Here is a 121,896-nt window from a genome sequence, read left to right as displayed (position 1 = left end):
TGTTTAAATATAACAGAAACTTTTTTTATTTAAACAGAAATTACTTTTTTTTTTTAACAGAAATTACTTTTTTTTTAACAGAAATTACTTTTTTTATCTCCTGTATTGGTTGTTGTCGTCTGCTCTTTTGTCTTTTTTAAACATTTTGCCCTTAAAATGACCGCCGTATGGATGATGTTACGTACTTGCTTGATATTTATGGTCTACCACACCTTTATCTATTTTTTTAATCATTTTGTTTTATTTGTGAAACCTATCAGCTCTGCACGCTTGCATCATGAATGCTATCATCTCCCCCTTCAAAATTATACGTAGGAAACTGACAAATTAAGTAAGTAAATGTCGTAATTCTATGAGTAATTAAATGTCGCTGTTTGTTGGAATGAAACGTACCAAGTTTACATTTGCGTCTCGAAGTTGGAAAACTGCAGAAATTTCACAAAATTCACAAAAACAATGCGGACGTGGGAAGGAACCAGTGGTTTCCCAGAGAAGTCATCACTATAATTGGAATCCCTTCTACCTTATCCTTTCATATACGGATTCGAAGGACAAAAAGGAAATCGATTGATTGCCTCAGTTTACTCCGGGAAATCGACAAGTTGAGAACAATGGGAACTTTTCCAGGAATCAACAAGTTTCTTTTTTTTTTCTCCTTTTTTCCTTCATTTCCTTTCCTGTCCTCGAAAAATATCTTCCTATCATGATTATTTAAGCACCGAAACTCCTTTTTGCGATTCTGTTTTCAAAGAGGAGAGTGGGGACTGATCCTTCCGCTAGATGTCGCTCGCGGCGGCAGCTCGTCATAAAGTTCAATTTGTGTTTTAACTAAACCGAAGCGACAGATTCCGGGTGGTTGTTGTCCGGGAAAGACCCGGAGTAGCTTTTATTTCATCCGCGCGTCCAAGGAATTTTTGAAAACTTCTTGATTAATCCGGTGCTTAGCGATGCGGACGATTATGTGGATTATCCGCGGATTTTTCGGATTATTATGGTGAGAATTTTGTGTTTTCTTTGAGAGGAAAAAAAATATGGAAAATTTTCAGCACACCTTGACGGCTTCGCTCTTCTTCCTGATGACTATCTCTGGTAAGAACTTTTTCCACATGTTGATTTATGAATGACTGATATTGCTTGTTTATCATAGAACGATCAATTTTTACGTTTAACATGCAAAACAATAGCACCATGAGAAAGGTCATTTAGTCAGCTTTCGATTGATATGCAACATGAGTAGTGTAGCTCTTTCATGACAGTCAGTGTTGGCCAAAGGAGGACGGATGACTGCAACTGAATACGCACTCAGACTGTTAGGTACACGCACTTACACTTCCGGCACAACTCACTAGGTAGTAAATTGCCTATGGCAATAGACCTGAGTTGTGCTCGGTTTGAAAAAGAAGAAGAAAAAAAAAATATATATATATATATACGGGGTGATTATAAAAAACTATCCCGACATATGGGCCCCTAACTATCATACCATTCACAGAAACTGAATGAAATTTTGGCATAAGGTATTTTGAGGTATGCGCTCAAGAATGATATGGAAAACAACAGTGTCACTCTAACAGTTACGGTTACAGTGAGAAAATTTCGAAAATATCAAATGGCAACACCAAGTTTTTTGTATTGGAATGCGATCTCCATACTGAAAAACACTAAATAGCGTTGGAATGGCACCTGTAGCACGAAAATCCCCGGACCTAGGCAAGGAAAAAGTAAAAAGGACTTTGCCGTGCACCAGAGCATTAATGTTCGTTTCATTCGTCACACCGTTTCTTCGGCTGAGATCCCAGCCTGATTAGTCCTCCACAAGGTCATGTGGGAAATACAATAAAATGCTTTATTTTATGCTGCTTCTCTGTCCTTATTGGTTGTCCTCACTTTTAGCCTATCTACCGCCGGTGATTTTCATGCTACAGTTGCCGTTCGAACGCTATTTAGGGTTTTTCACAATGGAGATCACATTCCAATACAAAAACTTGGTGTTGCCATTTGATATTTTCGAAATTTTCTCACTGTAACCGTAACTGTTAGAGTGACACTGTTGTTTTCCATATCATTCTTGAGCGCATACATCAAAATACCTTATGCCAAAATTTCATTCAGTTTCTGTGAATGGTATGATAGTTAGGGGCCCATATGTCGGGATAGTTTTTTTATAATCACCCTGTATATATTAACAACTCGAGTGGCGCAGTGCTAAGGTGCTCGTCTTCCACTATGAAGGTTACCGTCATGGTCCGCGAGTTCGGATCCGGCAAGAACATCAGATACAAGTTTTTTACCTACTGGGGCCACCACTGATAGACGGTGCCTTCATTTCTCCCCCCCCCCCCCGAATCCAATAGTTGGAAATTGCCGTCTAGTGATATATGACTGGAGTTAGTGTGTGGTAAAGTAATATATATTTTAACAGATATTCCCGTTTATTCTGACCAATATTAGTCCCATGGGTGTCCGTTATTGAGAGGTTCCACTGTAACCGCAAAAGATGACAACGATATAACATCTCCTCTCCAGAGAGGACGTTGTAGGACTTGACGTTGGATTGCCAGAAGCAAGACCATCCTAATAAGCCCAATTTATACATGATCTCTTACGCGCGCGTTAAACTTCAATAATTTGAAACTTCCTGTTTGACTTGGCCTAGGCTCTGTAAAGAAGCCACCCTGCCACGGTTGCACATCGTATTTATAGCGTGGTTTTTCAGGAAAATTACTCTAAAATTGATGAAAAAATTACTCTAAAATGAAGGAAAAATTAATAAAAGTTACTCTAAAATGAATGAGAAAAATAACTCCAGAATTCGGAATTCATGAAAGAAATAATTTCATTTGCATATTAATGCTTTCCAAAATAAACACCTTTTGTTACCAAAATGTTTAACGTGTTTTTTTTCCAAATAAAATCCAAATTCATTACATAAATTTTTGTGGGGTTATTTCAGTTTTTTGACTTTCCAAAAAGATTGTAATTTTTGGTTCAGCCTCTAATTTCTAGGTTCGCTGATGTATTTCAGCAATAATTTCATTACGCGACTTCCCGCTTCACGGATTTTTACATTATACCTTACAGAAAATCTGAATTTCTCAAGTATGGATCATAGACACTCAAAAAAATCGTCAACGAATTCCAGGAAATACTAAAAAATTCCTAATGCATTTCGACACGTTATGGGTGTCGCCTTCAGGGGATAAGAGTATCACGCTGACCGAGTTCCCCACTTGGATCGAGTACCAAATCTTCAATCTCGGTTGCTCAGCGGAACGAAAAACAATACGTCTGTTCAAGTCAAACGTCGTGGCAAGAAATGCATTAGAAATTTTTTAATATTTCCTGTTATTTTTTTGCCTTATTCGTTGACGATTTTTTGAGTATTATTAGGCAAACTCTTCCGGATCATAGACAATTGCCAACTATCGGCGGCTTGTTTTCCTGAAGGGTTGCAATAAAAAAATATCTCAATAATTCAAAAAACTAAAAATTTTTTGTAGATAACGGAGAAAAAGTTCACACACACACACATCCGAAAGTAGAAGAATGATCATTTGTGACCAAGAAACGCGCTTTTTTTGCCCCATCTTCTCTTCGATACCCGTTAGACCTTAAAGCCCACAGGTTTTCGCCTAAAAATGAACTAAATCAATCGTTCATACAACTGATTTAGTTAAATAGTGACTAGCTATCATCACTTGAGTGACCCGTGACACTTTTCCAAATCACTGAAGCGATCCACTTCACATTTATAGATCACTTGATGACCCATGGCGCATTTCCATTTCTAGGTCACTTTTGCACTCTCCGGCACATTGTCACATTTCCAGTTCACTTGAGTGGCCACCCTTCACATTTCCATATCACCAAGTCATCCGTGGCACATTCCTGGATCACTTAAGTCACTTTCTTCAAATTTCCAGATCACTTTTAGCGGTCCGCAACACATTTCTAGAAGTTCACTCAATTCACCCGCGGCACATTTTCATATCGCTTAAATGTGTCCCGACACGCTTCCAGATCACTTAAATGACCATCTTTACTTTTCCAGATCACCTAAGCGACCCATTTTTCATTTCCAGATCACTTAAGTGGACTTCATAACACGTTTCCAAACCAATAGAGTTCCTCATACTCTCCAAAAAGTTGAGTACCCTTGTTTTTTAAAAATTCCAAACGAAATGCAATTGATTCAAAAGTCCCAAGATTTCATCATGTGTCATAAAGGTAACAATAAAAAATTTGCTTACGTGGGTTAAAAGTAAAAAACTGAGGTAGTGTGTCATAAGATGAAAAATAATGCTATTTAATGAGTTCAATAACTAATTTAAAAAAACACACACACACACGCACAAAGGTAAAACATATTTTTCAGAGGCTTCTGTTATTTCGTCATAATTATCAGTAATAATTGTTTTCATTCGTGTTTTGAATTTTTTTCCTCATAATTTTTTCATCCAATTAAGATTCAAGGAACAATCACTTCTAAAAATACCGATCGCAACAATTGTTTTATATTTTTCCGCAAAAAAATGTTTACGTATGAATATGCGTGTCACGGGAAAACGTTCAATACTCAAAGTATTTGTGACGATAACTTTGCCTCGGCCAAACAAACCTCGCCATACGACACATACGATATTCGTTGTTGTTGTTTTCGCGGAATTTTTCCCGTCGGTAAATTTTTCTCTCGGGACATAAATTCCGCTGATGGACTCGGTTCATGCATCATTTGCATTTTTCCAAAAAACTTTTCTCGTTTCTGTTCTACCTTCTAGAACATCTCGCACGAACGAAAACTATTCTTCTTCCCCAAGCGAGAACGACCCAGCCGTTACAAAGTCATACAAACACTCGTGTCGTCTGCTCTATTTTTCTATTCTTTTTGTTACCCTTATAATGACTGCTGTCGTGTGCTTTTTTTCTTTTTTGGATTTTTTTTTTCTTTTCTGGATTCGTTTTTTCAAACATTTTTTTTGCTCGTGTACTGGCTGCTGTCGTCTGCTTGTTTTGTCTTTACTTTTAAATTTTTTTGCCCCTGCAATGGCCGTCGAATGAGTGCTGTCACGTACTCGCTTGACATTATCAGAAGCGAAAGGTTTTTGAGGATTGTTCGGTTGGAAACAATTTTCAAATCCCTGTGAGAATTCATAAACAACGCGGGTCAGTGATATTCTTCACTCAAAAAAAATATAGATGATTGGAGTAAGACTCCCACTAAATTTGTCGATTCACCTTACATAAAACTATGTATCAGTAAAAGCAAGGGTGTTCAACTTTCAGGAGAGTATGAGCCACTTCATTGATTTGGAAACGTGTCACGAGCCACTTAGTTAAGTGATCTGAAAATGTGCCACTGGTTGCTTGAATGATCTGAAAATGTGCCACGGACCACTTGAGTAATTTAGAACTGTGCCGTGTGTCATAGTGATCATAGTGGTCATAGTGACCCGGGTTCGAGCCCCACCGTCGCCATAGTGGTGGCCGGCTGAAGTTGGTTTTCTGTGGTTCCCAACTTCAAGGCGCGAATGCGAGCCGATCTCCCCGTTAAAAAGTCTCGCCACAGAGAGCAACAGACCTACAAAGAGCACAAATGTAATTCAAGCATAACACATCACTCACTTCCCTTCTGAAATATAGATGGCAGCACTGAAAAATCAAGCACAACACTACATACGCACTCGGACTGTTAGGTACACACACAGTTACACCTCCGGCACAACTCACTAGGTAGTAAATCGACCATAAATGGTGATAGACCTGAGTTGTGCTCGGTTTGAATGAATGAATGAATGTGCCGTGTGTCACTTGAGTGATCTAAAAGTGTACCGCGAGTTACTTAAATATTCTGGAACTGCACCACAGGTGGCTTAAGTGGTCTGAAAATGTGCCGCTTAGTTCATTTTCACAAAATTAAGTTAGAGGTAACGAGCCGCATCAGATGAACTCAAGGGCCACATTTGGCCCGCCCGTCTTGAGTCGAGCATGTATGAGTAAAAGTATCCCGTGTTTTCCTTTCTATGCTCATTGCTTTGAAGTTGTCAATTCCGTGCAGTGGAAGCCATCTAAGATCGTTGCTTCCTCGCAAAGCAATGATCTTAGATAGCTTCCACTGGATGGGATCAACAATCTGGTTAATCGTGCAATTGAACTTGAAGTGTATCTTTCCTCCTTCTCGTTTGAATCCTAAATCTTGATGAACGTGGTGCTTGGGCATCCAAGTACATACAAGTACAACCGTCCGTTGTACGCGTATCCAAAAAAACAAAATTGTGGCCTCGGAAGATAGTAGAGAACGGGGTGTGTCGAAGTATCTCCATCTCTCGCAATTTAAACATTCATAACGAGTTCTGTGTACCAAAAGTTCGGGGATGTCTAGTCTGAGTCAGCTCCTAGGCAGGACTTTAATGGACAGAAGATTTGCGGCCTTCTATAAATACCTTTACGCCTCCCCCACAAGAAAGAGGCTGATAGGTCTCCAGCCTATATTGGAGGATAGAGATTACTTTTCAGGCCCTACCTTTTTTTCGTCAGAAAATCAATTGAGGGTACCAGCTGAAAGTTTTATCTTGGGGAAGAGTCTGTCGAAAAATTTGTTCCAGGGGTCCCTGCATGGCACTTTCACCTACATGACAGAACGACCCAGCCGTTACAAAGTCATAAAACACTCGTTCCTTCTGCTTTCTTTTTTCATTTTTTGGGGTGTGCTGCAATTAATTATCGTGGAATCTAACTGAATATGTATGCCATGCATGGTATTTGTTCGAGTGTTTTCTGAATGAACTGTAGATAACGTCATTCATTATGACGAGATTTCAGGCTTTTTTTTTTCTTTGAAGGTAAGACCAGCTTCGATTCACGCTTCCAGGTTTGAAAACCATAGAAAACCATTTTTCATCCACATACATACCACCACTACTAAACGGTCACTGGGTATCGATTTCTGGATTTGTGATGTCTGTCCATTATACGGTAGATACCTACCTAAAAGACAAAACACGAGTGACGTGCGCTTGTATCGACCGCACCCCGATATATTGCCGTGAGGTAGTTCACTGCCGTGTCATTTCCTCTCTCCCACAAGGGGTAAGATGTGAAGGAAAATTTAGTCACAAACACTTTTCCATTCGTTTCGCACAAACCGGTTGCAGGGTGATCAGATTCAAATGTTGCGAAAATGGAGCATCTAGCCAATTTTCGTAAAATAAATCAGTTCTTTTGGGGCTCAATTATTTGCTATCATTCTAATTGTATGTCTTTTACTACAACGTAGGCACCACGCACATTGGTAGGTGCTGCCGTCTACCTTTTCAATTAGCAATGAATGGATATCAGAAAGATTTTTATGGAATCTTGAGGGAAAAACTCATTCAAACTTTCATTCGTTCACGTATTCGGATTAAATGCGTCTCAAGAAATGTCTGTGTAATCAAATAACGGATGAAAGTTGTTGTTGGCGTCTTTTTGGCATCGATCCATGATCTCATTATACGCCACTACTGTGTCTTTCAAATATATTTATTAAAATTGGTTTTTATAAATGGAGCGTAACATGCTGCGGGGTGGCATGAAATATTCATGGCTTCGACTGAAAAATGATGGACAATTTGGCTTCTATTTATGGAATCGTTTTCCACTTTACACATTCATTAAGGCGATGGAGATGATGATGATGGGGAACTTCCCGCCACAGTTTGGACTGGAGACTTGATGCAATCACTCCGAATTTCTATTGCGCGGAGACTATCCACCAGTCCCTTCCCATCCCGTCTATCGTCACAGTCTGTGCTAGTCCTCGACTCGGATGTTTGTCGGGCCCTCCAGGCCAGATAATTGTTGTGAGTGTATAGTGCGAAAGAAAAATGATAAGAATTGTAGCTGCACCCCCCAACCCCCTGTATGCCGCGGCCCTTTCATCCCAACCCTTGTGGAGAAGCCATGAATACCTCATTCATGTTACACAAGAGGGTATGCAGAGCCGTAAATATGTTTTTTCCATGCGGGAGGCAAACGGAATTTTTACGCCCCACTGTGAAAATTGATAATTTTATAACGGTTTCCACTAAACATTTGTCACACTCTTAAGATAACTACTCGGGGGCGATTGTCCCATCACCCCCTCTTTCTAGTTCCAAACCTGAGTATGAATCCAGTGGCATCTTAAAAGTCGAACTATGGGTTCACCCGAGTCAAAGAATCCCTATCAAGTCCCCCTATTGAAGTATTTGAAGTATTTCTTCTGCGACACTCCTCTGTAAAAGGCGTTGTGACACTCCTATGTGATATGTCGATCGCAAAACGACGCTGTGTCTTGATTATGCCGTTGCGGCACTCTTCTGTGAACAGATCGCAATGCTTTTTTTCTCGATCACGTCTTTGCAATACTCATGCGTAAAAACAGATTGCAATATTTGGGTTCGTTCAAGATCCAGCAAATATTAGGGTTCTCTCTCGCTTACCTCCCCCCGTTTCTATACAGTTATAGTCGTACACGGACCGCACGTTGAGTATATGGAAAATATTCGGAGGGCATAAAACAATATTAGTAGAGGGGCTTGCTTGAATATATTTATTTCAATGGTTATTATAGAGATGGGGCAGCAAATATTGGGGTTACGACCCGCGGGTGCAATTGAATCAGTTGCTTTGGAAAAGGCATCAGTCATATTTGTCGAAAATGAGATATGAGTTTTCTTACGTTCTGTAGGTTTAAGCACACCGTTTTGTATGAAAAGGGTCCAATGCAAAAAAAATCTAATGTTCATCACGACTTTAGTAAGCAACTGAATTTAGTGTTTGTTTTGAAAGGGCCATCAGTCCTGGACTCATCTGCGCTACATAGTCATTCAGTGAAATACTGGCAATCCCAGAATTGTCACTGCGTATTGATTTTTCTGTATTGTTGATAGAGCCTGGGCGGTGCACGGAATGAAATGGAAATGTGTTGTTGAAATTTTATGTATAGTGTTTTGATTGATGGAACCAAACTGTGAAAGACATTCCTGAGTTTATATGGAGTATCTATGAAAAGAGTAAGACGTCTTGCATCTTTATTGGCTGCAGGTGTTCTATTCAAAGAGAAATTTGTGAAAAAATCCGAAAACGTATTGAATTTTTTTTCCTGTGAAGCAAGCTCTCTATGCAAATGGGAATACTAAATAATACCTAAATGCTGATCTAACTATAAAAACATTACATTCCTTACAAGATATACGGAAGACTGGATGTTGTGAAGATATTTAGTATTTGAGATGTTAATTTTTTAAGGAAGGAAAAAACTCATCTCTGCCTCTACCGGGAGTCGAACCCGGGTCCCTCGATTGCCGGACGAGTGCTCTGACCACTAAGCTACAGAGGAGATAGAGATTTTCCTTCGCTAGAGCGTATATATGCCGAACGGAACCGTGCAATGGACGGTGAAACCGATCAGTTAATAGCTCATGGACGACGAGCCACCAGAGGGCTATATATATGACATGAATGTCGCTCTCCACTTGTTAATACAAGATATACAGAAGACTGGATGTTGTGAAGATTTTTCCTTAAAAAATTAACATCTCAAATACTAAATATCTTCACAACATCCAGTCTTCTGTATATCTTGTATTAACAAGTGGAGAGCGACATTCATGTCATATTACATTCCTTATTCCGTTAGAACAAAAATATATGAAGGTTATTTATGGATTTTATCTCAAGTATTTCACTGAAAATTTTGGCTATGTATTTGGTAGACCTCAAAAAGATGTGTTTGCAACATATGTAAGGAACTCGGCCAAAACCTAAAAAGTAATGTTTTGAATGGGTAATGTAAAAAGCGTAGCTGCTGCGGAGTTGTTGGTGCATAAACTCAAAGCGAAACAATTTTACAACAAAATGAAGGAAGTCAGCGAGATGTGCAAAACCCAAGACAATTTTGTCTGTATTTGCTTTGAAAACATGCAAAACCCTTCCTTTACCTCATATACCTGTACAAGAGTTATTTTATCTAAGATGACTGTGAATGTACAATTTCTGCATTCACGTCATGAAAACGGAAACATCCATCAGCGTATCACTTAACTTATACCATGAGGGATTAGGTAAAAGAGGGCCGAATGAAGTTTGCACTTTTATTAATGTGAATATATTTTTAAAATAACATACCTCCCACTTCAAAAACCCTCTATTTGTTTACGGATGTGCGTGGTGTACAAAACCGCAACAACAGTGTCATTAGATATCTGATGACACTAGTGTCAACTGGACAATTTGATAAAGTTGTCCAATACTACCCAACAAGGGGTCATTCTTTTCTCCCCTGTGACCGTGACTTTGGTGCGATAAACGGACACATAAAGGAGCGATCTCATATACTCAGCAATAGCAATAGAATATGCAAAGACGGTAACAGAGTCACGTAAAAATTGCAAATTTAGCAGTGTATTGCACGAGGAAAACTTGCCTGTTGACTGCATAGGTTGGTAGAGTGAATTCTACCAGAAGAAAGTTTTATCTACAGAATCTTTTCGGGGAATAAAGTTCCTAAAAGGAATAAAGAGTAGAGACCAATATTTCCAAGTGCCAAAACAACAAAGATGTGTTAAAGGTCTATGAATATATAGACGGACTAAAAGCCCACGCTTTCAGACTTGGTGCTCCATCGCATATCTTCAGTAGCTACTCCCTGTTCTGTTTATTGGTTTAATATTGAGTGTATAATAAAAATGTTACAAAGTATTCGTTCTTTTCATGTCATAATTTTTGAAAAAGGCATCATCCCACTCATTTTCCTGTTTTTTACGGAATTCCGGTAAGAGCTATTATGACCTAAATAAAGGGTATTTTTTATGCACAATTCTAATAGATATTGGGGGAAAAAAATCCCTCAAGTCTAACTGAAAACTTGTATGTAAATCAGTTTTTTTCCCGAAAATTATCTTGAGTGAACTCGTGACCTTTTCGAAACCACTGATTCAATTCAAGTTTACGCCTATGTATCAGGGATACTAATCTTCCCCAGCATGACCCAACCCACACGGGTAAAAGGCTTATATCCCGGAAGGGACAGAGCCTGGGTCGTGTCTGGTCAGAGCATGGCCCCACAAGGGGTGGGCTGACAAGGCTCCAGCCCTGGGGCCCATGAGGATTTTTATCATTTTTTTGTTTTTTCACGCTATAAATTCATCATAAAGAGGGCCCCGTGAAAGTCTGGTCGGGGGGGCGTAAAATATCCTAGCCTAGGGGTCCTGCTTCAGCATGTGGGGCCCATGGGTCAGGGATACTAATCTTGCCCTGAATGTATCCCTCCTACGAAGTATAAACTTTGTCTATATGCCCCTGTAAAATCCTGTAGCTGTATTTGTCGCATAATTAGCATTATTGCAAAGAAGTTACTCACCAGGGGTGCTTTTAATCTGACGATAGGGTGAGTAGACCAATTACCGGATCCTAGACAGTAAACTGCCTCACAACGATATGCTGGGGCCACTGACAATTCTGGTCTATCGTCGCCATAGAGCAGGAGGGCACAACCTCTGGCCCACGAAAGAGTTTCACCTAGTTCCTGGGAAGGAGGTTCACGAAAAATGAGTGTCAACACGACAAGCACCACAACTAACACCGTATATGCACCTCATAAATATTCCTCTCTCTAGGACAAGGGTTCTTAACCTTTTGTATTCCATGGACCATAATTAAGAATGAAGTCTGTGAAACTCCCCCCTTTGTCGATGCCAGTAAAGTTGAGAACTACAGCAAAAAAAAAATGTCAACGGTAAGGGAAGTTGTCGATTGCAGTAAAAAAATTTCAAATTCCCGATTACATCCAAAAAATACGAATTGCAAGTGAAGTCGCTAATTACAGTAAAAACAAATAATTAGGGGTCACTCAAGTATTACGTCAGCATCGAGGGGGTGAGGGGGTTTCGGATTTGCTGACTTTTAATGACAGAGGGGGGGGGGGTTTGAAGGTTGCTTACGTCATCAACCATCCCTTTTTGAAGGTATGAAATATTCTTAGCCGCTGACGAAATTTTGCTGACAAGGGGGGCGAGGGAGTCAAAAATGGCTAAAAATCTGCTTACGTAATACTTGAATGGCCCCTTACGGGGAAGTGAAGTTGCCGATTGCAGCCAAAAAGGCATTAATGTCAAGAGAGAACACTGTAATCTCGATTCTTGATTTCAAAAATTCAAGTGGGATTCGTTGGAAATAAGGAGGGAAAAAAACGATGCATTTTTATGGTAAAAGTTGGGGCGACCAATTCATTTCCAAGTAACAGATGATAACCACGATAACCAATGAGTTGCAGCAAGAGTGGAACAATCTTCGTTTCACTATTGTTTCTTATACCGAAGGGCCCGGGCGACACCTACACTACTTCCTGTTCCTGTTTGCGGGGGCAGGAATGACACTTTCGCTCTTGTTCACACACTCAGGGGAGCCCTATAACCGGTTTTCCATTTTCGGAAAATTAAGTGACGTCACCCGATTCATCACGTGACCCTCTCCCGTTGGAAAACAAAGTAAAATTACTGTTTTTTGATTAATTTTTTTGCGTGGTTCAAATTCACAAAAGTTTACCATTTTTTCTGAGTAGATGCCACAAAATACCGCTGATTATCAAAATATTTTTTCAAGTTCTTTTGAAAGTTATTTTAATTTTTGCAGATGGTTTTTTTTCCGACCCATTCATATAATGTTAAATCAATGGGGAGTATGTCCGTTTGTGAAATCGAAAAGGGAATTATTAGAAATGTTTCTTTTATGGGGAAAAAAAATTCCCCCCATATAGAAGATACTTTTTTGGGATTTTTAAGGACATTTAACATTCAGTGGAAATGTATTTTAACTGGAATAAGTTACGATTTAATATTTTTCTTATAACTCGGCCGTACGAACAGGGCGGAAACTGGGGAGGGGAGAAGGTCAGGTGACTCTGGTGCTCCGGTCCGGGAGCATTACACTCTTCTACCTCTCCTTCAACAACCTCTTCTCCAGCCGGCTAACCAAGCATTTAATTGCGGCTCTGCCCACATTACTTGTTGAACTAGGGCCCGATTTCTACATGCGGAAGTGTTTGCCTAAGGCCAGGGCCGCGATATATGCTTGGTCAGCCGGGGAGGGGGGGGGGCAAGCACGAACTCTGGCGTCCTTGTAATACCGAAGTAGAGGTTAGAGGATAAAATATGAAAATATGCGCCCCCCCTCTACTCCCAAGCAGTCCGGAGCACTAGATGCGCCTATTCCCTCCTAGTTGCGGCCCTGCTCGGGAGTGGGGGGGAGGGGGGGCTTTAAACAACATGCATTCACTGATGTAGTAAACGTCTTCAATCCAAATCACGGATACCACCCACCCCTCCCTCCCGATGTCTGACTCGGGGCCCCCGACATAGATATTCAGACTTTTCGGCGTGAGGGCCGTGTGACAATCAAAACACAAGAATAAAATTAATTTGAAAATGTTCAATTGATGCTGGAATGATTTGTGCATAGTTAATACTGCACCATAATCAATAGTGCATTATTATATAATCCGATATCGTTTACGTTTTACCTAGGCGTGCACTTTTTTCAGTCTACGGGCTTGATATGAGAGATGGAAACAGCTTGCGGGCCAGAAACTGATACAAGCACTGGATACAAGCTGTTGTTTAAGCACTGGATACTTTCTTTTGGAATCAAACTGCGTGCCGCAGCTCACTGAGGTGCCGTGATATTCGTAGTATTAAATTATATTGCATGTTCAATAAAACTATCAGAAGAATATCAAAATATTTGCGGCACAAATAGCTATGGCATCCCAAGATGCTGCGGTTCATCATTCGGCAATCACAGCCCTGTTACTGTCTTCAACATAATTCGTAACATATCTCGCGGCACTGGCGTACTCGGAGGGAAGAGTAAGTCCGTCTTAAGAGGAGTAAGTAATAAGTAGAGCATTTTGAGCCCTGAGACGCAAATAGATTTTTCTAAACCCCCCCCCCCCCCCCACCTAACTAGAAATGAGCCGCAACTAGCTCAAAGCCGCAACTAGATGATTGGTAAGCCGGGACAAGAACAGTGGGAGTATTCTCATGCCCGTCCTGCTTTGTACATCTGGCGATAGAGTACTGTTCTCATCCTCCTTCTGCTTTATTTACATCTCGCGATAGAGTATGGTTCCTATGGTCTTTCTGATATGTACAATTTCGTAATAGAGTGTGGTTCTCGTGGTCAAAGCCGCAACTAGAAGGCCCGCTAGTTGCGGCCCTGCTCGTGGTCCTTCTGCTTTGAACATCTTGCGATTGAGTATGGTTCCCATGGTCCTTCTGATATGTACATCTCGCGATAGATCCAGTGTGGTTCCCGTGGTCCTTCTGCTATGAATATCTCAAGATAGATAGAGTATGGTTCCAATCGTCCTTCTGCTTTTCGCGATAGAGTATGGTTCCCATGAGTCTTCTGTTATGTACATCTCATAATCGATAGAGTATGGTTCCCGTGGTCCTTCTGCTACGTAGATTTCACGCTAGATGGAATGTGGTTCTCGTGGTCCTTCTGATATATGCATTTCGCGATAGATTGTGGTTTTCGTGTTCCTTCTGCTATGCACATCTCGCGATGGAGTATGGTTCCCGCGGTCCTATTCGCCGTTTCATATTCGCTCAGTGCTCCATTCAATACATTTATGACGGTTTTTAAAAAAAACATTCTTCAATTTAATCCCCATCTCTTCGTGGAGAACCAAGAAATCCTTGGCGGAGTACATTTTGGGAACCCCGGTTTTTTGATGTCCGTACACAAGTATCGTTCGTTCTCGTCGATAAAAAGTGTATTTACGGGAGGGCTTAGTTGGCTGTAGCACAAGGTGGCAAATTTCAGGAATGAGAGGTCAAGAAAATTGGTAGAATAGCGGGAATTTTTTTAAGGCTTTAAAAAGAGGGAGTGACCAAGAAAGTATGAAAACATGTGAGTGATGAGGAGGGTGTCCTTGAGCGTGCATAAGAAGGTAAGCGACCAAAACAGTATGAAAGCATATGAGTGACTAACCAGAAGATTGATTGACCTAGAAAGCGAGAAACCAAGTCGATGAGCGACCGAAAGAGTGAGCTAAAGCGTGTGCATCATGTTAGCAACTAAAACAGTGTATATGGATGTGGGTGACCGAAACAAACTGCAAGCATGGGAAAGACTGACTTTTTAGAGCACGATCAGATCAGTAAACTAACAAAAGAGTGACCTAGAGAGTGATATGTGTTAGCTCGGGGAAAATAATTGAAAAAATAGGGCATTTTTTAGGAAAAAAATTAGAACGGCAAAAATTACAGCAACGTCCCGTAAAAATGGTCACACGGTCACTCTGATATAAATATAGGGTTTTGGCCCGCGAGTGGCAGAAGTACTGCACATCTGGCCCGTGGACTGAAAAGATTCTCCTGGTTTAGATGTTCGTTCGCGACTGATATAATGACTCTCCTCCCCTCACAAATGAAATATATATATAATTTTTTCTCTCCATATTCCTGCGAACCGAAATCAATTCACGAGCTCATCTTACCATGAATCATCCTCATCATTATCCTCATCCTCCTCCTACATCATCCTCTTTTTAAAGCCCCGACGTATGACGACAACCTCACAATATATTTCGAGAAGAAGAAAAAAAAAATGAAGATAATATGTATAATAACGAAGAGAGAGAGAGAAAGAGAGAGTCGTCGCTTCATTTACATATCAATGGTGTCATCTGTTTTGAATGAAAATGAATCTTCCCTTTTTCCACAAATTTCCCTTTAGGGATTTTCATCTCCCCGCTATTTTCATCAAGGAATGGAGAGGGGGGAATATATATACATATATCTATTTATATATTTACATAACCATGTATCGTTCTCTGAAGAAAACGCGCGGCCTTTATTTCAGTGAATAGGCGAATTAAAACGTCAGGAATTTTTCACGCTCGTTAATATGCGAGCGAGAGAAATAGAAAGGGTTTCTACAACATTCTATTAGAATGTTCTCGAATGTTCTAGATAGAATAAAGGGAATATATATATATGTGTGTGTGTGTGTGTTTCGCTTTTCTAGGGAATCCTCGTCACTTTTCGGAAACACGAGAATTTTCTCCTCGCTTGGGAATTAAATCAGCGACGACGTTATTCCAAATATGTACGTCCCAATATAAGATTGTATCGAACACGTTCTAGAAAACTCTTTTCCACGCTCCCTCGTGAGAATCCGATTTCGAGGTGGAAATATTTTTCCCTCGGATGTGTTTAAAAAGAGATGGGATATTTGTGTTTTCCGGATACAGTGGTTCGCGCGCGGTAATGCATACAAAATAATTCCGGGTGTTGGTAGGGGTATATTTTAGAAATTACGGAAAACTCACCGACGACGATAAGAAAATTCACTGACGGAAAAATCACCGTTGGAAAAACAGTTCGTCGCCAGTGAGTGTGTTCGAGTGCCATGGTGGTAAGATGCTCGTCTACCATCGTGAAGGTTGTTGTCAGGGTCCCGGGTTCGAACCCAAACGAGGATATAGATAAGATATTATCCACAACGAACTCGAGGCGACCACCGATAGACAGCGCCTTCACTTCCAACCCATCTCACTAATGGCAGTAAATTGCAATATAGCGGTATGGCCAGAGTTGGTGAAGTAGTGAGTGAGAGACGGAGTGATTGAACGAGTGAGTGACCGGATAATCGGTGAATGAGGTAGAGAACAAGCTCATGACGGTGTTAGTGACCGAGTGGGTGAGTGAGCAACCTTTTCCCGAAATAAAATTTCCCCGTTCGTGGGAATAACTTTTTCTCAAACATTTTGATTATTTTTTGTCGCACCACGGTCATTTTCTCCACACGATGGCTAATTAGACCGGGACCTACAATTTATTGCCGATTCCGAACGGCAGGCTTGTTTTTTATACTCATCAAGAGGTTGGTGCGTTAACCTCTCGACGGGAGATTCCTTGCGGTAGCAATTTTTTCTGCGGTCATGTCGCCGTTTTTGTTGTACCCGTGTGTCAGGATAGTTTTCTGACAAGGATGAACCGGGTATCGAACTCGCGTCACCTCTAAACATTCTTTGGTACTTTAGGCAAGTATCTTATCGACCTGGGCTACCGCGCCCCTTCGCAAACACAGCATTCAGTCAAACCTCGTTAGTGCGTCACCCGGTTAAAACGTCACTCCGCTTACCGGGTCACTTTTTGTAAGTGCCAATTGTCCTCAGGCAGGAATTTGCACAGCTATGGCTTACTCCGCTTAACGAGTCACTCCTCTTACTAAGTCATATTTTTGCTCTCCCAAGAGTGACTCATTAACGAGGTTTGACTACCAACTCTCTCAATTTTTATGAATTTTCAAACTACGAATTTATGGGATACCCTGTACATAAAAAAGACATTAGCGATACATTAATAGATGATGAATCCAGGGTTGCCGTGAAATAACATTGCCGATATGCAAACAAACCCCTAGTGGCCGCAAAGATCAAAGAATGAAGTTAGTGAAAAAGGTGTTTTAAAAGTACGTTCTCGAGAGATGAGAGGGAAAAACAAAGCTCTAGCTGTCACGGTCATAGCAACAAAATTTCGAAAAATTCCAAATAGCGAAACATTTTTTATGTATAGCTAATGGATAGTGGAAAGCCACGTATGGCGTTGGAACGGCACCTGTAGCACCATAAACGCCAACGCTAGACGCAGACAAAGAAGCATGTCGAAACAACCAAACCAGATCTCACTACTGCCGCAGGATGTCCCCGGCAGAGGGGTTAGCGAACCAACCCCTTTGGTGAAACGTTCTTTCTTTTTTCGTGACCTGCACCGACGTTTATGGTGTTACAGCTGCCATTTGTAGCTTTCCACTGTGCCGAACAATGTATAAAAGTAAGTTTCGCTATTTGGAATTTTGTTGTTATGACCGTAATAGCTATGGTTTCGTTTATCCTCTTTATTCTCGAGCGCGTACTTTTTAAAACACCTAAATCTCGTTTACGAACTTCATTTGCAAGAATCATTAGTTGATTTTAGCGGCCGCTTGGGGGCTCGTATATCGGCGAAGTTAGTTCATATGATAACATTGTATAGAACATTCCATCGCCTCTATCTAATCCTGATTTCTATGGATAGCTTTGCTCAACTCCATTACCTTCTCCAAAAAAAACAGATCCTGTTTCTATATATATAGTATGTATATAAAGATGGTAGAGATATTGGATCAACCGTGAATATACGCCGCATGAAATATTCATCGTTTTTCTTCTTTCAGTTCTAGAATCTTCTACGTCGGCGAGGAGTCAACAACTACCTCTCGCTCGTTCTGATCCTCATCATCATCATTCCGATCATCATCATGATATTGTATCTTGTATGGGCAACAAATTCTGCAATGAATTCTCCGAGGGACTGACTCTTTTATATTCATGAAGATGTGTGCCGCCATCTTTCTTTCCTTTTTCTTCTTCTTCTCTCGTATGAGAGGTTCATCCATCTCTATTAGCCCGACCCCCTATCCGCCATCAAAAACGAACTTTTCTTTGGTGTATCCCGTTTCTTTAATGACGGCAATAAAGACATCATTAATCATAATCAATGTTTATCGGAGGGTTGCCAAAAAAAAAATCACTGTTTTTAATAGAATTTAATGAGTCTATTTATATATTTGATTCGTTTCCGCGGAACCGGAACTTTTTTGAAATCCTATTTGAAACCCTTGATGGTTTCCAAGCCCTCGTTACAGAAAAGCAGCAGACCCGCAACCATTATTGAGATGACTCCCCCCATGCAACTTATCAACTTACTTTGCTAGTTTCTCACTTCCGATTCGGAAGATAGATTGGCAGCACCCCTTTGAATACATAACATACACGACACGTGTACATGTACCGTGTTTGGAAAATTCACAGACAAAATATTCATCGACAGTGAGTGAGTGGATGAGTAGATGAGTGAATCAGTGAGCAAATGAGTGATTGATCAAGTGGGTCTGGGAGTTGATGAGTGAGTAAATGAGTGATTGATCAAGTGAGTCTGGGAGTTGGTGAGTGAGTAAATGAGTGAGTGGAGCAAATGAATGAGTGAGAGAGAGTTAGTGAATGAGCATGCGAGTGAACTGGTTAGAAAATGACCGAGTGAGTATGAAGGTGAGCAATGATTAAGTGAATGAGCGAGTTAGTGAACAGATGAGCAAGTAAGTGAGCGGGTGAATAGACGAGCGAGTGAGTTACTCATACGCGTGATCACGCCTTCACTCACTTAATAACTCACCCACCCACTCACCCGATAACTCGATCGCTTACTCATACGTTGACTCATCCACTCACTCTCTCATTCAACAGCACCCGAGTAGTGCAGTGGTAAGATGCTCGTCTTCCACCGTGAAGGTAATCGTTAGTGTCATAAGACTTTAGTCACCAAAGAATGTTTTTCGATCCATTTCTTGCGCATGCGCAATATGTGAAAGGGGTTACTTTTCTTCGGATTTGAAGTGTGCTTCTCCGGCTGTTACGTGTGGCAACTTATCGCTAAGGGGCCGTTCAAGTATTACGTCATCATCTATGGGGGGGGTTCCAATTTGCTGACTTTTGATGACAAGGGGGAGGGGGGGTTTGGATAATGCTTACGTCATCAACCACCCTTTATGAAAATATGAGTTAGGATTCAGAGGAGCAGAGCGGATGACGAAATTTTGCTGACGGGGGGGGGGGGAAGGGTCAAAAATGGCTAAAACTTTGCTTACGTAATACTTGAACGGCCCCTAAACACCAGGGTTCATTAACGATTTCGCTTTTATTTTGTCATGACTGCCTGCGCGAGTAATATTCACACAATAATATATAATTTAATAGTAATATAACATAATGATAATAATATAATTAAAAAAAACGTTTCCGACTACTTTATTAGTAAATACACCAGTGGCGGATCCAGGGAGGGGCGATGGGGGCAATCGCTCCCCCCCCTAAGAGCCTTCAAACAATAGGTGATGGGGCGATCGCCCCTCCCTCCCAAGAGCCTTCAAGCAAATATAATTCCAGTTACCTCACTTTTTTTTCTTTATTAATCCTTAATTTTTTTAATTAATGTCGTTTTTGTCAAATTTGCTTTCGCTAAAATTTGTGCACTCGAATCTTTGAGCTATAATTAATCTAATTAATCTCTACCTCTTCTGCTGGTAAGATCGAAAGAATAAAGAAGCCATAGCCGGATGAGGGTCAATTGCATTCCCGCCAAGGTTCCATAGGGATGTTTCTCAATCGATTCGGCCGCTGCCTTTTCGCTGCAACGTACCCCTAGCGCCTAAGGGCACGTGTTTTCGCGAGGGAGAGGGGCAAAACGTACACCCTTCAGTTTTCTTAGTAACGCACAATAAAGCACAAAACATCGAATAAGATGAATCATTGTTTTCTAACCTTTATTTTCCTTCAGTCCTGAAACACCAGCTTGAGGTGGACCAAAAAAAATGGCCGGAGCTGTTTTCGGTCAGTGAAAATTTCAAAGTTTTAAAATAGGTGGGTTAACAAAATTAATTCTATTATTTTTGTAGCACATCTGGGGTTTCCCCAGGGAATGAAGTTGCGTTCGTTTGCGCACTCGCTGATAATGACATTAATAGGGACCCCCCTCAGGGTGAGGCTAACAGGGCTCAGGACGATTCACATCATTTTTTGATTTTTCACTCTACAAATTCACTATAGTGGTGTCTGAAAGCATGAAAAATCTCAGCAAAGTCCCCCCCCCCCCCTTCCTCCCCACAAAAAAACCTAGCTTAAAAGTCCTGCTGCAGAAAGTGAGCATTTGAACCCAGCCTCTCTATAATATCTATGAAAATGTAGGTCTCGGCCCTATCTAATAATTTAAAAACTGGATGCTGTGAAGATATTTATTATTTGAGATGTTGATCAAAATCAACACCTCAAATAATAAATATCTTCACAGCATCCAGTTTTCTGTATATCTTGCATTAACAAGTGCAGAGCGACATCATGTCATAGATTGATTATTAACTATAAACATTATTAATTAACGAATAAAAAGTGATTATATTAACTTAATTATTATTACGGTAGAACTTTTCGATAACAGACACCCATGGGACAAAAACTTTTGTCCACTAACGGGGGTGTCCGCTATTGGGGAGATGCGATATATAGTAAGACCCCGTTTATACGACTTTATATTTATACGACGTTTGGCTTCTGTCGCGAATGATTCCTATATGTTATACTGTGTGTAAAAGAGATACACCAGTGGTTATGCATAATCATCAATCGTCTCGATATAAAGAAAGTTGTATTAAATTTCACTACATTCACTATTTTTACCGGCTATTATGCGTAATTCCCAAATAAAGTCTGATAAATACGGAAAAATGTAAAACATTTTTCTTCTCTCTCTTCATTAAATCAATTAATTATGTTTACCCGTGCATAATACGTGCGCTGCACATATTTTGCCCTAAAAATTAAATAAGTGTAAAGAAGAGAGAAATAAACGTTCGTAGCAACATCATCAGTCATGTTGGCTTTCTTCACGCGTATCAACGTGTGCAAACAAAACTAACATTACCATTCGGAATCACCACCATAGACCATAGTTATGTTCAGTTAATCAAGTAATCAATTGATGGATTACTCTATTTACCGATATACGAGTTTAGGATTATACATATAATCACCGTTGAATATGATAAATTCTCGTTTTACGAACAAAAATTCGCAATTCAGAGTTTGGAAAAAAAATTAGAGTTCGCTTGATTTACTGTCCGCTATCAAGAGTGAAATACAATCAAGCCTTATTTCACGGGATCGGGGATCAGAAAAGTGTCCGTTACAGTTAACGGGAGGTGTCCGCTAACGGGGAGTGTCCGTTAAGGCAGGTTCCACTGCACCTATTTAACTGAACATTTCCTGAGGCGAGTTTGCTGAACAAGAGGGCGAGATATAATAAAAATTCGAGATTTATCTCTCTCTCCCCCTATTTCATACTTTATGGCAGGGGTAGCCAAGAACTGGCCCGCGGGCCTCAAACAAGGTAAAACTAAATTATCAAATTAAAATTAATATTGTACAAGTCGTTAAATCAAATTTGTGATAATTATTCGAGCTATTCTCGTTCTCCAACAGCGCGCGTAAAGCTACTAAATATGAAAATAATTTACTATGTTATCAACAAAACCCTGAAATTCTTGGTCTAAAAATCTTGAAAAATGACTTTAAAAACTGCCATCAAAAATAATAAAACAAACTTCTCTTGAAAACCCGGTTTTGTTCAAATATCGAAAGAAAAAGTTTTGACACCATCAAAATCATGTGTTGATTTTTGAAATACGTTGGAAATTTTTTCTCTCTCGTTTAGGTTTCATTAAAAATAACAATTTTTCTAATAAACAGTGGTGTTATGGCCCCCCACAAGGTTGGAGCTGACGGGGCTCCGACTCGAGGGCCCGAGACGATTCTTATCTTTTATTTTGTTTTTTCACAAGAAATTCAGTATTGAGAGACCCGCGAAGAATCTGATCGGAGGGACCTGTTCCTAGATCTGGGGGGGGGGGGGGCCATGACTGTTTAACTAAGGGGAAGGGGAACAGGGTTTTTTTCCCAGTGAAAAACGAAAAATAATTCCCCCTCTTCCCGGGAAAACCCCATGCCTATGTTCAGGAAGCCAAAAGCATCTTTTATTTTATTTTCCAAGAAAAATTCAAGCGTATTTTTTTCATAAGTGCTCAATGCAATCAGTATTCGTATAATTTCCTCAATCTTTTCTTACTGTCAAAAAAAAAAAAAAAATGCTCTAACAGTGAAAAAAAAACCCATAAAAATGCAAATGTCATCAGCATCCGGGTATCGTGGTTGTCACCACACTTTTTCAAACACACAAATTTCTCATAAAATTTTACACACGGGCAAATTGTTTTTTTTATTTTTTCTGCCAATTGGTTTTGCAAATTGACTATCTTGTCAAAATAATAATTGAAAAAACAAATTGGAACAAATGTTTCATTTGTGAGAGAAATTCAAACTATGAATAATGATTTGATGAAATAATTTACAGAATAAACTCATTTTTGATGTGTCTGGGAACGCAACCAAATAAACAGTGTTTTTGAAGATGAAAGGGAATGCAATGCCCACAGTGTAAAATGTTAGCGACTAAATTGCCCGTGTTTTGCCAATTATCCCTTTATGACCGGGAAGTGTTTGAAAACATGAATGTTTGTTAAGTATTTCACCCGCACGATTGTTTGAGCTCGCGCTTAAATGATTATAAGTACTTATGGCGTGTACAAATGTGTGAGTTTTCCCCGGGTTTGTCTCACACATTTTACTGGTGCGGCTATAATACATGATGGTGCAACAACTCTGGAATCAAAAATGCTTTCTTTTTCTTTACGTCAGCATTTTTCTTTTCCGCTTTTTTCCACTCCCGCCGGTTTGATGAGTGAAAAAAACATGAATAGTGCAGCAGCAGCCGAAAAACGACATAAAAATGGTGCACCCTGGACAATAAACCACGCCCACTACCTGGATCGGAAACACGCGTGCACTATGTGCTTACCCATACGCACGAAAAATCCTGGTCGGATACTTTTGAACAAACCTCGTACTTCATGAAGCGTCTTCCTTCGGAGAATTTATTGAAGAAGAATATCGAATTTGTTGCAATATTATGATGATGGTGATCGGAATGATGACTTTTTACCGATAGCAATTGTTTTCCCGACGTAGAAAGTTCCAGAACATAATAACTTCAGGCAGAGAAATAAAGCCATGAATATTTCATGCCATGTACATTGTAATCAAGAACGTTATACTCGCCGATGAGTGTTTGTTTGTGCCTCTCCTGAACGCCAGTGATCCTGATGTCTGTCACCATTAGGATAAGGCTGGCCCCTCTCTCTCTTTCTCCCCACCTTCAGTACGCGGTATTAGATGTTGCAAACAATGGTATTCTTAAAATGAATGTTGCGGTTTTCTTCTTCCAGAGGTGGTTTTTTTTCCGGACTGTCTTTTTCATATTATCCTGAAGCACGGATGCAAGTAGGGGGAAATAGGCGACCGCAGCATCCAATTTTGAGAATACTGTTGCATGCTCACCAACATCTAATGCCATGTCCTGAAGAGGAGGGAATTTTGCCTATTCCATTCAGAAACAACAAAAAAAGGTATTCAAACAAATTCAATGTATATTTTTTGTGGTGCCATCTGCTGCGAAAATTTAGGAAAATTACGTCATAAAGAGTAAGTGCGCAGCGGTTCTTCTTTCTCAGTTTTCGAACTTGGTAACCCTACATCAGGACAGAAAAATTGAAGTTTTACTCGAATTGTGTCGGGTTATTTTTATTAGGGAAAATGTGTGTGTATGTTCATGAGAAAAGTGCTCGGTTAGTGCTGGCAGCCAGATTCCAAATTGGCATGCTTACACCCGTGAGCGACTAGACTGTTTGTGCAAGAATGTGAATGACTAAAAGAGTGACCATGAGGTTCAGGAGTAAAAGGTCATTGAGTGACCAAAAGAGTGATTTAGAGACAGAGGCTTGGTTACAGGAAGGAGAGAGGACTTAACTCAGGATGGGAAGTTCGGAGGGGTGGCTAATTTGAGGAATGAGTGGTCAAGAATATTAGACTGGAATGAGAAAATGGCGCCAAAACTCTGAACACACCACCATAAAATTTATTTTTTTAAAGGAAAGGGGCGGCTGGTACGTGGAAAGCCGACCAATTACCGTACAGCCACGGGAATCGAACCCTGGACTTCACGAAACAATAACGATACCCGCACGATAATGGAACTCGGAAGCCAATCTCCTCGTAATTATCAAACGGCACTGGGATCGATCCTCAATCCACAACCAATGTTCAATTAAAAACTTCTCCCCCGTAAAAATACGGTATCGATAAGCCGATCGATCCCAGGATTCTTTGCATCTTTCGCGGATTAGAACGGTCGGGAAAACGAAACCCTCGATGGTGGTTTTTTTTCTCTCGGAACCCGTTCGAAGACCCCGCTGTTATCGCGAAAATTATCCGATAATCTCCGAGGAATTGTTATTACTTTTTCGTTATTCCTTGTCTCTGGTTAAAAGCTAATGGACGTAATATAACAAAAATGTCTATCTCATTATAACTGCTCCCCGAACGAATTTTTGTCGTAAGGCTGGAAGTGGCTCCCCCTCACTTCACGAAAAACGAAACACAATCCCGTTATTTGCATATTATAACTTATAAGGAATTTTCGATGAATTTTATGGGAGCCGTAGTTATTCTCTCGCGCCGTCAGTCTTAAGAGGATATCCGGGATGCAGAAGATTTTCGTGAATGCATAATTAGTAGTTCTCGTCTCATTGTGTGCGGATGGCCCATGAATAAATGAGATTTTACGAACACCTACCGTGTAAAATGACACGGATGCGAAGTATGAATAAATAATGTAAACACCGCACACACTCCTAAACCGACATGTTGGAACGAGCGAATCGCTTTCCGTTCGAGTAGCTATAGATGTTTTTGTACAGTGACAAATGTACTAAACCAGTGAATCCCAACGTGGGCGTTAACGCCCCCTTGGGGGCGATGGAATGTCCCAGGGGGGCGGTAGAAGCTACAGGTTTAACATAGGATCCTATGGGTTAGATTGCGTTGGGGGCGATAGGAGAAAAAAATTTATTAAGAAGAGGGGCGATGGGACAAAAAAGGTTGGGAAACTATGTACTAAGCCAGTGATTCCCAACGTGGGCGTTAACGCCCCCTTGGGGGAGATGGAAAGTTCCAGGGGGGTGGTAGAAGCTATGGTATAACATAGGATCCTATGGGTTAGATCGCGTTGGGGGGCGATCGGACAAAAAAGATTGGGAAACTAGGTACTAAACTAAAGGATAATCGACGAAATCCGGTGTATCTGAGGAAAAAAAAGACTCAGCTGCATGTTACTGCCAAAGCCCGAAATTGGTCAATTAGTGAATTGGCCGATTTCGTTTAATATTGACCCAGCCAATGTCCGTCCAGCCAGTTCGAGAAGTGGCCGGTGATCCCTGGCGATAAACAAAGTCCGATAGACACGAGCCAGGATCATTCGTCAAGTTGTGGCGTATTTTTTCACGATAACGTTAGTTATGTCAACCCATGGAATCGCAGTCACGATGCGGTAATCATTTTTTCTTCCAAAATTCGGCAGAAATAACTATATATTTGCATGATTATTTTTATAGTTTTTCTCTCAAATTTCACTTTTTTTTTCTCGTCAGGTGGAGCTAATCCAATGCAGCTGCTATATATAGACATGTATCACACGTTGGCGATTAAAAACACTGATTTGACTCCTACCGGGCAGTCTTACATCAGTACATCGAGCTTTGGCCAGAGAACTCCGCGAAATGGCCGGCCATAGTCAGGATCATTTCTGCGATTCGGACTTTAGCCAAAACCCTTGGCAAATTCGCAAAGTGGCTGGCCCAGTCGCGAATTGGCTGCACTTCGGGCTTTGGCAGTAACATATACAGAGCGTCCATAATTAAAAGTCCCTATTTTAAAGTAGCCTACGGAGAAACCAGTCATCAGGAAAGTGTGAAATTTTGTGGAGGACTTCATGAAGTGATGAGAATTTGTTTCAGTGGGGGGAAATTAGTTACACATATCACCACCAGAGGGCGTTTCACTTTTCACACCTGTAGTAAACATGTAAATTTATGTGATGTCACGCAGCAGTTGTTATAAATCCTAGAAACATTGCAATCCTAGCACAGGCGTTGGATAGGCCACGTTGACCTGTCCATAAGATCATGCGGAATATCCTCCGATATTATCCGTACAAACATTTACTCGTGCAGTGGTTGCTTCCACATGATTATGACGCTCGACTCCGGTTCTCGCTGCAGTTTCTAGCTCGCGTTGAGATCGATTCAGAATGGCCTTGGAATATTCTCTGGACAGACGAAGCGCATTTTCACTTGGATGGTACAGTTAGTACTCACAACTGCCAAATTTGGGAACCAGAAAATCCGCATGCTATCTTAGAGGTTCCGTTGCATTCACCAAAAGTGACGGTATGGTGTGGATTTACTGCGTCATTTATTCTCGATCCCTACTTCTACGAGGAGTTACGTTACACAGGTCCAGTGACATGTTCGATCACCGGGAAGCGATATGCATTGCTGTTACAGAACGAAATTGTTCCGGCTCTGCAAGCACGTCACTGCCTTGCAGACGCAATCTTTATGCAATACGGAGCTCCTCCACACATTGCAGTGTGTTAAGAATATTCTTAAAATGCATTTTACAGAGGAACGTGTCATCAGCCGGCACCTCCCTAATCTATGATCCCCGGACCTTAATCCATGCGATTTTTGGCTTTGAGGGCATTTTCTGGTAAGTCGTGACAATCTAAGAACTTTACCTGAACATTTCCCCGCACATACTCCGGTCAGTTGTGGAACATGCCATCTTGCGATTTCACATGGTATCTGAAAATGATGGCCATCATGTGGAACATGTTTTGTTGCAGTAACAACTGTTAAAATTGTAAACGTTTACCTAAATGTGCCATTTCTTAATGAAACGTCCTCTAGTGGCGACTAATCTCCCCCTTCCCTGAAACAAATTCCCATCACTTCGTGAAATCTTCCACAAAATTTCACATATTTCTGATGACTGGTTTCGCCTGTAGGCTACTTTAAAGTAGGGTCTTTTAATTATGGACACCCTGTATATGATAATAATAATATTTATTTGCATATAGGTCATTGGCCCATTACCAAGATTGGCAAAAAACCATGTGATTACACAAAAAAAAGTACATCATAATTCCAGAAATCATAATAATCGTACTTGTTAAAAAAAAGATAAAATGAAACGAAAGGGGGGAGGGAATAAATTTTTACATATCAACTTCAAATAAGAGTAAACAGACATTGTTGAAAAAAATGTGTACATACTAATATAAAATTTCTATTCGATGAGTTAATAATTGTAAAAATCCATTTTCATTGTAATCAATAAATTCACAGTGTGGCAAAATACATGTATCGCGATAAACATGGGAAAAGGGGACAATATGCACAATATTGCCATTGAGTACAGAATTACAAAACGAACACATTTCTTCGCTATTATAACAAAATGTAATTTCACCAAAATGTGCGAATGACCATAAATGGTAAATTTAAATATGGCTCGCGTAAAAAGGAAAACAATTGAATGTTTATAATGTGGGAAGTATGTTGAGTCTAGAATATGGTTATAATCTTCATGATAATCGCAAGTTGCAATATGATTTAAAATGAAAGGAATAGTACGCGTTTGATTTCGGTAAATAGACAATGTAAGCGTAGCCATACTCGGCTATATAAAATATGTTCAACTTGATAAACCCAGTCAAAAGTGGTATTGTTATTTTTCTGATTTTTAAGGGCAATAAAATACTTTTTAGTTAGCCCGTTATCGTCAAGATCATAGTCTCCCAAACTTTTTGTTCCATCGCCCCCTTCATCTGAAATTTTTTCCTCTCATCGCTCCCCAACTCAAGTAAACCCATAGGATCCTATGTTAAATCAGTAGGTTCTATCGCCCCCTTGGACCATTCCATCGCCCACTTTGGGAAACACTGGTCAAGATTGAGATTGCGAACCCATAATTTTAGAATTAGTTTTATTACTGATCGTTTCAGAGTTGCTCGTCCAGTTTCATATCGCATTATATAACCAGGTGTGTTTGATCTCAATCTGAAAATTCTCTTTAAAAAAGTTAAATGGACCTTTTCGATTTCATCAAGATACCCGTGACTCCAAATTCCAGCACTCTACAATAATACTGATGGAACAAGTGAGTTAAACAATTTCAAATGAGTTCCAAGGTTATTTCGTTTAGTTTTAATTAACAAAGGTGTTAAAGAGTTAAGAAAGCATATTTTGCTTTATTAATAAAAAAAATAAGCAGCTATGGAGAAAGAACCAGGAGAAGAAAAAGGCACACTTAGATATAAGTATATTATTTGGACACTTCTATATTTCTTGATTTTTCCAAAACCATCGATCTGATTTGGTCATTTTGCCATTTTTAGGAAAGGGGGCAACTATTTCAAATTAACTTCTAATTCAATACTTTCAAAAAAATTGAAAACTAAATTGATTTTTCGCTGTAGATTTTGCTTCGTATCAGCCAGGACCATATCATCTGCATAAAGCGGGATATGTACTTCAGTAGTAGAATCCGCACTTATGCCGGGAATACCCGAATTTTCCAATAATGAAACTGCATCATTGATATATATGGAAAACAGATTAGGGCTTAAGATCTCTCCCTGCAATACAGCAGATTTTATAGGAAAACTTGGTGAAAACTCCTCGTTAAACATATGCTTTTGCTTTATCATAGAAGTTTTTACAGTTGAAATGAACCCGGGACTAATTCCATACTGAAGTAATTTCTCCCATAAAATGCTATAATTTACAGAATCGAAAGCACGACTGAGATCAATGAAAGCGGTATAAAGTTTGTCTCTTTTACGAAAATTGCAATTGAATTACAGAATTCAAAGTGAAAACATGACCAATGCAGCTAAAACCCTCCCTAAATCCTGCTTGATAATCACTAAAGATATTATTTTCACTTAACCAGAGGTTAAATCACTGGTTTAGGATGGATGTGAAGAGTTTGCACGTACAGCAAACCAGATAAATTGCGCGATAATTTGATACGAAATGAACGTCACCCTTTCTAAAAATGGGGTTGAGAATTAATTTTGACCATGCGCCAATATCAGTTGACAATATTTTATTAAAAAGAACTAACAAAAGAAATTTAACATTTTCTGGCAATTGTATTAAAAATTCATTTTTAACATTATCGTGTCCAGGCGCCTTATTTTGCTTGAGTTTTCAAAGATTATAATCAAGTTCATCCATGAGAATGTGCCGATCTAAAATTGGATCTTTATAAGAAATTGTGAGATCTCTCATAGGTGTACTTGAATTTATTGCGGGCATAAAAGTGGGAAAATAGTGTACCAATTTTCAATTGAAATGTCAGGAATGATTCTGCTGAGTAACATATATACTGTGTATGGCCCTTCAAGTCCCTCTGCAAATACGCTTCTGTGGGCCATGGGTTCAACATGTATGCCATAGGACATTTCACCATCTTGAAAAGACCATGCGTGAATCCAAAGCGATGTGTCGGGAGGAGAGGGGTGGGGAAACTAATTGTATTATTCCTTATTTTACTGGACAGACCAATTTCCCCCATTTCGTTTGTTTTATGGGGGCGAGTTGCGTTCGATTGTCGCATATCATAGGATACCGATTTAGGCTTCAGCTCGCTTGTGCTGCAAATTAAATGGCACAATAATAATAGATGGGCCCAATTAAGCGGTGTATCGGAGGAATGTACTAGGTGTAGATTCCGGGCGATGTCTCGAGAGGGGTGTTGTATCATGCCGTATTTTACGGGATAGGCCAATTTTCTTCATTCTTTCGGCTTATAGTGAAAGGATTCACCACATTACATAATTTAATTAAATAATTAGAAGGTTTATTACTCATTTATTGCTATTAAAATTACTATTGAAGGGCTGTCAACTATTTACAATGCAATCGAACTCGGACGCAACTCGAAGTCTCTACTCTCTATTGTTAAGTAATACACATGTGCAGTAGAACTTTGTTAATTCGAATTTCCAGATAATGCGAACTCCCCCGTGAGTTTTGTACCTAATTTAATGTTGAAATTTCTTGTTTAATTCAAACTTTTTCGAATTTTTTTGGATAATTCGGAATTGGGGGGGGGGGGGGAAATAATCACGATTTTTGTAGGAGCAAATTTAGTTTTGGAAAAATTCTACAAGAAAAGAAGAAACCGGATTTCGATTTTCTTGATCAACTTGTTAAACAACAAATTTTTAAAGACAAATAAAAATTTGAAAGAGTTTTTCCCTACTTTTTTTCCCCTTTTTTTGGATAATTTAATGCTCATTTTAGCATTGTTCTGCTGCAGTGCATCGAGATTTTAATACCGATTATGCTTTTCAACCTATAGGATCAAGGTGTAAAATTCAAAATCTGAATCTTTTTGTCGTCAATAAGAGTACCAAAACTATCAGAAAGTTCAGATGAAAGTATGAATGCACGTTAATCCTTTAAGCGGCAATCACTAGATACCTCGTCTTCATAAAAGCCCTTTATCTGGGCATTGACACAAGCCCAGATATTTTATAAAAATTATTTCTCAATGGAAAACTTTCCCCCCCTATACCCCTTAGTTTTCCCCTGCTAAAAATCAGAAGAACGCCTGCTTCATTAAAAAATATATGGCAATTTGGGGGGGGGGGGGTTCGTGATTTGTAATTGCCACTTAAAGGCTTAATGGAAGTAATGAAAGCATATTTCGTCGATAGCGTAAGAATGATACGTAAAATATGGGAAACAGTCCCATAACGGATGAGCATGAACTGTTTCTGCAAATCAGTCTAAATATGGTCAAGAAATTCTGCAGTGATGTTGATTCCAGAACAGTGGAATAATATAGCATCTACGATCAATTATATTACAATTATAAATTAGAATTTGAGGAGCAGTTTCGCAATTGGTAAAATTTTAATAATTGATAATTATTATCTTATGTGAATGCTGGTGATTACGTTGCAATTTGTAGTCATTTTACAGATCCAGGATAGATTAATTGGATAATTTGATTTTTTATGCCCGTAACTTTGGACTTCGAATTGAACAAGTTCAACTCTGCATATGTACAGGGTGATTCAAAACTCAACGTACAAACTTTTAGGGGAGGTAGAAAACACACAAAACAGAATGACATAGGAATGTATGACCGGAAACACCAACCTGATCAGCTAGAGGTTAAACGAAGATGCAGAAATGACAAGCCAATAATGGAGGGGGGGGAACTCTTTCCCCCCATTATTGACGTGTACACGTCAAGTTTCAGAACAAGCGCTCAAAGTTCATACCATCCACAGTTATGCACGCTTTCTCGCTAAATGAAGAGTTTTTCCACCCATTATTAGCTTAATTTATTCTTTTAATTTATTATTGCCTTAATTTATTCATTTCTGCATCTTCTTTTATCCTCCAGCTGATCAGGTTGGGGTTTCGGGTCATACATTCCTGTGTGATTCTGTTTTGTTTTAGTGTTTTCTACCCTTAAAAGTTTGTACGTTGAGTTTTGAATCACCTCATTCGCCGTCAATCGTGGATGACTAACCCCATCTGCTGATTATTTTGTTGATATGTAATAATATCACTACAGAGTATAGGTAAGAGGCAATATTCCCTCCCCGTCTGGTTCCGTGCCGGGACTGTACCGTTGATCGCAGTGCACCGAAGCCAATTTGAAGTTGTGGTGTATATCTAGTGCGGCCTAGAAACAACAAATAGTAGATTCAGTAGTGCCAGGAAGAGACAAAAAGAGAGATGAATCTGGCAACACGAGGAGTTGGCACTTTTGGCTAGACCACGCGGTACTGATAGGACGCTCTTCCGTCGCTTTACTTCAAACATGTAATTGTTCTTATATTATGTTAAATTAAAAAAAAGATTATAGTAGATATATAAAAAAAAGCTGACTTGAGTTCTTTTCCGACTCCGACAAACTCTCATGAAGTCTTTCTACATCTGATAAAGTTTGCCTGAGGCTACACTGAAGCTCCAAGATTCAATTCACTTCCGTTCCCCCACCATGTAGTTGTGGCCCTAATAACCGGTAGTAGAAATTAGTGTGTGTGTGTGGGGGGGGGGGGGGGGGGTTCAAGAAAATAAGGAGAAGGCAAAATATGCGTAGCCCACAGACGACGGTTCTCAACTTTGAGGCGCAAATGGGAGTCGATCTCCCCGTTAAAAAGTCTCGCCGCAGAGTCAAGCCTGCGCCGGCATATTAGCCAATCATTACACTTTATGCATAATTAGAAAACTTGAATATAAACTTGAAAACTTATGTATAGTTATGTATATATTACTATACATAACAAGCATTACATAGAAACAAACTTCACGGAGAAGATTTACTCACGTACACACACATTCCAACATGTACCAATTCGTTAGAGGTTCCGCAGAGGAATATAGACGAGGTGTATGTCTGGTTTAACAGCCCACAGACGGCAAAACAGTGAAGCATGTGAGTGACCAAAAGAGTGACCTAAAAAGTGAGGGATGAGATCTATAAGTGGCCAAAAGAGTGACCTAAAAAGTGAGGGATGATATCTATGAGTGACCAAAAGAGTGACTCAACGACCAAATCTGTTACCTAGAGCATGTACAAGCATATGAATGACCAAATAGAACGGCTGGCAAGCGTTTAGATCATAGTTTCCCAACCTTTTTTGTCTCATCGCCCCCTTCTTCAGAAATTTTTTTCCTCTCATCGCCCCCCAACACAATCTAACCCATAAGATCCTATGTTATACCCTTATACCAGTAGCTTCTACCACCCCCCCCCCCTGACACTTACCATTGCCCCCAAGGGGGCGTTAACGCCCACGTTGGGAATCACTGGTTTAGATTATCAAAAGAGCGGACCATAGAGTGAAAGATCAGATCAGTGAGCGACTGAAACACTGACTTTAAGACAGATGCGTATTCAAAGGGGCATGGTCCTAGCGAGCTATGGTACAGCAAAGTGGCGAATTTGAGGAATGAGCGGTCAAGTAAATTAGACTAGAATTGGAGAAGGCGGTAAAACCACACAAATCCGCCTCCATAGTCACCTTTATCAGGTGAGACATAGCACGAAAATTCCAGAAACACTGAAGGTAATGTCATAATGCACACTCAACATGACTTGTTTGTTCTTTTCAGTCGTAATACCGACGACGGAGAAGAATCAGGGACCGCGTTTCGTGAGGGAGCCACCGAACCGGGTCGAGTTCATGAACAGCAGCGGGTCCGTCATCCTCTGCTCGGCGACCGGGATCCCTCCTCCTTTCGTCACTTGGATGTACAGGGACGGCAACACTCCGCTCACGGACGCCAGCGAAGGCCTGAGGCACGTCAGGCCGGACGGGAGCCTTGTCTTCAGTCCCTTCTCGCCGGACATATTCAGGCAGGATCTGCACGACAACGTCTACAAGTGTGTCGCAAGCAACGTCGTCGGACGAGTCGTCAGCAGAGATGTCCACGTCAAAGCAGGTGAGTGTCGTACTTTCTACCGACTTTAATACGAGTGTCTACTATTAATTCAGCTTCCAAGCTTTAAGCTTGGGGTGGTGTCAGCAGGACTGCAGCCATAGGCGGAGATAGGCATAAAAGGCTGGGGGGGGCGCGGCACGATGATGATGATGATGATGATTATGCCGATCAATATATATGCGTATACCGGCTACCGGCTCCGTCATTGACTGGGGGAGAGGGTCCCCCCTTCCAATATCACCGCCTATAGTCACAATTAGTAGGGAGCACACGGGTCTAGTGTCCCGAGTGCCGGACCAGAGGGCACAAACTCCCCCACTCCAACCTTTCTTTAAACATTACAGGGCGAGGGATGCCAAAATGCATGCTTGATCACGCATCTAGTTGCGGTCCTCTGCGTCAGGTACGGATCCAGAGCAATATGGGAGAGGGCCATTTATCATGTTCGTTGTATCGTGTCCAATTTCTCACAGATTATTCGGGTCTTGGTGGGAAAAGCGCCACCCCCATCCCGGGATCATTCTTGGGATCGCGATTGTTCTTCTCCCCCCCCCCCAGATTCGTATAATCACTAATTTCTGAATTTATTGATCACTGAAACTTATTCCTGGGTCATCAAGTGTCTCTCCCAATCCACCAGTATAAACCACCCTAATGGTGGGACTGACAGTAGGAACATCTTAACAGTGTCATGGCCGGTTGAAGTTTTTTTTCTATGGTTCACAACTTCAATTTGCGAATGCGAGCCGATCTCCCCATTAAAAGGTCTCGCCACAGAGAGCAACAGGCCCGCAGCAGTACAAATATTTAAACATCACACTTCACTCAGAACACTCAGAATTTGTAATATTAGATGGCACCACTAAAAATTCACATACAACACTATATACGCACTCAGACTGATAGTTGTTTATACTATCAGGCACAACTCAGTCGGTAGTAAATTGCCCATGGCGATAGACCGGAGTTACGCTCAGTTAAAAAAGAAAGAAAGAAAGTATCATGTCCGTAACCCCCTTCCCCGAGCAAAACAGTTTTTCTGAGGCCTTTTCACCTGACAAAAATTACCTCTTTTCACCACTTCACCACAATACACTTACTCTAGAAAATTTTGTAACCACATATATGAGGGCCACCCCCTTCACTTGAGGCCCACCGACTGTGCCCGGATGAGCCCATGCGTGAAGACGGCAGCGGCTGACAAGGCCCGTTGGCCCGGAACTGTTCATATAATTATTTGTTTTTCACGCTATAAATTCACTATAGGGCCCAATAGCCCGTGAAAAATTGACCCTATAGGCCTGCGAAAAAGCCTCACTGTAGGATGTGGAAGCCCAAACCTCCCCTAGGGGTTTCGCGGCCTTAATCTTTACACGTGTCCTCCTAGAAGAGGGAGGTTGGCAGGATTCTAGAAAATAGGTGGATACGGAGAGAGGGAGCGGTAGGAGTGATCTCCGCATGTGTCCTCATTTCTAAGTTTCGGAATTCATCTTACCAAATCATGGCCCCGCCGCTCTGTCTGAAGGAAGAGCAGTTTTGGAATCCGGTGACCTTGTTTCAAACACCAAAAAAAAGTAACAGTTCTATTTAAATTGGAAAACTATTAGAGTTTTGAAGTATAGTAAGCGCACTTGCCCGGCATACGAGAGGATGAGGGTTCGGTTCCCCGTAGAGGTAGTTGAATTTTCTTTCAAAATTCATCTTCGCATCAGACAGCTGTTAAAACGTTTGTATAAGTTGTGTAAGTGTAAATTCCGAGAATAATGTGTGCGAGGTGGTGTATTCTGCGTATCCCAAACCTAATAATTGCTAACAATGAAATGTGATCGTTGTTAATAAGTCACAAAAGAATTACACAAGTTCGAATCGTCGGACGCATGTTGAACCGAGGTCTGATCTGCTAATCATTTGGCTGCAACGAGACTAGAGTGTCTTACAATCACAAAATTTTTTAATGCATATGCAGCAGCAGTGGTTTCCAGTGTGAGGGTCTCGAAACCCCCCCCCCCCCCAAAAAAAATAAATAAAAACATCCAGGTAAGAAATTTGTTTTTATTTTCCGCAACGTAAATAAAAAATGAATCTGCGTGAGAATCTCGCCCGATAGAAGTGAAACTTCTATGTTTGACAGGACTAGATTAATTGAATTGAATTTTAATTATTTAAAATTAAATTTAAAAGTTTTAAATTTAATTAAATGTCTCAATAATCCTACAGTAAATCCCATGTGTGGCAGATTTGTTCACTAAAAATTTCTGGTGATAATCGTGGTTGGCTCTAAATCAGAGGGGGGGGGGGGGGACTTTCTATCGGGACTGAAGTCTAGTAAGGGTCTAGTACAGGAGTGAAGAGTAAGAAAAAAGTGATGTGCTCCTAGATGTACAGCGTTATAACAGCGCAGCCAATTAGAAACTGGCACTGTGACGTCACAAAACTTGAACTCGCATGCGAAATGTGGCCGGGGTGCGACGTGACGAGGGGTGGTAGGGTAAAGAAAGGTAATAAACTGTCTTTGTCCGACACAAACCGTCAAAACTACCCCCATCCTCTTTATTTTCTCACACAAATGTCTATTGGCATTTCCACCACCACCACCACAGCCCATCTGTTTCTCTTCCATCTGTTACTTCATCGCACAATCTACTACTTGATGGTTTTTTGAGGAAAAGAAAGAGTTTCACTTTTTGTGATGGTTTTCTTTCCTTCTCTCACAAACTCTTACTCTGTGTCCCTTTCATTCACGTCGCTACAGAAATTTCACCTCAAAAATTCTGAACTATACCATGTATCATTACAAATGTAACACTTTACCATATCTTATTTGTACAAATGATCAATATATCGCGCTAATACTTGTACAGGGTCACTCACATAAGAGAATCACCCGATTTCACAATTATATATATATGTATTTTTTAATTAAAAACACAACATAAGTAATATGTGGAGGGTTTTATGTCTACGTTTTATGAACAATATTATTGATGGTCAATTTCAAGTGAAGAATCATTTTGAACTTGGATGATTCTTTCTGAAGCATTCTGTACATCAAGGAACATACACCTGTTCACACTTCCATCTTGTGCATAAGAAGCCCTAACTACATTAAAAAACAAAATCAATATTTATTATAATACTGATAAAAAAAATAGTAATGAATACCGTTACAAGTCAATATCGCCAAATAAAACCGAGAGAAACAGGCATGACCCCCCCCCCCCCAGTTTTTCATTCATTTTCATTTCATACTGTACACCGCCCAGGCTCTATCGACCATTGATCCATCCATCCTGGAGCAAGAGCACCAAGGCTGCGATCTTTCACGGGCGCTCTTCTACAGTGAATTTATAGCATGAAAAAGAAAAAAATGATAGTAATTGTCTTGGGCCTTATAGCTGGAGCCCTTTCAGCTCTATTTTTTTGGGCCCATCGAAACAGGCGTCCGTAAAAGTACTTTTGGGAAAAGCACATGCACTAGAGAAAAATCGAAAAATTTACCAAAATCCGGGACATATGGTCATCATATATAAAGAACCTTGAATTTTCTTGTCACACTTCAAAAAGATCGCCAACCACTGAATTCCATGAAGCTATGAATGTAGTTTCTAACCTCCTTGAATGAATTCGGTATTTCAGAAAAATAAAAAAAAGAAGAAAAAAATTTTAAATACTTGAGGAGGGAGAGAAGGAAGAAAAGCCCTCCAGCTCAGCGGTAGTCAAAGCCGTCCAGATTGGTTGTTTGTAAACAAGACGACAGCATGTTTGTTTGGAGGCCGCGCGCGTGCTTTTCCCTTTTGTTTTCGAAACATGCATCGTATTCAACTGGCAAGTGGTGAAATCGTTCCGTGGCTTCGAAACACACGTTGGTCAATTTTGGCTTTTTTAAGCCAAAAATATGAGGTTGGTCATTATGATTATTATCAGCTGACAGCGATGTGCATGGTATGAGTTATTATTGTGCGTTGCTTTTCCTTCATGTAAACAGAAAAGTAGTTTTAATGTGGATTTTTTTTTTGCAAATAGCTATTTCATCATATATATATATAACACGAGATCCACCCCATCATCATGCGTGGATCCAGAAGGGGGCGATCGCTCCTCCGTAGAGCCGAAAAATAGGGGGGGGGGGAATTCAAAGAACACAGTGGTGTTTGCCTCCCCTACATTCGCAGCTATAGGTGTCTGTCTCGGCTACATTCACAGTGATGATGGGAGCCTCGACTCAATTTAGAGCTCAATATGTCTTCCTCAGCTCCACCGCAGCTTTATTCGCAGCTGATGATGTATGCCCCCACTTTTTTCCCAGCTTAAGATGTCTTCCCCAGCGTATTTTGCAGCTGAAGATATTTATCTTGGTTCGTTTTCAGCTGGAAATGCTTGCATCCGCTCCGTTCACAGCTGGAGATAACTGCCTCTACTTCATTCACTGCTGAAGATGTCTACCTCAACTTTATTTGTAGCTGGAGATATCGGCTTTGCTTTATTTGTCACTGATGATGTCTGCCTCTGCTTTGTTTGTAGCTCGAAATATCTCTGCAGCTGAAAATGCCTGCCTCGACTCATGCTTGAATCCAGAAGGGGGGGGGGGACAACCACCCCCTCTCCCAAGCACCAAAAACGAGGGACAAATTTAGCTGTCCCATAAAATATGAGAGGATTCAATGAACCAAAACAATAAATCTCTCCTCGCAACACATTGCCTGCTCCTTTCATGCCAGAATTCTGCATTCCCAAAAGTAAATGTACAGTTTGGAAAAAATAATTAAATTCATCTGTGATAGATGAAACTTCAAATCTCATTCTCAATAAGAATATTTGCTTTTAAAACCAGTTATACAAGTAGGTCTAACTAAAATACATAAATGAAGTCATAAAAATATTGATACATATACCTCTGCTAACGAAGATATATTTACTTTTTTATACCGTACGCCATCCAGTCTCTATTGACCATTTAGTCATTGTGTCAGCGAGAGGACAAAAATACAGTAGAACCTCATTCTAACGGACTAATAAGGGTTAAAGGTTATCAGTTTTAATGAAAGTCTGGTTACACATGGGGGAACAGATTCAGTATAATCCAGATCCCTTGGCGAATTTTTTTTTTGGCTTTAAACATGTCTGACAGCCCGAGGAAAAGTCGCCAAGGCCGTGACTGACTACGGACAGCAAAGAAGAAAAAACCCAGCGTGGAAAACAACAAAAGCGGAAACCAACAATAATATTACGAAGTTGATATTATGAAAATAGTGTATCACTATTCTTACAATGGCAAAATCTGTCACGGCATCGTGTGGTAAGTTTTTCTTCTCAGTGACCCATTTTCTATGGGCACTAACCCCATAAACTGTCAGTACTCACGAGAGGATTGTGGCTGTATACAGAGTGAACAATATATCTATTGTACTAGTGCAGAAATGTTGCTAGGAATTCCCAACCTGTTGAACAAAAGGGGGAGCATAGGCAGTGTATTTCCCCACCTTCAATAAGAAAATTGTAGTATTGGCATAGGTGGAAGGGCTGAGGTGGATATTGCCTCTGCCCCATTTACACCCTCAGTGATTCTCGTTCGAGGGGGCCTGTATCTTCTTATGGAAAGGGCAGCAGAGTGGCCCATATATTCTGTTGAGTCTGGCAATGGTAATCCATATTAGCAAATTATAAGTTATTCAAATACCATGGCAATGCTACCATCACTCTCGGATCCCTCATAGTAGTCAGTGTTTGTCAGTAAAGTCATGAAGTCAGTGTTTTGAACGTTCCTTTTCAGTTCATGTTTCAAGTCTGTTAATGAATAATAATCATTAAAATGATGATGTATCCAATCAGCCTCATTCTCTGTCATGGATAAACACATTTGCGGAATGATATTCTTAAAATGGTGAAGAAGAAGGAATCTGTAGGTATCTCTGTATAAGATGTGGAGCCAGAATTTTCCTCACATGCCCATAAAAGCATCCTAAGAAACCCCCGAGTTAATAGGGACAATTACAGTGAGTAAGGTAACCCTCTTTTTTCAGGGTGGCGAGAGAGATGAGACATCTGAGAAACTGGGACAAATCCTGGAATCAGTTATTAAAAACTGGAATCCATTAATAATAGGACAAAACGTTGAACCCATTAATAGAAACCGGGGAAAGAACTGGGACATTTTGAAAACCCTCATTTGGTGGGTATAACAGTGCAAAATCACAAACGTACAATGTAATACAAAAATATTATCACACTACTTCTACTTTTTCTTTCCATGACCAGAGACTTGCTTCTGTTTATACCTGTGGTTCGGCTGAGGCTCAGCTACAGAAATTATCAAAGAAAGGAGAATTTTTGAACTATGTGCATTATATTCTCGTATATTATATTCTTTTTTCTGTCATTAATTTCAGTCGTTGAAAGAAAATACAAAGTCCAAGTATACGATGAGTTTGTTGTCCGCGGAAACACTGCAATTTTCCGTTGCCAAGTGCCAAATTTTGTCAGAGAGTACATCGACTTTGTATCTTGGAAAACAGATGATGGAAACGCCATTACATCGACAGTCACTAGAGGTGAGAAGCTATTCCATAATATATATATCATGATTTCTGAAAGTAAAATATGCTCCACTGTGCAAGAAAACAATTTCTGAAATATTCTGAAAATCAAGCAAATGGCATGAAAAAATATTAATCGGAAATATTCTGTTTGAAAAGCATATTCATATGTTCAACTGTTTATAGTCTATGTTCTTGTTTTATGAGGCAACACATTTTTACAAATTATTCCTCTGGTTTCAAACAATATGCTTTTTTTTGAACATCTTTCCATTTTACAAACTAATTTTTCAAGTCTGTACAAGTTGGTAAAAATGAGTGTTGACTGTCAATGTGTGGATCTATTGATCATCTTCCTTCCTCCCCAAGTAAAATGTGATAATTCATGAAATTTCCGTAACTTCAATATCACAATATTGCATTCAATCAGTCTGATTAAAATTACCTGATTTTGATTAAATAAATTCAAGAAAACTTCGACAGAAAAACTGAGACCGTCCCAAAAAAATACGGGACAAAATGCGGAACATGTATGGTCACCCTATTTAAATTGGCTAGTTTTTAGCAGTTTTTAAAATAACCCTCTCCCAACAGTGAGCTCTAGATCCGCAAATGCAACTGTATGTATGTTTTTCAGTACTACTATTGGTTACTCTCACGAAATTGAAAATGTCAACCAAAAATTCCAAAAAGAATTTGTGTTACTCACTCACGCTCTTTTTTTTTTTTTTTTTTTGGTCAACTTTGAGAGCAGCAGAATTCTAATTTGTCTCTGTTTTGCTAGAGCACGAGTTGCATTCTCAGAACAAACCATAGGCGGAGATAGACTCGGAAGTCTGGGGGGGGGGGGGGCAAGGTCATTATTGCCGGGGGGGCACGATGATGATGATGTCAATTCCTACACAACATATACATTAGATCTGCCCACTCCCTTTTAGACGTTGGGGGGTGGGGGGGGGGGCAAGCCACAGAGCCATACATAATACAACCACAACATGTTCTAGCATATGTGGTTAAGCAGTAGTTGCTTGCTTTGGTGCTATATCTACCAACTGTTTATGGCCGCATTAATGCATATTTTGTGATGTGTGTGTGTGTGTGTGTGTCTGGTGTTTGATGAGAGGAGACTTATCTGAAGGAAAAACATTCTTGTCATTCCTAGTCTAAGTTGCTCGTTGAAAAGCACTTGATGACCAGAGGCAGATTTATTGTTTTGCCGCCCCTCTCCCATTGTAGTGTAGTTTCCTTTACCACTCACATTTCTCAACTTTGCTGCCCAGGGAAAAAGCTTGTTAAGCTCTCGCAAAGTCTGCTTAGAGCCCCCTCCCCTCCCCCCCCCAGCCCTTGTGAATATGCCTCTAATTCGCTCATGTGTTAGCACACTTTCTTGGTCATTCTTTTGGCCACTCAGTGATCCTTTACTTCCTAAGTTACTCCCATACTCAGGTCACCCTTGTGCACACACACTCCCGAGGTCTTTCTTTTGGTTGCTCCCATTCTCACACACTCTTGATTACTCTTTTTCTTGCTCACTGAGCTAGTTCTTCGCTCTCTGGGTCACAGTTTTGATCACTTATATGTTTGTCCACTGTTTTAGTCTTTCATTGACCTGGGTCCTTGCTCTCTAGGCCTCTGTTCTGGTCACTCTCATGGTCTCTCACTCTAGGTCACCCTTTTTGTTTCTCGCATGCGTGCACTCTATTTTGGCCACTAGCATATGCTTACACTTTCTTTTTTTCACTACTATGATCACACAGTCTCTAGGTCACACTCTTTTTGTTGTTCACTGACCTGATCTCTCGCTCCCTGGGTCACTCTTTTTGTTGTTCACTGACCTGATCTCTCTCTCCCTGGGTCACTTTTGGTTACTCACTGACCTGGTTTTTAGTCACTGAGTTGCTTTCATATTGTCTTGGGCATGCGCATTCTTTCATACTCTCTAGGTCAATATTATGGTCACTTACTGACTTGGCTCTTCGCTCTATAGGTGGAGGCTGATTTATGCTTTTGCGGCTTACTCCCATTGTAATTGTTTTCTTGATCACTTATACCTGAAATCTGCCGCCTGGGCAATAGTCCCCCTCTCCCCCCCCCCCCCACTCCCTGTAAATACGCCTCTGACGAAGAGTTGATGAAAATTTCTTTTCATCGTGGAATCGAAATTTTGATTTCGCGAAACTTGCAATGAATACACTAAACCGCTCTCCGACTGTCAGACCAGAGTCGGGTTCTGTCCCTTCCAGGATATAAGCCGTGTTTTTGGGGTCATCATGACCGCTCTCCAACTAGTGTCGCAAAGTAAAGACTCGATTTTGCAACAAATAAATCTTTTTTTTCCGGAACCCATTTCCTCGGATTTGTAGACGAGAGCCGTGAAAATTTTAAGGAAAGAAACGTAGCGGGATTTCCCCTCCCACGTAAAATGCAATAGTGAAAGGCATTCTTTGTACGGATTCGATGTCAGCCGCCGCCATCGCAAACCTTAGATTCTTGTCGATACAAACGACAAGATAGAGAAGCTCACTCTTCAATAACCTGAGCGAAATGTTGCCTTGAAGGGAGTGAAGGTATTCCCTGCGGAGGTCTTTTATATTGAGAAAATGTTCACTCTCTTCTCTTTTGATGGAGGATCCTGTTGCCATTTCACGGGGATTCCGTTCAGTTGTATATTTGTAGGCTTTTATTTTCGGATCCCCTCCTTTCGTTACCAGATGTGAATTCCTTCGTGAGACCTAACGATGTTGTTTTCTCTCCCGAATTCAGATAGAAGGGGAGGCAACCCCTAAAGCACACTATACAGCAAGGGTGCTCAACTTTAGGGGATTGCGTTCCACTTCAATGGTTTAAAAATGTGTCGCAAACCATTTAAGTGATATGTATGTTTGCCACTGGTCACTTAGGTGATCTGGGAATGTGGCCCGGGCCACTTGAGTCATGTGGAAATGTGCCGTAATCCGCATACGTCGCGGGTCGCTCAAGTGATCTGTAAATATTTTGCGGTTCACTGGGGTGATCTGTGTAAATATGCCGCTGCTCACACGGTTGATCTGTAGATGTGCCGTGTTTCGCTCAAGTGATCTGTAAATATGTCGTGCGTCACTCGAGTCATCTGTAAGTGCGCCGCTGGCCACTTGAGTGATCTGGAGCTGCTCTCCGTGTAACGAGTTATGTGCTTAAGCACTACCAAAGCCCTGTTTTCCTAGGAGCAGGTTTTTTTGTGTCACGTGAATCTCCCAGTGCGACACGCCGTTCACTCACCAATAGGAAAGGCAGTATTGCTGTTTTCCTACAGAGCGCAACACGCTTCACACTAGCGTTTTACGTTGGGCGTGATTGACCGTCTGGTTTTAGAGGAGTCAAATGCGTCGTACGTTTCCCCGATTTTCTCTGCTTTTTTTTTTTTTTTGCGCAGAGTGGTAAAAATATGTGGATATGCAGACGACAGAACAGCTGATGCGTCACACTAGGAAAACACAAACGCGTAGCGTGATAAAGTTACACTTTCCCTACCGACGCAAAATGGTCTCATTCGGTTCACGAGGCACAAAAAAACTGCTCCCAGGAAAACACGGCTGTATTAGGACCTATCAGTAGTATCTGTACTACTACAAAACCAGACATGCACCTCGTCCATATTCCTCTGCGGAATTTGTAACGAATTGGTGCATGTTCGAATGTGCCTGTCCGTGTTGTGAACCTGATGTGAAGCTTGTTTCTGTGTAATGCTTGTTATAGTGCTGCCATCTGCCTCCTATTTTTCGAACTATGAGTGAAGTGTAATGATTGAAGATTTTACTGTTGTAGGCCTGTTGCTCTCTGTGGCGAGACTTTTTAACGGGGAGATCGGCTTGCATTCGCACCTCGAAGTTGGGAACCACATAAAACCAACTTCAGCCGACCACCACTGTGGCGACGAGTATATACTGCATTTCAAAAGTTATCTGGAAATGTGCGGCGGGTCACTCAAGTGATTTGTAAATGTGCCACGGACGGCTTAAGTGGTATGAAAATATGCCATATCCCCTTAAGGGATATGGGAATGTGCCGTTTAGTTCATTTTTACAAAAATTGGTTTGAGGTCGCTCGCCTCATCAGATGACTCGGAGGGCCACATCTGATTCTCTGTAGGTGGTATGAGTTGCGTTCGGAGGTTTAGTTGTTCTAGCCCCCATAAGGGTGAGATTTATATTGATTTTTTTTCTTTTTTCACTCTATAAATTCACTTGAGGAGCCCGATGAAGATCCCAGCTTAAGGGCTCTGCTCCAGGATGTGGGGGGCCATGTTAGAAGTACACGATGGTAGTTGGTGCTGTCACCTATTTTCTGAATTAGCTGTGAGCTGATGTTATATTGAAAATTTATGTATTTCATAATACTGTGGGTATGAAAACGGAGTAAAATTCCGGAATAGTTGGATTGTTTATTACAAAGAAAGGGCCACTGACCATCATTGGGATCTATATGTCACCTTTGGTTCGAATACCTGATGATGTACTTGCTCATGGATTTAGCGGATGGTATTCGAAGATAAATGGCCTCCGAGTTGACTGTTTAATTCTCCCACTCACGTTAATTCTCTGCAAAGTACAGCCAGGATCCGGTCACATCCTCAAACATGCGTGACTTGTCGAGAAAATTTTGTCAACTTTGCCGGCGCGAAGACAATAGGAATGCCGTGTGGCTTGGCGTCCATCTATATGGCAACGTTTCAACCCTTCCTGAACTCGAGGACAACTTAGATGTCTGAAACGATTCCACGTGTGTGGCGTGACACTTCCTGTCACCTCTGAATACTGAATGAACACCCATAACTGAATGAACGCCAGGGTCTCTGCCACCGGACTTATCCCGTTGCCGAGATCTCTTCCAGCCCAGCTTCGTGGCAGAGTCTGGAACAAAGTGAGCGCACCTAACAGTCTGAATGTGTAGCTAGCGTTGTGTATGATATTTCAGTGCTGCCATCTATACTTCAAATTGTGAGTTAAGTGTAATGATTGAATATTTGTAACGTTGTAGGCCTGTTGCTCTCTGTGGCGAGACTTTTTAACGGGGAGATCGGCTCGCATTCGCGCCTTGAAGTTAGGAACCACAGAAAACCAACTTCAGCCGACCACCACTGTGGCGCCGGTGGGTTTCGAACCCGGATCCTCGCGATGTGAGTCCGTCACTATGACCACTCGACCACCACAGCGGCACGGCACAGCCCATAACTAAGGGTTTGCATTTATTATTACAGTAGGAGTTCAAGAGGCCAGGTCAAAACGTCATATGCTTCTTGCACATCTAAGACGTGAAAAAATGACCCCCCCCCCCCCAACAGACAGACAGGCAGCAAGAAAAGCACCGCATCAAAAGAAAATTCCACTGGAAATGATCGACTTAGTATTTTTTTTTTTATGCTGTGTGTATTTACCGTATATGTCTCTTATTGCCAAACCTGTACCCTCCAATCGACTTCCCACCCTCTGGGATGAACGCTGAAAATATTGGGGGGGAGGGCATTCTGCAAGGATATATGGCCGTCTTTCAAACAATTGAAACCCGTTTCTTAAGGGCTCGCCACGTCTGTGTATTCTCAGATACGCGTATTAAACTGAAATGTGATAAATGCAACAAACTAATCACTTAAGTGTCCATTTTAAAGGGTCCAAATGGCCGTCAGCCAGCTCAGTAGCTATTTTCGTTTATGCCTAAACTTTATTTCTTTTGCTGTGACAATATGCAAGAAGAGCTGTTTCAACAACGCGTTTTCACTGTCCACAAAAATTTCACACATTTGATGGATATAATGCGCCTAGTTGCATCCGATGATTCATCGAGGATTACCGATCTGGGTATTCTTATTGATCAGCGGCTTAGATTTACTGAACATTGTTCAGCGGTGGTCAAAAAATCGAATGGAATGCTCGGTTTCATTCTCAGAAAGGTTTCTTCGCGTTCTCCTAAAGTGATCCTTTTACTTTCCCGGGGCTTAGTTCGTCCTGGATTGGAGTATGACGTCAGGTTCTGGAGACCATACGTACAGAGGAACATTGACTTGGTCGAAGGGTTGCAGAGAAGAGCCACGCGTGCTCTTGATGGCACACGGGGCTTAAGCTATGAAGAGAGGCTTAATTTTTTGAAAATGTATACATTGGAGGAGCGCGTATGCCTGAGGATATGATTAAAATTAGTGTTTAAAATTTTCAACGGGATGTATAAAATTGACCATGAGTTGTTAATACATCGTCAATCGGCTGCTTTGACAAGGGTACACCACACCAGTATCGATTGGTAAGGGACAATTCTAAGTTGTGGTGTCTAAGGGAGTTTTTCCCTAATAGGGTTATTAATAAATGGAATAGCTTACCCCCGGAGGTAGTAAATTGTAACACAACTGACACGTTTAAAAAGAAATACGATAAACATGTTGGGATAAATCGAGAAGCTGTCCATGCTTAGATGAGACAACCATAATTTTTTATGGACAGTATGTATATTTATACTTTATCATATACTGTAATTATTGGTTTTTATTGCTCTTATCGGATTGCTGTATTTTTGATATACTGTTTAGATATATTATGGGCATCTTTTTTCAGCCACCTCGTTGGGCATTTTGTCTGTTGTGGCCTTTGTATTTGTATAAATGGCGCTTTTTTAAAAAAGATTTTGAAGCTCAAGTCGAAGTGGAAACGTCGAATAATTGAGGTTTTACGTCGAATAAATGAATTATTTCGGCATTAACGTGTATAGGAACCGATTGTGATCGAAGCCAAAGCCCGCAAATCAAAGCATATTCCCTTGTCTTCCCTTGAAAGGCATGCGAAAAGTAATTCGTTGATGCCTGCGAAATGCATAAATGTCTCTTCTTTTTTTTTCCGTCGGTGTGTAATTAAATTTTTCATTGTTGATATTTTTGATGATATAAGAAATTGGTTTGAAATGAATTCGATGAGAGCATGTTTTTCTCGATATTATTTGCCGCATTTTCTTGCCAGTGTATTAGGAAATATGGGATGGATCTACCGCGCTTCTAATTTATCAGCTTTTCCCTTAAGTACCAGGCATATGTGCCTGAGAGAAGGAAGGAGATTGCCTAAAATATGAGTTGGAAAAGCCATTTCCGGAAAATGTTTCTTTTCGCCTCGATCCACAGAGACTTACTTTTCCGATGGCGCCTTATAACTAACTCGTATTCCAGTACTGTATCCGTGGACCACATACGGGAATTTCCAGCAGCTGCTGATCGCAACTCGCACATTAATGCCTATGTGTGTTTGTACGTACGTACGTACCGAATGGTTCTTTGCACAAAGATTCTCTCCTAGATCGATTAGTGCAATCTCTTTTGCTGTGAAACAGCCAGCCCATACCCCTTCTCAACCACCGCTCCCCCCCCCCTTCACCAACAACTTAAGAGGCGGTTTATTCATGAGCAGCTTTTGGGATACGCGCTCACGTCTGAGGAAACCGATGACATCACGAAGTCTCCATCAGTAGCGTAGTACACATTACTACTGTGCTATCCGTCCACTCCACCGCCACTGAGTGTGTGCACGGAAGGGGAAACGACGAAAGAGAATGTGTTCTTTGGGGAGATTCTACATCTTTTCTCGCCCCCTCCATCATCGCTTCACCGCAATCTCGGCTGCTATCATCATCATCGCCTTTTCTGGAGGAAAAGACCTTCTCCTTATACGAATGGGAGCACCGGACCGAAAAATTGAAGATAAGGCAGATACAGGCACCCGTGATTTTTAGCTCCTGTATCCTCTCTTTTCTTCTGCCGAGGAGAAAGAAAAAGGAGATGTTCTTGAGAGGGAAAATAACCGTGATGTAGTGTGGAAATCTGTGCTTTTCTTTCTCCCCCTTCGGTATTGGTATTTGTGCATTGAGATTTGTGCTGCAATTGATCTATGCCCAGAATGTTCTGGAGAAAGAATTCGTCCTTTATTCTGTCGTCTTTATTTATATATGCGAGTATTCTGTATGACCTTTCTCTTGGATGTGGGTTGGTTGGAATGCGTTTGTCTCGTACAGATCATTTTCACTCTTCTTTGAGGGTTGAATTCGAGTTTGTGCTGATCAAGTGAAAATTTGATTTCCGTGTGCAGAAAATTCACCAATAGACAAATTCACCTTCAAACAATTCATCGTCAAAGTGACATAGTGAGGGACACTCACTCGGTCACTGGCTTGCTCAATCGCTCACTCACCCATTCACCGGGCACTCAATCACTCACTCGCTCGCTCAATTACTCATCCACTCACTGGATCACTTATACGTTACTTACCCACTCACTGGATCACTTATACGTTACTCACCCACTCGGTCATTTATACGGTTACTCAGCCTCTCTTTTGGTTTCTCATGCAGTTGCTCGCTTACTTACTCAGTCATTTATACGGTCATTCATATTGTCACTCATTTTGTCTCTCATACGGTCACTCGGTCGTTTATTCGCTCACTCATTCGATCTTTCATGTGGTTACTCACTTCGTCACTCGTGTGGTTACTCACGCATCCGCTCAACCCGTCACTCATAAAGTTACTCACTCACACTAGCATATAAAGCAACTCATTCTGTCATTCACTCGCTCGCACATTAACTCACTTTCTCAATCATTCTATCACTGGTAACGAACTGTTGTCGGTGAATTTTCTGTAAGTCAAAGATTTCGGGAGTAGCAGGTAAAAGTAACTGCTTTAAGGCCCTGAGTCAGAGATCTCATTGTTTCACCAACCAGTCTCAATTGGTTTCACCACCAACATTCTCAAACCTTGGATTGAGAGAGCGACCAATCCTTCACTTCAGCATCCCACGTTAATCCGTTGAATGGTTTTTGACATTATGTTTCGTCGGAAGTTGTATAGAACTACAAAACACCATTTTTTCACTGCCATTTCTATACAGAGTGTGTGTGTGTGCCAATTTGTGAGATAAAATATACACTGCTGGCCACCCAAATTGCAACACCAAGAAAGAGATATCGCAACAATATTTATTTTGTAGATAACATGTTGACCAAGCATCAAATGATTAAATTTATAGACTTCTGTGAAGTGTGGTTCCTGCCAAAATCAGTAGCCAGAGTAGCCGCCATTGTTGGAGATCACCGCTGCCACACGCCTCGGCATTGATTCAAAGAGACTTTGGATACTATACAGAGTGTGTGTGTGTGCCAATTTGTGAGATAAAATATACACTGCTGGCCACCCAAATTGCAACACCAAGAAAGAGATATCGCAACAATATTTATTTTGTAGATAACATGTTGACCAAGCATCAAATGATTAAATTTATAGACTTCTGTGAAGTGTGGTTCCTGCCAAAATCAGTAGCCAGAGTAGCCGCCATTGTTGGAGATCACCGCTGCCACACGCCTCGGCATTGATTCAAAGAGACTTTGGATGTGTTCTTGGGGTACAGCAGACCAAGCAGCTTCCACGCGTTGCCAAAGTTGATCTGGTGTGGCAGCTGGGGATGTAATCTGGGTCAATCGTTGAGCAACCATGGACCACATGTTTTCTATCGGTGAAAGATCCGGAGAGCGAGCTGGCCAGGGAAGCAATTCAATTTGGCGATTGACGAAGAACCTTTGGACAATGCGTGCCACGTGTGGTCGCACATTATCCTGTTGAAATATGGCTGTGGGCAAGCCCTGAAGGTAAGGAAGGACAACTGGCTCCAACACCTCGGAGATGTAGCGCTGGCTTTTTAAAGTACCGGCAATGCGTACTAGAGAAGTGCGAGAGTGATATCCAATACCGCCCCATACCATAATACCCGGTGCAGGACCAGTGTGGCGGTGCATAACGCAGCTGTTCAGCATCCTCTCTCCACGGTGTCTCCAGACTCGAATCCGACCATCGTGGTGTTGCAGACAGAAGCGTGACTCGTCAGTAAAGACAATTTCATTCCATTGTGCCGTCCACATCCTTCTTTCATCGCACCATTGGCGGCGGAGACATCTGTGGTTCTGCGTCAAGGGTAGACGAAGCAATGGACGTCTTGCGGACAGACCACTCTGCTGTAAACGGCGTCGAATGGTACGCGCAGACACTGGATGATGCGGTACAGACTGAATGTGCTGTGCTATGGTTCGTGATGTTCCTGAGCGATCCGTCACTGCCATACGCACAATACGCCTGTCATCACGTGAAGTGGTGCACTGAGGTGGATGCTATCGAACACGCCGGTCCGTCGTACCCTCCTGCATCCAACGATCACATATCCGCATTACAGTTGTTTGGTTTCGTCCAACACGACTACCGATTTCCCTGAAAGATAATCCACAATCTCGGTAGGCCACTATCCTTCCTCTGTCGAACTCGGATACTTGATCAAAAGATGATCGTTCTTTTGAAAAAACCACAAGAAAAACACAATTGACGTACTTCAAATCGTCGAAATCTCCAAGCCTTAAATAGCGCTTTGAAGTGGCGCCACAGGCGCGCGTGATGTGCGTCTGCGCTGAAATTCTAATCATTTGCATATCTCACCTCCGCTAATGCATGTTGTAAATTTCATATTATTTGCATGCTTCCTTCAGGGTGTTGCATTTACGGTGGCCAGCAGTGTATATATAGACTAGCTGCTAAACCCGGCGCTGCTCGGGTTTTCTTCAATGAGGCTTTTTGGATCACGTGATTTCCCCCTTCTTTCTTTAAGAGACGTACAAATCGTGCCTAAGTTAACCAATATGGCGACTTCCTGCGCGACTCATGAAAGAAGCAAATCTAGATTTAAAGAAACGTAGAAATGAAAATATTTTTTTCCTATTTCAAGGGGCGCTAGGTATTTCGATTCCCCCCCCCCCAGAACTTCAAGTTATTCATCTGCCTATTTCTGCTTACAAAAATGCTTAGTTAAAGCTGTGGAATTTCTTCGGTGTACTCTAAGGTGCCCATAATTAATTTTAAAACATCCTAAACTATTAATTTATGCAGTTGAATATCAAAAGACAATACGGAGTCATTAATTTTCATGCTTGAGAAGATATAAATAAAAAATTGAATTCAATGCATGGATATTCAACTCAAAAATAGGTCCAGCTAATTACTTCATATTCAATTTTCTGGGCTTCGTATGTCTCTAAGCAAACTCAATATTTCAAAAGAAGATTAAGAATTCAGTACAATTTTTAGAGTTATTGATGTGGCGGAAACCCCCACTAAATTTCCGCATTTCTACAGTAAAATCGGCGATTTTAACACTGATTTCTATGGGGATCATCCTTTGCCTGACCCTCAAAGTGATAATAATGATGATTCTGACTGATGTCTATTCAAAAAGCTTTATTACTGGGAAGACTGAAAATGTGGCAAGCGATTATAAAGGCATAAACTATTAAACATATATATACTGGAAGTGACAAACCATTGTAAGGCATATGCACGTCTGAAACGCATTACTAGGGAACGACGGTAACCAAAGTAAACATTCCGAAAGTTATTGTTGAGGCCCAAAAACCATTGCAGGGCTCGGCACGGGTCACTTTTTTCACTAAAAGTCACTTTTTTAGAAACTGGTCACTTTTATTACGTATTTTCAGGCCCAGGTCACTTTTTCCACTTTTTTAGCAAAAAAACCTCGGTCTCGCGCGCTTTTCTGCTGTCAGTGTTTTTCTTTTCTTCAAGGAGGAACTTTACCTGTTCAATATCGCTAATTTTCTCCCTCCCTTCATTGAACTACGATCGAAGGCATCTTATCTTCCCGGGAGCATACCGTGTGACGTCAGTATAACTTGATTTCAAGGCGCTTGGAAAAAGTAAGCTCCTTGGTTAAAGAATCGTCATTTTATGGAAAAGCCGGTCGGAAAAAAAACTAGCATAAAAGGCGTACTTACAACAAAGAATTTTTTCCCCCCTATACTACCATTCTTTCTTATTTCCCCACGTGCTCACTCGTTCTTTCATTTTCATCTTATTTTAAAATTGATCCTTTATTTTATTTGTTTTAAAAAATTTTAGTCCTAAGGGCCGAATACCTCTCTTGGAGCATCGAGCAAGTTACATTTGTTGTTTGTTCTATCGTTACTTTTGTTAATTTTTTTTAATGTTATTTGAAATGACGATTAGAGAGCCCGTGCAGAAGCTAACTTACGCGCAGCGGGAGAATACCAAAGCGCGTATTAAAGACGCGTATTATTAATACGCTTTGGAGAACACTCTTGTAGCTGGCCAAGGTTAAAGAAGCTCGCATGTATTTTGAATTTACTTACAATAAAAAAAAAATAATCCGATTGAAAATCGCGATCTATCGACAAATAAAATTCGTACTATTTTTCTAACTGGATTTAAATCTCAGCAAGAAACCGTACCCCCAAATTTGATCGAAAGGAGAACTATTTATGAAAAGATCACAGAATCCTGCAATTCAACATTTAGTTTAACACAAGGGTTTCCAAATCAGATGAAAATTTGTCATCAGGCTGATAAAAACTCAGTTAACGTGCATGCGAGCCGTAACTAGAGGCGGATTTAACGATGGGCACACCGAGCGCGCCTTTGGCCCCTACTTCACATTTCTTTCCTAATTTGAAGGGCCTAATATTAATTTTTTTTATGCCCGGGCCGTAACTTAATTTAGAGCATCTTCACGATACTGATTGTTGACTTAATATTGTTGGATTGTTTTCCTTTTTTTTTCTCTCCATGCACGTGCGGGAACCGGTTGTTCCGACGCTGTATGCAAATCGGCGACGGCGTACCCTCACGGGAGCACGGATATATAGACTGGTTTTTTCTCTATAAGTGAGATATCTGTTTTTTCCGCATGGATGTATGTCGGGATTCGATTTGTTTCTCCCTTTTGATTGCCGGCCGTATTTTTGATGAACGAAAATGATCTTGTTTTTTGTTTTTGCAACTTTTATGGAAAAAGAGTTCAAAATGAACTTCTGATCATTGTTTTTCTTCAGCTCAGTCGGTACGCTCTGCCCCCCCAACAAATATCGACATCTTGCGCGCCATTCTTGATGTGTAAAAAAATCTTATTTTTAGACCTCGGAAGTTATTAAAACGTTTGTCTCGAGTCTGTTATGACCGCAATAGGAGAGGGCGGGGGTCTGGTTCCACGGGTGTTGAACGAGGAAAGGTGCCGAGTTTACTCATTTTCTGTTAAAAAGAGTGGATACCGGCCCCGAGCGATAGTAAATTTTCGTTCGTACTTGCGACCGGGATTGCTACATACCGTGATCAGATCCAAAAGCGGGGGGGGGGGGGCAATGCCTTGGACGGCGTTTTTGATGGAATGGTATATTTAAGAAAAGGCAATAAAAATTCCTTTGCAAAATTATCGAATTTCACAGTCAAGGGGCAGTAAAATTACGTTTCCCCTCCATAAAAAACAATTGTATTACGGCCATGGTAAATCGGGTGTCCCGGATGGGGGCGAATTCACTATTTTTGTTCGTTGAAAGTTACGGGAGGATCAGCGCTAACGTGGCGACTTGTTTTCGCGCTAAAATAGGTAGCCCTGACAGCAGCATCCATAAACTCTGTATCAACCGCATTTATAAACCCCGTATGTTGTTGATTCGATTTTTGTGTTCATTTCATCCTAATTTTCCGTATTTCCCGATATATTTCTATCGATTTTCGCATATTAGGTTAATTCATATTATAAATTATATATTTTAATTTTTTATGTGCTCTTTGTCAGCCATCTTGAATTGACTACCGCAAAACGGCGATTCCTTGGCTCGAAAAAAAAGTCGCCACGTTGGTGCTTACAAGGTTCATGGGAAATTTACCGGGGAAGGCCACTGAGTCTTTTTTCCTGTTAAAAATTACGGGGGGGGGGGCCAAAATTATACTGTTTCCAGGGGTAGGAACACCACACCGCACCAAAATTAACATCTTGCGACATCCTGCTCCAACAGTGTTTTCGTATTTTTCTGCGCCAAATAGCTAATTTTGCTTCGTATGTCCAGAATTTCTTTTTTGTTCCTGCTTACCGTGAAACGATTCTTTCTAAGAGCGTGTTTTATATATATTTGGCGTGTACGCCAAATAATGCGTACTTAATCGCCAAACGTCGTGTTGATTCTTCCGAAATTCTCCCCCATTTTGCAACAATTTTTTTCCGAGTATAAAAAACTTATAGAAAATTTTTTGCTCATTTGAAGTGCTGCTGTTCAAGACAGCAAATAGTGCCCTCAGTAAGCAAAAATCATCTTAAATAGACTGGTGTGAAAAATTTTATGACAGCCTCTCTTTCAAACAAGGTGTCAAAAGCCTAAAACACCAAAAACAAAAACAAGCTGATGAAAAGATTTTTGATAACAAAAGACAGTGCAGTTTTATTTTGAAAAGGGATGAGGGTTAACGAAAATATTCTTGTTAATTTCCCTGCTCCAATAAATATCTGCTCCAAATCCTATATTTTGCTGCTCCAAAACTGATCCGAATCCTATATTTTGCTGTTCCAAATCCTGAATTTGCTGCTCCAAAACTGATCCGAATCCTATATTTTGCTGTTCCAAATCCTGAATTTGCTGCTCCAAAACTGCTCAGAATCCTGAATTTTGCTGCTTCAAAGCTGCTCCGAAATGGACTTTGTCACTTCCCACCTCTGTGTTTCTGGGTAAAGGAGTAAATGTGTTTTTTTTTTTTGGAGGGGTGTATGTTGTGTGTGTAAAAAAAGGGAAAATATATATTTTTACAAATTTCAAAACTGGTTTATTTTTTCCCTCACCCAAGGACAGTATTATTTTGGTGCCCCCGCCTGTAAAATAGTACTCGCCCACTTTTCCCAGTCCAGCCATAGGTGGAGATACTTTAAGGTCTTAGGGGTGTGGCACAATGACAATTGATATACATCATATATATGTATACATCAGTAGGCTCTGCCATTGACGCTGGGGGGAGGGTGGATTGCCCCTCCCTCAACATATAATAATTAAAATAATTTAGTTAATTTAATAATTTGAATACTTTATTCAATTTAATAATTTAAATATTTTATTCAATTTAATAATTTGAATACTTTATTCAATTTAATAATTTAAATATTTTATTCAATTTAATAATTTAAATAATTTTTTAATTTAATAATTTAAAATGTTAAAAATTTAATTTTATGGTTTTTAATCATTAAGTAAATTTCTTAAAATTTGTTGGAACATATTATACAAACCTAGGTATGTAAATCAAATTTGTACTAGTTAAAAAAAGTTTGAGTACATTTTGTATAATGTCATTCATAGCATAACATGAATGAAAAATCCACTGGAATGTAGATGGGACAAATTCTCTCATCAAATTTTGGTGTTATTTCATTTTTTTCCCTTCTTTGAATGGGAAAAAATTTTCCCGCTTTGAAGTTTTTCCTGCTTAATTTGATTTTAAGATGGGTTGTGGAAAGCAACATGGGGGAAGGCATTGCTGCTGTTACTTAAAAAGGATGTAATGTAGTTATTCTCTCACACATAGTTGTTGATAAATTTGATAAGTTATTCAAAACTTTTCTGGTTAGCAGAATGCGTTTGAGTTTGATTTAATTATTTCTATCTATTATGTAAAAAAAGCAATTTCAATGAGTTCTATTGAAATGCAAAGTTAAAACTAAATTCAATTTCAATTCATTCAATTTGGTAATAATCAAAATTCATTGTCCATTTGGTCTCTCTCTCTAAAAATATTTTGGTCACTATTTGGTCACTTTTAAACATTTCGGTCACTATTTGGTCACTTTTTCAAACATTTTGGTCACTATTTTCACTAATTTTGAGGCCATGATCCGTGCTGACCCCTGCCATTGTTGCCCTACAGTTTTTTGTCCATTTCTGGCAAACTTTTAAAGTAGCCTGTCGTTCAAGTCGCTGTTTGGTATACGTATATGCAAAATTTGGCGACGATCGATCTAAAATTGTAGATTTGTAGATATTGATAGTATAATATAATAGATGACATTAATTGATAATGTTAAATAGTACAAAATTATAGATATAGATAGAGAACATACATGCACACAAACAGACGGAAAATAAATTATATATATATAGATGAACATTTTTAGTGTGAGTGGGGGAAAAAAGTTTTTCCCTCGAAATCGTTTTTTCCCTGTAGTCTTTGAGGGGATTTCATAAAGGGTGATTTCATAATTCCCCTTTCCGCATTTCACCGACAAACCGTTGATCCTAGCGCTTCCAATTAGAAAAAGTATCGAAATAACGTGTAGGGAATTAAATAACGTGCTGAGATACGTCACACATTCATTGTGCAAAAAAAGTTGTATAGTTTTCAAAATATAAAAATTAACTTTTTATATGGGACACTCTATCCTCAAAAACCCAATTAGAAAGTTGTTGCCCTGTCTCTCCTGAGGCCACCAAAAAAAAAATTCGACGTTTTAAGTGCTATATTCACCGAGATATTTGAATTCAAAAATTGGGAAAGAAAGGTATAAATAAGGGCAAGAAACTTTGTCTGTTAGTTTTTAGACGTAGCAACAGATCTACAAATTCATTCATCGCGCTTCACTCACAGTTTGTAAAGTAGATGGCAGCACTTGAGAAAAATTTACGCACATTTGACTACGCACTCAGACTTTTAGGTACATATGCACACTTCCGGTGCAACTCGCCGACGATAGACCAGTGTTGTGGTCGGTTTGAAAGAAAAGTAAAGAAAAGTGCTACAAAGTACTGCGATTGTTCAAACATCCACATTTAGCTCCAATGCCAGTTTCATCTACAAAGTCACTAATGTAGAAATCATTGCTGCATATGGAGGGCTCAGAAGCCAATCAATGTAAGTCGATAAACATTAAAAATGAGATTAAAGGATGTTTTTATTCTGGGGTCAGTATAAACGGCAATATCTGCTGTTGCAATACAAAGATAGCGATTTAAATGCTTTGGAAACTGATAGTCTGAACAATAAAGAAGCACTTGCAATACGAAGGTCATTTTCAGAAAACTGACTTACACTTATTTGGTTTTGAGCCCTCCATATACTTTATTTATTCTTAGTTTACACTGGTACTTCATTGACAAAACAAAAAACATGCTTACAAATCAATAAAGGAAAAAATAGATTAAACAACATCAGTCTTACATAGGTTACATTGGTACGGTACCCGAGAATAATCTTTGTATCAGTCTTTTATAATTTCAAAAACAACTTTCCATTCTTGGTTACACAAAATTCACAGAAAAAAAGTCGCTCCTTTTCAATAATTTTGAAGGCTTGATCACTCGTGCGATATTAGACCATTTGTAGAAAAAGTTGTCTTTTTCTGTTGGCCACTTCCAAGCTTTTTTTTTGTAGGCTCGATCCACAATTGTGCCAGTTTCTGCTACTCTCATAACCAGTCCTGAAAAACATTTCTCCTTCCAAGCAAATTTTTGCAATACTTTCATCTTTTAAAGTATCCTTCAGAGATTTGATTTCCACTGTTTTGGCGGAGTTAAATTCCAATGGCCTCAACAGACTTTTTAGTTTTACCATTACCAATTCCTGGCTCCAGCATTTTCCGCTGCTTTGTCCCACTTTTTTCTTGGGACAAAGTAACCCGTTTTGTGGAGTTGCCAGTACTATTTTTTGATATATTACCAAAAAAACTTGATAGTTCAACAAAAGTATTTTATTAATCAGGATGGCATTGGCTTTAGAATTTCGTACTTACCTAAACCAATGCCGGGCTATGATAAATAAACCAAGCGGCAGGCCATGTTTTGGTCAGGGGGAGGTACTTACCTAAACTGAAACATATACTAGATTCCTTGCACAAACGAAAGTTTGACAACTCACAAAACTCGTGTATTCAACACGGTTATGAAAATAGAACGCTAGTGTGAAGATGGGCTTGCCAAACTACGCCTGGCGGAATTTGCCGGCTACTATGCGAACCTGAAGCGATCAGCTTGTAGCACTCATATTTCAATCATTTTTTTCGTTTTAGGAAATAGTAATACCCCGCCCCCTCCCCCCAAAGCAGCCCATGTTAACGGTATTCCCTAAAACGAGATAGGAGTGGTCGCAGCACATACTGTAGTACTTATTTAAGGAGCCCTCGTTTCCATATGAGATCCTTGCATCTCTTCTCTTCCGTCATGATGTCAAACAAAGATGGCTGCAGGAGGGAGGTGCCTTCAATAAGCATCCCTGATATCGGAATAGCATTCATCATTTGTCAATATTTTCCTATATGAGGGAAAGATAGCAAAAAAGAAATTCTCTTCCATCTTGAATTTCTTTCTAAGGAAAAAAGTATAAAATAGATTTTACCCCAAAAGCCGAACCTTCAAAAGACTCTGAATCGATATTTTGAATATGGGGGAGGGGAGGGAGCATCGGAATTGTAAATTCCGAACCACCACGAAAAGGTGGTTCCTTTTTTTCCTGGGGAAATGGAATGTTTTTTGTGTGTGTGTGTGATGGAAGGAAAACGATCTCGCATTTTCAATACGAGTTGCGGATTTATCCCGAAGAATATCTCCCAAAAAAGGGGAGTAGGGGTGACCGGAATAACATTAGAATATCGAGGACGTGGAATAACTAAATATTTGAATATTTAGGATCCGAAAATATCATACCAAAACAATGTCAGTATAAAAAAAATGCATATACCGATATCTTCTCGTGGGGGAGGGGAGAAATCAAAACATCTAAAAAGGCATCCTATCTGTCAAGGAGCTAACATTTGGGGGAGAGAAGGGCCCGAAATTTCCATTATTGATGTAGCATTTCGGGTCTTCCCCCCCCCCCAAAAGGAAATAGATTTCACACCGTGTTGTTACTTTGATGGGTCTGTGCGGTCGGTCGTATGGGTGTCGTGATGGCTTTTTCACGTCCGTGGATGGAGTCTAGTTCGATCCCGATGAATGTACGGTGGTGGTCGTAAGGTTTAATTTTTATCCTTTTTCTGGAATTCGCCGTGTTGTGCCTGCTTCTCTTCCCCCCCCCCTCCCCCCAGAGTAGGTATGCACAACTTTTTCCTGTCCGCGAGCAATATGTCGTATTTCTGCCGCGCTCGGGCAAGTAACTTGGGAGGAATTGGTAACTCATAAGGAATGACCATATGACTCGTACTTTACTAGATATGCCCGTAATTCTTGCGTCCGAATTTTTTTTTATAATGTCATGAATAAGGGGAAAACCCCTTATTCTTAACAAGGAGGCTAAGTTGAATTTTTGAGATCAAGAATTGAGATTATTCTCATGCAGGGACGTGTGCAGGATCGACCTTTGGAGGGGGGCACAGAAAGCTTGGGGGGGGGGGGCGGCACAAAATTTTTCTTCCCGAGAAATTTTGAGTTGCCACCCTTCAAAAGACATTTAAATTAGCAAAAATTGGTTAATATATAAAGGGTATTTTCTTTCGATATTTTAATTTTTTCACCGAAGTATTAAATTTTTTTCGAATTTTTGGTCGGCTTGGGGAGGGACCGAGGTCCCCCCCCCCCCCCCCCACGTACGCCTCGGTTCTCATGGCTTATAGATGGCCTTTGACAACATTTTTGGTTGTAATTGGAAACTTTACTTGCCTTTTACATTTTTTTTTCTGGCTAAATGAATGCCAGAAATCCAGCTACCGGACTTATCCCATTGCAAATATCTCTCCCAACTCAGCTTCTTGGCATAGTTCCAACTTTGTGTGGCTGTAATTGGTAACTTTACTTGTCTTGGACACTTTTTTTTGGCTGTAAAAAAGCAGTATCATTACTTACCTTTGACAATTTTTCTTTCTGTAACTGGAAACTTCACTTGCCTTGACAACCCTCTTGTATTTTTATGAAAGAAATATGACCAGCCTAGGTGTTTATTTATACTTTCTATATTTTGTGTTTTACTTTCTTATTTGTGTATATTTATATTTTCTACGGAACAACTTTCTGTGCACCACAGTTGCAGGAATTTCTTTTCGTATTGCACTGGTGCTGTCATCTGCTTTCCTTATTTTGAAATAAAAAAATTTTGTAATCAATTTAATTTTAAAAAAAAGTAAAGTTTAACTCTTTAAGTGACAATGGCGAAATATCTCGCCTTCATAAAAGCCTCTTATTTTAGCATTGTTAGTCCCAGATGTTTTTTAAAGTTGATTGCTCTGTGGGAAAACTTTTCCCTATACCTCTTAGTTTGCACCTGCTGAAATTTGGAAGAAAGCCTACTCCATTAAAAAAAGATATAGCATTTTGAAGAGAGATTTAGTAATTTCTAATTGTCGCTTAAAGGGTTAAGGAAAAGCAACCCCCCCCCCCTTCCTTCCCTTTTTCCATTGGCAGTTTGGTTTCATAAAATATCCTTCTATTGGGTGATGAGAATTATGCTTCACCACATTATTATTATAACTATTGGTCAATTCCATTCCTTGACGATGTCTTGGCCATGGGAGAAACATTTTCTGTCAGTGGTTGCTACAAAAAACAAAAGGAGAAAAAAAGAAGAAGTTGTAAATGAAGATTTTTTTTCCCACGGAAGAGATTTGTATTCACAAATTGGGCAACATAAAGCCATAGAACTTTTCTCAATCACATGCAGGTAGTTGGGGGAAAGGAAAAAGGCGAGATAAGTTTTTAAAAATTATGGTTGGGGAGAGGAAAAAAAAGCAAGAAAGTATCAGAGGATGGTATTTCATAATTATTCTCCCAGGAAAGGGGAGGACGGACAGATCCACAGATATAATTAAATCAGAAATAAACTCTCAACCATCCCTCTTCGAGCTAGAATTTTTTCCTACCCTGGAGGGGTGATTCCAAACAAAATTTCTACCCGTGCGGAATCTACTTTTGGTGCCTCCCTGCCCCTCAATTTATCCTCATCCCAACAGTTTCTAAAAAAAATCTTTAATTTTTTTGCCCTTTCACGTCGGATTTGGTGCCCTTTCTGGAGTAGTGCCCTATGTAGCCGCACAGGTCGAATGGCCTTAGAGCCAGCCCTGCTACCCTGACCTTAAAAAGTATTATTCCCTACTCAATGTTGTGAGAAACTTACTTGATGATGGTAATGCAAGCAAGAAAACATTACTGTGTTGGCATCGAGGCAAAGTATGGATAACAGTTTGTAATCTGTATGCCAAAGTAAAATACTGTTTTGTGAAGTTAAAAATTGCCCTTCAAGTCTTTTTATGCATTTTTATTTATTTTTTAATAATTTCGAGTAGGACTGGGATGTCATTTGACCAAATACCGAATATTTAGCTAATATTTTGGCTAAATACTGAATATCCATTTTCTTAAAATTCATCAAAATTATAAATGAAATTGATGTTTTTAATTAAAAATAAAATTATTGGTAATTTCAAATGATTGATATTGAATTTTAATTATGCAATGTATTCAAATAAATATTAAAAAACTGGTATTTGAAAGAGTTTTATTGACATGACACTGACTATCAAATTTAACAATGATATTGTATTTAAATATTATTTACAAAATCAATTTTTTGTAACCCTTCTTACCAATTTTATATTTAATTAGAAAATATCAACGATTATTTACACTCAACTAGTAATGCACCATAAAAATTATGACTTATTTTCGTATTTCTAGATGTTCTTTGCCCCTTTTACTTCTTTTAGTAGCTCAATTCGTATCTTGCCTAAGTGCGTCCTTCAGTTTGTGAACTTTTGTAATTCATGCTCACTTCCACCTTATTGCAGTAGGATTCTATTTTCAGTTTCACGCTTTCCTGCCCGAAAAATTCCCCCTGACCTAACCTTTATCCACAGGAAGGGATACACACCATACAGTAAATTTTAAATTTATGAAAAAAATCCCAATTAACATAATTTTTAAAAATTTGTTTGATGTACTTAGATTTGTACAGATATTTGGCCGAATACCTAAGCATTATTCGTCCAAATTGAATATTTGGCAAAATGGCTGAATAAGTTGAATAGGCCTACTGAATAGCAGCCGAATATTCATCCTGTCTTTAATTTCAAATTATTATTTTTCATGCAGGTGGTCGATTCAGTATTCTTCCCTATGGTGAATTACACATTCGGGGAGTTGTGCAAGCGGACAGTGTGAAAAGTTATGGATGTGTAACAAGGCACAAACTCACAGGAAACCTTGTTTCCAGTGAAACATATGGCAGACTATTTGTTACAGGTACTTCCTTATGGTATCATTGGCCTATAAACTATTATATTTGTGGTTTTAGATCTTGAAACATGTATCAGAGTTAATAGGTGCCTATTTCAGTTGTTTAAGTCTTACTGCATGAAGTATATGAAAAATAGATGCTTAGAAACAATATTTATCATTTGATCATTTATGTCGCATCATGGTAGTTTTCTGCACACCAGGGTTAATTATACTGAGACCTACAATTTATTTCCAAATCTGAAAGGGAGCCTTATTTTCATACTGACCAAAAGATTGGTACGTTAACTCTTTGATATGGGACTCCCTACAATAGCAATCTTTTTTGTGGTCATGTTATCATTTCTGTTGTACTCCTGTGTCAGGAAAGTTTCTGACAAAGACGAACCGAGTATCAAACTCACAACAACTCTAAACATCCTTTGGTACTTTATGCGAGTGTCTTATTGACCTGGGCTACCACACCCAATATTTATCATTCGTTTAAAATAATATTAAATGATTCCGCTTATTTGGTATAAATTGCTTATCATTGTGCAATTATGTTACAGTTTTATTTAATTGAATTATTACCATTTCTTCTCAGAATCACATGGGAATTCAGCTCCAAAAATAGCAGGAATCAGGCCCTCATTATCTGTGAAGGCTGGAGAGAATCTGGAAATGTCTTGCGTGGCTTCTGGCTATCCACCTCCATCGTACAGGCAAGTTTTTTTACCTGTATAGCAATATTTTAACTATAAAAAATCAGTTTTATGTGCGACATAATACACAAACTCTTAAGTCAATCATATTCATCAGCCAGCTTGTTTATTCAACCTTGGTTCCATCACTTGAAGCAGACGTGGATCCAGAAGGGTGGGCAATCATCCATCTCAAGAGCTTCTTGGTCTGTCCCATAAAATACAAGACATTCCCACCATCTTTCAAAATTAATCACCCCTCTTGATACATTGCCCTGGATCCATGCCTGACTTGAAGTAATTTAAACCATTCACCCTTAGAGAACAGACATGGCTTACACGAGGGTTGGGCTGACAGGGCCCAGGACAATTCTCTTCTCTTTTTTTTTGCACTATCAATTCACTATAGGAGAGATCCCTAAAATAGTTCCGCCAAAGGCCCGCCAAAAAACCCAGTTCAGAGTTTGAAATAGATTTTGATCATTTCAGATTTTTATATTTCGATCATTTTTCAGGTTTGCCAGTGTGCAAACTTTTTGTCTCTCAGTATTTCTCTTCTCTCAAATCTAACCGCAGCTTTGATTGATGTAGAAATTTCTGAAATAGAAAAAGTTTAGAATAGTAAAACTATAACATAGCTCACTCACCTGTAAAACACTAGTGCACTCAAATGCTCAGTATATAAAGTATATCCTAAATATCCTAATAATATCCTCAGTATATCCTAAATAAACTTTTTGATTTCTTCACAAAATCAGAGTGCTTGTTTGAAATGTACAGTCACAGACCAAGGTCACCCTTGGGGGACTGAATAAAAATGACTTGTTAAGGTGGGTGACTTGATATTAAGTAGACTTGCTTTGCTAGTTATGCTGGCAGGATCCTCTAAAAACTGATAATATATAAGATAAGCAAGTTTGTGTTAAAAATGAGAGATGTTATACCAGAGTCTGACTATATTTGGTGTGCACATGCAGTTTAAATATGAAATATGCTATCTCTTTTCTATATTTTTATATATATTTACAATTTATACAATATATATAAATATTCATACAATATATATAAATATTTATACAATATATTTACAAAATATTTACAATATTAAATTAATCACAATGATCTTATAAACCTTCCAGGTGGTATAAAGAGAATAATGGTGACCTCATCCATATAAATAACAGAAGAGCCATTCAGGTAGAAGGTTCTATCACTTTTCAGTTTATTTACATCAAGGACAGCGGTAAATATGTTTGTGTGGCTAACAACACTGCTGGAGAGAGCAAGTCATACACAATGCTCACAGTAACTGGTGAGTCATCCATGCATTCAGTATCTCAGTATTTCTTCTTCTCTGCTTGATTGTTTTGGGTTTTTTTAATGAAACCCCAAACTGTATTACAAAGCTTTTATCAAACTGCTATCAAATCTTGATAAGTCGAATGTGCAGCCACAGAAAAAAAAACTTCAAAGTTAGCGTTAGTTCAACTTATCAGAAATTTCAGAGTGGGGTGTAAAGAAAGAATTGAAATAGCAGTGCTAGTTAAGAATATTGCATTAGTAAAACATGTCAACCTATTGGAGGTAAAGAAATTTGAAAGATAAATTATTTGAATGCACTCATATTTAATTATTGAATGAGAATATTTATAGAAATAAACTAGATGTAAATATATTACGGAAATAGACTCATTCATGTGATACTCAAATAAATGAAACAAATTGCAAATCAAGTGTATATATAAAATTATTTTCTCTCAAAAAATGCTGTGATTTTTTTACTTCTTTCTCTTCTTTGCCTTTCTTTTGTGAGGATGTCAGTCACTTTTTTTGCAAGCAGTCGCCATTGTCTACTCTCACTATTAAAGGTTGCACTTTACCAATGGCCAAAGTTGTTTTTTTGTTTGCAGGAGAAGGAAAACAAGATCATTTTTTTGTTTCCTGAATTATCATCTTTCTCGAGCAGCGAATTAAGAATGTCCACATCAGACATGTCATTGTAAATCAGTGCCTTATCATCAGTATGGATGAATGTATCTACATTTGCCTCTACATCCAGCCTATTGTATTCATTCATGGTGGAATTGTCCAATTCCTACAAATGATTAATACCAGGTATGAATCATTTGCGACACACTATAACACTAGAAGGACCACGCCGGTCATTTTCCCATTTTCGATCTTCTCGCTCGGTTTTCACAATGAACCAGACTGTTTAGATTGCTGAAATTTCATGACTGAAAAATACTGGAATATTATACTGTCCAACTCTCATCAATTTGAAAAAAAATTGGCCGAGATATTTTCAGGTATACTAGAAAGTCCATGACCAGTCAATTTGACTGGTAATGTTATAGACACTTTCATAGCATGCACAGCAAATATATTTCATCAAATCTGACATAAAATTTCCTCTAATAAGATGTTCTCGCTGCGTCTAATTGAAAGCATTTTTATTGATTGACTAATAATGAAATAAAAATATTAGCTTGACCAAAAATTTAGTAATGCAAAAATAATACAAAAATAATCTGGAGGGCGTTCACCCGGAAAGTGAAAGGATGTAGGTTTGATTCCCCGCAGGGTAGCTGAATTTTTCTCTTTCCAAAATATATCTCCACGTCAGCCATCCATTAAAAACCTTTGTATGGATAGCGAAGAGTGACATCATCCTTTCATTCATTTCATTCATTTGCCAGTGACTGTATTTCTAGTAACAAATGTTCAATTCATCTCCCTTGCGGTTCTAGCTTTGCTTGGATTGGGCATTCCACATTTTTTTTTTTTTTTGATTGAATGTTATCAAAACATAGGTTTTTGTCTTTCCAGCTCCTTTAGCTGTGAACATCATGCCCCAGTATCAAACAATCCACATTGGCAGGCCAGCAACATTCAACTGCACTGCTTCCGGTCATCCGATCGACTTACTTACTTGGGTAAAAGACATGAATCCTTTGGGAGAGAATCATAGAGATGATCGTGTGGTTCTGTTGTCAAGGGATGTCCTGCACATCCGCTCTGTGCAAAGAGAAGATGAAGGGATGTACCAATGCTTTGCCTTCAACAGTTTCGAATCTGCTCAAAGCATTGCAGAGCTCACACTTGGAGGTGGTTTAATTGCTGTGGCTCAAGTGCATTAGTTTTTATTTAATTTTGTTTAATTTTATCAATAAAATTACATGCAGATTAATGATGTTTGATACTATATGTTTATTGCATTTCTCCATCTTTATAGATATTGCTCCAACATGGCTGTCCAAATTTTCAGGGGCAACGTTTCAGCCGGGAACACCAATGTCTCTTGCCTGCTCAGCATTTGGGAATCCTTTGCCACAGATCACGTGGTTGTTGGATGATGGCACAATCCCAAATGACAGCCGCTTTCGCGTTGGTGATTTTGTTACTACGGATGGTCATGTCATGAGCTTTGTGAATATAAGCCACATAAAGGTCGAAGATGGAGGAGACTACACATGCACTGCTCATAATACTTTGGCTGATGTGAGTAAAAAATTAATCCAATTTTACTAATATTCGTGGAAATTTCCTGCTTATAACACTTCTTTCATGACCCTTTTTAAAAACGTTACAAGCAAAATCTACTGTACATTGATTACGGGTCCATTAAAAGCTAAAATCTAATAATATAATTACAGGAATTTCTTATTTCTCACATGAAGAGGAATTTAAGCTGTGTTCGCAGTTTAAAAGTCAATTTATTTTCAATATTTATGGTGACAGTAGTTGTAAATGACAACTATTTTCTCTTTAAAGGTTACTCACTCTGCAAGAATAAATGTTTATGGATCTCCCGTTTCTAAATTATTGCCGAACATAACAGTGGTTGCTGGAAAAGATTTAGTGATCCGTTGCCCTGTTCTTGGATATCCTCTTCTATCCATTGTGTGGACTAAAGGTACTAGTAGTCTTGCTGAGAGTGACTAGCAACTCTCCACATGAATGAGATAGTTGCTGTCATGTAGAAATAAAATGTTAATATACTCTATGAAATGCTATGGCAGGCTGCCAATTTTGTTTCAGTTTCTATCTTTGATTTCATTTGATCAAAATATCCAATTTCTGTCATCTCAGTTTCTTTCTTCTCGTTCAAACAGATGGTATGGTCCTCCCGACTAACCACAGACAGAAAATTGATGAGCATGGGAAACTTTTGATTCAGGATGCTCACATAAGTACTGAAGCTGGCACATATAACTGTAAGGCTAAAGGTCAAAGTGGTTCTGAAGCCCAAGGTTCAGCTCATGTTTCTGTTCTAGGTACTTAATATATTTCTATGTTTTTCATAAAATCTTTATTAGATTTCATGATGTTCAAGGAACTGTCTGTGAAATCTTTACATATGTATGATTACTGCGTCTGGTTGATTGATTATAAAAAATTAATTGGTGTTCTAAAACATATGAAATTATAATTCAGTTGGTTTTATGAAAAATTGAAAATAGGATTTGGGTTTGCTGGCTTTTAACCTATTTTATTGCATCTACTGTGCCAGCCTCAGGAGCAAATATTGTGATCTGAGGCCTTTCTTTCTTTTCTATTGCTCTGGACTAGGGTTGTCGATAAAATTAAGTCTGCTGAGTTCATGCTGATACATGAACCTTTAGGAAACCTTTAGGAAAGTGTGAACCACTTCATTGATTTGAAAACGTGTCGTGGGCCAATTCATTGATTTGAAAACATGTCACAGGTCACTTCATTCATTTGAAAACATGTCACAGGCCACTTTAGTGCTCTGGAACTGCACCACAGGTTACTTAAGTGATCTTTATATGTACTGTGGGTCTGTGAAGTGATCTGTGAATGTGAACTCAGTGATCTCAATGCTTGAGTGATCTGGAGGTATGCCATAGGTCACAAATGATCTTCACGGGCTGCTTAAATGCTCTAGAACTGTGCTAAGATCTGTAAATATGCTGTGGATCACTTAAATGATCTGGGAACACTCAAGTGATTTTGATTTTTGCAAAATTTGATTTGAGGTCATGGGCAACATCAGGTGAAACCAAGAGCTACATTTGGCCCACGGACCATGGGTTGAGAATGTATGATGTAGATGGTCATCAAGCATACTAAAATACTCAACAAACTTCATTTTATTGCTTATGCTAGTCCAGAACAACAGAAACAATCTGAGATCACAACATTTCCTCCTGAGGATTGCACAGTCTGTGCAATAAAATAGTCTACAACTTTTTTTTTGGTCAGGCAGTGTACATACTCTAGTGCATTGTATCTCTTTTTTTCTGTGCGACTAGACATACATAAAGTACATGTTAATTAGCAAATATGCATGTCAATTACTCTGTGGCAAATGTTGGTATTTTACTTTTCTTTCACAGTATCTCCGAAAATTGACCCGGTGCCTATTCCTCAGGTACTTTACGCTGATGAAGGTCAGAAACTGAAAGTCTTTTGCACTGTGGTTGAAGGAGATTCGCCGATCAAAATTAATTGGGTGAAGAATGGATTCCCGTTGCCTGTTGATAAGGATGTAACTATGCAAAATATTGAGGATTCCGCTATTTTAGTATTTCGAAAAGTGAATTATCAACATAATGGTAACTACACGTGTTCTGCATCCAATCATGCTGCTTCGGTCAACAGGACAGCTCATCTGGTTGTTAATGGTGATTTTCTCTCTTTCTTTCATTAATTTTCCATGCACCAAACAATAGCAAGTGGTTTCAAGCTTCCGTAGCAAGAATTTAGTTGATTATTAAAAAATAAACATTTTTACAGATTATTCAATAAAATATTGTTTTTTTCTTATTGTAGTACCTCCTCGATGGCTAGTCGAACCAAACAATGCATCTGCTGTACTTGGTGGACATGTTTTGATCAACTGTATGGCAGACGGCTACCCAAGGCCTAGAATATATTGGAAAAAAGCACCAGGTAAGTACATTTATTCTTAATTTTCAAAACACTGTAAATTTTTTGATGAATGTTTAAAATCCTGTATGGTTCAACAGTTTACGAAAGCTTGGACCCTGACATTCATTCCCTAGCATATTTTGTCCCCAGACAAGGCAAATTCAGTGAGTGGGTGACTCTATGAGTGACCAAGTGAGTGTTTGAATTACCAACTGAGTGAGCGCATGCATGGAAGACTCTCTCATCAGTTCACTCTGTCACTTATATATCACTCCCTCATACATCACATAGTCACTCACTTGGCCTTGTCCATTGTAAAATGACAGGGACAAAATGTTGAAGGCAAATTTTTCTGATCCCAGTTCAATCGATAAATTCTTGCATGATTTATTAAAATAATTCCAATTACTTTTTCAGGTCAGAAGCCATCAGAGTTTCAGAAGATTCTCTCTGGCTATCACCAACAAGTTTATGATAATGGGTCGCTCTTCATGCAAGATCTTAAAAATGATGATAGCGGCCAATATCTCTGTCAAGCCACCAACAACATTGGAGCTGGTCTCAGCAAGGTTGTTTTGCTGACCATACATAGTAAGAAAGAGTGATATATTTATGTTGGATAAGTAGATCGTTTTTTCTAATATATTATCTATTATTTTTCATATTTACTTTTCTCGATATCTCTTGTCTTTAGCTCCACCTGGGTTTGAAACGAAATTTGTAACTCATTCAGTCAAAAAAGGACAAGACGCTCATTTGAGATGTGAGGCTAGTGGGGACCCACCGATCAGCATAAGATGGGAGAAGGATAAGCAGCCATTGGATATCCATTCACTGCGGAGGTCAGTAAGCATTATAGGACTATTTTTTAAAGAATGAAAGAAATTTTTTTCCCCCCTTTACCATTTTCCACCAGGAATAAGGGTTGTGGCTTCCCATAAATCATCCCATACTGCTTGTGTTGTACTGGCGGAGTACTGTATCATTGATGTGCAAAGTATATCTGCAAGGCTAGGTTGGGGCTATTCATTTGACTGGATTATAGTAGGTTGCAATTTAAGGGCTAATTTTTTACTATAACTTATAAACATTATGTTCTCAAGTGCATCAATATTGACTTAGATCTATCTACAAATATTTGTAAAATAGGGGCTTGATGAAAAAATAGTTGACTCAGTATTTTGTCAGTATATACTGAATGTTAGTCAGAGAAGGAGGTCCATTTTCTTCATTTCATTGGAACAACAGGTTTGTGGCATTCATTTTATTAGCACAAGGGGTCTGTGGCCTTCATTTTATTGATACAAGTTTTCTGTGACTTTCATTTTATTAGCACAAAAGGGTTCACGAAATTCATTTTATTACGCACAAGAGTGTCCATGTAATTCATTTTATTGGCAAGATTATTCATGGAATTCCATTTATTGGCAAAAGAGGGTTTGTGGAACTCGTTTTATTGAAACAAGCTGTCTATGGCCTTCATCTTATTAGCAAAAGAGGTTCGTTGAATGCAAAAAAATAAAAGGAAGGCTATATAAAATGAGAGTGGGAGCTAGACATGCCAACTAGGAAATGTGGGAAAATTACTGATATAGTCATAAGGAATCATGTGATTAAATTTACAGTGTAATCAGTTCAGCCCTCCCTGGAATACAAGTTGAGTTCTTCCAAAAGAAAATTTCCGACTGTAGCTCCTATGATCTTTGCCATGTGATTTAACTTCTTTTTTTTGTCATGGATTATTTTATTTGAAGATTATCAGTTAGAGAGGAGCCACCGCAAGAATCAGTTGTGTCTCTGCTGACCATCACAGAAGCCAAGGCATCTGACTCTGCTTTGTACACTTGCGTAGCTTCGAACCAGTTTGGCAGTGATGATACCAATATACAGTTGGTTGTAGAAGGTAATTTCAATTCTGCAAAGTTGAATATAATATTTACTGTACTTCATAGTTTCGATAAAAAATTTAAGATTATCTCTAAATCATAGCTGTTAGTAAAATTATACATCTCATGTTTGTTATTAGCTACTGTCATCCTATTTAAGAGTTATAAATTCACTGGTTTTTTTTTATCTGATCACGCTTAGTTTCAATTGTGACTGACCATAGTTTCCCGAACATTTTTTTCCATCCCTCCCCTTCCTCAAAAAATGGTTCTTCTCATCGCATCCCAACTCAAGTGAATCCATAGGATTTTATGCTAAACCCTAAGCTTTACCACCTTTCTAGACTCTTCCATCACCCACTTTGGGAAACACTGACCTAGTCTTTTCCATTGCTAAGAGTTGAAAAGGTTTCAATATAAAAAACTGTTGGGCATGCTGCATAAAATGGCAATAGTGTAACAGACATAATTGAAGAAATAGCAAGACTTTTGTATGAAAATAAAATGATATTATGAATATATAACATGATGTCACTCTCCACTTGTTTTCTGTAAATTCTTGCAAAATTATATTAGGCTGCATGTGTGGTGTAGCAGTAGTAGGTAGGGCCTCCAAAAAATGGCTCGGGGATCCATGATGTTCTTAAGTCGACCACCTCATTGGGCGGTTTGCCTGTTGTGGCGTTGTATTTGTATTTGTATTAATCTCTTTTATCTAGCACATTATGAAAAAATGAAATAATTGTCACATGAATTATATGTTAGGTCATTTTAGTTCTAATCAAAGACTAAAAAACAAAAATATTTCTTTTCAAAAAATTATTTAGTACTCAACGAATTAATTTACTTGGTAATTGAAAATTTTGTCAGCCCTCTACGCTTGAAATAAAAATAAAAATACCAATTTGAATATGTTGAATAATGCATAACAATGAATATTTATTTATTTTACCACAAAGAAGGCCATAATTTGTTTTGTACATTTGTTAGGAAACACTTTGTGGTATATGATCGTTTTACTGCATCGCACAAAAGTATGATGCAGTAAACACTCTTTACAGGGGCGAAACATCTAACTGAACTTTATTAACCAATATGTTAAAAAAACTAGTTGTCCCACACTTGTGCTGCCATGTGGTAATCATAAAATAGTTATACAGCCTTCATAGTGCAAAATACCAACATCCAACAACGTATGCAAAGGATGCTATGGGGGAATCGAAAAAAAAGTGGTATCTTAAAGTGTCATTAGTAGCCAAAGGGTTAATATATTGATTATTATCATTGATATTTAGAACCTCCATCAGCTCCAGTGGATTTTGTTTTGAAGGAGAAAACGAGCCGAACTGTTTCTTTGGGATGGACGCCAGGTTTCAGTGGAAACAATCCCATACAAATGTACAAAATCAAGTATAGAAATGCCACAGGTGATTGAACTAATGCATATTATCGCCCCGGTTATCACATATCAATTCACCCTAATTTTGTACTTTTTTGCACTATCAATTTCAATATTTCATCAGTATTTTCTCTTTGCAGATTCAGCGGAAGAGATAGCAAAAGAAGTGCGAGTTGAAGGATCAGATACAACTTCAATAGTACGAGGTCTCCTGCCAGCATCTGCATATAACTTTCATATAATCGCAACAAATTCCCTTGGTGACAGCGAATCATCGTCTCCCATTGTGGTCAATACAGATGAAGAAGGTACAGCACAGTTTTTTTTTTTCATGTGTCTATGCTCCATTTTTTAAGTAAACAAATTATTGTTACGATAGTTTAAACTCTTTTGAAATTTTTATGCTCGTGATTCCATTTATTTGAAATCTGGGGCTTTTTTTTGTTATTTTTTTACAGTGCCTAGCGGCCCACCACTGGATGTTGAAGTCTATCCATCTGGATCTCATTCTCTCAAAGTCATTTGGATGGTAAGGAAAATAACATTTCTCCTCAATGAATAATTTATTGCACTGAATCTGTATATTACAATATTCACTCACAATAATTCCATTTTGCAGCCACCTAAACCCTCTCTCCGAAATGGCATCATCCAAGGATATTACATTGGTTACAAAATGGCCGGCTCGAGTGACCAATATCAGTACAAAAACATTGAATCCAGTGACACAACAGAGCAGCAGTTAAGCTACCTGACTAACTTACATCGAATGACCCCTTACAAAGTCATAGTGCAGGCTTATAATGCTGCGGGTGCTGGTCCTAGGTCCGATGAAGTTACAGCTACTACTCTGGAAGCAGGTGATTTTTTTTTTCTCTGGTAAAGTAATTATAGTTATTATTAATTCTTGCTAGTTCACGCATATCAGATCAGGGTGTGCTTGCATTACCGAAATTACCGGAAGTTAATTAAAAAAGTCAATTTAAACAATATAAAGTGTGCATAGACAAAAAGTGATATGTTCTTCTTTTCTGTGTTGAAACAAAACTCTCCTAAAAACACAGGATTGCTATGGGGGCCAGACTAGTGCATGGCTGAGTTATCTAGAGTCTAGTGTAATTAAATCTGTATCTTTATGGTTGAAGCCTGTCTTGATTGAAATCGAGTATATTTTCTTTTGTAGCTCCACCAACTTCACCATCTTTAATGGTATCTTCTGTTACATCATCTTCACTGACAGTTAGGTGGGACAGACATGCTGACGACACCATGGTCAAAGGTAAATATTTTTTGATTGGAAGTATTGTCCGATGAGAACAAAACTGATCTCTTTTCAATCAAAGATGGGTTTACAGGAAGATCATAATCAGGATGATGCCTCCTACTTTGCGCTACTTTGAGAATTAGAAACAGTGAGATACCCCCTGCAAAAAAAAGCTGACTTTCCAAATCCAGCAGAGGCAGCAGAGTTGTCTGCACTGCTGAGATATTATAGATCCTGTACCATCTCAATCATAGACCCATCCGGGTATGACACGAATGTATATAAGAGACCTACGTGATGAGATCTTGTACTATGATTTTTATCGGGTGTAGCCAGAAATTTTTTTCGGGGGGACCAAAGTGATAGAACAATAGATTTGGCCATCTTTTTCCCTTTTTCCAGTCATTTTCTCACATTTTGGGAGACCAGACCCCCCAAGTTCACCCCCCCCCCCCCTCGCTACGCCCTTGATTTTTATGATGCTAATCCATAAGCTGTTTGTTTTCAACTTAGTATGGGGGGGGGGGGGTTCCTAGGACATTACTTTGCTCCAGGAACTTGCATGAATCGTGATGCCTTTTCGTAAAACCCCCACAAGAAGGAAACTATCAAACAAGCAAATCCAGGCTGGTATGTCAAAAGAGACAATTAATTGACTGTGCAGGCTCATTAGATCGTCTTGTATCTTACAGGACAGATAAATTTTTTTTCCATATAATTCAGTTCTTGGAAGGGATAATTGCCCTTTGTGTCTGGCTCATGGATCCATTGGTCATTTTCTCACATTTCGTGCGTGGGGGGGAGGGACCCCAAGCCCTAACTTTGCCTTGGGTTCACAATGTATTTACACACATTCCCATGTACACATTCATTAAAAATTCCATAGAAGAATATGGACGAACTGCATGTGCGGGTTCATAGTAGTGACTCAATGTACTCAAACACCAGTTGGCTTTCTTTGCTTAAGAGACTCTTTTTCTTTTATTTCCCCTCCCCATCAAACTCTTTGGAAATTCTCAGTTAATTCCGAGCTTACTTAAAGAATGTAGTTTCAGAGTGGCATACTTTGGTTAAGGCACCAACCAACCAGGAAATAGTATTTTGTGTTGTATCATGTGTCCTGCATGTTGTGCAAACTGAACTTTACTATTGATGTGCATCCTTTGGCATCCTTTTTCTTATATTTCAATCTTCCCCTGATAAAATCAGGTTACGTCTTGCATTACAAAGCGGAAAACAGCGGCGAATGGAAAGAAAAAAAACTGACCACAAACCAAAACCAGTATACCTTGAACGAACTCAGGTGCGGCACCCAATACCGAATGTACATGACCGCCTTCAACAGCTTGGGAATGGGAGAACCGAGTGAAACTATCTCAACACGCACAAAAGGAGCAGGTGATTACAGGATGTATTTTTCTATCAATTTAGATGCCTATATAATTGATATTGTAAGAAAAAAATTTCAATTATAAAGTGACGATTTTTCTAAAGATCTGATTTAACTGAAATACTTGTTTTAACTCTTTTCCAGCTCCTGTTTCGCCTCAAAAAGATGCCTTCCTCTCTATGAATTCCACTTCCTTATCGTTGAATTTCAGAGCTTGGCAAAGTGGTGGTTGCCCAATCATGCATTTTTCCGTTCATTTCCGAATTCAAGGCCAGTGGAAGACTGTTGCAAATCATGTTGAAGCATCTCAGAATCATTTGGACATACAACATTTAGCTCCCTCTAGAGAGTACACGCTTCGAGTTTCTGCTCATAGTGATGCTGGGACAACTGAGGCTGAATATAGATTTCATACACCAAATATAACTGTTTCAAGTGAGCACCTCATTAGATTTTGATCCATTTCATGCATTAAAAAAATTTACCAATTTGAAGCAAATATAAATGTCGAAATATTTTTATTGCATCAGCATATATTTTTATTGCACAATTGTATAGATTCATGAAAAATTCATTAAGATTAGATATTTGTGATTTATGTATTTGTATTTGAGTTCAATTGAACATCTCTTCTGTTTTGAATCCACGCAGCTGAGCCTCACTCACCTGGAATGCCACCAGATGGCCTCATCAGTCCTATTCCATTCTACAAAAATCTGGCCGTCCTCCTTCCAGTGGTGATTTCTGTTGTCGTCCTGACTGTGGTCATCATAACAGTTGTTGTTTGTCTTAGGAAACAGTCAGATGAAAGTAGTTATAGTGAAGGTTTGTCTGTCTTTGATATTATTGCCTTTAGGGAAGTTTTGACAAGGGTGGGGCTTTCAAACTTGCAGTGTGTCACTTCATAGCAACAGAAAAGTTTATGATTCTCAATTTTTGACTTCTTATCTGCCTTCATTCTATATCCGTATCGTTTAATGATGACACAGCATAACGTTGACTGTTAATACAGTGAAACTCCCATATAGAACCACCTCTATTCCCTAGCCAACTTCCCTTTATGGCTAGTTTTTCTCGCAACAGACAGTAGGCTCTATATGCATAATACAAAAATGATCCCCATTCCATGGCCACCTCTGAATGTGGTCAGTAGCAACCTGTCCACTGTCACTTCCTTATAAATAGGGTTGAAAAATAAAAATTTGTGTGCATTCCCCCCCCCCCCCCCCTATAATCTTCATATATCAGCATAAATACCTTTTTGCATCGATCAGATTTTCTGTTCATGTGTGACACCATCAGGTTGGAAAATTTTGTAAATAAGATGACAAAGGCTAATGATATATGGTTGATCCCAGCAGATGTGACAGTTTTAAAATTTGTCCCCATGAATGAATAAATGCCAGAACTCATCCAGCCCAACTTCATGCCATAGCAGGCCCGTCATTTGGGGGGGGGTCAGAGGTTGGCCGTTGCCCCCCCCCTCCCCGTCTTTTGAAAATACACTAAAAATGGTATATACAAAATTTTTTACTTATTTTTGGTAAATGTTGAAATAGTGTTCTGTGCAACTCCATATTCTTTGGCGAGTTCACTTTGGGTTTTGCCAGATTCTAGTTTTTTCAAAATTTCAGCTTTTGATTTTAAAGTTAAAGTACGAAGTTTGCATGGAGTCATTGTATGTTCACGGCCATTGATACTGATGATGAAAACCAAATGACATATTCATCGTCTAACCAGGCTCTTTAGTTCTTTTACTCTTTTTCCAAGAAATCTTAAAATTCAGTTCCACCAAAAACATTCTCAGCAAAAGGCAATACCAAAACTTCCAATAGATAAGATTTTCATACCTATTCGATGTTGACAATATCCACACTTCTTTTTGACCATGAAAGAATGAAAGACCTTTCCTGTAAAAAACCTTTCCTTTCCTAAAATTACAAGCCGGCCATCAGGTTCCAAACATTCATTCTTCACATGCAGGCTCCCTCCTCCACCCCCAATGCATAAAAGTGGCCCATCATAGAAAATAAAGAAACAAAGGATTGTCGAAATATATATACCCATGAACAATGTCTAGAAATTCTAAGAACTGGTAACACACTGGCAATTGTGAAAGCCAGTCATGGTAAAGGGACAAAAAGCATAGTAGACTTAAGCAGAGTTAAGCCAAACATATGTCGAGTTAGATAGACCTTACATTGAAATTAGTATTGTGCCAACCAAGGGAATAATAGATGTCAAGTTATCCAGATAGTTGAGTTATCGAGATTCCACTGTACCTATACGAAACTAATTCTCTTAGACAAATAGGTACCATTCTAGGGTTAAGTATAAATTTATAATAAATCAATAATAAATTAAGCATTCGATTTTTTGTGACATTGGACTTTAATTTTGGAAACTTAAATTTTAACACCCCTCTCCCCAAAAATGTTTTTCTTTCCTTCCTACCACTGTCTAACTTCTATTTGACTGTCACCTCCGTCGGCATCCATTATTTTATGGAACATTCAATGGCTGTCTTAGAGAAGTTTCACATTGTATTTTTAAACTATAAATAACTTTTATCGAGATGTTTTTTGCACATAAATAGGAATCATTTTTTTTGTTTTCAGGTAGCAGAAAAGGTCAAAATTTTGATAACGTTGGATTAGCAGAATTTTCAAACAAAAGCATGAAAGGAATGGAGTATTATGAAAAATCGTCATATTACTCATCACCCACAAGGAAATCGTTACCAGTGTCTTCGAATTCACATAGAGGTTAGCCAATCATTTTCATACTTTTTGAAGATACTCTTTATACTCTTATATAAATTATTTCCAATTGAAGAACACTCGCAATATCTGGGTAGCCAGAATGGGCTAAAAAATTGTGGATTATTCAGTGGTTTAATATTCAGCTGTATGTTTGGCATCAAGACAAAATGGCATTCCTATACTTTTATTCGAAAGTATGTATTCACTTTTCCATCAGAAAAGTCTCATCACGCTACAGCAGACCCACAAAATAACACATTATGCACAATTACTGTGCTGCTAATTTTTGCCAGTTTTTGTAATACAAGGCAGCACTTATCATGTGCAACATCAGGCACAAAATTATCCTGCGAAGCTTCTTTTTTTGAGTATAACGTCATAATTCATGTCATTGAAAGCATATTATCTCATTAAAGTAGATGGAAGTTGTTGATTGTCAGGAAAGGAAAAGCAAAATTAGTGTTTAGGAAAAGCACTGCTTGTGTGAAAAAATGAGACAGATTGCAATGGTATGAACGTAGAAAATATCTTATCCCTTTTAAACCTGAGCATTCATTTTTTTTTTTAAATTTTCAAAATGTTTTTGCATTTTTGATACTCAAAAAATGCATTAAAAACATAATAAATGTCATTTATTTTTTCAATTTTTTTCTCAAATTTTCATTTTTTTTTGAAGAAATCACTTCACTTTGTTCAAATTTTTTTTAGCCAAGATGATGCAGAGTATATTCATCTTCACTTACAATTTTTTCCAGAATTTTATTGCTAAATTTTATGTAATAATTCACACTTTTCTTGGAGGTACTTTCTCCTGGAAGCCATCTTAAAGACCCCATGAAAGTGCTAATAATGAAGTAAATCAACTTCAAGTGCTGCCCCTCTGATGAAAGCCCCCAAAGTTCATATTCATCATATTTCTAACTCAAAATATTTACACCATCCTTTAAGTCGGGCTGAACTGTTTGAGGTCAGAAAAGAAAAATTCTACAGCAAGAAAAAGCAACCCACACATTTGTGTTTTCACCACTTTGACTTTAATTCTGCTAAAATCATCCAAAAAGGTTCTTCGCCCGTGGATTTAGATTTCCTCTTGAAGCAGTTCACATTCATAAAAATTCTTCTTTGGTTAACAATTTCTCCAGCACTCCATGTTTCTCAAACATTTGGGCCTAATTCTTTTAATTGCCCCTTCCTTTCACTCCATCATCACCACCATAATGCGTCAGTTTTCATTCTATCATGTTTTTGTTCAGGCGAGTAGTTTGCACTGAAACCATTACTTTTCCTCTGGAGAAAGGGCTATACAGTCAAACCTCATTACTATGTCACCCGGGTAATGCATCACTCCGCTTACTGGGCAGCTATTTGGAAATCTCAGTTGTCCTCTATGGGGTTCTGTCGTTATTAAACTCCTGATAGCACATCACTCCACTCACTTAAGGAGTCACTTTTTGTGAAAGCATTTTTTCGAAAATTACCATTCAAATCAGAAACTCTTTGTACAAAATGCACAAGTTCAACATTCATTCCTATCACGTCAAAAATCTACCTAGCATTTGAAGCAGTAGCCGCAGAAGCTGTCATTCCTCCCTCCCCCCCCCCCCTCCACCTCTCTCACTACAGGCTTCTTGACAGATTTGTTCAGCATTGGGATAATTCTGATTTGAGAATGGTTCAGCTGGAAATTTTTTTCTTGGCAAGTTTCAGTTCTTTGTCAGCTTTTGCTGAAAAGGTGTACTTGGCAGAAATCTGAAGTTTTTTGTTTTTTTAGAGAGGTTGGTGGGCATTTGAACAAATCTTAGATGGACGATCATTGAGCATCTCTAAGACTGTGTTCATCCTACTGTTCTCCAAATTAAAAAAAAAGTTTGTTCACCTTTAAAGACAAAGCAGCGTTACAGTGGAGGAACATGAAAATCAACCTATCAAGAAAATTTTTATTGTGACTGGAAAGCACAGCAGACAGGGACTTCAATTTTTATCCTCCTTAGAGAAAAGGATCGTCTCTTCAACTTCCACAAACAAAACTTGCCTGTTTTTTCAGTGAAAAATAAACTTTTTTTTTCAAACACATAAAGAATATTTTATTATCATTTATGGTGTTCGAAAAGAATTAAACTGCTATACAAGATGACTACTTTGGATTCCATAAACATGCAGAAAAATTTGTGAATTTTTAAAAGTTGAAAAGTATAATATTTTGTGTTGTTCAAATGCGTAATTATGTAGCAAATATACATTAATTGATTAAAAAAAACTCGAGTAATCAATTTTCTTGACTGTACCCGCTTGAATAACTAAATTTTGTGTTTTTCCGCATGAATGCATCAACAGGGAGACAGGAATCTACGCGTCCATGGCTTACTCCATTTAACGAGTCACTCTGCTTACAAGGTCATATTTTTGGTCTCCCAAGAGTGACTTATTAAAGACGTTTGACTGCATTAATCTTAGTCTTAAAAATTTTTTGTTGTTTTGAGCTTCAACTTTGAACTTTTATTTATATCATCAGTTGTGGGAAGTCCAAACTGAAGCTGGCTACTCAGCAAATTTTGTCTTTTCCTCACCAAATTAGTGTAGTGCAATGGGGAAAATTTATTTTATGCATCATTTTTTTTTGGAGGGAAGAACATAGGCTATTAATTCTCTGGGAACATCTTTTCCCTAATAAAAATTGGGATTTTTTTCAATGAACAAAATTTGAGAGGATTCTTTTTTTGGAAAAATTTGAAAGTTTTTTTGGAAATTCCGGGAATGGAGACTTGGCGGCTATGCGATATTTTCATAGCAGTTGAACTGTATTTAAAATTTTAATCTTCACAACTCATCGCAGTTACATAATTACGATTACTCTTGATCAGTAGATGGTGCTAGTTATCCAGGTACCATTTGGACAGCTGGATTCAATGCTTAAAAACCAACCGAACAGCACAACAGACAGAAAAGTAGTCTCTCAGGTTGAAATCCAAAGTGTAAGGTTTTTTATTGGTGAAATTAGTTATGTTCTGTCTCTGTCAGCTGTAAAGAAACATCATTTTGTGATGGCTCCATGCATCTCAACAATTTCGCGATGAATTCCAGCTGCTGTTGAATGCTCCGCCCATAAAAGTCTTATCACACTTAGGATTTTCAACCTACACAAGATGCATTGTAATGTTCAAACCTATTCACTAATAATATGCAATATGTTGTATTTTCCAGGATTACCAGGTGACCAATCACCATCGCTTACAATCAGAAAATGTTCCGGTTGGTCATGAGACAAGTGTAAAATTTGTATGTAACAGCGGGTGAAGAAGAAGAAAAAAAACTATATTTTTACAAGAATTGCTCTCCAGAGAAGGAAAAGCTACGAAATGTCATGAAACATCAGATTTTATTGGACCGATTCCTTCTTTTTCAACAGCACTTTTTCTGCTCATTTTGATGTGTTTATCATACTACGTATAAGCCATGCATGAAGAAAATATGATAACATGTTATAGAAAGAGCTTTGAATACGTATAGCCATTTTTTTCTTTCTTATTATTAAAAGACAACTTGAAAAAGTATTTGTTTGACAACTTTTGACTTGTGCACGTTTCTATAGCATTGAATCATACCGTTATTTATTCCTCTTTTATCATATTATTTTCAATCACCAGTGTTTTATTGCCATTTTGACATCTTGAATTTCAACTGCCCTGGTTGTTTTTGAAACAAAAGAATCCGTGATAATTATAATTAAATTGCAATTATTATAGGAAATTTTCCTGTTTGAAAGCAATTCATGTGGCTGAACTGGTTAGAGGGTTTTCTGGAAACAATACTGTTGTTAATGTAATTTTCCTCTGTGATAAAAGCTCTGGAACATTCATCAGTTGAAATTCATTCATAGATTCTTGCAGTCGAATGGTTAGTATGCCAACTTCCGGTAGGTTGGTCTGGAGGGGTAAAGCCCCCCCCCCCACATTTGTCACATCATGTATTATTTATGTGCACACATGACTGCATAAGTGGATGTAGGTTCTTTGAGTGCTAGGAGATTACTGAAGGTGTATAAGCCTACATTGAATGGAGGTGATAGTCTGCCTTCAACCCTCCTTGTATATACCTATGCCAGACTAGGCTGGTATAATTCTGTACATTTTTGAAGTGCAACGTCTGTAGCCAGGAGAGTGAATTTTTGTGAGGTAAAAAGGAAATTCATCACGAAAAGTGAAACTCTTTCTTTTTCCCCTCAAAACTCGTTCCATAGAATAACTGATTGTGTGATGGAGTTACGAGAAGCAGATGGGTTATGGTGCGGGAGGGGGGGGTGTTGGTTTGGACAGTTTGTGTTGGAGGACAAAGACAGTTTATTACCTTTCCCTACCCCCCCCCCCAGTACCACTGGCCACACGAGAGTATATTTCACATGTGAATGCAAGCTTTGTGATGTCACAGTGCCAGCTCCTAATTGGCTTCACTGTCATTATGCAGAATACATCCAGGGCATTTCACTTTTTTCTTTCTCTTCTTACTCTTAACTTCTGTACTAAAGCCCCTGCCGCCGCCCCCCCCCCCGATTTAGAGAAAACCCTGATTATCGCCAGAAATTTTTAGTGAACAAATCTGCTGTACACTGGATTTATAGCGAGTTCAATTATGGTTTCACATGAAGCCAAACTCGTTAGAATTCTATGGGGTGGATGGTGTCTTCGGGTCTGGGCCGCAACTAAGGGGGGGCAGGCGGGTCTCGTGCCCTGGGCACTGGACCAGAAGGGGTGCAAATTTTATTCTCAAACCTCTCCTTCAACATTACAAGGGGGCGCCAAAATGTGCACTTGCCCCGGGTGACCAAGCATCTAGTTGCGGCCCTGCTTGGGGTTTAAGGGATCAATTAGATAAAGCGAGTCAAGTTTATGAGGGGAAGGTTTAAGAAAGATAAGGAAGGGGTCAACAAGATCAATCTTAAGACAGATATGGAGGATTGCTGAGTGATACAGCTGATTGAGGAGATATTGATGTTTCAGGAAAAGAAAATTCATCTCTGTCCTCACTCGGACTTGATCCCCGGTCTCTCGTTTGCCGGATGATTGCTCTACCACCTAAGCTATAAAGACAGATAGAATTCCCCCCCCCCCCTGGAGCGTATGTATATGCTGAATGGCTCGGTGCAATGGGGGTCAATAATGGTGCGGTATATGACGGAAGACGTCACTTTCTCTTGTTAATGTGACAGATATGGAAAACTGGCGGAGTGAGGAGATATCTCTTCACTCAGCCAGTTTTCCATATCTGTCATGTTAACAAGGGAGAGTAACGTCTTTTGTCATAAGATCAATCTTATTTATAATTTCTAAATTCAATTTTAAATAATTAAAATTAAGTTTAATTGAGGTTAATCTAGTCATGTCAAACCTTGATGTTTCACTTCTATCGCTTGATATTCTCATGTTGATTTTTTTTTTTAATTTATTTATCTTTTGCCAGTCCACAAATTATTTTTTCTCTTTTTTGTGGGTTTGAAAATTACTTCTCCAATGTTTCTTTTATTTTCTTGCCGGTCTGTAAATTATTTGTATTTATTTTTGCTGGTCTGCAAATTATTTGTATTTATTTTTGCCGGTCTGCAAATTATTTATATTCAATTTTGTCGGTCTGTAAATTATTTATATTCAATTTTGCCGGTCTGCAAATTATTTATATTTATTTTTGCCGGTCTGCAAATTATTTATATTTGATTCTGTCGGTCTGCAAATTATTTGTATTTATTTTTGCTGGTCTGCAAATTATTTATATTCAATTTTGCCGGTCTGCAAATTATTTATATTCAATTTTGCCGGTCTGCAAATTATTTATATTTATTTTTGCCGGTCTGTAAATTATTTATATTTATTTTTGCCGGTCTGCAAATTATTTATATTCGATTCTGCCGGTCTGCAAATTATTTGTATTTATTTTTGCTGGTCTGCAAATTATTTATATTCAATTTTGCCGGTCTGCAAATTATTTATATTCAATTTTGCCGGTCTGCAAATTATTTATATTTATTTTGCCGGTCTGCAAATTATTTATACTCGATTCTGCCGGTCTGCAAATTATTTATATTCAATTCTGCCGGTCTGCAAATTATTTATATACAATTTTGCCTGTCTGCAAATTATTTATATTTGCTTTTTACTTTTTAATTATAATAAATTATTTCCCTCATTTTTGCTTGTTCGCAAAGTTCCTCCTATTTAAAATTAGAAGGATTGGAACACTAACCACCGGTGACTGAATGGCCATTATGTGACAAAAATCTCATTCTTTTTTCTTTTCAAATCGTGGAATATTGGTATGTGAGCTGCAGTTTAATAATATATGTGGTATAGCCTCGATTTACTAAGCTTAAATTAACTACAACACCATACAATAAATTTTCTGATTTTCTAAGGAGTTGATCATGCCAGGAAGTTTTTTACGAGTATCATGGGTAGAGTAAAATGTGTTTTTTGTGTTCCAGAAGTGCTGCCATCTCTAATCAGCAGAATTATTTTGTCAACATTTTTGGGGATCATTCTGAGGTCATCCCAAACCCATTACCCTGATAAATTGAGGGTCTACTTTTACTGAAATATCTCCGTATTTGCTCATCAATTGAAATATTTATGAGGATATGTCAACATGTTGGAAGCACAAAACCAAGAAAAAACAACAAAATTATATTTTTAAGCACCTTATTAGCATAAACAATACCTTAACATCATAATAACCAATGGTTCCTATAATAAGTCCATGTCGGTGTTATGATAGCTGAAAAATTCTAATCATCAGTGAACAGAATTCAACATTTTACTAACCACAATTGGATCGACCGACAGATAAAAAATATTACCAAACCTGTCTGAAAGTGAAACAAATGAATTAATTGGATTCTTGAAACATATCCATGTACATGTTTTTTCTGTTCTTCGTCATTCTTATCGTGTTTAGAGTTGTAAAAAAATGAATTGTACATAATAATCATGAATCAATAAAGAATGTTTTGATGAAAAAATATAATGTGTCGTCGTATAATTTCTCTCACCCTGCAGTGATTCAATAAATGGGAACCTGTATAAGAAAAAGTGTCAGCAATGATATACAATGTATTGACATTATATCGGCATCAAAAGAGGTGAATATTCTAGAACTGTGTTTTTCAACCTTTCTGAACCCAAAGACCAGTAGAATGTCTGAAATAATCCAGTGGACCACTTGCGTCCTGTATTACGGGACATTCTTTTAATTTTGGTTTTTTCCAATTTTTTTATGCAATAAGTATTGGATTTGCAATATTTAGGCCTACTGAGGTCATAGCGTTTTCATAATATATAAATTATATTATGGTAATCATGACAATAAATATTCATCTCTCATATTTTTCAGATTCAAAGTGTTTTCGAAATTTTTGAGCAATTTTAATAATTTGATTGCGCCTTCTTACTTCTGGCAATGTTTTTAACAATTGGCGATGTCCCGTATTTTACCCACTGAAAATAAGGAAAGCTCAGTTTCCTCTATAGCTCAGCAATTTTTACCCAGCTTTACATATTTTTCTTAATGAAATATGGTCATCTGATCATTTGAATATTTTTTTTTCCAGTGAAATACATTTTTTTCCTTCGATTTGTAGCAGTCCATTGCCCCTTCCCCCACCCTTCAGCAATTTCGGCAGTCCTCAGCAAATTGCACTTAAAGCAGTAAATCACATTTTTTTTTGACTAAATTTAGTGATACACCCTGTGCTTATCGCAATTCCTGACACGATGATGTACAGTATGTTGAACTCAAGTATGAAGGTGTAATTTTTATTTGAGCTCATAAATATATTACCAAAATCAATCGCAAAAAGGTTGAATAATTTTTCATTCAGTTATAAAGTTTTATTGGAATTAATTTTACCAAGTCTGCTTTCGGACCATCGCTTACATCATCTCGTCACGGACTACAGATTGAGAATTACTGTTCTAGAATAGTCTATGCTCTCTTTAAAGTTCCCGGTGGTTCATTAAAGGTTTTTCTATAGTGAAGATTTTTGAAACCTTTAAATGACTTTTGAAACCATTTATTTCTATTTATTTATCTTTTGCCAGTCCATAAAAATTATTTCTCATTTATTTATTTTCTCACCAGTCTGCAAATTATTTCTATTTAATTATTCCTACCTGGTCCACAAATTATTTTGGCTTTTTTGCAGGTCTGCAAACATAGGCAGAGATAGACCTGGAAGTCTGGGGGGGGGGGGGGGGGGCACGATGACAATTCATATATACATTAGATCAGTCGACTCCACCTTTGACCCCCCCCCCCCCCACATCTCCGCTCATGTCTGCAAATTACTTCCCCAATTTTTTTTCCCGTTTTTGTGAGTCTGCAAATTAAAAAAATCTGTTTTATGATTCAAATGAAGCAGTTCTAATATCATACATACAATTAACAAGAATATTTTACGAACAACTATGATATTACAGTACATAAAATTTACAGGTTGTTTTTTGCCAACAAGTCCAATTTTTTTTTTCTGGTCTGAAAAGTATTTGAGTCTGCAAATTATTTCTTCTATTTATTCATTTGTGTTTGCAAAGTTTCTCGTATTTATGATTGGAAGTTGGTATGCTAACCACAAGTGGCCGAATGACCGTTATGTAGAAGAAAATCTCATTGGCTGTTTTTGCCTCTTCAAATCATCATCGGATAGTGGTATGCGAGCTGCAGTTTAATAACATACAGGGTGTCCTGTAAGTGCCGATGTGGCCTTTATCTCGTCAATCATCTGTCGTACAGGTATAGTTTCAGTTTGAAAAATGCTTTCAAAAATTACCCTGTACCAGTTTTGAGAGCTAAAATAGTGTGTAACAAAATAAAAAAAATCTAAATTTTTTTATACGGTCCCTTGTCCTCTAGCTTCTAATTAGAAAGTTGTTGCCCTGTGTCTCTTCTGAGGCCAACATAAAAATCCCATGTGTCTAAGAGCAATATTTGCTAAACTATTTAAATTCAAAAATCGGAGAAAAGTTATGAAAGAACAGCAAAACTAACAAACGCTCCTTTTCCAACTTTTCTCCGGTTTGTGAATTTGAATATCTCTGCTACACTTAAAAACTTTTTTGTTGCCCTCGGGAGAGACAGGGCAACAACTTTCTGATTGAAAGTCAGAGGACAGTATAAAAATTTAGATTTTTTATTTTGTTACACACTGTGTTTTCATTCTCAAAACTGGTGCAGGGTAATTTTGGAAAGCCTTTCGAGCATTTTTTAAACTGAAACAATACCTCTACGATGGACAGTTCATGAGATAAAGGCTGCATTAGCACACTTACAGGACATCCTATATATGTATAGCCTTGATTTGCCAAGTTTACCAAATCGACTATAACACCATACAACATGCCTGTAATTAGGCTAGGGCAACCGGGGCACTGTCCCAGAGCCAAAAATAGGAGACCCCCCCCCCCCCCAACACAAAAAAATTTACTTATTTTGCATAACTCTTTCCCCCTGAAAGCAAAAGGGCAAAGAAAAGTATGCTCTCCTGGGCCCAGAGAAGAAATGCTACGGCCCTGCCAAGGGAAGGAGGCTTTGCGGGCTATAGCAGAGGGGCGGGCAGCAAATTTGAGGAAGGTTTAGCCAAGAAAATTAGAAGGGCAGTGAAATTTGTGTATCCCTCAATACATTCACCACAGCCCAGACAGCTAGGGGCTAGGTTCAGTGAATGACTAAGAAAGTGGCCTAGAGTTTGCAAGCACATGAGTGAACAAAAGAGTTAGAGAGCGAGCAAGCATGTGAAAGACCAAAAGGAATGACCTACAGAGTGAGTGACCTACAGCAATGGTTCTCAACCTTGGGAAGCCCACAGCCCGGTCATACACATGTCAAAAGGAAAAATGAGACAGTGAATCGCTCACGGCCCAATATGACTAATGGTCCCAGTACCGAACCTTGGCCCGGAATTTTAGAAACACTGACACAGAGCGTATGCAAGCTTGTGAATGACCAAAACAGTCCCGGCCTAGAGTGCATACTAACATGCAAGACAGCTGAAAGAATGACCTAGGATGCATGCAAACATCTGAATGACCAAAAAGTGATCTAGAACAGTGTTTCTCAACAGTCGGGCCCTGACATCGGTCAAACCGGGCCGTGAGTGGTTCACCATCTCATTTCCCTTTAGTAGTGTGTATGACCAGGCCTTCCACTCGTAAAAAAAGAAAATCAACCAGGCCATAGGCTTCCAAAGATTGAGAAACACTGATCTAGAACATGTGCAAGCTAGTGAATAGCCAAAACATAGAGTGCATGCAAGCATGTAAATGGCCAAAAGAAATCCCCCCACACAGAGCAAGGGATTTGATCAGTGAGTGACCTAGAGCATGTGAATGACCTAGAGCTTGAGTGAAGGTATAAATTATCAAAAAAGTGACCTAGCAAGGAACCATGTTAGTGAGCAATCAATGACCTAGAACGTGTGCAAGCACAAGCAACCAAAATAATGTACACGCTTGTAAATGACAAAAAGTGTGACTCAGAAATACAAACGCACTTACAGGTCTGGGGGCGAGGTATAGTAAAGAATGGTAAATTCAAGGAAATAGTAGTCAAGAAAATTAGGCTAGAATGGGGAGAAGGGTAGAAAATTGTGTAGCTTGCCCTTCCACATTCAATAGCATTTGACAACACGAATCAACATCCAAAAGTCCACCTGCGATGAATTTTAAAACAAGATTTTATTTAATTTGAATATTATCTTCTACAACATCAACACAATCCAGAGATATACATACATATAATGTAACCAAGAAAAATCTAAGCACAGAAAAAACCAAATGCAATGATATCGATAAGACATATCAGAACAGAGAACGACTATCATCATCAATGACTTATTCTACACAGAACAACATCGCTATTACAATGTGCACCGGTCTCTCAAAGGGCACACACATGATAATACTCAAGGATCCGGACAGAGGGAAGAAGGAAAAATATGGGAACGGAAATATGCTACACATTGTTCAAGTAAATATCAGTGTAAAATTCACATAATAAGCGACAAGAATGCTTTGGTCGAATAAGCGATATAACGCATCTCAATAAATTCTCACAGCAGCTCCAAGATTTTGACATGAAAAGAAAGATACATCAACGACAAAACATATTTTGCAACTCCATTTAAGGATATACAAGCAGCAGCAACAGCTAATCAATCACGTTTTGCAATATATATTATACACATTTATGCACACATATACATTTTTCACGAATAAGTAACGAACAAGCATGAATACAAGATATAACCAAAAATGAACTTACCGTCTTCCTATCACCGTAAAACCTAAAAAAAGTTGGTTATCAAAGCGATTCCTATAGGTATACAGCACACTTCCGCCAACACTTCTACACAATGAAAATTGGGGATGTGGGGGGGGGATGTCCATGGGCCTCTACCGCAGGTCAAAGGATACCCCACAAAAGTGACAGAAGACATTATAATCTATTGGCACAATGCTGCAAAGACAAACCTGCACCATCCACCTTACTCCGCAGGCAACCTTGCGCCAACAAATTGTCACATTTCTTCGATTACCTAGACAGCAACTATCATGGAAAAAATCTTTCACAAATTCTCTCGAGCTGGGATCCATAGAAGTCTTCTTTACCATCAGGAAGGGGGTGTGAGGAGGCACGTTGGCAAAATGTGTCAGGATGTGAAAATTAAATTTAAAAAATTAGGACAACGGCCAAAAACGTGCTTACAATCTAATCCCCGATTTTTCCCGATAGATAAAAGGAAATTTTTTGGTGCTGGCCGAATGTTAACATCAAATTTTAAACATTATTTTCCTAGATAGAAAAACAAAATTAGGTGCCAATTAAATGTTTTTAGGACAACTATTTTTTTCCAGCCAAATGTTTCGGGATTTTTCAACAAAAGATTTAGGTGCCAGATACGTTAGGATTTAATTTTGTTCCTGCCAACTACTAGGATCATTTTTTTCTCTCAAGAAAAAAAAAATTAGGCACTGACCAAATGTTTTTAGGATCTAATTATTTTTTTCCGCCAACAGAAAAAATTCAGGTGCCAACCAAGGTTTTAGGTTCCAATTTTTTTCCGCTACACACGTTTCAAGATCTGATACTTTTTGATCAAGAGAAAAATAAAAGTGTAGATGCAAAATCACTTTAGGATTTAAATTCCTGGCAAATGATTTGGCGGGATAGGATCTCATTTTTTTTTCTGAGAGAAAAAAAAACTAGGCGCCACACACGTTTTTGAGACCTAATTATTTTTTTACTTCCAAATGTTTCAGGATGGGTAAATTCCAATACATAGTATATATACCTTTTCGTCGCCGAGTTTTGTGCTATGCCAAAACAGCCATGTCATGTATCCGCTCTGGCACATTTATAACGAAATTAGATGTTCTTATCATTCTGCCAGCAACCCTAGCAAATAGCGCTGAATCAGGTTTGGCGATAAAAAAGTCACCAAGCAACAGTATACCATGTATTGGGTGGGACCTCAGCATCTAGAATCTGAACAAAATTAACCTCAGCATCTAGAAAAAAAATTAAGGTGAAAACCAAATGTCACAGGATTCGATCATTTCCCCCCAAAACAAAAAATTTATGCATCAACTGAATTTTTTTTTAAGAAAAATCTTTCCTTTCCCCCAATCCTAAACTTTCTTTCTCTCATCTGTGACTTGACAAACCCATTTCTTTCCATTAATCAACATGGTGACATTTTTCCCCCTTACAAATTTTGTTCCAATATGCACTTAAATAGAAAACAATTTGGTATCAAGTACAGGGTTCCCCGCCTATTCTGCATGGTCATTAACCCAACCAAAACTCAAAATATCTCTAACTTACCCCCAATCAAAACTCAGGTTTCCCCGACCATAACTATGAAATTTCCAGACTTTCTCCGAACATTTTTTAAAATTTCCCTTACCAAAAAACTAAAAAATTCTTGGCTTTTCCTGAATGACACTGAAATTCCCCAAACTTTCCCTGAACGAGAGACTCAAATTTCCGTGACCAAAACTAAAAAATTCCCAAATTTTCCAGAACAAAAACAAATTTCCCTGACAAGAAACCAAAAAATTCCAGACTTTCCCTAACCAAAGTCTTTATCTATTGACTTTACCTGAACAAAGCTCATTTCCTGCTTTTCCTGACAAAAACCAGTTTTGATCAGGGGGGGGGGGGGGGGATTCACTTTATTTTTTCCCTTCACAGAAATTTTCCCTGACTTCTGCCAAATATCCCCAATACTTTTTATATTTCCCCAACTTCGTAGTCGCTGGGAAAAACTGAGTAACATTTTTTTTTAAATTGCTATGGCGTTCCTTGTAGGAGACATCTGCTTTATATCAGTTCGCTCTCAATGGTAACAAACACGGCAAGAACTTTTTTGGTTACTTGATACAAATACGGCTTTCTCAATTAAAAGTATACACATACATTTATAAAAGAAAAAAGATGTACAACGTAATAAAAAAAGAGAAAGTTCACAATTTACAGCGAAAACAAAAAATGGAAAGAAATAAGTTCTTGCAAGGTAACGAACAATACCTTCAAATCATAGATTGTTAACACACACACAAGCTCGTCTTAGTCCAGGGAAATCACGTCCGGGGTGGAACTTGCCGATTTGCTCTTGTCGTCATCAGCAGGCTTTTCATCCCCCTGAGAAGCCTTCAAAAGAGAAAACAGCTCCAGCTCGTCGCTGTTGAACAGCTGCGGGTTGGGCAAGCCAGAGTGCGAAGATGAAGCCAAGGGGGGAGGAGTTGGAGTTGGGACCAGCGCAGATGCCTGAGGAGGTGGCGACGGAGTCGATACAGTGTAGTACGGTGGGTTCATGTATGGCATCCCGTAATTGCAGATTGAGGCGTATCCCATGTCATGTGGCGTTGGTGGCTCAATATCCGGTATGATCGTGGGTGCAGGTGGCATCAGGGTGTGCGGCAGCGGGTAAGCTACCGATCCGGACGAGGTGCTAGCGCCCTCGTTGATGCCCATCCCAGATGATGTGCCAGGGATGCTCTCGTACGAAGGTAAGATCGATCCAGGTGACTGCGACGGGAAAGAAATGTATGGCGAGGTGCCACTCTGCATCTTGGCTGTGAACATCATGGCAGAACCCATGTCGTTGGCCACAGATGGCTTCAGCATTTTTGCCGCCTTTGGGCTGTAGGGAGTTGCAGGCCTTGACCAATCGTCGTCTTCTGTGTCGCTGTCGATGGTGAGATCTACGACCTCAGCTTCAGCACGTTTCTTCTGTGGCTTGCTCTCTGCCTCCTTGAAGCTGCTATCAACATCGTGGGCTTCTGTCTCCTCTATGATCGGGGTCCAGGTCCCGTCCTCATGGAACTGCACCTCTGTGCATCGAGACGGAGCCTTGGCGGATATCTCAGAGAACAGTCCGTCGATGACCAAAGAGCTAAACGTAGCTGGTTTGTCACAGACGGGGCATATCCACCTTGGCTTCTTCTCATTCATCTTAAGGAAGAGGCTCGCATCAAAACACTGAAGATGGTTGCATGTAACAGGACGACATGGTATCTGCATCTTCATCTTTCCAATCGGACACATCAGCGAGCCCCTCAGACTGGTTGTGGTGATCTCTGAATCGAAGCTTTGTTCCAGTTTTTCCTTGATCATACCCCTGGTGTGATCTGGGTTCCGCATCCCCTTGGACCGCAATCTCGACAACAAGATCGCAGAATCCAGGTGACGGACCAGGAAAATGGCGCAGACATAAGCTCTGTTGTGAAAATCCGACGCCCAGGAGACGCTCAGATTGTTCGAAGTAGTAGCCGACATCCTGCACAGATGAGTTATGTTGACTGGCCTACCAGGACGCTTTGGCTCGACTCCAGGCCGGTTGGTTGGGACTGGGTTCGGCAAGCTACAGGTTCGGCCATTGACCTTGGCACAGATGCTCGGCGGGAAGTTGTCATCCTGCTCGCAGCTGCTCTCCAGGACACAGAAGCGAAGCTGTATCTGGACTGTGTGTTCGACACTGCTGTTAGTGACGGAGCTGTAGACCCTAGAGGTCATGATATCCTGAACCTGCTGCGGGGAGAGGTGAAACTGGAAGTGACTCTCCTGGTACCCACTGTTGCTCGACGGGCTCAGGCTTGATGGCTGGAGCAGAACGTAGAGGACGTCGAAGAACGGCAGATCCCTGAACTCAATATCCGGGTGGTATGGGTACAGAGCCCTGCTCGTGCCCACAGGCCCCGGCTCAATCATCGGGGCTGTAAATTTCTGATGATGATGTGTGGAATAGGTCGTCGAGGAACCAGCGTAATTGACTCCTCCAGAGCTTCCGGGGAGGCTGTTGCTGCTGCTAGCACCGCGTCCACCCATGGAACTACTACTTCCACCCTGTTCAACTACGGCGCCCTGTTCTTGAAGGGCGGTACTTTGGCGGGTGCGTGACGGCGGGCCCTCCGATTGCGAAGAGGTGGAGGACATCCCGACGCTGTTGAAGCGCTTGCTGTGGAGTTCGAGGATCTTTCTTTTCATGTACTCCGAGCCCGGTTTCAGTAGGTCCAGGGCCCGGGCCTGAAGCTCTTTCTTCTTGCCGTTCTTGTTGCGGCCCGCGAACTGTATCAGTTCTTGTAGCTCGGACACTCGGAAAGCGTAAATCATGCTCTTCAACTCCTGTGTACTGGCCATCGTTGGTCAATAGATGAGGGGACGAAAATCTTCCGAAAAAGATCTAAAAAGTTCTTTTCTTAACCAGTCACAACGCGATTTCACAACATCACATATGCTCTAAAAAACAACGGCTGGCAATAACAACAGAATGGCGCATCTGCGTAAGAATCCAACAGCGAATGAAACGATGCCCTGGCACAGCTGAGTGGGAGTCAGTTCATTCACGAACGATCTGAACTCCAGATCCGGCTCTCTTATTTCACATAATTTTCATTATTACCAACTCTAAGAATACATTTATTGCATAAAATTAAACATAAATTATTAACTTTTTAAAGCTTAAAGTTAATACTTTTGAAAAAAAACATTCTTTGCTTCACAACTTAAAAAAAATAGATAACCCAACACACAAGAACAGGTAATTTTGCGATCCGTTTCTTCGGATGTGTCTCATCGTTTGGAGTCATACTTCTAATAGATAGCGCTGCTGATAGAGAGAGAGTCGAAACAAGAAGCTCGTGTGATTCGTCAGTTAGACTATTCTGGCGAATAATGTCACTGCTTATAAAAAAACCGTTTCGATTTCTTTTTCACATTTTAAAACTTGAAATTTTTGACATTTTTTCCTGGATAATATAAAATAATTGTCATTAAAATTAACGTTGACTTTTTTAATAATAATTTTTATTTGTGGTGAATTTTTTTTTGAAATTACTGACGAAAAAATCTTTGCCTCTCATTTTTTAGGTACTTGTTGATTCTTCATCGTGCGTAATATTTGTTTTACAGCATCGCAATGGCGATGGCCTTGCTCCGATCCGATTCGATTCCAGTTAAAAAAAAAAGCTCCTGCAAAAACAAGTTCAAGAAAAATGATAACATGTTCGTGGACAATGAATGAGGGGTGGATTGTCTTGGATGCACTGCACTTAGTTGACAATGCAATAATAGTTTCATGTATAAGGGGGTGTGAGAATTTCACTTCGGCACTCTCCCACCAGTGGTTTTTCCCAGATTTCATATTTCCGACCTTTTTTGGGTGGTAGAATCATCTCATTCAAGGATCTTTATAAAATCCATGAACAGATCCACGTTTGAAAAAATAATAAACCCCCCAAAACCTATTTTTTCCTATCTCCTCCTCAGCTAAATGAAATCATGTACCCCAAATCCCCCTTCCACGGTTCGTTCCACCAACCTTTCCCTTGGGGTGGCTGAGGAAATCGATGTCAGGAACATTAGGAGAGGTTGGTCTCAAAATCACAGAAGCAACCAAGGGAAGGCTGGGGACATCTGGTGAATCGGGCACTGGAGGGCGCCGAGAATCTATTCTTTCGTTCTCTGTTCAGAATAGAGAGGGTGCCAAAACAGGGCGTAGTCTCGTACCGGCAAAAATTCTGAAATACAACGAGAAACAAAAATAATAATAATCGGGGTCTCTATTATATGGGATCTACAGTAGATGATTCCTAATCATGTATGTGCATTTTCGTATTGGCAATATACATTCAAATATGAGAATCAAAGTAACGTGTAATTAATAATCAAATACAGAATGTTTTAAAAAAATCACCCGATTTGAAATGCGTGTATTAAGAAAAATATTGAACAAAACATAGACACTTAATTTTATATTTGACATGAATGTCGCTCTCCACTTGTTAATACAAGATATACGGAAGACTGGATGTTGTGAAGATATTTATTATTTGAGATGTTGATTTTTTAAGGAAGGAAAAAAACTCATCTCTGCCTCTACCGGGAGTCGAACCCGGGTCCCTCGATTGTCACAACATCCAGTCTTCCGTATATCTTGTATTAACAAGTGGAGAGCGACATTCATGTCATATATATAGCCCTCTGGTGGCTCGTCGTCCATGAGCTATTAGCTGATCGGTTTCACCGTCCATTGCACGGTTCCGTTCGGCATATATACGCTCTAGCGAAGGAAAATCTCTATCTCCTCTGTAGCTTAGTGGTCAGAGCACTCGTCCGGCAATCGAGGGACCCGGGTTCGACTCCCGGTAGAGGCAGAGATGAGTTTTTTCCTTCCTTAAAAAATCAACATCTCAAATAATAAATATCTTCACAACATCCAGTCTTCCGTATATCTTGTAATTTTATATTGCATGGCTAATCATGAAGTTTTTTTACAAACCAAGTTAAAGGTGCTCAATTTGTCCATCTTGGGATGCACGGCATGTCTATATATGGAGGTCAAATTCGTCCCAAACTTTTGCGAGCATGTTTGCATCCACTGTTGCTGTTATGCGTGTCTTCAGTTCGGCTAATGTAGCTGGAAGGTGAGACACATAAACGTAGTCTTTTATAACCCCCCCCCCCCTCCCCACACGAAGAAATCGCACACTGTGAGGTCAGGCGATCTTGAACGGAACTCGAGATTTCCCTCACCTATACTATACATTATTCGATCAAAACGGGTAAAAGCTGAATAGTTATGATTTTTTTGAATCGAATGATTCTTTTTGAAACACCCTGTATAATAAAAACGTAGAAATGTGTGCAACATATATAACGTATAAATATGTGAGACTAAAACTATTGATGTCTGGTACGATCTGGTATTTATTAATTTAAAATTTGATTACGTAAAAATATATTCATCGATACATGTTATGTATCAATGCGGCATCATGGCGAAAAGTGTCTTGGTAGAGCGGAAACAAGTGATAGGTGAGGGGACAGGTACAAAATGTTTTTGGTCCCTGATTGGAGGAAGGGAGAGATAGGTTTTTGGAAGGAAAAAAGAGAAAGCGTGCGTGCATGTGTGCCCACACATCACTTAAGGGGAAAAGAGGTATATATTTCCTTATATTATTGCATGCATGTACTGACCGACTGGCTGACACTGATTCATTATCGCCGACTAGAAACCACTGAAGTTATGGATAGGAAATTTTGTCAGTAGTCTCATTTCATGAAGTAAATACCCACTAAGAAAGGGTTTTTTTTTTAATTCGACCCCTGAGAGCGTCAAAAGATGGTTCAAAGGTGATATAAATAATTCATGCCGAGCTGGAACCGCTGAAACTATAAATATGGAATTTAGTCAATACTTTCATTTTATCACGTAAGGACTCAGTAAGAAGGGGTTTTTCGAAATTCTGACCCCCTGGAGTTATAATTATGAAATTTGGTCGGTAGTTTTTCTTGACGTAAAAACTAACTAAAAAGGTGTATTTTTTTTTTTTTTTTTTTTTTTTGGAATTCATCCCCGTAGGGTTCAAAGAGGGTTTCATAAGAGGGTTCAAAGGTTACGCGCTTCGTCGAAACGACTGAAGTTATAAATATAAAATTGGTCAGTAATTTTAGTTTGTAATGTAGAGACTCACTAAAAACGGGGATACAGCTTATACGTAATGTCTCGAAGATATTACCCAGGCCCTGCCAGTTTTTCCAACATCTTCGTTGTCAAAGTATGACTCAGAAAGAATGACAGTGCGTGGTATTTTGTGAATTTCTATTATAACAAAATTTTAAAAACTTATGTGTCTAAACCAAAGTCCAGGCTGCCGCCCCTTACAACCCTGCCGCATGAGGGCACTGCACCCCTTGCACCCTCGCTTAAGCTACCCCCAATCAAAACAACATGAGACAACCCCCCCCCCAGATCTTCTCCTACTCCGCCTCGAGTGAGCCATGACGTCAACTGATGACTTCTGGAGAGAACTATCATCTCGGTATATATATACAATACAGTTCCAATGCCTGAGCGAGACATAATGTGAAGCATGTGGAGAAGCAAAAAATTATAAATTTTCCCTCTGCTTTTCTACTCTAAGGTTTTAGGGGCTGCGTTCATCTGAAACACCACGTCTAACACCTATTGCCCCCCCCCCCCACAAGCAGGGACGGGCTCAACTATTTTGCGGCCCCTCTGAACAGGGTTTCGCAATATAGGATGTCCACTGGTACTCAGGTGCCCGCCAGGTTCATATTGCCATTATAGAATGACCGTAAAACTATTTCATGGTTATAAAAAAAAGCCATACGGCAATAAATATGGACAAGAGTGCCAGCTGTCCAGTGAAAAAAATTGCGAATTGTGCCTTTAGGCACTTGGAGGTTTTGGGCTGTCAGGGCTAGAAAACCGATTATCTGCCCAGGTCCTCCCCTTAGAGGTTCTATATAATTTTGGACTGAATTTTAAGCTATTGTTTTGTTAACAAAGTTGAAGTAAAAATGTATTCAAAACAATTTTATCCCCGTTTTGCGACCCGGTGCGGCCGCGTCCTTCGTACCTGCCTAAGTCCGACCCTGCCCACAAGGGTGAGGCTGACAGGGCTCCAGTCGGGCCGATTCTTACCTAATTTTGTTTTTCCATGCAATAAATTCACTACTTTGGAGCCCGTGAAGCATCTGACGAGGAGGCCTGCCAAAGATCCCAGCCTGGGGGCCATGCTAATGCCATCCAGTCAAAGTAAAGTTAGCTCATGGCAACACCAAGTTCCCTATCTCCCAGATCACTTGTTCACGTTTAAATGGAGCTGGATGGGGGGGGGGGGGGGGGAGAGAACTTTCTGATGTGAAAATTAATATTGAGAGTTTGAAAAAATGAAAAAAGTATTTCTTTTTTTTCTCAATGATCAAAGTATTCATATATGTGTGTGTGTGTGCCACATTTATGGCAGAAAAGGTGCAAAAAAGGCATTTTTACAGAAAAGCTTGAAATAGATAAAAAAAGACATTTTTGGGATTTCGCCTGAACTTTCGGGCTCTAGTAATCAAACATGATATATTGAGAGAGGGAACTGCATTTTAATTAATATGCCGACGACAAAACTTATAAATGATTAATAATAATTAGCGTATTTCACCTGCTTCATCGTGGCTCGAATCACATTGAACAGACATAACATTTCTGACATACTTTTGGAAGTGTTTCATCATCTTTATCAAATATACGTTGCAATTCGATAACTTTGATCATTTATCGAATCTTTTATTGCTGTTTTTGCTTAATTAATGTAAATAATAGAAGTAAAGGAATCAAGTAGTGGAATTCACAAAAAATAAAGAAAGACATTCTGTGAAGCACGCATTTGAAAATGTAGACTAATTTAAAATTATTACAGTATATTCCGCTTCACGTTCCCACTTGGAAAGTTTTCTCGCTTAGTACGACTCATTTTCGTAATCCTAACTTTTACCAAAACACCAAAATTTCCCGTTTAAGGCATTTTTCCGCCTACAACGTTTTTTATGACGAGTTTTTGGAAAACGCTATAAGTGGGACTCACTGTATATGAGCTCCTCGATGTTATTGTTTAAAATCAAGAGTTTCTTGCCACATATAAAATCCAAGATTGCTATCTCACTATTTGAATATTCAAATTCGAAATTCAAAAAGACGCTCTGGTATATATATATAGGTTGTCGGATATTAACAACACTAGCTGTAATCAGCCTAAACCTCAGATATAATTTATTTAATAGTAGGCAAACACATTGCATTGTCTTATCAGAGAATGAACTACCAAGCATAATTCATTTTCCGACCTTTGTGTTCCTAAATGTTTTTATGCGTGAACTCTGTTTTCATGAAACAAAATATCTCTAATGTCGGTATTGTACTAAATGAGTAATTAGATTGAGGGGAAAAAATCAGAGAGAGGCTTGTTACCTTTTTTTTTTCGAAAGTTCAGTAGTAAAAATTGTCAAAATTTAGAATTTATACATTGTATATCTATCTTCCCCATCTTCCAGAACATATGCGAACAAATGGTGGTGTTTGAACATTTCGAAGAAGTTCTCAAGCCTACCTGGGGAAACATGACAGTTCAGAGGTTCCCAGGAAGGCATGCAATTAATACTCGGAAGGACAGTGGAAGTTGCCTCGCTCCGGGGAAGTCATCATCTAGAGATGTCTATGCTACAGACTACTATCAATATATCCGGGGAAGCACCGCCGGATCACCTTGTGCGTATATCACCAATAGTGCACCTTATGCACTATTGGTATCTTCCTCCAAACCAGATGGTAACTCAAACGAGAGGGGAGGTTTCCAAGGGGAAAAATTACTAGATTTCTTTTGTGATGATTCGCTGATATCCTAAGCATGTTTTTTCTTTGTAGGTAAATATAGCCCTGCTATTCTTTAACGACAGAAAGAAAGGCCCGACTTTTTTCAGTGGTAAAGAATACGACCACCTGCATACATCTTTTCCTCTTTGAAATAAGCTAATGCCACACCTAATAACACTAATAATGATACTATAGGGGCTTTAAACTGTAAAAGCCTCCTTTCAAAATCATTAATAGTTTAATGGGGAAAAAATTAAATTTTAATCAAAAATTTCCAAAACATTTGCTGAGAATGGAAAGGGTTTCTTTTGGAAAAACTGCGGCCCGGTACGACCTCAACCCCCTAAGTCCGGCTTTGTATGTATACATAAAATCACATGACCCTGATACGTGGAACTTAATGGACTCCGAGGGCACCGGGTGACAGAGTAAATTTTCTTTACTAGTTGTGGCCCTGCTGAATACCAGTCAGTTCGGGCAATACCAGCCACTGCCACGTATGATGCTCCGAGCAGGGGCAACAACCCCCCTCTCCGAATCAATTCAGAAATACAAATCATTACGTCTACTCAGGCTCAAGTACCAACACCTCTGTAACATTTCCGACACCCCTCATTCAAGTTCCACCCAGGCCCGTAACTAGGCTGAGGCAACCGGGGCCCTGAGCCAAATGGGGCCACAAACCCTCCTTTTTCTGAGCATAACTTTTTCAGGGGGCACACGCAATGGCCCTGGTTTCGCTTGCTCGGTATTTGAAAACTGGAATGAGATATTAAGGTGAACTCGTCGTCTCCTGATTTTTGCACCTAATGCATCATAAATACGTGCATATCCCTCAGAGTCATTTTTATAGCTCGTTGAGCGCAAGGGGGGGGGGGGTCTTTAACTCCTCCCCATCTATGATGGGGGATGATGATGTATACGTCGAGACCAGGGATCATAGGTTCTTAACCTATGAATCACGATTCAAACTTGGGTCGCAGAGGCTTCTGAGATTGTTCGTTCAAATCTACTAACAGCCAGGTGCTCAAGAGCTGTGTGACTCAGACTTGATTCGCAAAGACTTCCTAGATAATGAGCTTGGGTCCTAGTCAGGTCCAACCGTCCATGTACGATACCGTTCAGTGCACTCGAGCTCTAAGGAAAGATCGAGATATTCTTTGCTTTTGTAGTCTAGTGTCTCGGGCCACCCGGAAAGGGAAAAGACGTGGATTCGACCCCCCCCCCCCCCCGCAAGTGCAGTTCAATTTTCTCTCTTTCCTAAATATATCTTCGCATCAGCCAGCTGTTAAAAACCATCATGCTTCCTAGATAGGTAGTACAAATAGGACCAGGTTAGTGAGCGACGACCAAAAGAGTGATTTAGGGTGGGAAAGCGTGCGAGTTATTACCAAAAGAGTGACCTAGGAAGTATTCAAGGGTTGAAGGACTAGGTCAGTGAGCAACCAAAAGAGTGATTTAAGGCGTGTGAAAGCGTTCGAGTAACCAAAACAGTACGCATGCATGTGAACAATTAAAAGACTAGCATAGAGAGCGAAGGACCAAGTCACTGAGCAACCGAATGAGTGACCAAGAAAGTCAGCAAAACTGACCAACGGAGTGATTTAGAGACGGGAGCATATTCACATGGTGGGGGGGGGGGGGGCATAGCCCAAAGCAGCAAATTTGAGGAATGCATGGTCAAGAATGGGAAAATTGTGGCAAAATCATATAAAAATCCAACACTGATTACTGACCTTGAAATCTGCGCAGAAGTGGATTTACGTATTCGTTTTCTCATTTGCTTCTCCCAGTCTATTCTAATTTTCTTGACCACCCATCCCTAAAATTTGCCGCCCTGGGCCATAGCCCGTTTAGTGCTCACCCCCGTGAGCACACCATTGAATTTATCCCCATACCAATAAGGCCCTAACAAATAATGAAGGTGGTGTTTTTTCCGCTCCATTATTTAGGATTTGGTGCCCATCCTAGAGGGGCACGGCTCAAGAGTCGCCCCTGTACAGTATCTAAGAAGCTCTGACCAATATGGCGGCCTCCAACTCTACAGGACTTGATTGAGCCACTTTTCATCAAGACAATAGGTGCAGTGCCGTACTCATGTTAACGCAGGGGTCCGAGGGGCCTCAAGAGGAAGGCCTACAAAAGTGAAATCTGGAAATTTTCAAGAGTAGGCATGTAAATTTGCCAGGTAGGGCCTCTACAAAAACACTTGGCCAGGGGGCTCCATGATAATCTTAAGACGACACCGGTGACTCACATGCTTGCACACGCTCAAGTTCACTCTTTCAGTTGCTCACTGACCAATCCCGCGCTGTCCAGGCAGACTCGGATTTTTGGTATTAAACTCTAAAGTTTGTCTAAAGGATGTGGGTTACGTCGTGGGTTCGATTCCCCGCAAGGGCAGAGTTGAATTTACTCTCTTTCCTAAATATATCTTCGCATCAGCCAGCTGTTAAAAACCTTCGTGTGAAGTAGCCCATAGAGCAAGTTAGTCTCAACAGATGCACCCACCTGGACACAGCCTAGACCATGAGTGCGTAGGAAGGCCCAACAATAATGAGATTTGATACCGTTATTTTTTTCGAGAATAAATATGTAAAATTTTATACAGTTACTCTCAGTCAGTTAAGGCGGCTCTGATTCTGCCGAAATGGCCCTGCATAGAACCATCTTAATGGTGCGAGCATAGCAAAGCGGCTTTGGAGCATAGTGCACGCGCGTTCCAGATCCAGGTAGTGGGCGTGGTGGCAAAACGTGGGCAATTTAGTCGCTAACATTTAACACTGTGGGCATTGCATTCCCTTTCATCTTCATAAACATATTCAGTGTTTATTTAGTTGCGTTCCCAGACACATCAAAAATGAGTTTATTCTGCAAATTATTTCATCAAATCATTATTCATAGTTTGAATTTCTCTCACAAATGAAACATTTGTTCCAATTTGTTTTTTACAAATATTATTTTGGCAAGATAGGCAATTTGCCAAACCAGGTGGCAGAAAAAATAAGAAAACAAATTGCCCATGTGTGTCAAATTTTATGAGAAATTTGCGTGAAAAAAGTGTGGTGGCAACCACGACACCCGGATGCTGATGACATTTGCATTTTTATGGGGTTTTTTTCACTGTTAGAGCATTTATTTTTTTAGTTTTGGGGCTTTTTTTTTTTGGCATTTTCACGATATTTTTTCACTTTTCAAATTTTTTGACATTGGGAAAACCTTGAGGAAATTATACGAATACTGATTGCATTGAGCACTTATGAAAAAAATACGCTTGAATTTTTCTTGGAAAATAAAATAAAAGATGCTTTTGGCTTCCTGAACATAGGCATGGGGTTTTCCCGGGAAGAGGGGGAATTATTTTTCGTTTTTCACTGGGAAAAAAACCCTGTTCCCCTTCCCCTTAGTTAAACAGTCATGGCCTCCACATCTAGGAACAGGTCCCTCCGATCAGATTCTTCGCGGGACTCTCAATACTGAATTTCTTGTGAAAAAACAAAATAAAAGATAAGAATCGTCTCGGGCCCTCGAGTCGGAGCCCCGTCAGCTCCAACCTTGTGGGGGGCCATAACACCACTGTTTATTAGAAAAATTGTTATTTTTGATGAAATCTAAACGCATAGGCGGAGATAGACTTGGAAGTCTGGAGGGGGCAAGGTCATTATTGCTGGAGGAGGGCATGATGATGATGATGTCAATTTATATATACATTAGATCCACCCACTCCACTTTTGACGCTGGGGGGGGGGGGGCGTATCTCCGCCCATGTCTAAACGAGAGAGAAAAAAGAAAACTTGAGAAAAAATTTCCAACGTATTTCAAAAAATCAACACATGATTTTGATGGTGTCAAAACTTTTTCTTTCGATATTTGAACAAAACCGGTTTTTCAAGAGAAGTTTGTTTTATTATTTTGATGGCATTTTTGTCCAATTGTTAAAGCATTTTTCAAGTTATTTTTCATGATTTTTAAAGCAACAACATCCGGGCCTTGGTGATAACACAGTAAATTATTTTCATCACTAACAATAATGAATGAAAGTAGTTTTCGCTGTTGGGGAACGAGAATAGCTCGAATAATTATCACAAATTTGACTGAACTACTTGTACACTATTAATTTTAATTTCATAATTAATTTTACTTAATCGGAGGCCCGCGGGGCCAGCTCTTGGCCACCCCTGCCATAATGTATGAGAGAGAGGAGAGAGACTTCTCGATTCTCCCATCTACTCTGGGCCCAGTCAACTCGCCTCGGGAAGAGGTTCAGTTAAACAAATAAAAATAATTAGGGAAATATAATCACTTTTTCTATTCATTAATTAATAATGTTTAATTAATAAGTTAATAATCAATCCGATGGATGGATTTGGGAGAGGATTGAAAATCCCTTCAGATCACACAAAATGGACGCGTGTCAACTGTAGTGTTGGTATGGTATTTACCTTTGATCGGTTTTTACCACCTTTGGAAAAACCCAAATGGAGGCCTATAGAGGCCAAGGGCGTAGCCAGGGGGGGGGGGACTTGGGGGTCTGGTCCCCTCCCCCCCGAAATGTGAGAAAATGACCGAAAAAAGGGAAAAAGATGGCCAAATCCATTGTTCTGTCACTTTGGTCCCCCCCCGAAATGAAAGTGGTCCCCCCCCCCCGAACGAAATTTCTGGCTACGCCCCTGATAGAGGCATTTTAGAGCTATAAAAATATTTTGATCAAGCTCTCCTTGACCAAGAAACAAAACCATTTGTGGTTGAATATCGTCATCTTTTTTCCTCACTACGAACGATTCCCTCTATAATTTCAAATTTACCAAATCACCAAATTTAAGTTATTATCAAAAGAAAATTGGCACGTATATCACATGTTAGTTTTAATCAATAAATCCGCTCACAATCTAGTTCAAATACTAGTTCGACACCGCCCGAGAAGATTCCGGGGAATTTACTGCTTCTCACAGCCGGTTCGCGAAAAGCGGTGACACGCTACGCAAATAAACGGATCGTTTCCCTAAACTGATTGGTCCGATCGCCACCGATTGCCGGAATCGGAAACACCAAGGAATTTTTTCCCGTTAATCGCCCGAAACCTCTGAAAGCTAAAGAAAGGTTAAATTCGGATTTTTAACCAATCAAAAAACACGCTCCCACTATGCGCGTGCCCTAACACATGTGGGCCCATCCAGGCATGACCCTGAGGCTGATGTCAATGTGGAGGGGGAGGAGTCCTACATGGTGAGATCTGGTACCACGACTTTCTACTTGCGTCTCCCGGCCGACGCAGGTGGTTTTTTTATCAGCCACCTCGTTGGGCATTTTGCCTGTTGTGGCGTTGTATTTGTATTTGTAAGTGGATGTAAGCTGTTACTTCCAGCTCATCATCCCGTATTTTACGGGACAGGCAAATTTTTCCGTACTATTCGGCTCTGGGAAGGGACGACTGCCCCCCCCCCTGGATCCGTACCTGAGCGAAGGCGGACATCTTCAGTAGCGAATGAAGCCGAGGTGGACATCTTCAGTAGCGAATGAAGCCGAGGCGGACATCTTCAGTAGCGAATGAATCGAAAGCAGAAATCTTGAGCTGCGAATGAAGCCGAGGCAGACATCTTCAGCTGTGAATGAAGCCGAGGAGGACATCTTCAGCTGTGAATGAAGCCGAGGAGGACATCTTCAGCTGTGAATGAAGCCGAGGAGGACATCTTCAGTAGCGAATGGATCGAAAGCAGAAATCTTCAGCTGTGAAGCAAGCCGAGGCAGGCATCTTTAGCTGCTAATGAAGTAGAGGCTTAAATAGCTGCGAAAAAAGCGGAGGCGGGCACAGATCCAGGGCATTGTGTCGGAAGAGGCGATTTATTGTGTAAGTTCATTCGATCGTCCTGTATTTTATAGGACAGGTAATTTTTCACATTATTCGGATCTTGTGGGCGATCGCCCCTATGGCCCTCTCTGGATCCGCACCTGGCTCATGGGTTCTATGTGTTTATACCAGTGCCATCTCAATGCATGGACCCACCCGTGCACGGCTCGGGAGCCGTGAAGATGAGATCTGGTTCAAATTCTTGAGAGTGAGCATGTTAATTGGTGGGTAGTCATTTTTAGCTAGGAAGGGGGGATGTTTCACTTTGCCCCAGGGCCCACAATGATCTTAAAATGGTCCTGGTTGAGACAGCACTGCATAAAACTCCCTACAAAAATCCTCGTTGAGAATCTGGGCTCGATGTTATTCATTTTCTTTAATATCAATTTACTCAAAAAATCAATAAGTGAGAAGGGTCTTGCTACTTGATTGGGGGGGGGGGAGCTGGATGAGGCAAGGGGGCCACGAGGGAAAATAATATGGTCAAAGGGGGCCCATGGGTGAAAAAGGTTAAGAAACCACCGAGATATAGGCCTACAGGCACGATTTCCGTTCCACGTGTCCGATTTCGCAAAAGAGAGTGTGACGATCAAGGGTAAAAGGGCAGCCACGTATCAGCCGTAGATAATTCGTTGTTTATACATATACAACGCAAAACCGACCGACAGTCACGATGGAGTCTTCGGAAATAACCAGCAGCCGCGGTAGAGGTACACTATGGAGACGCGCACACACGTGATGGCGCATATTTTGCCTCTACATTTGTTTTGGCAGCGCGCCAAAACAAATTGAACGAACGAATGTTGGTTTTAACCACACTTCTATATGGGTTTTTTGCAGTGGTGTGTATTGCAAAAAACTCTCACGGGATGGGCCATCTGTTAACTCCATTGAAACAACATATTTTTACTCGGGAAATACATCTCTACCATCCGCAGATATCTCCGAAAAGAAGAGCGTGTTGTTCGAGTGGGCATATTTACGGGGAGGGGGGGGGGGGGGCTGAGCTGGCGGAAAATTCGAAGGGACGGCCTGTTAGATTAAGACTGAAATTTTGAGAAGGCACAAAATCATTAATCCAACTCTGTCTAGAGAGAGAAAGGGTCCTCCAAGTCAGTGAGCGACAAAAAGTGTGACCCAGAGAAAGCATGAGAACAAATATAGTGACCAAAAGAGTGACCTAGAGAGTGTGAAAGCATATGAGCAGTGGTGTATTTACTTGGGGTGGACACTACAGAGGGGCTGAAAATTTGAGAAATGAGCCACCAAGACTAGTAGAATGGAGGGAAGGGCGGCGAAATTTGTATATAACCCTCAATAAATCCACCTCTTTCCAGGCAGTAGCGAACTAAATCAGTGAGTGTCCGAGAGTGACCTAGAGCAATGGTGATCAACTTTTTGGAGAGTGCGAGCCACTTGAGTGATGTGCAGATGTGATGTACCACGGGTCACTTATGTGATTTGGAAATGTCATGAGGTGCTCCCGAAACCTTTAAATTTGCGGTGGGTCACTTTAGTAACCTGTAAATGTGTCGCGGGCTGCTCAACGGATTTGAAATTGCACCGTGGACCACTTAAGTGGTCTGAAATGCACAGCGGATCATTTGATTGAAGTGAGAGTGTGCCCCAGGTCATCTAAGTCATGTGTAAATGTGCCGCGGGTCTTTTGAGTGACCAAAAACAGTGTTCAAGCATGTGAATGACTTTAAAAAATGAGTGACTTTAACACAGGTGTATATATTGCAAGAGTGGGGGGGGGGGCTAATCGGGTTATAGCAGAGGGTGGCAATTTGAGGAGAGAGTGGTCAAGAAAATTAGACTAGAATGGGAGAAGGGCGGCATAACCATAAATGCGCCTCAGCATGTGAGTGATCAAAAGAGTGACTAAGATGGGTGAAAACGGAGTTTCCCACAGAGAAGATGAAAGCATGGGAGTGATCAAAAGAGTGACTAAGATGGGTGAAAACGGAGTTTCCCACAGAGAAGATGAAAGCATGGGAGTGATCAAAAGAGTGACTAAGATGGGTGAAAACGGAGTTTCCCACAGAGAAGATGAAAGCATGGGAGTGATTCAGAAAGCGTGCAAGCATGTGAGTGACCAAAAAAGGTGTGCCAGTATGTGAATGAGTAAATGCATGACCTAGACAGCGACGGGCTAGGTTAGTGAGTAACCTAGAAAGCAAGGGATAGGGCGGTGAGCAACCAAAAGAGTGGGCTAGAGCATGGGTTTCCAAAAGCCACTGACTGACTGACTGATGTAGATACATTTTCTCAGGGCGTACCGAGTCTTTAAGACTCCCATAAGCTTCCCTGTTTGATGCTGCTCCGTACGAGCTGGATGTTCCAAAAGCCAATGTTCTATGCATCTTACTAATGTTAATTTACCGCACATAAACAGCAACTGTTAAATTTTTGAAGCCAACTTGGCGATTCAACTAATATTATTGCTTATAAAATATTAAGTAATATCATATTATATTGACTTTTTTTCTATGCGGCACATTAATCAAAGACCGGTCATCAATTTAAATCGGAGAATGACGACAATTGTATTTTTCATTTGATAGGTAACAGCAGCGGTTAGTCCAGATCGATTATATTTCTTACATGTAATATAATGTTACGAAAATTATTAAATTGTTACGAAAGTTATGTAAATTATGGTCATTATTTGGCATATCTTATGTAATTTTTCACTTGTAAATAATCATTAATGCAATTCTCTGTAAATCTCGCCAAATTGACGACAAACTTGGCAGGTTTGCGACAGCGGTGATTTATGGATGTCATATCGCCAAGAGAAAAGGTAAAGATATCGACAGAGTCATCGAGATTTTTCTGGAAGGTTTATTTTCACATATGTAGTGGCACCACCTCCGAGGACCTAGCAGTTTGTAGAATTTTAGTCGGTATACCAGGTCTTATTTGTAGATCGCTCTCTCTATTTGTAGGTCATGTTCCAAATCGCTGCTTGTGAATAGGTGTACATAGCTGTTCTGTACAATAAATTTGTGTTGTCCGTGAAATTGCTTTGTACTGTGCCATATCGAGTGTTGCGAGAGACATTATCGGGAACAATATATACGGAGTGAGCGTGACTTATTCCGCCAAAGGGAAGGGGGTGATAGACGAGCCCAAATGGAACATGAAACACCCTACCAACCCTGTCCTATCACGAACCGTTTTCGAGTTATGCTGGATGATCGATTGTGGGTGAAAGAATGCGTCAAAACTGAAAAAAAACCAAAATATTTGTGATAATTCCGTAAGACCTACGACATGCTAACTACGCACATATTTGGAAAGAGAAGAAAAACCCTACAAAGAGCGACACAACCATTTTCCATCAAAATATCTGAATTATTAGGCGAGCTACAGACACTGAAAGATTGGCGAAGTTCAAAATCGAATTCTCGCCAAAAATTTTAATCACCAATTTCACAAACACCCTTCTAGCTACAATCACGCAAATTTGACAAAAGCTTGCCCATTCCACCAGCTTTCGAAAGAGCCTAAGATAAACCATATCGGTGGGGTTTCAACAAACGATTTCTGGTTCAGGAGAAATTTAGCCTTTCGTTTGCAATGCATCACTGAAACGAGAGTTTGCCGTAGAGATTTAAGTAGATTGTTTTTGGCGACCATTCGACTTTGTACTTCGCCAACCTTTCAGTGCTTGTAGCTCGTCATTAAATACAAGTATCCCGACAGAGGGTGGTGTGACCTTATAAGATTTCCCTGCAAAATCATATTGTCGCCAAAATCTGTAACCGCCAATCCTGAATGTGCGGCGAACGCTCATTTCAGTGATGTGTTGCAAACAAAAAGCTAAATTTCTCTTGAGCCATAACACCTATATGATTTATTAGGCTCTTTCGAAAGGCTGGTGGAATGGTAAATTTGCGCGATTGTAGTTAGAAAGGTGTTTACGAAATCGGTGATAAAACATTTTGACGATAATTTCGATTGATTTCGATATTTTTAAGCCAATCTTTCAGCTCGCCATTAAATCCAGATATTTCGATGGAAATTGGAGTCACCTTATAGGATTTTTTCTGCTCTTTTCAAATATGCGCTCAGTTTGAGTGTAGTTCTTTCAAAATTTTCACAAATTTTGGTTTTTCAGACGACGGATTTTTCGATTATCCACAATGACTCGAGAACGGTTTGGGATACGACAGGGTAGGCGTTTCATGATCCACTTAGACTCGTTAATCACCCCCTTTCGTTAGGCAGAATAGGTCGGATTCACTATGTTACTGCTAAAGTTGGCCACTTCGCGAACTGGCCGGCCCAATTGATCCAGCCACTTTTGAGTTTTCACTGGGCTTTGGCCGGCCCCTATATTTTTATTTTATTTACAATAACTCCAGAAGGCATGAAATGCACTTATACTGGAAGAAAAAAAAATAATAATAATAGTCAGAACGGGAAGCACTTCGCATACGGAGTCAGGTCGAAATCCCCAATAGCGGAAGCAAATCTTGCGTAGGAGGCACATACAAGTTCTGATGGAAGACTGTTCCATATTCTTGCCACACGGCATCTATATCCGTGGAAAAAGCAATCCCTTCTAGCCGTTGGTATTCTTATTTGGAAGCGATGCCTACGTAGGTTAACTCGCCTGTCTATGATCTCAAAGAAAGGCTCTCTCGATGGTAGATAAACAATTTGGTGGACTAGTTTGTAGCACATCTTCAGATCTGCAGCGATTCTACGCCATTCCATTCGAGTGTAAACCCAGAAATTGAAGTATCTGGCTATAAGTAAGACCGCTCATGCCAGGTATTCGTTTAGTAAACGACACTCTGTGGCTTTTCGAGGAGCTGTATGTCCTTGATTTTGTAAGGGTTCCATACTTGCGAACAGAACTCCAGAGTCGGGCGAACGTACACACAGAAAGCATATGACAACATCACACTTACGGTATGCCGTACATAACATATATGAAATTCTATTAGCTTTGCAGACTATGCCATGATAATGATCAGTGAAATCCAGAATGCGGCTCATTGCAAAGGCAATACCTAAATCCACGCACGTATCCAATTGCTGTAACGTTTCAGTTGGTAATATTCAGGATCGGTGCGTCTACCTAAATGCATTGATCCACTTTTTGATGATGAAATAGGTAGCTTATACTGACAACTCCACTGGAAAAGTTGTTGGCATGCAATTCTTAGGCCCCTGGTGTTTTCCACTGGAGAGAATAACTTCACATCATCAGCGAATGTCGATCCCCCATATATCCATCAATATCGATATTCAGATTCCTTTGATCGTTAGGGTTGCCATAGCTAACCATAATAATTATCACAAAAAAAAAGTCAACGCGGTGATGACCGCGAATCATAGGGATCGATACACATTGGCTGGGTCAACTGGGCCAACCAGTTCGCGAACTGGCCAATTTCGGGCTTTGGCAACAACATATACAGGGTGATTCAAAGCTCAACGTACAAACTTTTAGGGGAGGTAGAAAGTACAAAACAAAACGGAATGACATAGGAATGTATGACCAGAAACCCCTAACCTCATCAGCTGGAGGATAAACGAAAATGCAGAAATGGTAATTAAGCCAATAATGTGGGGAAATATTTTTTTAGTTAGTGTTACTTTACACGAGACCAGTACGTGTACACGTTATGTTTCACAACAAGCGCTCAAAGTTCTTACCATCCACAGTTATGCAATTATTTTGTGATACATTCCTGCGTGATTCTGTTTTGTTTTTGTGTTTTCTGCCTCCCCTAAAAGATTGTACGTCGAGTTTTGAATCACCCTGTATACTGTACGGTACTAAGCTGATCAAGGGGTTCCGCGAACAGGTGGAAGGTCAGTCAAGAGATCTGATTATAAATGTGTCAAGAGTCACTTTAGTGATTTTTAAATGTGCCACAGGCAGTTTTAGTGATCTGTAAATGTGCCACGGGTCACTTCAGTGATCTGTAAATGTTCCGCTGAGTCTTCCCGAGTTTGACGTTCGTCTAGTGCGCGTTGCTCGCATCGCAATGAAATATTTCCGACACCCAGAAATTCAACCAAACAACTCAAAGGCAACGCATAGCACGCATATGTCTATGCACCTTTGGAAATTCCTCAGAGGAATGTTTACGAGGTCATTCAAGGCACCTACGAAAGGGAGCGGACTCGTCAATCTTTGAGCAAAGAAAGGGCTGATCCACGTGATGTCTCGGAGATCGTTGAAAACGAAAGCGGGATAGGTAACAGCGACCGATCGACATACTGACGCCTCACTTTTGCGGATGAGTCGGCCCTAGAGATGGGTGACATTGATTCACCACGTTTACATGTTAAGTGTTTCTCCAATAAAAGTTCGTCATTTAACGTCATATCAGTTTCGTGAATTTCCAGCACCCCTACGTGGCCGCAAGTTGTAGACTCTCCCTGGTATCAGCTCAGGCTTTTTTGAAATGAAGGTGTCGATCAATGAGGCCCAACAAAGTGTCTGCAGACGCTAAACATACTTTAAATATAAAAATTAATGTTTTAAAAATTATTTAAAATTTTAAATTAATGAAAATGGAAATTAATTTAAATTAATAAAAATTTAAATTGATTAAAAATTGAAGTTAAATTTTGAATTTAATTAAAAATTAAAGCCAGATTAAAATTTATATTTATAAAATATATATTTTGTCAATAAGTAACATACTGATTTAAAAAATTGGTTTGCAACAACCAATGTTACAATTAATGAATTAGATGTTTTTGACAATAAATTTGGACATTTGTGCCCACCACCCTCGCAAAAAATACCGTACGAAAAAAATTTTTGAGGGGACCACTGACATCTATGCAATAATATGTGTGTTATATTGATCATTTTTGTAGCACCACGGTCATTTTCTGCACACGAGGGCTAATTAGGCCGGGACCTGCAATTTATTGCCAATTCCGAACGGCAGGCTTGCTTTTTTATACTCATCGAGAGGTTGGTGCGCTAACCCCTCGATGGGAGACTCCCTGAAGTAGCAATTTTTTATGTGGTCATGTTGCCGTTTTTGTTTTACCCCTGTGTCAGGAAAGTTTTCTGACAAGGACGAACCAGGTATCGAACTCGCGACACCTCTAAACGTCCTTTGGTACTTTAGGGCGAGTATCTTATCGACATGGGCTACCGCGCCCTGTTATATGTATATAAACCTTGTAAGGAATTCTGATGCACATTACAAACTAAAAAAAATGTTAACAGTATCAAGTGCGATTGTAAAAATTAATGAAAACTTAGCAGATGAAAAGAGAGCGGAATATCAAAAGCATATGAAGAATTATCATTTTAAAATGTTCCTAGAATCCTACTTCCTTCTCCTTTGCTTGATAAAAATTATGGCTCCCAAACAACAAAACAATAAAAAAAAACACAAATAAAAGTGCATACATATGTGCTATATACACTGCTGGCCACCGTAAATGCAACACCCTGAAGGAAGCATGCAAATAATATGAAATTTACAACATGCATTAGCGGAGGTGAGATATGCAAATGATTAGAATTTCAGCGCAGACGCACATCACGCGCGCCTGTGGCGCCACTTCAAAGCGCTATTTAAGGCTTGGAGATTTCGACGATTTGAAGTACGGCAATTGTGTTTTTCTTGTGGTTTTTTCAAAAAAACGATCAATTATGCCTCGTTGAAAACAGCGATCATCTTTTGATCAAGTATCCGAGTTCGACAGAGGAAGGATAGTGGCCTACCGAGATTGTGGATTATCTTTCAGGGAAATCGGTAGTCGTGTTGGACGAAACCAAACAACTGTAATGCGGATATGTGATCGTTGGATGCAGGAGGGTACGACGGACCGGCGTGTTCGATTGCATCCACCTCAGTGCACCACTTCACGTGAAGACAGGCGTATTGTGCGTATGGCAGTGACGGATCGCTCAGCCAAATCACGAACCATAGCACAGCACATTCAGTCTGTACCGCATCATCCAGTGTCTGCGCGTACCATTCGACGCCGTTTACAGCAGAGTGGTCTGTCCGCAAGACGTCCATTGCTTCGTCTACCCTTGACGCAGAACCACAGACGTCTCCGCCGCCAATGGTGCGATGAAAGAAGGATGTGGACGGCACAATGGAATGAAATTGTCTTTACTGACGAGTCACGCTTCTGTCTGCAACACCACGATGGTCGGATTCGAGTCTGGAGACACCGTGGAGAGAGGATGCTGAACAGCCGCGTTATGCACCGCCACACTGGTCCTGCACCGGGTATTATGGTATGGGGCGGTATTGGATATCACTCTCGCACTTCTCTAGTACGCATTGCCGGTACTTTAAAAAGCCAGCGCTACATCTCCGAGGTGTTGGAGCCAGTTGTCCTTCCTTACCTTCAGGGCTTGCCCACAGCCATATTTCAACAGGATAATGCGCGACCACACGTGGCACGCATTGTCCAAAGGTTCTTCGTCAATCGCCAGATTGAATTGCTTCCTTGGCCAGCTCGCTCTCCGGATCTTTCGCCGATAGAAAACATGTGGTCCATGGTTGCTCAACGATTGACCCAGATTACATCCCCAGCTGCCACACCAGATCAACTTTGGCAACGCGTGGAAGCTGCTTGGTCTGCTGTACCCCAATAACACATCCAAAGTCTCTTTGAATCAATGCCGAGGCGTGTGGCAGCGGTGATCTCCAACAATGGCGGCTACTCTGGCTACTGATTTTGGCAGGAACCACACTTCACAGAAGTCTATAAATTTAATCATTTGATGCTTGGTCAACATGTTATCTACAAAATAAATATTGTTGCGATATCTCTTGTCTTTCTTGGTGTTGCAATTTGGGTGGCCAGCAGTGTATATAATACATGCAAACATATCGATAAATGCTTTTTTCCCAGGTTTTCATGTAAAAGTAGGGAGTTACTGTCCTTATTATTTTAATTTTTTGATCTCTGTGAAAGTGTTAAATGCTTCTTTTCGCGACGTTTTGATAACATTTAATCAAAATAATACAAAATAAAATAAGGATCTCGGTTAACCAGAGAAAATGTATTCTGATCTACCTCGGAGACCACAAATCTGGTTTAATAGAGACGATCCTCGAAAATTTGAAGAAAAAGAAGTAATCCTAAGTCCCGGCAAAATTGAAGAAGTTAATCAATTATGTACTTCCAAAGCCTCCTAGATGGTACTAGATGTATCTAGGAGGCTTTGGTACTGTGCAGACACAATGAGAGTCCCATACCCTTAACGGGTCGATATGAAGTACACATATTTGCTTGCTTTTCTGGTTGTTCAGAGATTTTGGAAATATGTTACTCCTTTTGATAACAATATAATGTTCTGCAGTGTCATTCTTCATTTTTTTACTCTGGTTATTTCAGTTTCACGCGCATGATAAACGAATAAAGAAATACTTCGCAGTTTATTTATGTGTTCATTTAACTCGTGTAATCAACGCGGCTTAGCATATACGACATTTTTAATGAATCAAGATTTGTGGTGTAAAAGCAAACATAAAGCTGAAACAATTTGAACGTGTTTCGTAAAGCAGTAAGGGTCCTAAAACTCAGAAGACAGACAAAATTCAAATCAGCTAATTCAATCGGTTTTCCCAGTCCAGATATTTAAGAATTATCTAGAATCTGTGACTCGAATTTACCGGCACGCTGATCGAACTCGCTGTTTCTTGGCATGCCGGTTAATGCAGGGGAATATTTCATTACGTTATGGCTGCATACGATTTGTTCAATAGAAATAATTAGCATTTTCTCTCTCTCTCTCATATTACTTTTCCTATTTAAATTTTCACACGTGCATCCAGTAGGCGCATTGTACCCGATCTTTTAACTTTCATATTACGCTCGATTAAGGGTTAAAAATGACTCGTCTGCGTAATAGTAAAACCCGTTATGTTTACTTCAACTTTATGGATGCAAATATTACTTTTTATCTACTCTGTTGTTTTTTACCGTTACTCGTCGCTCTGAAAATATTACCTTTTACCCTTTTACCTTCTTTCCCCAGAAATACGCACATGCCGTATCATATCGGTATGTTTGTTTAAATTGGACATTATTTTAATATGACGTTGCCCCCCCCCCCCCCGGGTGCCTCAAAAGAAGAGAGGTCTCACAAAAATGAGAAGTAGTTGAATTTTTCGAGAATTTTCCAGGTAGGGCCTCAGGAAAATCTCTTGCCCGGGGGCCCATGATGTTCTTAAGACGGCCCTGCTTGTAGAACCCGGGACGTCACTGTCCTTTCCAGGGCAGCAACTGGGGTGGGGGCAGGTAGGTCTGGTGTCACGGGCACCGTACCAGAGGGAGCACAAACTACCCTCCTTCAACATTACAAGGGGACACCAAAATGTGTGCTTGTGCCGTCTGACGACGAATCCACTTGCGATTGTGACCCTGGTCAACACCTCCCATAACTACATCTAGCTATAGATGGCGTTGCCCTGGTCCTCCCTTCTTTTCTTTCGCCCCTCTCTTCTCTGACATTAACCCCTGCCCTCCAAGGTGAGGAGGATCTCTCTTGACAACGCCCCTAGGAACTCTTAAGATGGCTCTGCCCATACTACTACAGTAGACTCTCGATAATCCGGCGTTTTTAGGCCGGTATCACTGCATGTCTATGCGCAGAATTTTATATTACAGCGGCTGAAGTTGGTCTACCGTGGTTCCCAACTTCAAGGCGCAAATGCGAGACGATCTCCCGCATTAAAAAGTCTCGCCCAAAAGCAACACGCCCACAACATACCAATTATTAAATCATTACACTTCACTCCTAGTTAAAAAATTGATGGCAGCACTACACATACCAAGCACACAAACTTCAGATTAGGTTCATAACACGTACGTTCCGACATGTACCAATTCGTTAGAAATTCCGTAGAGGAATGTGTACGAGGTGCATGTACGGTTAAGTAGTAGTAATCCAGCACACCCTGGTCTGATATGCGCCAGATTAGCGAGAGTCTACTGTACTATAGTTACTCACACACATATCTCTATTATAGTTCTAGAAATATTCATCTCGATCCGAGTGTTTTTTTTTTGCTGCTATTTCTTGTTATTTTTGTTCAACTCTTTTTTGCACCACCCAGATTTAAACCCGCCAATGGAAAACATAAAAATTACCCAAACTTCTCGTTGGGTTTTACATGAACACTCATAAAAGATAAAAATTTGAAACCACCTTAGCACGAGTTTCATAATTACTAATCAGGAAATACAAATACACAAAATACTCAATAGTAAATCGAACTTATACGAACGGGAAGTCAAGACAAAAAATGTGTCAATATATCGGTGAATCCGCAAACAAATGCAACTTCATTGCCTGGGGGAAACACAAATGTGCTACTAAAAAGTTGTGGAAATTATTTTCTTTACACACAGCACCCCCAACTATTTCAAAACTAAATTTTCACTTCCCGAAAACAACTTTTTTTCTCGAAGATGCTGTCACTTTCTGGCCCACCTCAAGCCTGCATGTTTAAAGACTGTGAATCCCCCCCCCCCCCTATAAAAAAAAAGAATGAATAACTGGCAAACGATCCATCTTATTCGATGCTTTGTGCTTTAAGAAAACTGAAGGGTGTATGTTTGCGCCCTTCGCTGAAAAGTACACACGTGCCCTTAGGTGCGAGTGACATGTATGCATTATAGTTGCACCAGGAAGCCAGCGCGACGGTGCAATCGCACAAAAACGCTGCAGAAATCTAGGCTATCTTTGGCGAGAATACAAAATACTGACCCTCTCCTGTGTCTATATTTTTTTACCTTCCACCAAATGAAAGCTCAAGGTCACACTTCCCGGAGTACATCGAAAGAATATTTGAGAAAAATAATTAATGAAAAAATTAAGAACTGATAAGAAATTAGGTAATCGGGGAATTAATTAAATTACGAATTATATATGTTTTCCCGAAGATTCTTGGAAAGGGCGATCGCCCCATTGCCTATTGTTTTAAGGCTCTTGGGGGTGGGGCGATCGCCCTTTACTGGTCTGGTAGGCTGAAATTCATCCTGCTTCTTCCGTAGTTCCCCCACTTTCTTGTATAGGTTTCGGTCTAAAAATTGAATCACATTTTGAATGCGCGAGAAGTTCATCGGACTTTTTCTTTTCCTTACCGTCATCTGACAAAAACGAAACACTGATGTATGTGGACATTGGCAGACGTAATGCCATAGCACCACAACTTACAAGCATTGTGAGGTGATCGTTCAAATCAAAGCGCTGCAGCCATGTCGGAAAAGGACCATGCTGTTAAGCGGATCGTTTTTGTTCGCGGCAGCGCCACTCGGCGTTGTATTTTGTAGGCGTCTTTTGCGAAGTTCTTGTTCCATTCAGCTTGCCAAAGATGAAGCATTCTGTCTTTCAAGATATTGCGGGCATGACTCCTCGGCCAAGGTAGAACAAGTCTTTTAATGTTGTCGCTTCCTTGGCAAGTTGACCCGCTTTTTCGTTTCCAGCAATACCTACGTGAGCTTTGATCCAGACTAATCTTTTGTCATAAGCGCGTAGGACAACACAGGGGCCCACCAAAATGTTCCGGTAGAAAAGTATCCATACAATACAATAAATGTCTACGCTGACCATATATTCATTATGAAAAGACGAGAAATTGTAATCCATACGTGTTATCACCACAAAAATTGAAGTCAAAATCACAGCTAAAAAAAAACTTCAAAGGAAAGTTACTCTAACAATGCAATTAAATTGTAAAAGGCAAGTGAAGTTACGATTACAGTCAATGGATTTTCAAAGTTCCCAATCACAGCCAAAACATTTTCAAAGGCAAGTAAAGTTGTCGAAGGCAATGATTAACCACTTCACGTACAAGCGTTTGGCAAAAAATTTGGATTATCTCTAATGAATCGGCTATAAATATGGTAGCCGTGTCTTAACCCAACCGCACGTTAGATTGGATTGAATTTTCGATTTATTGGTGTAAGGAACCGCACGTTAGAAAAACAAGAGAGAAGAAACAAATGTAAAAGGGAAAAGTATAATAGGTATGATAGTGTTTTTTAGAGTTCTACTGTGAGTAGGAAAAGTCTTCCGTAGATAATATGGTTATTATAAACCTTCATGATGGTGAAGAGGGAGGAAAGAAAACAGAACTTGTTTGAATTTATTCCACTGGAGTTGGGAACGTAATATTACCCCCGTGATAATAAAGACAGAAAATCTTAATCCTTGGGGAAAAAACAAAACATTTTGATAAAGTTGGGGGCAACGAAAATGTCCTGTAAAGGTGGTCATCTCCTCCCTCCGTGTAGGGGGAACAAAACAATTGAGGACATCTTGCCAACAAGTGATTCAGAGAAAAGCCATTAAGTGATTAACACGTGTCCTAAAGCCTGTAAATCAGTGTTTCTTCAAAGTGTGTGTCGCAGCAAGCTGTCGTTGTGTGCGAATTCAGTAGAAGAATTCTACTCTTGGTAGATGCTATAAATACCAGGAAATTGGGAGAATTGAAGGTAATTTGTTCATTTCTATACGTTTGCAAAAATATGCTCAGGAAACGAGAGGTTCTTATAATTTTCGAAAGAGGGAAAAATTGTCAAAGGCAAACAAATTTGCAAATTAGTCAATAAATTTTCAAAATGCAAGTAAAATCACCAATCACTGTGGAGCAAATATAGAAAAAATATTCAAAATTATTGCGGGGAAGTGGGTGGGGCCACTAGCCTAGCATCGCCCACATAAAAAGCGACTTTCCACGAAACAGGATTGATACCTAGTTTTATTACTTCTGAAAAAAAAGTGATTTACAGATAGGCATAACAGAGCACAGCTACAAAAGAATTGTAAAATATGTGAACTTGGGGCGTACTATATTCTAATTGCTAAATTGTTTGAAGGGGAAAAAAATTACACAAAAAAATAATGAATGTTATATGTACACGCAAACAGCAAGATCTTTCTCACGCTATAGAATTTAAAGTAACAATCGTTTGTTTTTGACAGAGTTAAGCGACAAACACATTGTAAACCCATAAGGGGGTCACATATGTATACATCACACACACACATTACTTAGTGATTCTAGACAAACTCTTCCCATATTCCTTCAATGATACCGACGAATTCTGGAAGTATTTGAACAAAATCAACAATTAATGTGATTATTTATGCAAATTTGTGTATGAATAAGCCACGATGTTCATAATTTTACCTTTTTTTTAAAAACAATATTTGTTGACCCAACAGAATTACGAAACGAGCTATGTTAAACCCATTTGTCTGGTATTTTGTGCATCATCCAATCAGTTGTTTTTGTTTTTCCTACATCACATAGCAAATTTTTTTGCTTTTATACAACATTGAGGATGTTTGTGATACAGGTGAAGAGAGAGAAAACATTTTTTTTCGCATCCGCCCCCTTTGCCCCACACAGATGCTTATCCTATGTTCACACAGCAAAAGTTTTCAACCCTCAAGTCAGAAGAGTCTAGGCAGCATTTCAAAAAATTCTGTTTCTTATATCAGACATCACAAAATTGGAATTGTAAAAATTTCAACTTCACCTATCAAAGACACTGTAAAGCTCTAGGTGGTATCACAAAACCTTTTGCTTCTATGCAACATTGCAAATGTTTGACTTTTCTGTTATATCACCTGTTTTTACTTCCACTATGCTTAAATACAGCATAGGTTTTTGACCCATAAGACATCACTGGACTAGATGGCATCTCAAAAATTTTTGCTGAAACACAACCACAGTTTAGGTGGCGTTGCAAAAGCTTTTTCTTCCATGCGACATAGCAAATATTTCTGCCATGTTTACATATAGCATAAGTTTTCAACCCATAAGACATCAGAGGTCTAGAGAAGATGACATAGTAAAAATTTCCACTCCCCCCCCAATCAGACATCACAAAAATCCAGATGTGGCTTCGCAAAAGCTTTTACTTCCATGTGACATCACAAATGTTTTTGATTCTTCAGTTACATCATGGATGTTTTTGCTCCTACTACGTTTATATAGCAAGATTTTGCCCCATACCACAGAAATCCAGGTGGCATCGATAAATATCCCACTTCTCCTATCAGATGCAACAGACATAATGGTGGCATAAAACTTTCGGCTTTTGTTATTAGACACAAGTCTAGATGGCATACCAAAAATTTCCGCTGCCCCTATCCAACATCACAGAAAGGAGTCTAGGTGACATCGCAAATATCTTTACTTCTATATTGCATTGCAAATGTTTTTGCTTTTGCCATGTTTTACATGATAAAAGGTTTTTTTCTTCGCCTGTAAAAGTGTGCCGCAGCATATGTTCTCTCTTTTTTTGTGTCACATCACAGATGTTTCTGCTGCTTCTATGATACACTGAATTTTTCCTCCCCTTTCACATCACATCAGTTTAGGTTCCTTGAAGCGAAATGAAATTATTCCAACTACACGAGTACCTAACACAAACGACCACCTATAACCAAAATGCAAAAGGGACTATTCGGTTATGAATCGCCGTAACATCTCTCAAAACATCTGAACATATTGTACTTCTAAATATACACAAACAACATTCAGAAGATATTTACAGCAGCAAAAAATAAGCTAGATACATATATAACTCTCTTGCCACAGCAAAGCTGGTCAACTCGGGCGAACGATCATCTCTCACCCGGTCAAAGCGAAATATATGCAACTCTCAATAACTACATTTATGAATACATATATACACACACACATTTTCTTGATCACAAATATTCACAGTATAAAGAGGCATCAGACACTGAAGTGCGATAACATATAACAAGAACGTAGGTACATATAAGCTAAGATACAGCATGAAATCTACGAATAATATTAAACACATCCATTTACAAGTTGTGGAGGGGAAAAAATGATTAGATGAGGCCGAACAAAGCGATACAAAGAACAGTAAGTCAATTAACGAACAAATATGCATCACGATACTCCAATCACAATGAAAAGCGATGCAAGAAATATTTCACACAAGTTAACTTACCCGCTTTACATTCTCGCTACAGTTAGGAATCAGTTCTGCATTTTTAAAATTTTCGCCAATTATTAACAAAAATTTCTAACCGTTACACAACAAGAATTCCAATCTTATTCTGGCACACACATATAATTAAATCTTCACTTTCTATGTTGAATTCAATTTCCCGCCAACATAATCTAGCACAAAAATCACTGCGATTCGTTTGACGTGAAGTATACAAATCGCAAACATTCTTGTATAGACACAGAAATAAAAATAAAAGATGTACAAAAAATTATCAACTGTGACGAGAATCGTCTGATTTCCAAACAAAATGGATATATATTTCAAGTATACAGATGTTAATGTTGAATTACAATTATGGCCAATCGGCAGTGATACGACCGTCCCGATAGTAAACCAGAATCAATAAAATGGTA

The 121,896-nt window shown here is 39.6% G+C and overlaps 2 protein-coding genes and 1 pseudogene across 4 annotated transcripts in view; 1 reads left to right on the top strand and 2 right to left on the bottom strand.

Annotated features, from left to right (window-relative positions):
• Positions 1-936: 936 nt before the first annotated feature.
• LOC149070936 (cell adhesion molecule Dscam1-like) lies at positions 937-81,506 on the top strand. Of its 2 annotated transcripts, XM_089248593.1 has the most exons (25): positions 937-1,089; positions 33,778-34,107; positions 40,494-40,655; positions 62,541-62,690; positions 63,271-63,388; positions 64,507-64,679; positions 66,197-66,475; positions 66,603-66,868; positions 67,142-67,283; positions 67,483-67,644; positions 68,728-69,015; positions 69,164-69,283; positions 69,680-69,853; positions 69,957-70,104; positions 71,017-71,165; positions 72,444-72,575; positions 72,688-72,855; positions 73,006-73,076; positions 73,167-73,407; positions 73,731-73,826; positions 75,021-75,209; positions 75,346-75,636; positions 75,853-76,026; positions 77,820-77,966; positions 81,165-81,354. In XM_089248593.1, exons 1-25 carry the CDS (start codon positions 1,032-1,034, stop codon positions 81,221-81,223), a joined length of 4,287 nt encoding a protein of 1,428 aa, XP_089104719.1. In that variant the 5' UTR covers positions 937-1,031; the 3' UTR covers positions 81,224-81,354. The 2 variants fall into 2 exon arrangements, with proteins under 2 accessions (XP_089104719.1, XP_089104720.1); XM_089248594.1 differs by lacking the exons at positions 937-1,089; positions 33,778-34,107 and adding an exon at positions 37,835-38,007 and having other exon boundaries at positions 81,165-81,506.
• A 7,150-nt stretch (positions 81,507-88,656) lies between these two features.
• On the bottom strand, positions 88,657-93,826 carry LOC149070935 (E3 SUMO-protein ligase PIAS2 pseudogene; annotated as a pseudogene). The gene has a single exon (XR_016194963.1). The product of XR_016194963.1 is annotated as an E3 SUMO-protein ligase PIAS2 pseudogene (transcript).
• A 25,400-nt stretch (positions 93,827-119,226) lies between these two features.
• The window catches only part of LOC149070934 (E3 SUMO-protein ligase PIAS2-like), a 7,629-nt gene continuing 4,959 nt past the window's right edge, over positions 119,227-121,896 (bottom strand). The window contains exon 1 of the mRNA XM_089248438.1: positions 119,227-121,896. This exon is cut by the window's right edge and continues 4,959 nt beyond it. The gene's annotated coding sequence lies outside the window, so the exon portion shown is untranslated.

The sequence above is a fragment of the Pholcus phalangioides genome, unplaced genomic scaffold (genome assembly GCF_987345545.1).
Source record: "Pholcus phalangioides strain wild (caught in Gottingen) unplaced genomic scaffold, Ppha-v1.0 ptg000020l_1, whole genome shotgun sequence".
NCBI lineage: Eukaryota > Metazoa > Arthropoda > Arachnida > Araneae > Pholcidae > Pholcus > Pholcus phalangioides.
This window is presented reverse-complemented; position numbering and strand designations above follow the sequence as displayed.

What these genes read in the sequence shown, in the direction of transcription:
- LOC149070936 (XM_089248593.1), top strand. Translation starts at nt 1,032, where the DNA reads ATGGAAAATTTTCAGCACACCTTGACGGCTTCGCTCTTCTTCCTGATG. An exon ending in ATCCATTGTGTGGACTAAAG is followed by an intron (nt 67,284 to 67,482) that starts GTACTAGTAGTC and finishes TCGTTCAAACAG; the next exon opens with ATGGTATGGTCCTCCCGACT. An exon ending in TGAAAGTAGTTATAGTGAAG is followed by an intron (nt 76,027 to 77,819) that starts GTTTGTCTGTCT and finishes TTTTGTTTTCAG; the next exon opens with GTAGCAGAAAAGGTCAAAAT.